General features: G+C 36.8%; 1 protein-coding gene across 2 annotated transcripts; it reads right to left on the bottom strand.

Moving 5' to 3' along the window:
- Positions 1-50,157: 50,157 nt before the first annotated feature.
- Positions 50,158-116,911, bottom strand: cntn3b (contactin 3b). Of its 2 annotated transcripts, none has more exons than XM_082190166.1 (23): positions 116,486-116,911; positions 100,538-100,675; positions 97,327-97,471; positions 89,277-89,452; positions 84,958-85,053; positions 78,297-78,500; positions 76,581-76,683; positions 74,834-75,018; positions 71,751-71,887; positions 70,069-70,198; positions 69,429-69,579; positions 69,201-69,328; positions 66,503-66,678; positions 62,344-62,461; positions 61,530-61,688; positions 60,785-60,934; positions 60,374-60,444; positions 58,874-59,108; positions 57,299-57,408; positions 54,887-55,073; positions 52,966-53,078; positions 51,850-52,015; positions 50,158-50,662 (listed from the first exon to the last, which is right to left on the bottom strand). In XM_082190166.1, the coding sequence occupies exons 2-23, from the start codon at positions 100,590-100,592 to the stop codon at positions 50,568-50,570; spliced, it is 3,090 nt and encodes a 1,029-aa protein (XP_082046292.1). In that variant the 5' UTR covers positions 100,593-100,675; positions 116,486-116,911; the 3' UTR covers positions 50,158-50,567. The 2 variants fall into 2 exon arrangements, with proteins under 2 accessions (XP_082046292.1, XP_082046293.1); XM_082190167.1 differs by having other exon boundaries at positions 97,327-97,462.
- Between the last annotated feature and the right edge of the window lie 27,268 nt (positions 116,912-144,179).

Here is a 144,179-nt window from a genome sequence, read left to right as displayed (position 1 = left end):
TATTAAATTTTCCCAAGTCTCACAATTCTTAAGTTCACATAATTCTCAGTTAATTTTGAGTTGGTAAGAAGTAATGATTTTGGTTCAGTGAGTGATTCTTTAGACTGATCCAAATGGCCAATTCATAAGTTAATTAACAATTTATGAATCTTTTTGACTGATTCATTAAAAAGAAATGTTTTATAAGAGTCATGTACTGTACGTACATTTCAGACGGCAAGCTAACAGCTCAGTTAAACATTTAGATTAGCAGTGCAGTTACTGAAACTGATCATCATGATAATCATTCAGTTATGATATTATTTATTCATTTATTCATTCATTCATTTTACATGTTCTTGAATCTGAACCTGATTCTCCAACCCTAATAATTATGAAAAAGATACACAATACTAACAGTTCAAAGGGGGTGCTAAGAATAAACAATCCCTAATGAAAAAAATATATATTCCCTTTTTCAATAGTACATTGCAAATATACAAAACATTTTTTTTACTATCTTTAAATATATTAAAAGTATATTAACATCATGCTTTTACCTATTTTCACAATACAACTCTTAACACACTTTAAAATAATTGTACTCTAGTATATTTTCTATAAATATATTTTGAAAATGAAAATTCTGTTTATTTTTTAAAAGTGTATTTATTTGCACTTTACTTATTTTAGGTATGTTTTAACTGTGTGCTGGAAATTATCATTGTAACAATGCATTGAAGTATACTTTCAAAATACATTATAGTATACAATAGTATATTGTACAAAGTATAGCTAAGTAATATTTGTCTATTAATGAGCAAAGTGTGCAATTTGTAGTATTTTGAATAAGCCAAAGGTATTACTGAGCATATACTTTTTACATTTTTGCTTAACACCTTTATTATTGCCTTTTCAGCGCTTTGAATCAATAACGGTTTATTGAAACTTGTCGACTTGCAGTCCCATAGACATATAGCCTCTAGGCGTACTACGCATTATGTCCACGTATAACCTATATTATAACAGATAGTGAAGGCTTTAAAACTGCAGTAAGCTAAATTAAGGAACACGCTTGTGCTTTTAAAACGCAAACAAAATGGAAAAAGAGCGCTGGTGTCGAGACGTGTTTTCAAAAGTTGAACTTTTAATTTGACAAGGCGTTTTAAAACATGGCGCGAGAAACTGAAAAAGCAGAAGACATGCAATAACGGTTAAAGACGGCCTACAGCCCCAGTCTAGCACCGCCACTGTGCTCACAGAAGCATGTCTGTGTATCTTTTAGCAGTAGCATGTCCGTACTTGCTCTGCATGTAGCTGCGTAGCAGATCTAGTCCGCCAAGACAAAATACATTACCATTTACAATAACATGCTAAAACGATTCTACTTTCACTCACTCCTACGAGTCTACATCCATACCAGAAGCCGATCGGTCAATGAGCGATCGTTGTACCATCACAGAGAGCCACAAAATCACTCTCCAGAACATTCTCATTCATGGTTCCATGCTGGTGGAATGATCTCCCCACCCTCATCCAGAATGCAGAATCCCTGACAACATTCAAAAGACAACTGAAAATAAATAAACAAAAATCTTTCCTTTTCCTTTAATCCTCCCTCGTCTGGCATATGCTACTCTGAGCAATGCCTGAACTTTGTATTTTAAGCACTTTTTGCGTTGTTTTTGTCTCTTCACGATGACTCGCTTAATTTAGTCCTAACTTGTTAGTCACTTTGGACAAAGCCGTCTGCTAAATGTAAATGTAAAAATGTAAAATGTCTTCAGAGAGTTGTCACGTTGGGTTTGAAACAACATAAGGCTGATTAAGGATGTCAGACAGTCACCGCCATGTCTCTGCTGATAGACCTTGTTTGTAAGAAAGTGTGTGTTTGTAAGAAAAATAGATATGTGACTAATTAATCTGATGAAAAGCACTTTATGTTTCTTTGTTACGCAGCCAGCCTCATTTCAAAATGTGTATACAGTAGATCTAACTTTGTTGAAACAACAATCACTGCTGCAATGGTGTTTGGATATAAGCGAGCCTATCCAATTAATTAGCCAGTTTTGTCTCTCATTTCACCCCTTTAATTAGTTGTGAGTTAATGAGCTGCACACTAATGGGAGTGATTCCTTATCAATTGAATAGCTTTCAGCAATTAAGGCCGTCTCAAATCAGCAGGTGCGAAAAAAAAAGGCCTCAGTCTCACATCCTGATATTGATTTGAGCATAAGGCGGTGATGATTCAACTGGACTTCATAGACGGTGGAAACCATTAGCACATCTTTAAGTAAGACACAAATCACACTACTCAACGGATGGCAGACATTTTAGTGGCAAAAAATTCAATGCCTTTCAATGCAGGGTAATTGTGAGTTATGATGTTTACTACGGCGAGTCATGCTGTTGCACATAAATCTCTGCATTATATGTCACCTTTTCACTAATGAGCTTAGCAGCAATGACACATACAATTACACATCCATAAGCAAGTATGCTTTCTTTACATTTATTTTATATCCCTTGGTGCATGATGGCACATCTTATGAACCAGACACTATAGACAGAAGTGGATGTCATTATCAGGCCTTGTTAGAGGTTGACAGATTTCATGATGCTCTCCTGATGAATGCATGTTTTATTTTATTTTTTTCACCAGCCTCAGAATATGCATCAATTTAGTGTGCAGTTTATGGTCTAATTTGACTTCCTCCACTTCAGCATGTGTACCCTGGGGCGGGGGAAATTGGTAACAAAAGCTTTGCATGCATTTTATGCCTTTTTGATCCAGCTGCTCATTTCTGTCTGATGAAGTTGGACTTTAATTCAAAGTGCCATTCTCAAAGCTGACAGAACCTGTTGTTTTGAAGTATTACCCGCATGCTGTCAGAGAAACATTCTGGCTTCTCTGATTACTTATTACGGAATAAAAAAAGTTGGCTCGCCATTATGTGTGGTCGTGATGATTTTGGTAGACAAAGAGAAAGCCATTTTCTTGATGCAATGTGTATTAAAGGGATAGTTTAGTTAAAAATGCTAATTCTGTCATTTACTCTTATGTTATTTCAAAGTCTGCAGAAAAGTATAATAATAATGAAATGTTGCATGTTTGACATTTACCATTTCATTCTTCTTTCTAAACACTTGAAATCCTGATTATTTATAAATTATGATTCTATCGACCAATAAGGTAAAACAAAAAGATACATTTTCCACTTCATAGAAAGTAAATGTTTTGCAGATAATATTGTACACATTTATATTTTTACTATTTTCAGCAGATGGGTCTTTTGCAAGGGTATTGTCATATTTGGGATCCGAGGCATCAAAAAGTTTGTTCCACGTAAAAGAGAAAATCATTTAGTTTTAACATTTAGAAGGGCATGAGGGTGAGTAAATGATGACAGCATTTCCATCTTTTGTGTGAACTATCCCTATAAGGGCTTACAGCTGTGTTATCAATTCCATTATTGAGAATAACTGATGTTTTTTAGCAAATGTATAAAGATATTTATATATGAGCCTATGCAACACAATTCTGTTTTTCACAACTTAATTTCCCTGCATGTAGTTTAAATTTATAAACTAGTCATGTACTAAGTCCATTCGCAATGATATATGTTATGTTTTGTTATAGTCAAGGAACTTTCAGTTCCCAGAATGCAAAAAAAAAGTTTTATTGTATGTGTTTTTGAGAAAGATGAGAGCAGGAGGAGACTTGTCAGTGTTTAATGTTTTGTTACAGTAGGTTGGGATTCAGAAGAGGGTTTGTTATTTTGTGGTGAAGAGTGGAGCTTGTGTTCAGACTGATGACATGCTTGAGTGGTAGTTTTGTATGCTGTTTTAATCTTTTCCTAACTCTTACAACACAGTATACTTCACAAAATATAAATTTTTCGATTCATCCCAGTGAGTCTTTGTTTATAAAATAGATTTTATTTTAATTGATGGAATAATGTGCATGTCTGCAAGTCTAAAATGAAATTGAATTTGTTCACAATAAGTGCTATTTCTAGTTGTTAACTGCGAGAGATTTGTTGTTGTTCTTGTTGAAGAGTTGTTGTTATGTGTGCACTCTATTCCATTATTTTTCCCCTATATGGAAAGGTTTTTAAGTACACTTTAGTATTAAGAAACCCAATTTCCCTTGTGTGCAACCACAAATTGAGTTAAATTTTGCCAAATAAATATTTTGCTAACGTGTTTGAGTCAAAAAGCTCCATATTGTCTGAAAATCTGCTGACCGTTTTTCTGTGATGGACACGCTGAGTCCCAGGCCAGGCCTCCAGAGGGATCTGGGAACCCTGTGACTGGTATTATTTGCAAAGAGGAAAAGGGCATACATTATAAAGAAAATTAAAAATAAACTGACATCCTGAGTTCTTGAGAACAGTGACTTTGGGAAAGAGCTTTGTTTAAACCAATCTCTCAAATACCATTTCAGACCATAGACATACATATATACATACATAGATTTCTCATTAGCAGAGGTTTCTATGGGCCACTATACGTAAGCCGTCCGCCATATTGGAATGGTCAAAGTCGGTCAGAGAACATTAGTTGACTGAGCGTCTGCAACCGTAGTTAGACACTTGAGCAGGTGACTTTGGTGTTGCAAACTAACACAACACAACAAGACGAGGGCGTCAGCTAACACGACATTAAAAAGATATAAGTACCATAGTAAAAACCTGTTATTTGTAGTTAATACATATAAAAACACAAACCAAAACATTCTCACATGTGAAAGGTTGTCCCCTTTTCTTCAGGAATAATCTTAGCGGTTTCACAACCAGAAGCAGCGCAATGTTGTGGCATCATCGATTCTTATTGTGAGTGACGTCACACTGACCGTTCCAAGATGGAATGTGGCATCTAAGGATAATCTAATTTTAAAGGTCTTGTGGTAAAAGGGCATCAGGAATTAAATTATGTATGTGAGTGAGACTGGGGCAGAATTTCTTGCAGGTGACCAGACCACCATAGGTCAGCTTCCTTAGAAAGCAGCTCTATTTGACCTTGGGTAAAAACATTACTTGTTGGTAAATGTGACAAATGCCCTAAAGGACAAAAATAACCTGCATTCTCTTATTGCCTTGCTTGACTTACATAAACTGAGCTTTTTCCTTTAGAAGAATGTTCTATGGGGGGACATTTTTGCTTTTTTCCTAAACCAAGTGAGCTGCTTAACCAGAAGCTAACTTCTATGGCAGCATATCTTTGTGTGCTAAATCTAACTAATATTAATGCTAAACGATACTATTTAATATTAATATTAAACAAAATATTATGCTAAATATACAATTTTTTACTATTATTTCAACATTAACGCTCCTGATCTAGTCCCATGCAAATCATGCTGCAAACTGCAAATCCAGTTTCCAATTTCAGTCAACAATGAAATTACTTTGTGACAAAACAATCAAGATTTGTGTTGCTTTATTTGAACTAAGGGTACGTTTACATGACAACGCTGTACTAAAAAATGGTAACGTTTTTTTGTTTGTGATTTTTTTTTTTTTCTTATACAGACAACAACGTTTTCAAAACTATCCCGTTCACACGGATCCACGAAAACGATTAAAAACATTAAGTTAAACATGCCAGGCCAGTAGTTGGCGATGTCACTTTGTAAAGAAAAACTACACGCTTATAGACTGGACACGGAATGTGCATGACATCGCCGTTTGTTGTTTACACGGAGACGATAACAATATCATTTTCAAAAACTTGAATTTTGAAAGACTGTTTCAAAGGTTTGCATTTTCAGGACCCCTAATCACTGTTATCGTGTAAATAAAATGGCCAAAACGCATAAAACGTTTTTAGTTGAAAACGTTGTTGTGTAAACGGCCCCTAAATAAAAACAGATCAAGCAGCCATTTTCCCCATTAACTTACAATGCGACAAAAAATGTAATTGCCAGAGCAGTGTCAGAGCACTTTATTGAAGGCTTTCCATTTCTTTGGTTTCTTCTCAGATGATGTAGTCGAAATCTGATGGGCTGGTTACAATGGCAAAGCCTTCTCCTGTGTTTCTGCTTTAATTAAACGCGCTCTAAGAGGAGTGACAGCACTGCAGCCCCATTGTGTCAGTTTCCAGGATGCAGATCTGGGGAAGTGGCTGATGCAGACTTTTTAGACTCAGTTTTGACAATGTACACATTATACCTCAGTGCACACAAGTGTCTTTCTATTTGCTTTCATCAGAGATGGGAGGGAAAAGGGGGTGACCCATTTCTTGAAAACTGTAGGATATGGGTCAGGAAAATGATTGTACAGTCTACATGCAAGCATCTTTGGGAGGTATGTATGGTGCACTCAGTCTATTGAAGAAAACTGCTAAGAAATATGGGTGATTTCACACAATTTGTTACAATCTCAACATGTTTGCCCTGAATACAAATGCATTTTGCTGGAAAAAAATGAAATAACAATATAGCATAACCCTGTGTGTGAATGTATACCCTTACGAAAAAGTATACTTCAAGTTCATTTTATGAAGTATACTTAAGTAATGTTCAAGTATACTTTATTTAGTAAATATACTAATATCAATGTGTACTTGTAAACTTGTAAGTGTACTATTTCAATACTGCTTGGGACTAAATTGGCCCACTTTTAGTATATAAAAGTGTACGTTTAAGTGTAGTAAACTCAAGTACACAACTAGGTTTCTCAATTGTAATGCATCTGTTCTACAAGTGAACTTATAAGTATACTAGTAGTTTACTATTTTAATACAAGTAGTATATTTTTTTAGTTTATAAAAGTACACACTGAAGTGTACTCTCAGTAAACCACTAGTTTAGTAGTTTATACTGCAAGTATACTTGTAAGTTTTCTTTAAGTGAACATAACATTATACTTATAGTTTACTATTTATATATTATTTTTGCACTTGCAGTATACTACTATGTCCAAATGTAGATATTATTATTTTTTGACTTGGAAAAATACCTTTAACTGTGCTTTAATTTTAAAAACATGTTATTAGCTTCATGCAAACCTTTTTTTAATCAACACTTGAATGTCGGTAAGTTTCATAAAGAAAGGCAACACTTTAAACAAAGTTGAGAAAATCACATTTTTGTCACAGACTAGGCTATGCCTTGATCAGATTCAGAACGATGTTCAAAACACAGATGGAGTAGATCGAGTCCAAAGCTTCACAGTATGTAAATCAAAACTGCTTAATATTACCAAATGAAATGTCGAACCCATGAAGAAAAAACTACTGTTTAATGTTTGATTATCACGTTATTTTACATTTGCGTGAGCAATTTTCTATCACTTGTTTCGGCTTCTTCTCCTGTGTTTTGATCTGGAGATTCTGTACTAGAAGATGTCATAGTGCCCCCTACCGTATAACAGTGAAAACATGGATAGCTGGAAAATTCAGTCAATGGTGGGGAAAGAGTAAAGTAGAATTAAAGTAAATTCCTATGTACACTACCAGTGGACTAGCCTGGCTAACGTCAGACCTAGTCTCATTGAGACGTGGTCTGGGAACCACATGTTCATTTTCTCGTATTTGAGGCGTGGTTTACGAATGCCCAGAGCCGTTTATTGGTGCTCTACCAAATGTTTATCAAATGCGCCTGTATGTAGCTCATAGCCAATCGTTTCAATTATACCAGATGACGTATGTAGAGCGACAGAAATTCGACGAGGAAGAAGACGAAATAAACTTGCGTTCTAAACTACTTAGAACACTATCTAAGGCTGCATCGAAAGGTAACTTCGCGTCTGATGCCATGTTGGATCCATATATATATATATATATATATATATATATATATATATATATATATATATATATAAACAAACTGCTTCGGTGTGTCGCATAGACGTCGTCATCGTCTTGCTGCTCCCTCCCCGTTCTGTGATTGGTTCCCTTTTTGAGGGGAAAATCTGGTCCATGGTGTCCAGGCTGCCTAGCAGCGTGAATAAAAACCCAGACTACCAGTGGACTAGCCTACACAAAAATTCAGATATGCAGAATTAGAAGCATATGTTTTTATATCAATATTCTAATCAATATTTTCAAACAATGTAAGTTTCATAATGAAAAACTATGTAAAAAAAGTATATTTAATAGGCTACTCGATCAAAAGTGTTAAAGGGATACTTCAGGATTTAGCATTAAGCTTTATTAGTAGAAAACCTGTAGTATTTTCGAATTACCGTGCTTTCTACCCTTATATCCCCCTGAGACGAGAGATTTATGTATTTTTTGTCTGGAAAAATCCTCAGATGGAGGATTTTTTGGCCAGAGGCTGAAGACTACAGCCAGTAGGAGGAGCTGTTCTGCATGTTCTCAACCCACCCATAGAGGGTGGGATCTCACTCACAGAATGTACACAGTGTCAGCCGTCTTTCTTTGGAAGCTAAGCTAGCAGGCTCTTGTTCTGTGGAGAAATCTGAGTAGTAGGAGAAAGCTGAGTATTAGGGGTTACCATCCTCTTTTTCCCGGACATGTCCGGCCGTCGAGATCGTCCAAAATGTCCGGGATTCGGCTTTTGCTTTCTGCAGTCGCCATTCATTGTTTACATGCACACCTTTTGTTTCAATCTAACTGAATTCATTCCGATTGGTGAGTCTGAATGTAGTGTTTACATGAACGCTAAACAAGTGATTGGTTGATGTGCGTTTAACATTGCTAAGAAAATTCCCGCTCCTCCGTGAGAGATACGAGACCGGTGCGTCTCAGTAATGACGCCACCGGCCTCGCACCGTTCTCCCACGGCCCTCAGCCTCGTCCTGCTCGCCACAGTAAACATAGTGAATGGCAACTGTAGAAAGCAAAAGCCGAATCCCGGACATTTTGAGCGATCTCGAAATCCCAGGCAGACTCGTCACAGAGACTCACTAGTAGCCTAGCCTTGTTGTTTTCAACTGCACGCTCTTACCGGTAGGCGTGGCTTGGGAGTGTCCTCCTAGGGCAGCGAAGCAAGTGCATTCTGGGAGTTGTTGTCTTTCATCCACATAAGCCAAAAATACATTTTCTGGCTTTTCTCAGTCTAGAAAGCTCCAAATTCAAAAATAATTTCACATTTCTTCTACATAAACTAGCTATTTGAAATACACATTCATCTTTCCAGAGGTGAAGTATCCCTTTAACACAACTACAAGCCAAGTATACTTTGAATACTTAATTATACTTTTAAGTATATCTTGATCAAAAGATTGAGTAAAAGTACAGGCCAAATATACTTGGACTTTTCTCTCAGTAAGTCAAGTACACTTAAGTGAAATTTTAAGTTCTGAGAAGTAAATAAAATGTAGACTGAAAGTATACTTATTTTCAGTTTAAAAGAAGTATACTAATAGAACACTTAAACTTCTTTTTCGTAAAGGTATGTTAAAAAAATTATAAAAATTAATAAATATATTACAAATAAATTTAAAGAGTGTGAGCTGTGTGATTCCTGATATGAATTTCTCACTGGTAGTAACAGATGCAGGACTGTGGAAGCTGTTTGGAATTTTAATAATTTGAAGAGATGAACAAATCAATGGGCTGAACAAAAATCAGCGGAGCACCTGGGAAATGTGCCATGAACATTTAAAATCTAGATCATCCTCCGCTCAAAATCCCAAACAATTAAGAGCCACACATCAGAACTATTATAAGGGAGACAATTCCAGGCCCTTTCCTTTCTTATTTGTTGCGTGTATCTATTCGAAGGCTGTGATGGAAGAGAGTGTGTAGAATGAATAATTTAAGACTGGCTCATCTAGCGTTCACCGGATATCTGCTGCTTTCATGGTGCTTTCAGATTTTGAAACGCTTGAAAAATTTTCTTTGGGTGTTAAATTACAGCCACCACAAAAATGTTGCTTAAAGATGTAAATGATTGCCCGCTGTCTTCCAAAAACAAGACTGTAAATTCGATATTTGACAGGGTTCAGCTTCACTGGGCGACTATGGATTCCTCGTTCTTGACAATAAGTCTTTCTTTCCCCATCGGAGTGGTTAATAATGCAGAAGTGCGGTATGTTAGATTGCAGCTGGTGGTAGACGAACACATTCTCAAAGAATGGTGTGGCTGAGATTGAGGCGTCTGCTTGGCCTGTAATCTACAGGAACGCATAACACTCTTGAATAATCCTCCTTCAAGACTTCTTTCCGTGAATAACCACCACTCTCAGGCCAGAATTACATTTAAAAAATAATTAGTAGGACTAATATTTTGAATGAACTGTTAGTCTAGATGATAATTAACCGTTTTCTCACAGGTGCTCTCATTCAAGGATAGAAAGACTGATGTAAGTGGAGGCAATTCAGTGTCTCGCCATAAAAATTATTCTGAATTTTCCCAGGTGGGAGCTTCACAGCAGTGTTTCTACTGACAGCCACACAAGAGATGACATGAGTGAGAAAATGATCAAACATGAAACGTGCGTTAAAAACATGAGAAATCCTTGAAGGAATCCCTAGAGAGGGTCAAAAAGCATACCCGTTTCCATTTTGAATCTATGTGAATGTATTGAACGAACCTCTAGTCCTAAAAATTAAACTTTGGTGTCATGCTAGAGATACTTCAAATAATGTGGCTTGTTGCAAAGAGGTGTGTTATTACTTTTCAGAGTGATTGGATTTACAACTTTCCCCTTGCGCACGGAAAAACAAGTTTAGATTTACGATGAATTGCGATACAATTATACATTTATATTGAAGAGATAATCTCTTCCCTGTATTAGGACTTGCACTAGTAAGGAACGTTCTACCACGCTCTCACGCTGCATCCAAAATCACATACTGTATAGTAGGTACTACATTTGGTATGTTCTATGAATGCGTGTTGTTAAGATGAAATTTAGACACACTACATCCACCATGTTGTCACTGTCATGTGACCTATTGCATCAGTTGAGTTGGTTCACTGCCATTCACAACTCCTCTCAGTGTTCTCATGGGATAATAAAGTGTCGATCAAATGCACACTTCAGAATCTCTGCAGAATTAGACATTTTTTCGTATACTATGTATTTGGACTAGAACTGTTTTTCGAATACTATGTATTTGTGCTAGTGCTGTCAAATCGATTAATCGAGATTAATCGCATCTGCTGCCAACTCTCACGCATTCACCGTGAGACTCACGCAAATGACCAACGCTATCTCATGACCAATTCGTACGAATTCGTACGAGTGATAAAAAGGTGGCTAATTCGTACAAATTCGTACAACCTCACTCGTACGAATTTGTACGATTTGTCTAAACCCACGTGATGGGTAGGTTTAGGGGCGGGGTCAGGGGTAGGTCATTCGAATGAATTCATACGAATTGGGCAATTCGTAAAATATGTACGATTTGGCAAAAATCTTACTGATTCGTACGAGTGAGGTCGTATGAATTCGTACGAATTAGCCACCTCATAGAATTCGTACGAATTGCCGTGAGATCAGGCTGAATTGACACTTTTCACACGCTCTCACGCCACACATCCATTTTCTCATGCACAGAAAAATCGCAAAGCATAGAGACCGGAGACCGGAGAACACGGAGACCGACAGACTAGACAGAGCAGGTTGGTTATGATATAAAAAAATCTCAGCTCTCAGATTCTGTCAATTTGTAAATGTGACGTGACAGATCCCTAGCGGCACGTGAACCGATCATCTCTACTAGCTTATAGTAAATAAACACGAATGAACAATGTTGAAAGAAACAGTACAATTTACCGAAATGTATATTCATCATACATAATATCGATCAATCAGTGTTTTTCAACTGCATTATATTTGATTTGTTATTTTAACCTTAAATAATACTACCAGCTGATAGGCCTCTCTGTATGTTTACAGCATTAGGTGAGTTTTTTATTTTTTATTTATTTTTTTAGAAAAATGTATGCCTGTCTTGTCAATATTAAATCAAATCCCAAGAATTGAATTTAATTGAAATCGTTTTCTTACCAGAAATTGTAGGCTACCATATAAACATTGTAACATTTTGTCACTAAACCTAATAAAAATTCAGTTTAGTTACTAAAATGTTTTGACAATCACAATACACTTATTGTGATGCAAGATTTTTTTTTTTTTAAAGTTGACACCCCCCCTAAATCTCACTCCAAGCAAAACTCAAAAGTTGGCAGCTATGTAATATTATGATATCGCATGGAATATAGTAGGGAAGTATTCAATTTCGAACATAGCATCAGAAATATTTTCACAAGGGTTGTGCCATTGCCTATCACAACAAACTGAGCAACTGTTTTCTTTCCCCGTGTGATTCTGCCATTAGGTGGTTAATTACCTGAGATGTGATATGCACAAATATAGCAGCTTGTCTATGGATTACAAACACACTCTTTTACTCTTTTCTAAACTGTGATGAGAATAAGATATATCGGGTATTCATGTTGACGTTTATTAGCTAGTGCTGCCGCCTTATCTGCACACTAAATCTGTCAAAGGCACAGATGAACAGACTGCCTGCCACCAGTAATGGAGGTGGATATGCTTGACAACATGAAAATAATCAAGACTTCATTTTTTAGCTAATGAGATTAAGGCATACCAGCCCGTGAGGCACATGTCATGCACTATACATTCTTGCAGTTCTTTTCTATTTATTAAACATCATTTGAATTGCAAGTTTTTCAGTATCACTTCTGCCTAATGCCTACGTGGGTAGTGATCTACATAAACAGCATGTAATGGAGATATTATAATCAACAAACACACAATGGTCTCTGTTACAGATCTAGTTGGCAATGCATCATATAACGGTTATCATAGTTACCCATAAATTCTATAGGAGATATGAAGAGAAATTTCCAATAGATTTGGGTATTTTAAGAATGGAAATCATGCTTAATTTTGTGGTATTCCTTTACAGTTAAAATGTAGAACAATAAGCTATAAGAAGACTGCAGTGGACATCATCAATTCAGAAATAAGACAACTATGGAATCACACATCTAAGTAAGATATTTTTTTTTTTTTTTTTTTTTTTTTTTTAGCAAGGACATATTAAATCAATTAAAAGTGACAGTTAAGACATTTATAATGTTACAAAATATTTCTATTTCAAACAAATGTTGTTCTTTTGACATCCTCAAAGAAGCTGCTGAAAATTCAGCTTTACCATCACAGGGGAAAAAATACATTAAAATATATTAAAATAGCAGCCTCTGTAAGCATGAAAGACTGTTCAACAACATAAAAATCTTACGACCCCACACTTCTGAACAATATTTGTATTTATATGTGTGTTTCATTATTTTGTAGATTTTATAACAAAAAGTACAAAGTACAGCTAAAAACAAAGTACAGCTAAAAATAAAACGGCTAAGTTCAGTCTAATGGAATTGTTTTTCCACCACAGTAAACCAAAGCCCTGTATGACAGGTTGCTGTAACTATGACAATGAATTGAATCCATATCAATATATATCGATCATTAACACCAAACTGTTTCGACAGGCAAAATATGATGCAGTTATGCTGATAATATAAAATAAGAGGATAATACAAAACCTGAAATGATTGAATTGCAGTTGTCTGATTTATTTCTTCTACTTTTAAAAATTATCCTTCTTGGTCACTGTGGTTTTGCCAAGTAAGACATGTTCCTGTCTGAACATTTTGTCCTATCCCTGCTCATACTTTTCCCTAAAATCAGAGGGAAATGATAGGTGAAAACACTGAGAGAAGCACATAACCCTGGTTGTAAGCCAAAACTTGACATAGCCAAGTTCTGTAAACTGTAAACTTGTCCCTCAAATCTGATTGGTTGATTGAAATGTTATTCCAGGATCAACAAAAATGCTGATCCAGGAACTTGATGTACTTAGTAAAATCACATTCACTGATGTTTCTTGCTGTAATGTGGGAGAAGTGAATAGTTTAGTAGTTCAGGGATGCAACATCTTCATTTCCACAGGAAGCTTTGGATTCAGACACTGATTGCAATGTTTTAATGTTCAATGCTCTTTAGGTTTTGGGCTTATGTCTCTTTTTGTTTTTTTTTATTGTTTTCTACATGGATTCAGGATCAGCATCTGAAGCTAATAGGACCATTTTCTATCAAATTCTTGACTTGCTGGCATGACTAGTCTGTGTTTATACTGGCATGCACTATGCGTGGATCAATGCCATGGCCGAGGTCATTCATCTGAGCTGTCTGCTGTGTCCCAGAAACACTGAGTGAGAGAAAGATAGTGTGCTGTGAAAAAGGAGAGGGAGGTTTGACTCTAAATGAATTTGGAGTCTTTCAAAAAGCAAGGATTATGTGAAAACAAGCAGCAACATCTCTGAATCGGAAAATATCTCTCAGTCAGAGTCAGTATGGCAGGTAATCAATCGCAAAGCTTATGATATAACACAGGGTCATGTCCTCATTCACATTTAGTGGTTTAGGTTGATACAGAGGTCTATTACCTCCTGATGTGACTGGAAGATGTTACAAAACATTTACTCAAGTGTATAAGTGTTTGAACCGGTATCTAACCTCAGTTAGACACTGCAGTGTTGTGCATATATGCAGATTAGGACACAACCAATGTCTAAAAACAAACCGCCTGGCACAAACACACATTTAGGACAGATAGTATGCAAATTGGTACACAGCCTTTGACTATACATTTTTTTTTAGTGATGGTGAGCCTATTGTTTGGATTATTTGGTTGTGAATGTTTGCAAAAAAAATAAAAATTCCAAAACATTAATATTCAAGGCATGGTTTTGTGGAAAAAAAAATTCAAAAAGAGATAAATGAGCTTTTGGGGTGTAGATTTCAACATTGTCTACTTTTAAGCACAATCCTCTAAAATAGTTGTAGTTTATTGTTTATTAATAGCTGCATGATCACAGGCTCTCAAGTGACATGAAGCTTATAATCTAACTCATCTAAATCTCTCACATCAATGGAAATATTAAGTATCGCTCACATGGCTCATTGCATGATGGATCTTTGTGGTATTTTAAATCTCAATACATCATGATCAAAGGGCAATTAAACAACAGAGTAAGCAGCAAGGATGGGAGAGAATTCAGCCCTTTCATCCTCCAACCCCCTACCAAATAAATATGTGAATAATTACATCAGATTTCTGCTGGAAAATTGCTAACAAAAATGTATCAAATTTGTTTCAGACCTGCATGGTTCATGTTTTTGGAGGTTTTGTTTTAGCCCTTTTCATGTTTGTTTGGACATGAATATAAAAAGTAATGTGGTTGTACCATGATACAGAAATGATATCAGGTTTACCACAGTATTCCTGGAAGTACCATAGTACTTTGATGGAATTTTAGTACCATGGCATTTTTAAAAGTATCATAGAATTACCATAATTAGTAACACTTTGCAATAAGGATTTATTTGTTAACATTAACTACATTGGTTAACATGAACTAACAATGAAACATATTTCCACAGCATTTATTTTCTAAACTCATGTTAATCTCAACATTTACCAATACATTGATTTAAGATCAAAAGTTGTATCTGTTAACTTAACTCACTGTAAACTAACATGAACATTTTTATTTACTACTACTACTACTACTAATAATAATAATCATTTGTTACATTTATTAAAGGTGCTCTAAGCGATCCCGGGAGTCGTAACTTCTTGTTGACATTCGAATTGTTGTCAAACAAAACGGAGGCTAGCAAGACCCTCCCTCCTCCTCATCCCGTCTCCTCCCTCCTCCCCTCCCTTCCGGCATTAAGGAAAGTCAAAATAGTCACTACAAACAAAGTTAAGTTTTACTGATCCTTCATTCAATGTGTACTGTTGCCAAGATAAATGCTTTTATATATTGCAGAACAGAATGCAGAAAAAGAGAAACATTATCTTAATCGTTTCGCCACCTGAGGTTATAACTATAGCTCCCATAAAAGGACGCAATAATAGCAAGATAACGTTAGCTTCGCGTTTCCAAGTGAGCATAAACAACGGCGGCGGCGTAAACAAATTTAGTCAAAGTTGTCAATAGCCTATAAATGAACATTCAAATTCATAACAAACCGTGGGTGAAAACAGTCATTCACACAAATTGTCGCCCTACTGTGAATTTGCTTGATCATTTAGGCTACAATAGAGATTGATCGCTAGCTGAAACATATATGTTGTATTCACCAAAGTTAACGCTGACTGCATAGTTCTAGCTAATTACATCCTTGTGTTGGTTTGGCAAACATGAACGTCAGTTTAGAAAGAAAAATGGATTTACCTGTTCTGCAAAAACAGAGCAACTATGTCGGATCGGAAGCCCTTCTGCCGGCGGAGTTCTCGCCACCTTTTGAAGGTTTTTCCGATGTAAATTCGGGACTTCACGCGTTCCTTATCCTTGTCCCTCTTCTTTGCAATTTGTTCATCGAAACGTCGTCTCTTTGGTCGTGTGTCGGCCATAATTCAAACTTCCCTCTTCATGCTTCTCTCTCCTCCACACCCCCTTCATGTGTACGCGCACTAACCCCCCAAACCCCACCCTCCAATGCTTCTTGTCGGTGATTGGCTGGAACACTGTTTGTTGTGTTTCGTGGTGCGGGTGAGCCCAGTTTGTTTTTGTTGCCGTTTGTGGAGCCTGTGGTGTCTAGAGAGACCGTGTTTTTTTACAGTGTGTTCAGGGGACAGACAGCTAGCGGGTAGTGAGGAGATGTTTGCTGTATGTGACAAAAACATTTTGGGCCTAAAAAACGCATCGCACCTTTAAGCGCTTTTCTGAGTACTCAAATCGCTTTTACATGGAAGGGGGAATCTCCTCAACCACCACCAATGTGCAGCATCCACCTGGATGATGCGACGGCAGCCATATTGAGCCAGAACGCCCACCACACACCAGCTTATTGGTGGATAGGAGACAGTGATGAAGCCAATCAGTATTTATGAGGATGATTAGGAGGCCAAGGGGAAAATTTGGCCAGGATGCCGGGGTTATATCCCTACTCTTTTTCGAAGGACATCCTGGGATTTTTAATGACCACAGAGAGTCAGAACCTTGGTTTAACGTCTCATCCGAAGGACGGTGCTCTTTGACAGTATATTGTCCCCGTCACTATACTGGGGCTTTAGGACCCACACAGACCACAGGGTGAGCGCCCCCTGCTGGCCTCTCTAACACCTCTTCCAGCAGCAACCTGGTTTTCTCAGGAGGTCTCCCATCCAGGTACTAACCAGGCTCAACCCTGCTTAGCTTCAGTGGGCAACCAGTCTTGGGCTACAGGGTGATATGCAGAGAATTCCCGGTGGCCTGGCGACTAATTTGGCCTGCTGCTAGCCAGCTATTTATTTATTTATTTATTTATTCATTTATTTATTTATATTACTATCTTTACCAGTGATCGTTTTCTAATTCGTCATTCAATAAAATTATTATTATAAAATAAACTCATGAATCTGTTAATCTTGACTGGCAAAGCTGCGATTCGACTTCAAGCCTCAGCCAAACGGTTAAACAGAAAATGCGAGCAGCACCCGATGATGGACAGAAAACGGCCAGATGGAGCAGAGAGGGAAAGGACAAAGAAAAAGAAAGCACTCCAAGAACAAGCAGCAAAATGTTGCAAAATTACTGACCTGTTCAGGGCTTCAAGTGCAGGTCAGTTTCATCTGTAAATACTGTACTTTTCTCTTCGTTAACTTAGTATTGAACTGCTAGCAAATGTAAGCGGTAGCGCCCCTATTACTATCATCACTCAAAATACTGTATGCTAAAGGAGATTGATATTATTTAGTGTAAAGTTACATTAGTAATTTAGCAGACAAATATTAACATTTATATGGTAGGTACTGGGAGCATGGAGACAGGAGTGATAGTGTAGACATCAACAAAAAATTATGCAATAACATTTTATTAGACAATTTAGAAAATTATGTCTGACCATTTGTGAGGTTTTAAAAAAATCCCTTTTTTATTTTATTTTTTTATGAAGGTGGAGACAGTCAACCTAGTAGCTGTGGTGCAATGATCATACATCAGAAATAAGATAAAAAAACAACAAAAAACAACAACAACCTATTGTATGAAATATAGTGTTGCTAAATGTAGGATATTTAAGTAATTTTAAGATAAAACCAACAATATTTTGTCATAAATGTAATACTTAGATTTTTTACAAAAATAAATGGATTCTGGGCTAACAAATTACAATAAGGTGGTTGTTTTGCACCAAGGTGGAGACAGTTCTGTTTGTAACATGAGGCCAGAATAAGTGACAGGTGAAGAAAAGACAGGTACAAGAAAAATACGCACACTTTATACATGCATACATATACATATACATCTATTGCATGATATATGAAATAATAGAGAAAACAAATATTTCCACACATTTTATTACCAGTCATAGAGCACATTGAACAATTCAACACATAATTTACAAAAATTATAATAATAGGGGGTAGATAGTTACTTTGGCGCAACAACATGCAATAATGGGAATAAATACAAAAAGTGCAGTCTATTTAAAATATATCTCTTTATTTCATCACAAAACACATTTTATGAAAGATCTTCAACATCAACTTCATTTAAAAATGCTGAAAAAGTAATACAGTTACAACCAGTTACCATCTTAGTGGGGTTTGTTACCTAGAAGTAACAATGCGCAACAAAGGAGTATTATTTTTATGCATTCATTCTCATTCAATTTTCATGTTAAAAATCAAAAACTGGATAGAAAACTAATTTGTGTTGTTTAAAACAGACTAAAGAACAAACAACACTGGTGGATCATTCAGTATTAACACATAAATCATGGATGAGCCACTTCTTCATCTTAGCTTACTGTGTGTGAAAGGAGAAGAAACAGTTTTTGTCAGGAGTGTGACACAGAAACACGTCACATTTCATGCACTTGATTATGCCATTGCATCCAGGATATTTACACCTCCCTCTGTTTTCACTGTAGACAGACCAGTGGTTTATGCGGTCCAAGCGGACTGGGGCCGGGGGTAGAGGTGCAGTTGCGCCCCGTCTTTTTTCAGGTCTAAACCTGCCTGGACACTCAGAGATGGACGTCCCCTCTTGCTGCAAAGTGTGTCTTTTTTGCAGAGGCAGCTTAATTGCCACCTCAGATTTGAAGTCCATCAATCTCAGCTGCTCCTTTTGTTCCACACCACATTTGGTGGAATCTCTTCTGTAGAGCAGCCAAGCCTCCACCATCGCCACGTCCATCATGTGGAAGAAGAGGCGCAGATACAATTTCTTGGATCGCACTTAAGGGAATAAGGGATAAGGGAATCAAGGAGGTCTACTCCACCCATGCGTTTGTTGTAGATAGACACAATGTTTGGTTATTGCTGATAATATTGTATTGCTAACTAGCATGAAAACTGGGAATTCTCATTCCACTGTTGCATATTGTTGCTTTGAGGCAACATAGCTATTTTACCCATTTACAAAAGAAACATTCAATGAAAACATAATCAACAGAGTGAAATTAAATCAGAACTTACCCAAAATTGTGAAAATATTTTTTATTTCATGGAAATCCTAAGGAAAATGTCACTTTTTCAAAGTTTTGTGGAGCTGAAAAAACATGGCTGCCGCATGTGAGTGCAGGTGAGGAAAAGACATTGAAAAGGGGATTGGACAAGTCATGTAATCAAATACAAGCATTCTATTGGCTTTTCATACTTCCTCCAGATTAAAATAAGCAGGTTTTTTTTTTGGTGTATGATTTTGTAAGCCTTAGAGTATGAGGGAAAATGGGTATGTTACCCTGAGGCAACACTGTGCAATAGAGGGATATACATATACATATACATACACATATATATACATTTACGACCATCAACAAGGGATAATAAATGTTGCAAGAATATATTGATCATATGTCATGCCAGTTAATGCATTAACTAATGATAAAGATGTTGTATGTAACTTCTTCACTCTACTAAAGTATAAAAATACCATAATATGTTTGCAGATATTTGGGAAACATGCTGAGTTCACATCGTTTCTCTGAAAAACAATTCTACAGCCAGTTATTTTACTTTTAAATGTGCGTTCCATGTTGGAATGTCTGTTTTTGTTTTGGCCTGTGTGATCTCGCCCACTGCCAGTTCATCCAATAGTATTTCGACACCCCGGGATGCCAGTTGGCAGGAAACACAGCATATTGCAGCCATTGCAGCCAGCAAACAAACTGGGTCAGAGATTGCAGATAATATACCCAACCTAAAAAGCCCTGGTATCCATCTAAATATTTCTATGAAGGAGAGCATATTAAAATCCACTCATCAACTTACCAAGTCTCCTCGGCTTTCATTGTCAATTGCGCTCGTTCATGTTGCGTGTCCTCAAACTGGCAACCCGCCTGAGCATCGAGTCTGAGGAGGAGGGGGCGGAGGAAACAACGATCTCCGATATTTAGAATTTGGACTGCAGTACCTATTTCGACCATTCTTACAGACTGCACCTTTAACAAATGAGACCTTATTGTAAAGTGTTACCTAATTCTTTTTTGTAAGGGTCATATTTTTTGTAAGTATTGTAATACCATAGTATTATTTAAGTAGATCTTAAAGTACCATATAAATAACATATGTTAATATGATAATCATTATCATGGTAATCAGTAGCTATATACACTCTTAAAAAAAGAAAGTTTTTAAAAGGGTTTTTTGCAGTAATGTAACAGAAGAACCACATTTGGTTCTGGAAAGAACCGTTCAGTGATCAGTTCTTAAAAGAACCATTTGTGTAAAGAATATTTAAAAAATCTAAAGAACCCTTTGTGCAAGGGAAAGGTTTCATGGATGTTAAAAGTTCTTCATGGACCCATAGATACCAAAGATGTTCTACCACCATCTGATAACATCACTGTACCACAGTACTGCCACAGACAGCAACATGGTGTCGGCCCAGATCCGGGCCGCATCTGGTACGTGTGGATTCCAGGTGTACCAGATGTCGACCGGATCTGGGCCGACACCATGTTGCTGTCTGGGAGTACTTTTTCTGTAAGGATTTCAGCAGTCATCTCTCAATCAGTGCATTAAATGAAGATTTCCTGTTCATGATGTGACCGTCAGGTTCCCCTCAAATGTTGCCAAAACTCTACTGGGAGTGTCAGTGTAAACAGAAAGCCGTTCATTTTTCTTGCCAATTTCTTTTAGCAGAGCATCAGCAGTACTGTATCAGAGATGCAGGGGAGCATTACTCACTTCCTCCAAACATCTGAAATGTTGTTCCATCTTTTGATGGAGCGGTGTCTCCCAAAGGAATATTCTCAGATGTGTTTTTGGAAGACAAGTGATGCAACACTGTCAGGTGGAGGTAAAATGCTGCCTCCCTGACACTGAACCACAAATATAAACATGTCAGAATTCATCAGTGTCTTCTGAGGCAAATTGAGGATGCCTTGAAAGCAGAAAATATAACTGCGGGAGGTTGCAGGAGGACGCTGCTGTGCCCAAACTAATGACCAGAATTTGAGAAAAAAAGTCCCAACCTACTGGGAGTCATTTTATATACAAAATCTGTAAGTGATATTAGAAATATGAAATCCTCTAGCATTTAAATTAAGGTGAGATAGATTCTACAGTGGTTCATTACAAGTTTTCTTCTTTAATTAAACATCTAAGGGAGTTTGTTCTTGCTATAGTTGACCTTGGCTTCGCTCACTTTGGTTTGGATTTTGTTCTTTGTAAATCTGCTTTTGAATCATTTGTATTGTAAAGTGATATTCAAATAATTTTGAACTGAATTGTATTGTACAGTGATTTTGATACCCCATTAAATCAACCTTGGAATGCAGTGGTCTTCAGTCAATGCATTCAAGCATTGCAGATCTGTAGTTAAGACTTACTGTCTTTCTTTTCCTGGAAAAAGAACCAAATATATTGATGACTCATCTAGTATCAAAGGGGCATATGCTAATAAAATACTCTCTAGAATGAGAATATTCTTTCCCTGGTTACTGTTCTGTATAGCAATAGCAAATACATTTTTTCTTATGAGAACTTAGAATTTTTTTGTATATATGAATTAATATATTAATGTATATATGTGTATATATATGTGTGTTTGTGTGTGTGTGTGTGTGTGTGTGTGTGTGTGTGTGTGTGTGTATGTATGTATGTGTAACCTTTATATATATATATATAAAAAAAATGCTCACTAGTATATAACATCAATTTAAAAGAAAAAAGTCATGAATGAATTAACTTTTTCACTCATACACAGTGAAGCTCCAGCCCCTCCTCTTAGTTTCATGAGTTTAGCTTGTGATTATGATGTTGAAAGCTTTGACAGTGGCAGTGAAGAGTCTCTAAGTATGCGGACACGTATGGATCTGCATTGCAGGTGTGTTCCCACTAAAGCTCAGGTTTATGTGTGTGCGTTCAGGGGCTCGGATGTGCTGGACTTCCTAATTCATATTGTCAGCTGAGAAGGGAGAGCTCTCTCCAAGGCAGAGCTGCTTCTAATCATGGCCTGCAATCAAACACCTGTCACTGGGGATGAATCCACCATCACAGCCCTGCACTGTCTGCACAGCTAAACCCAACCGCATCCATGATGACTTTAAGAGCCAAGAACTGCAGCCAAAACAATGTTCAGGTGGAGTATGAAATCTTAGCTCTGACATTGTGGTGAGATAAAGAAAACCATTTAAAGATAAGATGCTCTGAAATTTAGAGGCATTGTGAGAGTTTACAAGGCTCAGAGAATTTAGTTTCCCTTGCACACTGCAATCTATTAAACCGCTAACCATTTGTCAAACAACAAAGATTTTGTGGGGTTCCATTACCTTTGGCCCCTTTCTGGTTTTAACATCGGATCACAAGCCAACAGCTCTAATTAGAGGTGTAAACGGGGTCCAAAGCATTTTGTGATCTGGTCAGAAGTGTTCATCATTGAAACTACCATATATGAATCTCACTGCATCCTTATTAGAACAGATCAGTACTCATGCCAATCAGAAACTAGGAAATCAGGCTTCGCGACAAACTGTGTGTGGACAGCTTGTGATTGCAGTGCAGCTGAAGTGTGTGGTATAAAACATCTTTGGTGAAGAGGAATGCATTTCCTTATGAAATTACAATGAAACCTTCACCTGCTGCATGTCTTGAGCAGTAAATGTCTTGTGCTGCGCGTCTTATGCCGTAAACGTTGCTCCATTAAAGATTCATCATGACCTCGGCATGTGTAACCATGCACATTGACTCTAATGATGTCTCGCCTGTTGCCTGGGAAAAATATCAATCCCATGGGCCCGAAAGGGGAAGGCATGTGCATCCTCATTATCAACGCTTGCATACGCGGCCGCTCGGAGTGGGTTATTTAGTGTTATGAGCAGGCCGCAGTGCTACAGTCAGCTTAGAGGACTGATCTTTTCTGAGTCACAGTGCGCTTGGTGCCTGGAGCTCTGGATCATGATAGACACTTCTGATCCCAAGCTCTCTCGTGCCTTACACCGGGTAATGATGCCACTTACAGCTAACAATGACTGTATTCAATCTGTGAGATGTTATAATGGTGTTTTGAATGGATAGCTTTACTTTTTTTTTTTTCTTGTCAGTTATGCTGTTTGGTAATAGGTTGCCTACAGCGCTTGTCGTGAATTTTCTTCTTGTCTGTCAGCTTTCATCATTAACCTGCTACAGAATTCAAGTCTAAATGACTAAAATGCTTGCTAAAATTGGAGCAAAATGCACATGCAATGATGTGGACAAAGGGATTTTAAATAAAATGTTGTTTCTGTAGTACAAGGTTTACAGCCGAACTGCATTCTTTTTGCTCAGGAGTTTTGCAGCCTTTGCTGCTTTCCAAACAAACAAGCATCACAGGTTATCCAATCACCCAATAAGCAGTGGGCCTGTCACAAGAGGTCTCAGCCACTGCACAAGGAATTGTCTGTTGCTATAGCTACCCGTGCATACCTTCAAAAGCTACCCAGTCTCATGCTTTCATGGCCATTCACTTGTTAAATGTCTTGTTTTGTATCCGAGACCTTTGTCAGATCATAAAAAGGCACGCACACGGACCACCCACACACTTTCACTGACCGCCTGATGTATAGGGCGGTCTATACGGTATATGTGTGTATACACACTGTATAGTGTGTATACACACTTTTATTCAGAAAGGAGTAACATCTCATAGCAAGAACTGGCAAATCTGTCTCAGTCCATTAAGTCTATAGTGGCCACTACTGACACCCGCTCTGATCACAGACTCAGTATTCCATCTCTGTTCTTCAAATGTCTTTTCTAAGTAGTTGAAGTTTATGTTTGAACAGCTTATGTTTGAAAGTGGGAGGACATTTCTCTTTTATTTTTATTTTTTGCTGAGTATATTAAGCAGCACAACTGTTTTCAACATTGATGATGATAGATGTTTCGTGAGCATCAAATCTGCATATTAGAATAATTTCTGAAGGGTCATGTGACACTGAAAACTGGAGTAATGGCTGGTGAAAATTCAGCTTTGCCATCACAGGAATAAATAAAACTTTAACATATATTAAAATAGAAAAAAGAAAACAATCTGGAAACATTCCTCAGAGATTTTGGTTCCTGCAGATTTGTCTGCTGCGCATCCATGATGCAGATCTCCCGTTCCACCTCATCCCAAAGATGCTCTATTTGATGAGATCTGGTGACTGTGGAGGCCATTTGAGTAAAGTGAGCTCAATGTCACGTTCATGAAACCAGTTTTGAGCTTTGTGACATGCCGTATTATCCTGCTGGAAGTAGCCATCAGAGACAGTGGTTATAAAAGAGATGGACATGGTCAGCAACAATACTCAGGTAGGCTGTGGCGTTAAAACAATGCTCAATTGGTACTAAGGGGCCAAAAGTGTACCAAGAAAATATCCCCCACACCATTACACCACCACCGCCAGCCTGAACCGTTGATACAAGGCAGGATGGATCATGTTTTAATGTTGTTTGCGCCAAATTCTGACCCTATCATCTGAATGTCATAGCAGAAATTGAGACTCCTCAGAACAGGCAATGCTTTCCAATCTTCTGTTGACTAATTTTAATGAGATGTTTGTGCGTGAAAATCCCAGTAGATCAGTGGTTTCTGAATTACACACCAACAACCATACTACATTCAAAGTCACTTAAATTACCTTTCTTCCCCATTATGATGCTCAGACATTATGATGTCTTGACCATGGCTGCATCCAAAAACTGAAAAATGCTGCCTTCGGAGGACGCATTCCAAGGTAAAACATCAAGGCATGTCCGAATACAATGTTAGCTTCACTTCCGGTCTCCTGAGATCCCTTCATCTGATCAGTTTTTGAAGGCAGCATAGATATATCCTTCGCTGCCTTTGATATCCCACAATCCTGTGCTTTCCATTCTGTGACAGTTGAGCTAAAAAAAAAAAGATTGCGTCTGAAAGTTGCGGATGGTGGTCAGTTTGTGTGCAAACGTTTTTGACTAACGTTTTCCACTTTTGATGTAATTTCTAGCGAGAAATTTCTATTGTAGTAATTAAATATTCGCTCAGTTATCACCAAAGCTCACTCTATTTAGCTGTAGATCATTAAACCGTTACACTGCATCAGAAGCCTGTCCGAAATCAGTTTCGTGAGGTACCTTCATGTGCAAACGCTGCCTGCAAAGTCATTTTCTGATAGGGCAGCGAGGGAACAAGTCAGCTGTTTAAGTTTTTGGATGCAGCCCATTTCTACATGCCTAAATGCATTGAGTTGCTGCCATGTGATTGGCTGATTAAATACTTGTGTTTACAAGCAGTTGAACAGGTGTACCTACAGTAATAAGTGGACGGGGTGTGTGTGTGTGTGTGTGTGTGTGTGTGTGTGTGTGTGTGTGTGTGTGTGTGTGTGTGTGTGTGTGTGTGTATACACATATATATATCACACTTTTAGAGTCACTAAAAGTCTGTCAAGCTTTATTCCTGAATGAAACACGATAGCCTATGTTTGAATAAATCGATGAATGAATGATTCAGTGATTCACTCACATATATTCATTTATTTCATGTAAATTATTTACCACGTTCCATACATATTTTCTGCTTTATGTTCCCTGACATGTCCTAAACTGATCAATAGAAAACGGAACACATGGCACTTTTTTTTTTTTTTTTTTTGCACCATCCACCATGGCAGCTAAATATTTATTTCTAACTGAATTTGATTAAATTCATGGCATGCTGGCAGGATGGTATTTTGTAGTGGACACGTGTGACCTTTTGCGATCACTCCAATAAAACATGCTCTGTGTACACTCTAACATTTTTGTCTCTGAATTCAAACAGATTCATAAAATCCAGCATTTTAGTGTCTGTGACTTGAATGCCAATGACTTCGCTTTTTTTGTGTGTGTGTGTGTGTTGAATATGTATAATTCATGTATAATTCACGTCTTGAGTTTTGTTCGCTTGAGGCTTATGTGCAGAACAGCGAATTATAGTGTAGCCAAAGAACATATTAACATATATGTCAACCCATGTGTTCTGGGTTTGTGCCATTCATTTCAATGCAAACCCCTACCAGTGCACCTCTTAAATGTTAAAAGCCATTTTTAATTTATGAGCAAACAATATAATTATGTTGCCTGTGAATACAACCACAGCGTTTAATAGATTTGTATTCAGTGAAATGTTCATGGCTGATATGTTTACCCATCAGTTTGCTTAGTGAACGTGCATTTATTTAATAGACCTAATGATCAATGATCATAACTCAAAGCTTCATAAAATTACATATGCATTACATTAAACATGTTTTATGCATTTAACATGTGACATTATGCAGGCCTATTCAAATGTGTATAAAGGGTTTGTAAATTTTAAGTACATTGAATGTAAATCAGTTCTCATGTCTCAGTGTGTGTTTGGGGTCAATATACTATTCAAAATAAAATAAAAACTGAGACAAGGATGTCTGATCACTCGAGGCTTTGCTCTGAGAATGATTGAAAAAGAAACACTCAAAGAATGCTTGGCCTGGTCCTGTTATTTTCTGTGTTGTTGTTGCGATTCACTGAACGGCTTTCCTTTTTTTCTCTGCTTTGACGGTCATCAGACAGATGCTCTGTGAGCCATGATTAACACAATGGAACTAATCACACTGCTAGCCATCGATGTGTCCACCAAACTTTACAGCCAGCTGTCCTCCCTGTATTAAAGTGTCCTGGCTCCCGATTAAAATAATCTCTGGTCCTAAAACCCATCGAGCTGCCTTTTTGTGTACTGCTTGTGTACCGCTTTTGCACCCCAGACAGAAACATAGTGCCGGCCCAGATCCGGGCCACATCTGGTACAAGTGGATTCAACACACACCAGATGTGGGCCGACACTATGTTGCTGTCTGGGACTTGATCAGTGGTTCTCAAACTTTTTTTACTTGACAATGTTTACAGGCCCAATATTGGTTAAGATATTTTAGTTATAACTCGAAATAAAATAAATTTTTGAAATTTGTGAATCGAAAAATGTCATCCTCTGGACCCCTTGGAAGTTTACTGGTTTACCACTGTTCTATATGAAGTTTGCTAACTGTTTTTACACGTTTGGTTGTTTTTAAGCACACCATGTTTTTAGAAACTTTCTTGTGACACCTGCATTCTGTTCCACACTGTTGCGCTCTGGCAAGCTGTGTTTCAATGCAAGAGTGCGTCGCGTGCGTGAACAGCCCCTACGGCATCATCTTAACTGAAGTGATCGCTGATTTGGAACACTATCTCATGCTGCCTCCCAATTCGCCTACTTATACATGCCCTAAAAGTATGTACTCTTTTTGTGAAGAAAAAGTACATACTTTTGAGTGTGTAGCAAAAGAGTATACAAGCTTTGGGACATACTATCACATCATACAATTGCATCTTTAACGGTTGCTCTCTGTTGCATCCTGTCACTGTAAACTGGCCTGTCAATCATATTGTCACTGTTAAAATCCTCCACATTTCATTTCCTACCGTATTGGAGAGAAATGCAGTAGCACTTTGATCTACAGTCGCAGGTATTTCATGCGGAGAATTCTCTTCATATTAATGCATAATGCATTTAAAGGTAATGGCCAAATTGATCTTTATAAAGGTCCACATTGTTATTGCAGATGAAATATAACACGGATAACATGAAATAAATATTTCAGGTTAAACTTTGATTATTAGTCACTCAAACCCTGTATCTAAACCTCTCACTGTCAGTTGTGCATATCCGCCATGTTTTTAACACTTTTTACTTGTGTTTGTAGTTCTGAACCGAATCCTCCTCCAAAGCTCAATGGCTTGTGGGTAATATTCGCCTTTATAGTGTGCATGGATCCACACTTCGAAAATCTACTGGAAATAGTAGACCAACCGGGGAATTTTGACACTCTTTTCAACATACTATGCTTTGGGACATACTGATTCTAATCTCATACTATTTATGATGGACAGTAGGACATTGGGACGCAGGGTCTGTGTCATACAAATAGCAGTCCTAACTTACCTAAACTAACAACAAGGAGTGACATTTGTGTCCACAACATTTGATGATGGACACTAAACACAAAAACTAAGCAAGCTTGAATATATTAATTCAAACTAATTATAAACTATTCATATAAAGTTTATCATGTAATTTAAAGAGGAGTATATGCATTTGAAATATGTCTAAAATGTTCTATACAAAATATACTGTATAAAAGTCTAAAATGTTTTATATGGGCTGCCATTTCCATGTGCCTGCAGATGCATAAAATGCTGTAAGAAGCTCACTAGGTTTTGGAAGAGAGTGAATATCCGATGGAGTCAGAGAACTTCATATGTCTAAAGGTGAGTGAACAACATTGTAGGTTATTCTTGGTGACAATGCAAATGTTGTGGGGACACATGAAAATGATTCATGATTAAAATGTGCATGAAGTATAATAAGTACATCATTTTGTCAGACTCATTTGATCCCTAAGTAGTGCCCTTGTCTGACCAGTTAAAGAGAAAATAATTGCATTGTATAAAAACACTGACCTCTGACAAGACTTCATAAATATGTCTCATCTGTGCCTGAGGGACTGTCACAATGAGAAAGGTTGAGGAAATATTAATCAGAATGATTTGCTGAAATGCCATGCAGTATTAAAACACATCCCTTGTTACAAAATCTTAAAATAGCTTCTGTAAAATGGCAGCTATTTCTTTTACCCTCCTCCCAAACTATCTCTCTCTGCATCACGTCTTTCTTCCCTCTCAGTCTTTATTAGCATGAACAGCTGGTGTTTCTTCACACTCTGAAATCATGCCCAGAAACATTAACATGTATGGTGGACATGTGCCAAAAGATGTGGACCAAATAAACAAGAGCAGAAGTCTGTATTGATCTGTCTGACCAGGTTAAGTTAATTAACAGTCTTCTAGCATACCAGAAGAACTTTAAGGATATATCTCAGAGGTTGCACTTTAAAAAAACACAGGATGTGTTTCATTAAAAATACAAATAAATCCCCCAAAATGTATTAGGATTTTCTTAGGATTTCAGTGACCTATTGCATTCTGTACAGATTATCAGTTTATCCTTGCTGCAAGTGAACCTGCATTTAAATATCCCTTGGTATTTATATATTAGTTTTTCCTGGTTTGTAGTTTTGTTCATGGTCTTGGATGAGCGCAGGTGATGCAATATGCATCCCATCTGCCAAATTAGGCTGACTATTGTTAAGAGTTTGACTGGATGTAGGCTACGTTCAGACTTTGACGGCCACATAAAAAGATTTGGGAAGCTCCACTATTGTCGTGCTCATTAATATATAATATCATCATCGCCATCATTATCCTCAGTTTTCAATAAAAGCTGCCTTAAAAACAATGAATAAAAAACAATAAATATGCACAACACTCTCCCTGTAAACTTCTTTGTCCACCCACATGTTCCTACGCATCAGAAAACCATCCGCTTCTCAGTCAGAAGCTGGGTTACGGGTGCTTTGTTAAAAAGAACAAGGGTACAACACAGTTACAGTGTGCTTTGATCTATGGTGGACCTCAATATGATTTATTTTTACATGCTGTTAGGTTTTTTGAAAATATGTCATTACTTTAAATATGTTGGTATAGCTATCCACTGTTGAGACTTCATTGGTGTAGACGTAGCCCACCTGCTGTGAAAGAGGAAAAACTCAAACAGAGATGAGCTTAGAAATACCTCCCTTAAAGAAGTATGTGGAAGTAGTATAGGGAAAATACACGCACAAAGAAACAAACAAAACTGTTGTAACACTATAGTATTAAATAATAAAGACTAATCACTACTACACCGTGTCCTAACCAGATGCGATGCAATAAGATTCCAGCGACAAATAATTTGTCTGTCCACACTATGTGACGCGACTGCGAGATGTGGCGAAATCAATCAAAACCCACAGCCAATCAGAACAGCATGTGGGCATATTCTCACAGCAAGTGCACGCAGGCGCCCTTACTTGTCAGACAGGAAAGATGTTTGGGCGATTTGCACCTTATAGCAGTTTAGTTAATGTTAGCGTTAGTAATGAATTCATTGTGAAATAGATAAGGACACGCTTTTGAAATTATACATTTTAAAGAAATTGCACTTAGCTCTGTGAAATGAAGATGAGAAGTTGAAGGCTCAAGGCTGAGAAACTCAAAAAGTGGCGCTCAATCTGGATGATGCCACATGATGAATATGAAAGCTTTAGCACAAGTTCTGCCGGGAAGACTCAATTGTTACGTCACTTTACCTTCTCATCCATCCAATCATATTCTAATACTCGTGGTATAAAAGATTGGTACTTACACACCTCCATTCACCTCCATCCTCCCCACCACTTCCAAGACGGATCCCTTCCTCCATCCTCCCCACCACCACCACCAGGATGGTCCCTTCCCTCCATCCTCCCCACCACCACCACCAGGATGGTCCCTTCCCTCCATCCTCCCCACCACCACCACCAGGATGGTCCCTTCCCTCCATCCTCCCCACCACCACCACCAGGATGGTCCCTTCCCATACCTCACAGGGGGTGTGCTGCGCCCCTGCCTTCGTCTTCAGGTAGGATATGCAGAGTCCGGACCCTCGGATTGCGAGCTACGGATGGGGCCTACGCCAAAGAACTTTATTGCTTGCTGGGCTGTTAATAAATGTATAATTGTCACTGTATTTATTCTGTTTTTCTACCAGAGTCTTTCTGGTAGAACTGATTGGTTGATCAATTTTACCTTAAAGGGATAGTTCACTTTGAAATACATTTTTGGTATGTTTTAGCTTACCTCAAGGACATCCAAGATGTAGGTGCCTTTTTTTCCGCAGTAGTTTCAATTTTTATATTTTTAGGTCAAACCGTTCTTGTCTGTCAGTCATATAATTCAGGTCTATGGTCATTATCTCAAAACACAAGCACAGAGTCCAAATTAAAACAATTCCCCGTCGTCCAAATTAAACAATTCCCCATCGTAAGTACACATTGATGGCCTAAGACACGAAACGAGCGGTTTGTGTGAGAAAACGAACAGTATTTACACTCACCTAAAGGATTATTAGGAACACCATACTAATACTGTGTTTGACCCCCTTTCGCCTTCAGAACTGCCTTAATTCTACGTGGCATTGATTCAACAAGGTGCTGAAAGCCTTCTTTAGAAATGTTGGCCCATATTGATAGGATAGCATCTTGCAGTTGATGGAGATTTGTGGGATGCACATCCAGGGCACGAAGCTCCCGTTCCACCACATCCCAAAGATGCTCTATTGGGTTGAGATCTGGTGACTGTGGGGGCCATTTTAGTACATGGAACTCATTGTCATGTTCAAGAAACCAATTTGAAATGATTCGAGCTTTGTGACATGGTGCATTATCCTGCTGGAAGTAGCCATCAGAGGATGGGTACATGGTGGTCATAAAGGGATGGACATGGTCAGAAACAATGCTCAGGTAGGCCGTGGCATTTAAACGATGCCCAATTGGCACTAAGGGGCCTAAAGTGTGCCAAGAAAACATCCCCCACACCATTACACCACCACCACCAGCCTGCACAGTGGTAACAAGGCATGATGGATCCATGTTCTCATTCTGTTTACGCCAAATTCTGACTCTACCATCTGAATGTCTCAACATAAATTGAGACTCATCAGACCAGGCAACATTTTTCCAGTCTTCAACTGTCCAATTTTGGTGAGCTTGTGCAAATTGTAGCCTCTTTTTCCTATTTGTACTGGAGATGAGTGGTACCCGGTGGGGTCTTCTGCTGTTGTAGCCATCCGCCTCAAGGTTGTGCGTGTTGTGGCTTCACAAATGCTTTGCTGCATACCTCGGTTGTAACGAGTGGTTATTTCAGTCAAAGTTGCTCTTCTATCAGCTTGAATCAGTCGGCCAATTCTCCTCTGACCTCTAGCATCAACAAGGCATTTTCGCCCACAGGACTGCCGCATACTGGATGTTTTTCCCTTTTCACACCATTCTTTGTAAACCCTAGAAATGGTTGTGCGTGAAAATCCCAGTAACTGAGCAGATTGTGAAATACTTAGACCGGCCCGTCTGGCACCAACAACCATGCCACGCTCAAAATTGCTTAAATCACCTTTCTTTCCCATTATGACATTCAGTTTGGAGTTCAGGAGATTGTCTTGACCAGGACCACACGCCTAAATGCATTGAAGCAACTGCCATGTGATTGGTTGATTAGATAATTGCATTAATGAGAAATTGAACAGGTGTTCCTAATAATCCTTTAGGTGAGTGTATATCGTTTTTACCACTTATACGCAGCCATGTCGAAGTGCTCTGATCTGACGTGTGCGCAGACTGGTGCATAGACATATACACACTAGATGTCGCCTTGTCTACGGCAGTTCATTGAACGAATGTCTTTAAGGCGACATCTAGTGTATATATCTATGCACCAGTCTGCGTACACGTCAGATCAGATCACTTCGACATGGCTGCGTATAAGTGGTAAAAACGATATAAATACTGTTCGTTTTCTCACACAAACCGCTCGTTTCGTGTCTTAGGCCATCAATGTGTACTTACGATGGGGAATTGTTTAATTTGGACGACGGGGAATTGTTTTAATTTGGACTCTGTGCATGTGTTTTGAGGCCGTGACCATAGACCTGCATTATGACTGACAGACAAGAACGGTTTGACCTAAAAATATAAAAATTGAAACTACTGCGGAAAAAAAGACACCTACATCTTGGATGCCCTTGAGGTAAGCTAAAACATACCAAAAATTTATTTCAAAGTGAACTATCCCTTTAAGTACCTCCCTTGTTGACCCAGGAACACGTCTAATTCAGCAGAATCGGGACGTGCAAGTGCAATCGCAAATTCACAAATATTACACCATTTAAACATTATTAAAAATACATAGGCTACTGAATTACTAAAACAATGTTTTTTTTTTCAAAATAATACACTTGTTTGTTCACAGTTTGAACGTTCTTGTTTCATTTGTTTAATTTCAAAATCTGAGGTGAATTATCCATTGTTGCTTTTACAGCTACAAAGCTGGGAGCACTTCATGATATTCAAAGTCACAATGCATGCTTTTAACATTAAATAAAGCACATAAACAGTACCTGAGATTAACATTGTCACACGTTGTGTTTGTTGTTCCAGCCGCGACGTTGCAGAAAAATAGAAACCGCTTCTGAAGCTGCGTTCACACTACAAGCGACTTTGTCGCTGCATGTCGCCGGTGGCTGGCGATGAGGTCGCTAGTGGGTGTTCCCACTAGGGATTCATAAATTTTGGGGCATCTCGCCCGGGGGGCGGGGTTACGTCCTGCGTCACATCTCTCATGCGGGTTCTCGTCGACCAGGGTCAGCGCGCACCAGCGGGGACCCGTCAAAGATTCTATAGTTTTTCCAACCGTCTCTGGACTCGTCTGTTGAGTGGGAAGTTAACGTTACCCTGTGTACATCTTTTTGCACGATGGAGGGTAAGTTTTTAATCATGTTAGATTGTTTTCCTGTTTAGTTAAGATTTCGACTGTTAGGGTGTACTCACACTAGGCACGGTTGCCATGAACCGGGCCCGAGTACGATTGTCCCCCCTCCCCACTCCCCCTCTGGCCTGCACTCACATAGGGTTTCAGCATTCGTGCCGGAGCACGCTTACTTCATTATGGTGCGACGGTTTCGGGATAAACAGGAAGAGCGGCGCTCTCACTGAACACAATGGAGTCCAGCACGGTTAGCGCTCACACTGCATGCGAACCGCGCCCGAGTCCAACTGAACCGTGCTCTGGCCCACCTCTTCCAAGCGGGCCAGGGCCGGCTAATCGAGCCGCGCCCGGGCACGGTTCGGAGCACTCACACTAGTCAAACGAACCGCGCTTTGGTGGTCAAACGCACTCGGGCACGGTTCAAACTGGCTAGTGTGAGTACACCCTTAGATAGAGTAATCTTGGCCAACTTCAAATTACGTGGTGCAAACCTGTCCTCTTTTGGTGAAAATAGTTATTGTAAGACTTTTCTAAACGTAATTATTACAGTATAATTTACTGCTAGCTAACTTGGTTTAAAATGCTAACGTTAGGTAATCTTGGCCAACTTCAAATTACGTGGTGCAAACATGTCCTCTTTTGGTGAAAATAGTTATTGTAAGACTTTTGTAAAACTTTTTTTTTTAACTTTTTTTTTAGCACTGCTTCACCTGTAGTCTTAGAAGCCTCATCTGGTTTGCACCCCTGGTTTGTGTTAACAAAATATTAATGTTTTATAGATCTGCCTTGGATGCCTCCACATTCCGAAGTTGTCAAGAGAGATGGGGGATACATTTCCGTAATTGTAAAGTTGGAGGAGGATCTGACACACCATGCACACCATGAAATATATTTTTTAATTGACTTGATAACGGGTTAAGGTTAACAACCTTTTTTTTTTTTTACTGTGTATTTGTATTTTATTTAACTATTTCACTACCTGCATGAATGGGCTGTCCTGACTTATTGATTAATTTATTAATTAAATGTTCTATTTATTGTGTATTGACATGATTAAAATCTTGCATTAAGGCCTGTTTCTATTTCATATAATTCCACCTGTAGTATTGAGTCTAATTAGTCGTTACTGCTTGAATCACCTAAAGAAGAAACATGAACTGGTTAACTGGAGTTTACTGGAAGTTTACTTTTCTTTTCTGCAATACAATAAGTAACGTTAGGCCTAACTTCTCGAGGTAAAAGTTTCCCCGCTGTCACCAGACGTAGGTCTAGGAGTGGAGAGAATAATGACAAAATCACGGTAGGACTGTGCAAACAAAGTAGGCTATCTGTCTAGCATTGCCATGTCAGTGTATTGATTCATTGTCCCTTCATAGTTTGTAAGAGACATTTCAGGTTGGATGTATTTAATAAACTGAGCGAAGCCTATTCATCTGTTAATATGAAACGCAACTTGGCCATTGTAATTAAGGCTACGTACAGCACATCTTGTACAACTTAAACCCTTGGATAGCTAGGTAACGATAAACAAACTAAAAGACCGCAATTCCTGATTTCGCTTCCGTTCACTAAACAAAGACTATGGAAATTAAACATCACTTTTCCATCAAAAAACGTGTTGTAAAAAACATAACTTATTAGATTTAAGACCTAGGTTCGCTAGCTAGTTCTGTGCCTGCCTGTGTGCGCTATGGTGCGCGCTGACCCTGGTCGACGAGAACCCGCATGAGAGATGTGACGCAGGACGTAACCCCGCCCCCCCGGGCGAGATGCCCCAAAATTTATGAATCCCGTTCCCACTACTGGTTGCCTTGTAATGTTTATGAATAACATCCAATGACAGCGAATCAGTTTTCTTGCCGCTAAAAACAAACATTCTGGAGGGAAAATATTAAATATTTAGACTCGTAAAGCATGTAAGTTAAATGAACGAGTACCTGGGTCTCACAACTTCGAAAATATCAGATCAAAATTGAAAATAGGCGCTATCTGTATAAACAAACCACATATTTGAGCTTTAAACAACTACATTCTCGACTGAAAAACTCTTATAACTACGTTTCATGACACAATAACAGTAGTATTTTAGATTTTTAAAAATACTCCTCCATCTTTCTGTCGATGCACTGCAGGGGCGAGGGGCTGAGTGGAGAAGGATGATGACGCGCGCTCCAGGCTCCACTCCTATTGGTTGTCGCTCACGAAAGTCGCTCTTCATTTGCATAAAGTTGAACATTTCTCAACTTTGTCGTGTCGCCAGACACGCCCCATCCAGTCGCCAACGGTCACGACCGCGCGTGTCGCCGGAAGTCGCCCACTCCCCATTGAAATGAATGGTATCGTGTCGCTTTGTCGCGTGTAGTGTGAACGGGGCTTAAAATAGAATCATCGCGTGTCGCCATCGCGGCTGGTTAGGACAAAAACTCTGATTAACATGGAAAAGATACCTTTTATCGCGTGTCGCGGCGTCGCGTTGCATGTAGTTAGGACACGGTGTTAGCTATCGTTTAGTATATTTTAGTATCACAAGTTGTTTTTTCTCAAATTTTTTTTCTGTATTATTCAATTTAAACTCGAAATTTTTATATTTTAAATATTTATTTTAAGTTAAAAAGTCACAATTAACTTTTTTTTTTCATGGCAGAAACAAGTCCACATACGTTTGAGTTTTAGAATGCTTTATTCAACATAGTGAGTAATTTACATTTTAGACATTATATTTTGCTAGTTACTTTGTCTTGCTATACAAGTGCAAATAAGTGCCCGCCCACTTTTTCACTTTATCCATTAATTTCTCCCATGTGGATTTCAAAAAAGTCTTCAAGTCTAAAGCATTATAAGCCATGAACCAAGCCAACCAGCTACGAGGTGAATCATAACATTACAAACTTTGATTTGAAGAAAAAAAGTATTTGAAAATTGGACAAAATTATCTATAAGGTACAAGACTGTGTACTTAATGGCTTAGTCGAAAGAACTACAATCCCACGAAGCATTGCGAACAGCATACTCAAATTAAAAACAACAGATATAAGAGGAGAAATATATAAATCTACCCATTTAATAATGTTAATTATTTATATAAAAACAACATAGTTTAAGTTTATTGCAAAATATGCATATATATTCAAATATTTAAGTATTTTCAGCATCAAGGGTAATGTAGTTTTTCACCACAAATTCTGCTGTTAAACACGATTATTTTAAAACTAAATTGAAATGAGGTGGGTTAACGGCTTCAACAGAAGCAAATACTATATATTGACAACCTCATAGCTCACAGTTATCGTTCAATATCAAAATCACAAAAATTGTTGCTGAAATCTTGAGGCCTCACTGCTGCTATAGGACATATTTGGATGTCTCCATTACTAATGCACTGACTGATAGCCTGTCAAATTCCAGGACCGAAAAAACTGTTGAGTAAAATAACTTAAAATAATTGTCTAGTCTTGGCTATATACCACAGCCCTTCATCACACCACATATCAGTTATGCATTCATCTTTCCTACACGAGTATTTGTCTATTGATCAAAACACCAACACCATACTGTTTTAATGTATAATCTTGCTATGCTTCACCTCAATTTATTACACTGTCCTTTGTTCTTTGACCTGTGCCATCCAGTCTATATTGGTACAGCTAAGCAGCAGGGGAGGAATATGTGTTTGCAGGTTGTACTTTTCCCACAGTGGCTGAATAAAGAATTTTAAATATGATCAGCACCATGGGGACCAAATTTATGAAGGTGATTCAATTTGTTTCTTATTGACACTTGCGTTCCCCCCAGCAAGAATCCTTCCTTTTTATCGATCCAGTGTTTGTTTACGTCCCTTTGGGGTCACAGAATTTTGAAAGATATTGGTAGTCTGTGACCCTTTGCTGAAAATCCAATGTCATCACTTCTTTTGTGTCTTGTTTAACACAAATGACAGGAGACAAGCAGCACTGACCTTGCAAATAGAATGGAAAATGTCCCATGCATGCCCAAACCAGACTTGCTGTGTAGTGGTCATTTTACCCCTGGCTCAGTATGAATATCGTTCAACAGATTTAACTGCTTACATTTACATTTATTAATTTGGCTGACTATTTTATGCAAAGCAAATTGCAGTGAATTGAAGGTAAACATTAAGTGCAGCTTAACCCATAAGCTTGGCTTTACTTGTGCCATGTTCTACCACATCAGCTAAAGGTACACAGAACAAAAATATGTAATGTTTCAAAAATGTCAGATTTATTTTATTTTTTTACTTAGCAATTAGACTTTATCTGGTTGATTTCATACAGACAAAACTAATAAACATGACAATGACCATAACAAAATTAGGTCCAGGTATCCTTTAAAGCTTCCTGGTTAAGACGTCAACCAATGAGTGATTACACTTCTGTCATGACAACTCTCTGGGTGTTTGGCTTGGTAATGGATATGACAATGTTGATTTGTTTGGTCTTGGCGGAATAGATCTGCTACGCTGCTGCTGTGAGCAAGTAAGATATGCTGCTGCTATCCAAAATAACTTTCATGAATTACTCTTAGCAGATCTATACAGGTGGAGCTGGGGAAGGTGAAGGGTTTCTGGAAGTGCGCTGCACTGCTGTAGCAAATGCTGACCGAGTATTTAAAGGTTGAGCAGCAAACTCATTGGCTATACAGCAGGAACCAATCAGCAGTGCCCTATTGAGAATGACGTCATTGCAAAGCAGATTGAGTTAAGGATCTTTTAGCCTGTGGAATCTAGAGTTTCATTACAGAATTTTGTTTAATTGTTCAGACGCAATCACGCAGAGACATTCCCATAGCATCGTCATCAGACGCAGCATCTCGTTCCCTTCTCAGGGAACCAGAGTTAGAGTCATAACCAAGGCGTCTACACTATGAAAGCAATCTGGTCAAATGTGTTTTTGACAACCTCTGGAAGGGGTTGAAATCGGACAAGCTCAAAATGGTTTTGATCCTGTTTACATTTAGTGCCTTTCACTTGTGATCCATTTGACCAAGAAGGCATCTTAATAATAGGTGTAAACAAGGCCTTAGACTGATCAAAGATTTTAGATATACAAAGATGGTGCACTCATATTACCATGAATAGGAGAAAGTGCAATGCGCAATATGGTCCCGCTTTCTAAATAAAAGAGCCAATCGCTTATTGGTAAAGTCATTGCTTCACTGCAGCTGCCTTTAGAAGCTAGGCTTGGTATAGAAACCATCGATGTCCTGAGCCACACGCTTAGGACTGCACATGTGCATTGGCAGGATTATAGGTTTTTAAATTCTATTTGAGCATAAAAAACAACATTTATTACAAAGTTGTTGTCAGATATCATTGGTGATTTAGATGAAATTTATTCGTAAGGTTGGTGGACAGATTTGGAGAAATTGATGTTTCCCCATTCAAAGAGATAGGAGCTGTACCTGCATGACTGAATTAGATGCATTTCATTGATGGCCGCCAACTTGCGCCAAGTGAAATGACTTGCATTAAAGGCACTTTGGACTGATTCAAACTGTCATGGTCTTTTTTAAATATTCATTTAAAAAACTGCTAATAAATGACTCAAGAGTTTATTGTTTTCACAATGAAAATATTCACTAAATATTCACTTCATTAAAACATAGTTTATCCGTATAATTCAGTAAGCATTATCCATGAACATCAGAATAAAATGACTAGCATTTGTGTGCACTTAAATCATATACAAAAAGAAGAGATGAGAGGTGCTCGCAGCCTATTAACCTCAGTACTTACACCTGTGTGCCGTGTGTGGCTTACTTCGCCCCGCGGTTAACATCACAGAATACTCAATGGGATAACAGGCACGACCATTTTTAAAACAAGGCAGCTCTTTATGCCCTGAGAACAAGAAAACATGCCATGACTTGTACCAAGTACATTTTTTCACTTGGGAAATGTCCTTGGATTGTTTTATTGAGTTACGTAGCATGTCATAGCTAAGGACGGAAAGTTCAAGGCAGTCTAGGTTTGCCCTTGTTCAATGTTTTTCTGTTCTCTGCTGCCCAGACATAATTATTTCCTGGGAATTTTTTTTTTTGTGTGTGTGCATTATTTATTTATTTATTTGAGTGTTGCTATTTTGTACACTTCTTTAAGGTGGTGCACACGTACGACCTTCATCCTCAAATAACATCTGCCCTTAAGCAGATTGTAACAGACCCTGAGCGATTTCATAGGGGATAAAATTAACTCAAAGAGACGTTCAGCATCTGAATGGCTAAAATTGGTTCTGTTCCCGTTTAGATGTATGCATAGCATGTATCGACCTTAAGCAATATCAAGTTTTCATCCTTGTCAGTATGAGTTCATTGTGTGAGAATTGTTCTCTCTCTTGATTTAATGGTGCCAGCATGTTGTCAAGAAAGGGTATCAGGATGTCTAGCAAGAAGCAATCTGCAAGATAATTACCCTGGTGGGGAGTCTTTCAACACTCAATATGGTAAACTGCCTCCTTCATGTCAGCCAGCATAACATGCACAATGCTAAATCAGTATATTTATTGATGCTTCAAACAAAAACCTATGATCTGTATTAAGCCTTTGCTGTTGTTATATACAGGTCGCATCAGAGGGACGGTAAATCGTAATGAAAACCCAGTAATACAAGGCTTGACAGTAAATAAGGAGAAAGACAATTGTGATGAATTCACACAAACCGAGGCACATGTAAATGATTCCTCAGAGTAGCTCTAAGGTAAGTTCTTCTTAATTAAGATTTAATCTATCCCCAAAAAGAAAATATATTGATTATGAAAAAGGGATTTGAATGATCTCTTTGGGATTCTGTATGTTCAAACACCCTCATGCGCTTTGACTCATAATGTCGGCTAATTTATTATAGAGGAGTAATGTTTATTTATACTTAAAGTGTGACTTTGACGATTTTCAGCCCGCTTTGTGTTGTTACAATTACGGTAGTATACGTAAGTGAACTACATTTATTTGTTCTCTGTGTTACCTGGACTGAGAAATTCACGTTTATTTGTCAGCAAAATCCAGCCTTTGACAGCTCCAGGGCTTTCATGAAAGCTACAGATTAAACAGCATTTCTGCATTTTTGTATCCTGGCCCAAGCACCCAAGTCGGATCAACAGAGGGTTATTAATAGAACAGTTATTGTAAGAGTAGGTTTGAAAACTGTATCGTACTATATCTACTTTTTTTTTAACGCTATAGTTTTCTTACCTGTTCGCGACAACATTTTGCTTCTGACTGAACGGCAGTTTCTTTCAGTTTTTCCCCTCTTTTTGGCCTAAAACACTGTGTTCATGCTAATACAGTTTGAAATGCTGAGTACTAACATGGAGGTTTTGGGGATTTTCCATCGTAGTGTTCTCTCCATTCTGTCTCCAGTCCTTTGCAGCCTTTAGCCGCTGCCTACAACGTGCTGGATTTTTCACTGGAAACCGAAACTCCCGCTAAACGTTTACTCTTTGAATTCTTGCACCCGGGAACAACACAAGTTGACACCATCATGACTAAAAGTTTGCTAAGAAGTTTTTCCTACTAAAGCAAGGCGGTATTTTACTCTGTCCATAACAGACTGGTGGGAGTGGCCTTGGAAGTTTTCCTATTTGGCCAAAGCGGAGACAGAGTTGGAAGTACTAAAGTAGCTAAAAAAAATAAATATATATATATATATATATATAACTTAATAAAAATTATAGGCCTATAATAGACATTAATAAATGATAAAAATGACAAAAACTTACAACAAAATTACTAAAATGTTAACTAAAATTAAAATGAAAACAGAAAATATAAAAACAAAAATCTAATTCAAAATTATAATAGTATATCAATTATAATAATACTGGTTGATTAATAAAATTAGCTGTATTAGCAAAACCATACTTGAGCAGTTGTTAATTCAACAATACAGTACAGTAAATTACAGGATTTTTATTGAGAAAAAAAATTCCATTCATATTGTTCCTGTAAAGCAATATCTCTTTTTTATCTATTAATTTACTGTGTTATAATTTTTGGTATGATATATTTTTTTAAATAATCAAAATACCAGAACATTGTAGACCTTTTGTAGAAATTGTAGACCCAATTAACCTTTCACAGCAGTACCCATACTTTTTGCCATGAAATAAAATCAAACATAACAAGAATGTAATGTAATTTATTTGAGTGATGGGTCGTCTGAGCAAATGACAGCCGATTGTCTCAATGCGCATCAGGAATGCAAGCAGATCTTGTCTTGCAGAGTCAAACTAAAGATGTACTAGTTCTCTTAAAACCCACGCTAAAGAGTCTCTCGCGCCAGATACGAACCAGTAAGCCACGATAACGAGGAGCATCGCCCAACGTCCTCACTCATACGACTACTTCAAAGGATCTACGTCTGTGCCAGCAGACCATGTTGATTAAGAATGTTAGCCCTCACCCTAGCAGAGCCCTAAAGCAGCTCTCAAAACGCCAACATGTCAGGCTCTTTCCAAGAGAAACTGGTGCCAGCATATGATAGAATCTGTCGTGAATCATATGCTGAATTTAAACTGCAAGCAGAGTGCATGCCTGAAGACCTTAAGGCTAATGAGTGAATATATCTGTCCGTTGAGACAGACAGCGAAAGACTTACAAGAGAGATTTTATCTGGATAATAAGGACATTTGAGCAACTCACTTTGACAGCAGCGTGATGAACCGCTCAATGTGCTTTCACTCCGTAACACAAACTTGTTATAATTTTGAGATGAAAAAATTAAGTGTACATATCATGTAGAGTAATTGTAAGATCAGCATGGAGTGATACATCCATTATCCTATGCAGTTCATTTTTTAATTTATAGTTATAAAAACCCTATGAAATTAGCTAACAATCACCATTTTCTTTGTTGACATTTTTGCTTGAACAGGGGGCTGGAACGGGACACACTGAAGGGCTCGTATTAGTTTATGTCAAAACTGGACTTGACAGCTTGTTCTGTCTAAATCAATTTAAACTGAATTTAAAATAAATTTTCAGTTTAAATAAATTCCAGCCACTTCCTATGCAACTGATCAATGGGTGGGAAGTGTTAATGTACCCAATGACACATGACAAACTATGATTTGCTGATAGGCTATTTATAATTTAGGGGGAGGGGATGTAGAGATCATTATTGGACAAAAGATTTTGTTGTGCAAGATGAGTTATTAATATTTTGGTCCATCTTGAGAGACTGCACATTTTAACCATGCATTTTCTTAGTTTTTTTTTTTTTTTATGGTGAAGTTCAGTAGTTTCTGTGGCTCCTAGCGGAATTACACAAATGCAGTTATCATTTTATGTTTTTTAATATATTCAGGAAACTTAAAAGGAAACTTTTAAACGTCCTTCTATTTTTTAGACAGTTCACACACTTTTGGTTACCGCCATTTTATTATCATCTTTTTGTATATGTGATGAGAAAAATATAGATTTTGCCACCCATATCTGATTAGTGATGTCTGATTTGTGAATGAATCATTCTGTTGTTCAGATTCTGCTCTGTGAATCAGTTGAACTGGTTCGCAAATTAGACCAATGTTTTGTTCAGACACTATAGTGTTCCAGTTCATAGTCAATGATCTGACCATCATGTCATGACTTGAAATGAGCAAGAAAAAGTAAACTGTGACTTATTGGTTATAATGAAATTTAATTTAAAAATAATTTAATTCATTGAATATGAAGGATATAAAGGAGCATGACATAAAATAACTGGTTCACTGAAACAAACAGTTTGAAGGGAATGAGTTACCACCACCACTATTTATTTTCAATGCCAGTCTTGACCAACTGCAGCAGTGTGTATGTGTTTCGTCAGTGTGTATTTGCAGTTAGGGAAGAGATGCAGACTTCCTCCAGACATGCCGTTCAGTAATAAAATCTCTCGCTGGCATTAAGATGGAGCCTGGGCGTCTTCCTGACGAGCTTGGCATTTATACTTAATTAGGAAAACACTCTGGTCTGCTGAACCTTTAATTACACACCATTCATCCAGCTGCTGGAGATGACCCAGACCAACCCTTTCCACGCTCATCTGAAATTAGGCTTGTTTGGGGAGTGATACATCACTGCATATCAAACAAAGCGGCGATAACTGGCCAAAAATAAGTCGGTGTGACTCAGCTTTATCTGCAGCGAAGGTTAGAGTCCAGACATCAGCTCCCAAAGCTGCTTCAAATATTGATTAGCAAGTCCAGCTAATTAAATTACCATTAGTAGGCTATACTATTATCAGGATAATATCGCTTCTCAAAGGAGCTATTAAACTCTTTAACTACTCTTGACATTTCAAATGAATATAAGCGATCACATGACTCTTTGTTCTACTTTGTTGTACAAGCAGCCATGGCAAAGCTTAATCCAGTTTAAATCCTGCAGATTAAAAAAGGCCGGTGTATTATTCATGTACAGTTTGAGGCTGGCCCAGGAAAGATGCTCTGAATTAAACAATCTTGCATTAGATTACATCTAAGAAGCTACATATGAGCTAATTAGACATTGATTTCTCTGTCCTGCACAGGAAATATGGCGAATACAGACATGACATCAGCGCTTAAATGGATTTTGCCTTGATCAAATTTGTTTACAATACAGTGTTTTAAAAGTAGTGGTACTTTTTCCCAATTAATAATAATTGTATTATTTTAATGCATGCTCAACATGTCTTTTTGTAGTAATATACAAAATAATTTAAAAATAAAACTGTATCAAAATGATTAATTATATAAATTAATATTATATATATATATTTATTAATATAATATTAATTTATATAATTAATCATTTTGATACAGTTTTATTTTTTAATTATTTTGTATATTACTACAAAAAGACATGTTGAGCATGCATTAAAATAATAAAATTATATATATATATATAATTGCAGAATATTAAATCGAATGATGTCTGTAGTTATTGTTTCAGGTCTATTAGTTTTCTATTTACAACTATTTGGTGTAAAACAAATGGCATCACCTGAGATCCTCATTGTTTTTATACAAGATGAATACTGTTCTGATTGTAAAATAATGGATATAATTAATTAAATTATATCCTCTTTTTAAAAAGAGGACAATGTCAATATTTTTGATCTAGGCAGAATATATCTACGCTGCTGTTATTGCTGCTCCAGTGCAAGTACGGGACTTTATACTGCAATGTATACACAAAATGCTGCTGTGAGCAAGCAAGACATACTGCTGCTGCACAATATAGTGTACATGAATAATTACCCGTGGCAGATCTATACAGGTGGAGCTGGGGAAGGTGGAGGGTTACTAGAAGTGCGCTGCACTGCTACAGCAAATGCTAACCAAGTATTTAAAGGTTGAGCAGCGAGCTCTTTGGCTACTGATACAGCAGGAACCAATCAGCTGTGATTTTAAGCAGATTGAGTTATAAGGACCTATCAGCCTGCGCCATCTAGAGTTTCAAGACAGAACTTTGTATTAGTTAATAATGAATTTTTATTGTATTTTATTTAATTTTTATCGTGTTAGTATAATTAATGTAACTCTAGCCGTTTACAGCCCCCAATGAGATGCGGCAAGCAGCGAGCCAGGCTTTTGACATTTTTATTACGTTTTTAACAGAATTATAAAATTCAACACATATGCACCAAACATTTATCCACATGCACAGTTTTAGTATACAAGACAAAACAGTTACTTTTCAATGTGAAAATTTCATGTTATATGCAAGTCATCTCACAGAGATTATTCACTAATACATCAGTATTAAATTCCTAGGGCCGTGTGCAGTAGAAAACGTTAGGTTATCAATGCTGGCCGACTCTAAAAATATATAGTCACTATTTACATCAGGCCAAGGTCTTGTCATTTTTCATTTTAGATTACTTAGAAACATAATTGGATTGTAGCGATAAGATCTGTCATTAACATCTCAGATTTTCATATTATATCAAAGTTTTGCCAAAGGGAAACCATAATGTGAAGAAATGAAACTCACTGATTATACAGCATACACAAAATTAGGCAAATTAGACCACAATTTTAAGAGTATCAAAGAAATCATTGCTATTAAACAACAATTATTGTTTCAGTGTTTATATGCATCATTAAGCAGAGACTGTAACTGAGGGTTGATGGGGCACATTAGTTGGAGAAAAACAGCAAATGGAAAAACTAACATGTTATTTGTAGAGAGGGTGTCATAAGCAGCACTATTTTAAAATGACTGTAATATGAAATACTTATAGTACATATCAAATATCTATTTTCACTTTCCTATGCTGAAAAAAAAAACAAAAAAAAACAAACAAAAAAAAACAAAAACAATGAATGCTATGTCTGAAATAATAGACAACTGTAATTCCAAAGAGATAAACTCAACTACAGAACTATAAAGAACACTTGACCATAAAATAAATGTAAAACTATTCATGATACTGGCTTTAAAATGAAAAGTGTTTGCAACCCACTTTACTTCTGTAATGTCACATAGGGCAGAATTGTATGTAATTTATCCATCAGGGATAACTTAGACCAAAAGCCATCTCATATTAAAGGAAGAATAAGAGAACTTGGTGACATCAGTTGAAATGGAAAGTTGTTTGAGGGGCGGAGCCTATTTGAAATAAGTCACAATGAAACCAGGTATGTGTATTAAGAAATGATTAAATGACTTCAGTGATGCTTAAATGCATACTGCCATTCAAACGTTTGGTGTCAGTAAGGTTTTCTTTTGAAAGAAATACTATTCAGAAAGGATTAATTACATTGATCAAAAGGTGACAGCAAAACATTTACAATGTTACAAAAGATCGCTATTTCAAATAAATTATGTTCTCTTGAACTTCCTAATTCATCAAAAAATCCTGACATTTTTTATCAAGGTTTCAACAAAAATGTTAAGCAGGACTACTGTTTTCAACATAGATAAGACATGTATCTTGAACACCAAATCAGCATATTAGAATGATTTCGGAAGAATCGTGACAGTGAATACTGGAGTAATGATGCTGAAAATTCAGCTGTCACAGGAATACATCTACAATAATAAACAGTTATTTTAAATTGTAATAACATTTCACAATATTACTGTTTTTACTGTATTGTCTGGTCAAATAAATGCAGCCTTGGTGAGCATACAAGCCTTCTTTCAAAAACGTTCAAAAATCTCACCAACCCCAAACTTTTGAATGGTAGTGTATGTCTGCAAATTCTGAAATGTAGTTATTTTTCCCTTGCACTGACTTGTCATATGTATCTAACTCTTCTTCAAGAAACGTTTCATTATTCTCAGCATCTTTTTGCCAAATTCAAGTCCATCCGAAAACTGAATGGAAGAAGAGGGCAAGGACATCTCAGACACTCAAAGCACAAACTCCACACAAGATGGCTGACAGAAACACCGACATCAGTCAATCAAGAGTCTGCACTGTGACAGAGCAGAAAAATCAATATCCCATTGACTGGGCCACTGCAGCCTAATCAAGGTGCCCAGACCTTTATGAAAGCTTGAAGGAGAACAGATAGGCTGTCCTGATTTGGACTCTGCAGCCTCTCTTTTTTAATCTCCCTCACTGACTTTTTAAACATGTCTTCATGGGCTGTTCTGCACCTGTTCTGGAGTCTTGGGCAGAAAGGCTGTGTCACCGTGGTTCACTACCTTGTGCTTTCTTATGACTTTGAGAAGAACAAGTGCAAATTATGGACTCTACAGCCTGATACTGCCACAACAGAGCCAGGAACATATTGTCCAGTGAAGGCACTATTCCTTGGCAGCGAACCTCAGCATTAAAAGGTCACCCCCGAAGCGTCCCGGCCTCTTGTCTCATTGAAGGTACAAGTGAGAAATTCTGAATTCATGGCGCATTATATGGGCATCAACATGAGATATGATCTCCATATTTTGGTAATGCAATATCATAATGTGACATTTGCACAGTAATACAGGATCAGGAAGGAGAACCACCTTGGTAGGGACCTCTGGGGGCTATCACACATTGTACTTGTTTGCAAGGCTTTCAAATCTTTTCACATCCGCAAGGCCATTAGAGCTATAAAAATGTGATACAAGTCCCACTTCCAGCAGTGTTCCACATCTTGCCACTTAGTTTTTGACAACTTGTTTTGCAGTTTATGCCAGTTTACTAACATGCACAGAGACAAGTACAGGTAGACATGTATGAGCGCTTGAACTGCCTGAAACAAGTCGTCAGTAATTACAGTCTCACTTCCTGCACAAACCTCTGTAGGTTTGTAATACATTTGCATAATCCCAGCCTATGGTCTTCATTAGCTGCCCGTGAACGACATCTATTTTGACCTGCCCTCAAACACTATAGTTGTAGATGAGGCCTGGAAAAGTTTTTTTGTGAAAGCAAATCTCTCTGAAAGCAAGACTCAGGCTTGAATTGATACGGTAAAACCGACGCCATCATTACAGTTCCTATCACTGTGTATACATGTGCTGAGAAAGCCTCTGGATCAGAAATACAGATATGGTAATTGTTGTTTTATTTCTGACACACGCTGTAAGCTGTAGATCAATCACAACAGACTAGGCCGTCTGACCAATAAGAGCATAGTAGGCTCACGGAAAGGAGCGAGAGACCGAATCCTTATCGAACCATTTCAGACACTGTGATAAAAGTTGTGATCCTGCAATGTATATTTAGCCTGACAAGCCAGACCAACATCAAGATGTTGGGTCTGGGAACACACCATTGGCAGGACTCAATCCGAGGTGCTGGATAAACGGTTGTCTTTCAAATTCCCTCTGCACGCAATAGGATAGCACTACAACCAACCAGAGCGTTTTCCCACCAGCGGAGCTAGTTGATAGATTCAACTTTTGGCGTATCTGGTCAGCAAAACTCTGAACACATCTTCCTTTTTTAAGAATGACTTCAGTGCCGTTCTTTGTTCTTTTCTCAAAGAAAAGCTTTACTCCAAGTCTTCCAGAGTTGCGGCCAAAGCCGTTTCGAAAGACCGCTGTTCACCAGAAGCAGCAGCCATCTTCTTTGTTTTCAAGTAACAGGGAGTTCCCGCGGAACCGTCACAACTCTGCTGTCATTATGTTAAGCCCGCCCACCGACTTCATACACGATGTGATTGGCCTGACAAGAGTTAGTTTTTTCCAGCTCGCAAGCCAACGGAGAGTTGCTAGACGACCCTGGCTGCAAAATAAAATTTGCTGCCGCTAGGGTGTGTCTAGATTTCTAGGCTAATTTATATTATGTAAAAATTATAATTTTTTTAATTTTTTTATATACCTTGGATGCATGTATACGGAGCCCCAAAAGAAATGTATCTCATGAGCACATAAAAGTCTGTATATATATATATTTTTTTGCAAAGGTCCCTTTAGGGGCTCCGTACATGTAAACCTATTGTAGGAGACCTCCAAAACTAAATTAGGAACCTTAAAAGAGTATAATAGGGGCACTTCAAAAGGCATGAATGGATTGTGAATAGCAATATAGTGTGGCGGGACTAACAAAAGGAAATTAAAGCGGAAACTGGTTCAGCTGGATGACGTATAAGGAGCAAATTCTCACAGGAAAAGTAAGCCTTAATTGTGCAGAGTGTCTAATGCTTAATGCATCAATAATTTAACTGTCATGAAGTGTCGAACAAAATGCTAATACCCATCAAAGAGACTGAGGGAGCCTTTGGAGTCGATGGCACTGTAATCAGGACGGGACAGCGACGCTCATTTCTTAACTAATGGAAGATTTCCATTTAGACAAATCAATGCTCAGCTTTGTTAACCCAGACCCAGAACTTAGTTCAGCACAAAAGAAGCCACAAACAGATCCAAAAATCTGCATTATATTAGAGCAACTTCCCACCAACACTGGTTTCTTTAGCCCTTGTCCTCAACTGCAAAACTATTTTCTATATCTACTTTGGTGTGAACATGAATTTAAGGCATTGATTGTTCTTAAAGATCAGAGGAAAAGATGTTGCACACATTGGCACACTGCATAAAGAAGCGTATTATACAAAAAACAAAAGCTTTTTTTCCCCCCTGGTTTTAGAGTGCCAAAGAAACATATCATATTATATGCAAAAAAAATATTTTCTTAAACTGTGTGTTTGTCTTGTTTTCCAATTATAAAAATATCTAAACACTCCGAAAACAAGATAATTGTAGCTGTGTAAAACAATACGTATATTATAATATTAGTTATATAGTTATTATATAACCTAATTACATATAATATAATATAATATAATATAATATAGAATATATATATATATATATACTTACCCCACTGAAAAATACATTTTCCTTGTTTTAAGCACAAAACATTATGATAGCAAACAGATAAAATAAAAAATTGCCAGAGGGGTAAGAAAAAAAAAAAAAGAGCTATATTCTCTGTAAAGAAGTCTTATTTTATGGTTAAGTTACTTTAATTTGAGTTAATTTCAACTCAGGTTAATATATCTTTTTTTTTTAAGGATGTTTAGATATTTTTACAGAAAAAAAAAAAACACCAACACTCATTAAGAAAATATTTTTTTGCAGTTTGTTCTAGTCCATCCCAAAACCCCTAATTACTCTTGTGCAGGCCTTTGCCATGTTTACTAAAGATGAATTTCCCAAAATTCCCATGACATTTCAGTATCCGGCTCTTTCAAACATGTTGCCGGAGCTGGGGAATCCCATCAAGTCAGACTGTAATGAGAAACATTAGCATTGAATAAGCAAAGAGCAGAAAGTATGTTTTTCTTGGTGAGGCCTGGTCTGGTGCTCATGGGAGGAGAACATCAGGAGGCACTGAGCGTCGACAGAGCGCAGACGAGGAGCGGAGAGAGAGAAAGTGTGCCCAGCCTTCCCGCTCTGGATCCACGTGCACCCATGCCTGTAAGCAAATGCAAACACAACCATTAAGAAACACTATTTAACCTCCCAAAGGAGAGAAAGACAGACAGAGCTTTGTAGTTTCAGTTCGCAGACAGCTCTTTCCTGAATCAAAGAGCAATTGTATATAAGGTCAGCTCCACAACCTAAATTATTAGGCAATTTCCAAGAACAAAATATACTCTGAAAGTCTTAAAAAATTACTTTTTTTCTTTTCCAAATAAATGGTCAGAAAATTGTCAGTTTCAGGGAGTCAAAGCCAATATCAATTAATATATTAGAATTTATAAATATATATCATATATTTTCAAAATATATCTAAACGCACACACACATATATACATTATATTTATTATTAACTTACATTGACCCGATGAAACGGACAATACAATGCACATTTTTGTTTACGTATTTTATTTGAAAAACGATATATATTTTGTTGCAGGAATTATTTACATTATTTAAAATAATTGGATGTAGAGTACTGTGCAAAAGTCTTAGGCATGTTAATATTCAAATATCACCAGACCAAATCCAAATATCAGTTGACATTTCCAAACATTCTTTTTGCCATTAATTGTAATAATCCAGTGAGATTCCTGTATGCACAAGGTATTAACATGCCTAAGACTTTTGCACAGTACTGTGTATGTATGTATATATATATATATATAGCTGGATAGAATGGTAGAGCTTGACGAATGAAATGGAACATGATACTTTACAGATAAATGATAGTTTATCTAGCATATCTAATGGTTCTAACCACAACAATAATAAAATAAAATAAACGAGATTTGTGCCTCTAATGCTCATCATACCAATTCGTATAAGGGCCATTATTGAGGAAAGTATCCTGTGATGATAATGCTCAGGTTGAATCTGTAAGCAGATCTCTGTAAGAAGGGGGAGGGAAGTAGAGCATGTTTTGATTGCCGCCTATTTGAGGGAATGAAGGAATTGGGGGTGATTCTCACTTATTTATATGCCACTCGGGCTTCGCAGTGACAGAGATAGATAGCAGAGGAGTGTGCCTTTCTTAAAAGGTCGGATTCTATGACTCGCTGAAAGACTGAAACGAACAGAGCAAAATGTTTAGGCGTCCAAACCGACTGAATCCCCATTAAGAGCTTATCAATGCCAGCGGAAGATGAAATAAAAGACGGCAACAGGAAATGAGAGACTTACTGAGTTGGTGGATGTGGATAGGCTCACTTCCTTCCCCCAAGCCCCCTTCACTGAGGGTCTTGATCTGAATGACGTAGTTGTCATTTGGATTGAGGGTCAACTCCACCGAGGTTTTGTTGGTGATGACAGAGTACATGCCGTTATTCTGGTGTCTTCTGTACAGCACCTGCGGATGATGGCACCCCAATTAATCAAAGTTTCATTCAAAAGAATTAAAACTAGGGCTGTTAATTAAAAATTTATTATGTTATAAGTTCATCAATTAGATCTATTGCAATTCGTCACATATTTGCTGAGAAAAGCCCCCAAATGTATATCATTTTAAGACATTACATTATTGTGGCATTATAATAGACATACCGGACTTGTAAAAGTGCTTATTATTATTACGTTTTATTAATTACACTCAATTAACGCATCAAATAATCAGCTCTAATAAAAACTGAAATCACGTTCCTCCTTCAAAACAAGCCTATTTTATGAACTAACCCAAGTCAGATCGCTTTGAAAAATAATAACATACCTCTTCTCAAAAAGCTGCATGATTTGAGGCATCATTCGTGTCTATAGCAGTTTAAGATTAAGAGAAAGTGGTTCATTAAAATCTCTATTCCTAAGTATGAGCAATAGCAGTGATGTTTACCATGAAAGGAGTTAAATATGTAGGTGATGCCCTGTTATTCTAGATAATGTTTACTGATGCTAATGGCTAGTACTTTCCCCCTGAGCTTCATGACTGTTTTCCCTTGTGGAGAAATTAGTACTGTGAGAGCTGTTAATTGCATGCATGTGTAATTAAGAGAGAGGTGGAACGAGACATGAAATAGCATATGCTATGCCCTTATCTATGAAAACACACAAATGAATGGGTTTCGGGCTTGCAACTGCCATATCTTTGTAGCTAAATTACTGCACCCGACAACCCTTATTATGTACAGTATATCAATAGTATCAGACGCAATAATGCATTGTAGTTCCTGCCATCATTGTTTGGCTCACAATGGAGCAATGGATATGCCTGCATGCTAAAGGGAAAACTATGAATTACATCCAGTAGAACTCTCATAAAACATCCTAATGCATTTTTTCCAGGTGCAAAGAGATAATGTCACTCACTATGTATCCGGTGACCTCAGATTCAGTTTCGAGAGCAATGACGGGATCCCACTGAAGCAAAAGCTGAGAGTCAATCAGATTCCACTCTACATTCTGAGGGGGCTGTCCAGGCGCTGAGGTTTGCGTGTGTGGGAAAGATATGGACAGAAGGAGAAAGAAAAGGTTCACAATGTGCAATCAATTGTGTTATTGCATTCAATGACACAAAAATGTTTGACAAGCACATTAGTACCGTCAGCAGAGATAGTTATTTCAGCCCAAATCCATTGCTAAAACAGTTTCTCTCATAGACGGACTTGGAAACTGTGATTCATACCATACTAATTAGATAGAACTAATCGGTTTCGGTTTTAAGCCTCTACAGTTTGATACTGTCTGATATATATGTATATATATATATATATATATATATATATATGTATATGTATATGTATATGTATATATATATATATATATATATATATATATATATATATATATATATATATATATATATATATATATATATATATATATATATATGTATGTATGTACTGTATATATATATATATATATATATATATAATATCCTGTTCTGCCCTTTGGGTCAATTTCTGCTGCTTTTAAATGATTTATAAATAAACATTACTTGACTTAATTTGACTACTACAAAAATAGATGGTTAAAAACTCCTTCAGTAGGAAAAAAACACACCTTCAAGTCATGTCTCAGCAGTTTCTGTGAACGGTTTCAACAACAACACAATAGAAATTTACAAGCAATATGTAGATCGGTCCAAAAGTTAAAAGTTATGAATATTTCACAGACATAACTCACAGCACAATTCTGCTAGTTTATCTACTACTCTGTGCCTCAAGCAAAAATGTCTTTGACAACTTTAAAAGATTTGATGATCCTAAAAAAAACTGCTGAATGTTATGGGAGTTTATTCCTGCAGCAGAGTAAATAAAAAAGTTAATTGAGAGAAGATTAAAAAAGGGGACCAATTATTCTCCTTTTCAAAGTCTTGATTTAGTTTTTGGGGTCTACTAGAATAAGTTTCCATGCTTGAATGTTCAAAAAACACCTTATTTTTCACATTTTTATATTGTTTCTGCACCCCTCTTCCCCTTCAGTCAGTAACACTCTATTTAGTTCCTGTATCTACAGTATGAAGCCCATCCTTCAGAAAAGCGCAGTGTACTCTGATTGGTTGGCTGGACCAGTGTGTTGTGATTGGTCAACCACTTCGGAAATGTCACGCCCCTTACTGTATGCCTTTGGTGGGAATTATTTATATATTTACTTATATAGTGTGACAATGAAGAAAACGCAAGACTACAATCGAGGCATTTCAGGGAATTCAGAATCAGTGCGCACTGATATAGAGAATTACTCCCTTTGGAGTGAACTCTGTAACCTTTTTCACACTCAAACAGCAACATTACACAACATTACAAAATTTAGGCATAAGGCATAGGACCCCTTTAAAAAAGAAATACATTCACAACTGTGAGATATAAAGTCGCAGATTATTTATAATTTTGGCAACACTTTAGTTTAGGGTCAAATCCTCACTATTAACTAGCTGCTTATTAGCATGCATGCTACTATGATATTGGCTCTTTTATTAGTACTAAATAAGCACATATTAATGCCTTATTCTGCATGACCAGATTCTACATCACTACCCACTTAACTTAACAACTACCTTACTAACGATTAATAAGCAGTTATTAGGATATTATTGAGGTAAAAGATGTAGATAATAGTTAGTTAATAGTGTGAATTGCACCCTGAACTTAAGTGTGACTATTCTTTTTATTCTCAGATCGAAACAGGCTTCCATTGAACCTTCTTCTTACATCCAACAAACAATATTTTACCAATATCTTCCAAGTCAAAACCCATTCATTGAATAAATGTCTAAAAATGGACTCACGTGGTTTTTTGGTGGTAACATTGACAGGTACAGACTGGGGGCCAGTTCCTGCAGTATTGAAGGCACACACCGCTAAATAGTACTGAGTGTTCCCCTGCAGACCGCTGACATTCACTGCTGTGTAGTTTCCAGTGATCCGCACTTTACCCACTGTATCCGGCTTGGTGTCATCTTCCCAGTACACCACCTGTTTGCCAGGACACACAACAAGGGCATTTTATATATCCTTGACTATGTTTTTACATGTAAATAGCTCTCTGCCAATATAATTACTCACTCTTGCAACCCACTGTGAACCTAAACATTGCCGATTTTTCACAAAGTGCTACTACGCAGATAAGAGTTTTTGGCATGTTCATTTAACTCAAAACTTATAAACTGAAATATGTTAACTGGGTTTACAGTGTTAAATATCAGGATAATATACAAAATAAATGCCACATTTTTTGAACCTGCTGCCAAAGAAGGTGAGACATGATATGCATAAATTGCATTACAGTCATTACACTTTTACACTGTTACACTTACAGTCTTTCAACATGACATGGTTTTACGAGATTTCACGATATTTGACTTCACCATTCACTTCATTCAGCTTATCATTTGTGCTTTTTCTGCAGCTTACAAGCTTGAGAACATATCTCTGGCTGTCTGGTAATATGATATTTTTGTAAAATTGTATGGAGATTCCCTTAAGGATATGAAATTTCAATTAACTTTTAGCTGTGTGTGCTAGGTGAAAAACAATTAGATAGCGGAAATGAAATAATCAATTATTAACCCTAAGTCCTAAGTAATATCAATATTGAGGCATTAAGTATTTGGTTAGATAATAATGAGATCCAGCCAAGGGTGGAATATTTCTAAATGATTTCTTTTCTACTTTTAGAAATGTTGTCAAGACAGCAGGGTTGTGCGTCATTCAGACTTGAATTTAGAATTCAGTTATTCATTCCAATTCAGTTCCTACATTTTAACTGAGACAGCAAACAGGAAGAACTGCATAATTTTAATTCAAAATTGAATGTAAGGAAGCAGAAATCAACAAATTCAAAGAAAGTCATGTGACTGTATTTTTCTAACGGATTGTTAGACAGACAGACTTTTGAAATGTCTACAGTATAGACATTTTTGTTTACTCTACTGTTCAAAAGTTTTGAGTCAGTAATATTTTAAAATATTTTAGAAAAAAGTGTATCTCCAATTTATTTGATTAATAATACAGAAAAAAGTAATATTGTTCAATATTATTACAATTTAAACTGTTTTCTATTTAAAAATGTAATATATTCCTTGACGGAGCTGAATTTTCAGCATCATTACTCCAGTCTTCAGTGTCACATGATCCTTCAGAATAGGTATTATATTATGTATGTATTCTGTATGATTCTGATATGATGATTTGGTGCTTAAGAAATATTTCTTATTATTATCAATGTTGAAATCTTTTTGTGAAAACCGTTACAAAGTAAAAGTCTTGACTGTCACTTTTGATCAATTCAATGCACCCTAGCTTAAAAAAAGAATTAATTTCTTTTAAAAAAAACTGAACTCAAACTTTGGAACGGTGGAGTATTTTATCCTATTTCATAAACTTTTGTAGATCAGGGAAGACGAACACTTTCCCAGAATTCATTACCTGTGTTGAATTACTTTGATTTGCAATTCAAAGTAAATCAAAGTTTGCAAAGTAAATTCTTATTTCAATTATTCCAAATTCAATTAAAATTCAGCTTCCCGTGGGTGTGACTGAAAAGAATGAAGTCATGAATTGAAAAGAAGCATTAAATTAGAAAAATGCAAAATAGATGCATTTGCATTAGTGGTCTCAGACTTTTGGAGCTCACATTTTGGTTTTGTGAAAGAGGAAAAGCAGTGATGGTTTATTTTCCATTTCAAATACTGCAGGTGCTTCAAAGGACCTTGAGCACAAATAAATGGTATATACGGCATACAGCGCAGTTCCTTGATCCATGCTGCTTTGATTTGGTCTTTCAGTCCTTGCTAACCAAAGACGAGACAAAAATAAAATCTAGAAAGTTTTCTTTTTCCCCCCTCATCTAGAATCCAGTGACATGATAGTTCTATTCTTTCCAGACAATGTGGCAGCTACCATGGCAACGTAGCTGTTTTGTGCCTCAGGGCAGGGGTGACAAAGATGGAGAGAGTGGCTTGTGAGAAAGCAAGGCTCTCTTTGCTTTCTCGAAAGGCCAGCGGAGAGCTTTCATCCAGCTTCTGAGAGACGCAGACATTTAACAAAGCACTGTCTAAACACTGACATTCTCGATGTTTGAGGTGGCATGGGAGAGGTGAGAAGCACTTTTAATAATTGCTTGAGATCCGGGATTGCACTATTACAAGCAAAACATGACATTTAACGTTACCGCGAACGGCAAGACAATTGAATCAAACCTCATATCCAAGAACTCTTTCAGGGGTGACCGGAATCGGCTCCCAGGTAACTTCGATGTCGGCCGCCGACAGACTTTTTGCTGACACCCTCTCTGGCGGTACGCTCGGCACTGCGAAGGAACAGAGAAATGTTGAGGCTCTTATTCAAAAAGCTTTCCAAAGCCAACGAGGTAAAATTGGATTAAGTCAGAGAATGAAGCCCCGGTCTCACCTGAGAGAGGCCCTACTTCATTTTAATGGGAACTGTGACTGACAGAGAAGGAGACAATCTGCTGGGAAAATTCAATTAACACCCTAGCACATGAATAGGCCTGTAAGTGTCTAGCAGGATTTGTTGTAACCTATAGCAGCAATAACTAATATGAGGTTGTCATTCGCAGCTTGAACGAGGGAGGAGGGGCGAAAGCTGTCTCAATCAACTTATTCCATTATTCTCATTCAAGGTCACACCTGTATGCGTGAAGGGAGGGAACCGAGAGTGTTTGAGAACGTGAAGGGACTATTGCTGAGTCGGAATGTGTTCTTATATTTTAGATCCACACGACCACACAATGCATCGTTGTCTGGCCTATATTAATATTTCCTGTTGATTAGACTATGAGGCTTGTATGTAGGACTAGTAATTTGGGCTAATTGTACTATTTTGCTATTATTTTCTATAGTAAATATTACTATTAATGTACCACACTTCCTCTCTTAACGTACTGCTTTTTGTAAATGTTTCAATATATGATTTTACCTTATATCAGTGGTTGATTATGATTTCACTTTTTAACTTTAATTAGTAATATTGCTGTTTGCAACATCTGCAAAGTTACAACGCTGAAAGTTCAAAGCAAAGGGAGATATTTTCTTTAACAGAAATCGCTTTTTAAGGACAACAAAAAACGGCTGGTAGGGACTACAATGAGCTTTATGGGTTAGTGACATCAACGGGATTTATAGATTATCATGACAGAATATGCTAATCAATGACTAGAAGATAGTTAACTCCACATCAGCTACATAAATTCATCGACTAACCATTCAGAAATGTCCTGTTGCATTCTACATGTTGTCACTTTTTCTTGAGTCTCTCCATCTTTGTCTGAGATTTGTCTGTGTGAGGTAATCGGAGCTGCTAACACCCAAGCTCTTAAAGCTCCGCCCTCTGTGCCGGGAGCAGCAGCTCATTTGCATTTAAAGGGACACACACAAAAACGACGTGTTTTTACTCACTCCCAAAAAGTGAAAATTATAACATGCTATAGAAAATATCTGTGGAGCATTTTGAGCCTTCACATACACACTCTGGGAACATCAGATACTTATTTTACATCTTGTGAAAAGGGCATTATAGGACCCCTTTAAATAAATTATATGTAATGTAAACACTATTGTCTGTAAAAGAGGCTTGAAAAATAAAATTATAATAATGGCCATAACATTTTTATATGGTCATTTAATTATATATTTATGACTGCTAAGTAATTTCCAGTTATTTTTATCACTTCAAATCTATAAAAAAAAAAGGTTAAGAAAGTTTTTCTATGCACATGTGTTTGTGAGTGTTGATGTACATCAATCCAGCTCTACCTTCTTCTGCGGAGAACACTGTTGCAATAGTGCTGAAAGGTCCTTCTCCGCGGTTGTTGAACGCTCCCACTTTGACATTGAATGGCGAGAATGGTGGAATGGTGTCATTGCGGAAAACGTAGCGGGTGACGCTGGGTGCCGAGATCACTGCGCGGGTCCAAGTCACCATGCCCACTGGCCGAAAAGCAATGATATAACCAAAGCCCTCTCCGTTCTGCAACTCCTCTGGAACAGGCTTAAAGTGGAACACAAAACTATAGTGATATTAAAACAAATTGAGGTCAACACACCAAATGACCCACATGACAACAGGGCTTTATTAGCACTTACTTTAAAGACCGCTTTCTTTCTCAATTGTCTTTTTTTTTTTTTTTTTATTGTTATGCATGCAAGTTTCATAACCTCAAAGAGAGACTATAAGGAACATTTAAAGGACTTAACTCACCAAAAAAAAAAAGAAAGAAAAAAAAGGTAATAAATATGGTTAAAAAAAAACACACAATACTTTGTACATACACTTCTGTTAAAAAGTTTGGGGTTGGTAAGATTTTTAATGGTTTTGAAAGTCTTTTATTTTCACCAAGGCTACAATTTGTTAATTAAAATATCTGTTTTAGTTCAATACATTAAAATGTAATTTATTCCTTTGAAAATTCAGCATCATTACGCGAGTCTTCAGTGTCACATGATCCTTTAAAAATAATTATATTATGCTGATTTGCTGCTCAAGATAACATTTATTATTACAAACAATGTTGAAAACAGTTGTGCTGCTTAATATTTTTGTGGAAACTGTGATACATTTGTTTAGGATTATTTGTTGAATAAAAAGCTCAAAAGAACAGCATTTATTTGAAACATAATTTTTTTACATTATGAGTTTATTAGTCACTTTTGATCAATTTAATGCATCCTTGCTGAATAAAAGTATTAATTAATTAATTTCTTTAAAAAATATATTTCTGAACTTCTGAAAGGTACTTAATCAAATCAAGTAAGCCATCGAACTGTTGTTGAATAAGCAGCATTTCAAATGTCTTTTCCTGTTTTTATTACTCCACTTTTGCTGAAAGAGGACAGTTACAGAATAGTATGCAAAAATGGCCCTCCGACCTGTGTTAGTATTTAGGTTAGCTTAAATGCACTACATCACTGCTACAGTTCACAAAAGGCTTTAAAAGTCAAATATAGCAGCACATTTCTGCAGAATTTCTTGTGCCCAACAGCAAAAGAATGTGAGAATTTTCCCTTGCTAAACCCTTATTCCTTCCATTTTGTATCTGAACAGAATCAAGCCTATTTGTGGGTGAAATAAACTTATAAGAAACTCTCTGGTCCTGATCTGACTTCCATTTGGAGAAGTAGTAAAGTCTGGAGTCCAGAGGGCAGGAGGGAGAGCTACAACGATCATAAAATGGCTACATTTCATTCTACACAATTAAGCACCGGCATTTAGCCCAGGCTGGCCGAGATAGCAGTAAAATCTGACAAATGACTTACCTCCCATGTTATCACTAATTCCGATTTGGTACCTCCTCCGCCTCCAACATCAGTGGGAGCCGTGTCAGGTACTGCGGGCAAAAACCCAAAGAAGAGATTAAAAAGCTGCCGGCAGAGCTCTGATTGGGATTTTTCATTGCAAGTTTGAGCATTAAAAGTGTATTTAAATTTTCATCACATTAAGACTCTAAACCATCACTCTCACAGAGGTTCTACTTTCTTTAAACCACCCCCTTTAGAAATTTGTGAATAAAAGAATGCATAGATTTGAGTGTTGCATGTGGAGTAAAAGTGATGGATGTGACAGATGACGGGAGAATTGAGGATGTATGGTTTGCTCCAGTGCTTTCAATTTTAGTGCCTGTCTGAAATAGAAAGAGATCCAGTGGAGTCTCACACTAGCATACTCACCAGCATCTTCTGTTCTGATCTTGGTAGACGGGGGACTGGGCTCTCCCATGCCGACACTGTTACTGGCCAGAACTCTGAACTCATATTCCACCCAGGCGTTTAAACCCACAACGGTCGCAGTCAAAGTATTCCCATTGATCACCTCAGGAACTGAGGATAAGAAGAACAGTAAAATACAATAGAAACTAACTTAAAACAAGTTCAAGTTTAAGCACTTAAATTGAAACAGAAATACAAATAAAATAAAACGAAATAAAAAAACGATGGAAACTTGTTTCCGCCACTGAATAAAAAATAAAAAGGTAATTGTGACTTTTTATCTATCAATTCAGATTTTTTTTCTCAGAATTGCCTGATAAAACTCTCATTTGTGAGTTACAAAGTCGTAATTGCGTGTTATAAAGTCAGAATTGCGAGATATAAACTTTCAATTCTCACTTATCTCACAATTCTGACTTACATAAAAAATGTATATTGAATCCTATTGATTTATTTATATCTCACAATTCTGACTTCATAACTCACTGAAACTATAACTGAAAAAAAAAGTCAGAATTGCAAGATAAAAAGTTGTAATTACCTTTTTACTTTTTATTCTGTGGCAGAAACAAGCTTCCATAGAAAACAAATATATTAAAAACTAATATTACATACATTGTAGGCTTTATATATATTCTTTATATATATTCCCATATTATTTATGGGATATTATTTCCATGTACAGACAAAGAGTTGGGCGATGTACCTGTGTCGACAGCTTGCCAGCCGACAGTAAAGGGAGTCCTGCCCTGGATGACATATCCTGTTATGGGACTTCCGTTGTCCTGGCCTGGGCTCCAGGACAGCTGGGCCGTGCTGTCTGTGACCTCCTCCACCACGACCAAGTCTGGGGGGCTGGGGGGACCTGACTCAATCACATAGCCCATAAGGTATTGAATTAATTAGGAGCATTTGATTATACTTCACACCTGCTCAAATGTTACATTTGGCCCATGCACTGTGCATATTGATGATTTGGAAACTGCCTCACTCTGATTAGAAGAAGACTATTGTTTAGGAATGTGTGTTCTAAGGTGTTAGACATGGCAAGCTTGTGCTTGTGTATGCTTGCATCAGTTTAGCAAGGGCAACAAGTTGTGTGTATGTGTGTACGCTTGTATTTGCGCAACTAAATGATTCACATTTCTGCTCCAAATAACTCTCTGCCATTTAAATGTTTTCTCTTCATTTGCACTGCATTCTGGGGCCTGTCGTGCTGCTTAGCCGATGTGTAAATGAACCAATTAAAGACATCCTCTATGATAAACAGCTCCTCTCCAAACACCTGGGACAGAACCGTGATGTGTAATGACCATGAATAACAATGTGACTCACAAAAAACGCAGCAGCAAAGACGAGGCCCCATAAAACATCCCAAGTGACACATTTAGCACTCTCTGAACTCTTGCTACATTAGCAGTGCCCTTTTATTGAAATACACACCTCGCAGGAAGCTCTTCACTGTGGAAGAAAGCAAATATTGTGCATGTAGACATAAACCGAAGACAATTTGTTCCTACCTTTAACAACTAATATTGCGTCAGCAGACAAACTCTCGACGTCTGTATCAACAAGGCAAACGTATTTCCCACCATGATTAAGCTGGATGTTTCGAATCATAAGATCACCGGAAAAGCTCTGTTGGAAAAGTGGAAACACAATATAAAGATTACTGCTTTAATAATTTATCATGTTGTTACAGCACAGGACACCAAACCCAATCTCTAATGATAAACACTAGTTTTATAATAAGTGTGATGCATTATCATTCAGGCAGCAACATAGAGTCGGTCATGGAATCCACACGTACAAGATGTGGGCCAGATATGGGCCGACACTATGTTGCTGTCTGGGCATATTTCATGAATCAATGCATAACCTTGAGCACTGTAATTTTTTGCTTGTGCCATTCAATTCTGGTACTATTTCCAAAAATGAAAGAAAGGGAGACGCAAACAGGTACTGTAGACTTGGAATTAAGCCTTTTTCCCCGTTATTATTAGATTCACGGAACCGGACACCAATTATCTTGCCAAGAAAAATCTTTATTCTTCACACGTGTCAGGATAGGAGAGAAACTTGAGAAGATGTTGTAGACCTACTATGTGTTCCCGGTGTTTCTCTGCCGCAGTACAGTAAGATTGAGCTTATATACACCACTGAGTGACTTTCAACTTCCTTGTAAGGTACAAAAACATGTTGCTTATGTTTAAAAATGGAACGTATACCTCATGCTTACACTTGGTACAATCCACTTTCCATATTAAGAAACTATGCCTCGGTGTATACATTCTTGGTACATTTGCATCAGTTGAAAACATGCCTTTACTTGTAAAGAAAATGCCAACTGTACACATTTGAAGTATCATCATCATTGGAACATCTCTGCTCAGTGAACGTTGCATTGCACACATACTTACTGTATATGCAAAATATAGCCCATCCCATATCTCTGCTCAGCACAACTGTGCAAACATACTCTGACTTCACAAAATACATTATGAAATTATTATGAAAATTAATATTAATTAATAAATAAATACACTTTTTTTTCTTTTTTTTTTAGGTACTACAAATTAAACAGGATTCAATATAAATAATTACACCAAAGGTAAATCAAGCATAAAATAAAGTTGAATTTGGCATTAGATTGATGTAAAAAATCGAATCAAATAACAAATAAAATGCATGAGCCAATTGTTCACACTAAAGTCAAACTACAAAAAAATTATAATTCAGATTTATTCCCACATACATAAGTGGCCCAGATCAGAATTGTAAATGTCACATCCAGTGATTTTTACTGTTTACACGGTCATCCAACGAACCAGATCTGTGTCACACACATATTTGGGACACTTGCAACTGCAGAGTAATTATAGCTTGAGTAACAAAGTACCTGTTTTCAACAACAATATTATGTGCTACCATTTTATTATGTAATTACCACCAAAATAAAGGCAGGTGTAATAATGTTCCCTGGCATGCTATCTGCAGATTTCTGCATACTCATCCATCCCTTTAAAATGGCTGCTGTGCACTTGAGATATGTGTGGACCTTCATAAACAGCCTCGGTGACTAGCCTCAGGGATTCACTCAGATCCCGCTCTCTCAGAGACACAGGAGCTCAGTAAAACACACACACTGTGGCTAATTGGTAAGACGATACTAATTATTCCACAATTACATAAGCCAGGACCAGGTAAATGAACAAAGAACATGCAGAGTGAGAGTGAATATTGTTCCAGATAAGCATAAGCAGATAAGTCATTCAGACTCTGCATTTCTGGTACAGACTTCATTTTAAATGAAGACACAGCTAAGCATAAGATAGCACAGCGTGCGAAAGAAGTAAAAATAAATAAATCTAAAGACTTTATTTGACAGGGTTTTCTGATTAAATGCTGTTGTTTTGACGACTTGACATTGACTTTCTAAAAATAAATAATACAATTAAAAAATAAATAAACATTTTATTTATGCTTTTTTTCCTATTAAGATGATAACAAAAATATTTAAAATAAAATAAAACAATTACATTTTTTTCTTAAATAAAATAAATGATGAAACTCCAAGACTGCAGACACAATTTATCTCTGTGTTTCTCCCAGGCTTTTAAATAAAGTATGCCCAGAAGTTCATAGAAGCTAAATCCTACATATCACATTGATGTCTCTAGTGGTCTACCATCCCCAAACCACAGACCACTACTCTACTGTAATAGTACATAAAAGTGTTTGATGCCCTCCATGCTCTCAAACAGGACCAGCACTTATGTTTGACTGCGGTTTCCTCTCAATCAAGTTCAATTCCTATATAAAAAAAAATGCCTTAAACTCAATCAATATCAATAAGAGAGCCCATTCAATGGTTCAATGGACTCCAAAATTTCAGGCATGGACAGGGAAGACTGTGGAGCGGGTGATGTTTAATTATGGTAATGCACTCATCAGAGGCTGCTAAGACGGAAGGCGTAATCTTTGGGGGCAGAGAAAGTGTGAATCCGTGAAAGCCATATCTCATTATAACCCCCATCTGCATATGTCAATGTCATGTGTAATTGCCCTTGAGAGAAACCCATGTATGAACTTTACGGAGCCACCATCACATGACAATAAAAGGCAGGGCCTGGCCGTGGGTTTGAGTGGCCCGAATCAAGATCATGATAATGGGCCCAAGGCGTGTGGGGGGAAAATGCAATATTTTATTTGTATTTATTTTATAATAAATAATATTAATATTTAATCATTTATTTTATAATATTCTACAAATATTTTTAAAAGAAATACGTTATAGAACCATAATATAATATAATATAATATAATATAATATCCTTTTTCAGCTCAATACAATTTAGGAAGTTACGATTTGGCTATTAAATGAACTATCTAAAGGCCCTCTCAGACAGGATCTCAAGAACCTTAGACTGCACCCAGGTTTCAAATCCTTGATTGTAAATGATCAAGAGCTGTTTATTATTCTGTTCAAACCCCTAGCCAACCAAGGACAAATCTAAACTAAAACAGCAAAATGGAATGTGACTGCACAAAGCATTTCTTATAAGGCAGGATTTTAATTCATTGGAGTCCTGCTGCAGTATGGAATTGTCTACCCTGAGATGTAAAACGTCTTGTGAAACTGGAGGGGTAAAATGGGAACAAGACTCTTAATTGATCTGGCCTCTTTCCCTGGTTGAGTTTGTAAAGAACAGCTGTTTGGTAAACATGTTGAATCATTCACATTCAATGTAGTTCAGCAATAGAATGACCCAGAACAACAAGGCAAAATTCGTCCCAAGAATGGGATGAATATCAAACGACAGACATAACAGCTGGCAAATCTCTTTGAGGGAGAGCATTCAAAGTCCAAATAGCTTGTTCCTGTCCAGCACAATGATTAGATTAAAACCCAGTTACAGTAGTCCAAGTGCTCGTGTTTGAGATTTATTCAATAAAATGAACTGCATTACATGCTGGGTTCTTTGGTTTGATTCAACTGATGAGCACAAAAAACAAAACAAATAGATTTTTTCTATCTCCTCCGGCTCAAATAAACTCATCTTACTTTGAATTTGTTAAGAAATTACAACACGCAATTTCTTGTACAGATTTCTCCCGACAAATTTCTTGTACTTCATTAAGAAGAGCATATTCTACGGAGCCCCTAAAAGGACATGGTGAAGAAGAAAAAAATGAGATGTGAAGAACACTTACTTGGCCATGCTTTTGCATTCAATCGCAAATGTTTCTGGTTCCCCTGAGAAACGCGAACGCAAAGTGTCTCAGGGGAACGCAAAACTTTTGCGAGAGAACGCAAAAACATAGATTTAATATTTTTCCTCCCATCTCATATTTTTTTCCACCACCATGTCCCCTTATGGGCGTAATATTCTACAAATTCTGAGCATATTTATTTTCTTATGAAATACACTTGTGTTGCTCTGCACTGCAATTTAGTCATTCATTTCAGACCTGTTTGCTACTGTTGCAGTCAAGTCTTCATAAATGATTTGTGAATGTTAGATTATGTCCACACAGTACATCAAACCCTTTTTTCAAAACAGCAAGGAAAATCCTGTTTTCCAAGATACGCTCCCTATAAATGTTTCATGTTTGGAGGTGGTGGTGTGGGATGAGGTTGCTGAGGTTGCCATATTGCCCTAAAACCACAATACTCACCCCTCCCACTCGCTCGAAGTGGTTCACGTCTTGATGGAAATCGATGGGCTGACCGTTGAAGGCCCACGAGAAGGCCACGTCCAAGGCTGGATCGGCAGTCACCTGGCAGAGAAGCACGATGCTCTCCCCCACAGTGATTTCAGTGCTGCTAGGGCCCTGGCTGATCCTCGTGGGCTCTGTTAGTTACAGTGCCAACACAGTCTGTCAGTTTAGCTCTGGGACACAAACTAAAGCGAGAGAACTTCTTCTGTGACCAGGCAAATAACAAGAAAGTTTCTGTTCCAAAAACCTAGCGAGCTGTCTCTGAAAGCATTTTAAGGCATCATGCTCCCGACCCAAAGGCTGTTCCAGAAGGGTAGGCTGCATAATTATTCTGCATTATAATACTAAAATCCACCGCAACAATTGAGACAAATGTCAATTATAAATACATTATTTATGTGTTTATATTTAAATATAAATATACTTATATTATTTATTTATATTTTCATTTATTTATATTTTCATAATGATTTATATATCATTATTTATATTTCACTAAATAATGAAATGCATCAATAAAAATATTTCAAAATAGTTAAAAAGTCACATTTTAAACCAAAATTGCATGCAAATAATACACTAATAAATTCATTTATTATAATACAAGGCTTGATTGGACGAGCCACATTTAAACTGTTAAAAAGTAAACAAAAGACTAAAATTATTATATTGAGGACATGAGGAAAAAAAATACAAATGAATCAGTAATAATAATAAAAACATATTCCAGAGGAAAGATTTGCTTATAACATATGATATAACATAAAATATGCATACATTTCATTTAGAATTTTACACCACTAATTAAAAAAATTGACACCAATGTTATTTAAACATTATTTATAAATTAATTAAAATATTTTGTGATTTTGTGATAAAACAAAAACTTCCATCATTTTTTTTTTTTTTTTTTTTTACAATATTTGACCCATATAATAGATTAATTCAAATACTGTATGATTGGGACATAAAAATAATTTGCAAGGTAAGAATGATCCTATTGTGATTATCATTATTATGTATATACATATTTTTAATATGTATATATGTATTGAACATCAGTGTATTACATTGCTATGGTCCTGATGAGCAATAGGCCATGCACTCGAGGATGTGGGTTAGCAATTTTACCACAGCCTGCGGTGGTTTATTGCTGTAATAAATAATCATAATTTCTAGGTGCTATACTTAGATTTTTGGCTGCTGTCTTTCCATATGGGGACTATTAATTTGAGAAGAACATAAAGTAGATTTTAATAAGAGCCAAATGAATTGGCAGCATGTCTACTGTGAGCAGAATACAGTTGGGTGAAGGCACTTTGTGAGGGAAAGGTCATTTTAATTAAATTACATTAAGGAGGTCAACTGCCGGTGCATGACAAAAACATAATGAGAGAAAAATACAAGGAAGAGAAGAAAGAGAAACCCTGCAAAAGACGTATGGGCTCACACAGAGGTCTCGATGGTACATAGCTAATGAGTTTCTTCTGATTTGCCATGAAAATACTGCTGATTAAACCCGTAAACTATATGACGGAGAACAAAAGTGAGGAATAACATTCATCCTATAGCTTAACGAGGATATAACAATCCACATGGATAATGGCCACATCAATTAAGGATGACCTTAACAATAAGTAATTAGTGTAACATGGACTGAACTGTGTGGAAGATTGAAGCAAGAGGGCATATGAACTAAACTAGAGAAGAGAATGTTATACGTCCACAATATAGGCGGCTAACTTAAAGAGCCAGTTCAACCAAAGAGAATATTTATTTTACTCAACTTGTAGTTCCACAGCTGTCCAAAACTGTATTTCTTCAGTGAATCACAAAATGAGAAATTAAGACTGTTTTTCATGCAATTATAGTGAGTCCATTCTTCATATTTTCTCCTTTTGTGTTTCAATCATACGAGTTCTGAACAACATGATGATGAGTAAATGATGACAGAATTAAAATTTTTGGGTGAGCTATTACTTAAATTAGAGTTTGAAAAGATCTCTTAAAACTTTTAGACATAGAGACTTGACAACAAAAGCTATTTGTCTTGAAACAGAGCAGAGGCATTGTGTGAGACTTCTCAGTCTGCTTGATTATATAAAACAAATCTTATGCTTTGTGATTTTTTGACTTGAAAGGCTGACAGTGATGACAACAGAAACTTAGAAGAATGAAGATGTCAGTTGGCTAATACATTTCTTGAAACAGCTGAAGCAATGCATTATGATACGTGCCAGATGTGGCATTTCATTCAAAGCTAATCATAGTTAAGCCATCAAGAGTACAGTATCTGAGTCAACAATAAGAGTGAACTGGGTTGTGTATTTTCTGAACAGCAAAAATAAAGCTGTTATTCATCCAAAGCTACTTTAGAGTCTAAGGCTAAATGTATGATTGTCAAAAGAATCCCCAAACATTTTTGAGAAAAATGAATCAGATTTTTTTTTACAACAAATAAATGATATTACGTCTTTGCTTGGAGAATAATATTTGTTTCTTTTTGTTTGGCTTTTTAAAAAAAAAATTTTTTATTGTAAATAGTGAGGTGAGAGAAACAGTGGAGAAACCGAATCTGGAAAATATTGCAAGCAGAATTTGAAGGTCAATATTCAATAAAACACTTTGATTGAGAATATAAAACACAATGACTCACCAGTGATTATCAGTCTTCCTGTTGTGCTAGCTGTGCCAAACTGATTTTTAGCGATGCACGTGTAACTACCTCCATCTCGCTTCGTTACGTTGGCAATCTTAAGAGTTCCATTGGGGAAGAGGGAAATCCTTGAGAATAATAGATAATTGATAAACATCACAAATAAATAAATAAATCACATGGCCAAAGTCTTCAATGTGATAAAATATAAACTCAAAAGCTAAATACCTTTCGTTTCTTTGCAGTATCTCAGTCCCTTTTTTCCACAGGCTAATGGCTCTGGGCGAAGCATGTGGTCTGCAATCTAGGCTAACGTCACTACCCGAGCGAGCCTTAAGCACTCGGCTCAAAGGATTCTGGGAGAAGCTGGGAGCAGAGGCTGTAGGAGACAGAGAGATTTAGTCCTCAGACTCACACTCAATGGAATCTGTGATGAACAGCAATTGACGTTCAAACAGCCTCTGGCAAAAAAAAAGAAAAAAAAAAAGGAAGAAAGCCTTTTAGAAAAGTCTAAAGGACTTAACAAATAAAGCTGTCCGCTTCCACTGGCTGCTTCCAGGCCATTTGTCTTTAACTAAACCTACATTTTGCTGTGCCATTCTGTGCTGTATCTTAAAAAGACACCATTTATTTGACACTGGCCTTGCATGAACAATACTGACCAATGTGTTCTGATTAAAATGAATACATTTCAGAATCAATATGGGGAAATATGAGTGTTACAATGGAGCACTTAATCATGAGTGTTACAATAAAGCACTTAATTTTTCAGTGCTGCCTTGTAATTTGAGCTTGGGCTGTAACTACTCAAAGTTTTATCATTCAAATGAAGGATGGAGAGCAGGCAGTGGAAACGCAGAGGTCGTACCAAGCACCATCAGTTCGGCGCTGGAATAAATGATGCCGTGCTTGTTCTCCGCCACACACTGATACATCCCGCCATCTGAGAGGTTTAGCGAGGAGATGGAGAGAGCGCCGTTCTCTATTTGCACTCGGCCCTGTAGACACATTCACAAACAAATCACAGGAAAATGGTTGCTATGCGGTTGCTGGGTTGCTTAATTTCATGGTTGCTTACTGGTCAAAAGTCAAAAGATTATTTTGATTTGAAGATCAAATTTGAAGATTAAATTGATATTCTGGTCACTAGATATGGTTTGGGTCCCTCCTTCAAAGCAGGGTTATTATAGTTAACTAAAATCATAAAAAAAAAAAAAAAACGTTATACATTTTTTAAAAACTTAAAACCTATTTTATGTCAGCTAGTTGCCAATGAAACCTCTCGTTTTCATTTAGTTTAACTTGATGTACTAAAATGACTCAAACTAAAATAAAAACTAAGAAAAAACTATATATGCTTAAAAACGAATAAAATAATGATAAATAAAAGTAATTAATATGACAAAAACACAACAAAATTACTAAAACTTAAAAATGAAAATGAAAACAGAAATTATAAAAACATTATTAATAAAAATCATAATAGTATCTCAAAGATACTAAAATAACACTACTTTACTGTAAGTCTATGGGAGTTTGTCGAAATAAAAATTGTAAAACTAAAATCAATCATTTAAAAAACTATATATGCTTAAAAACGAATAAAATAATGATAAATAAAAGTAATTAATATGACAAAAACACAACAAAATTACTAAAACTTAAAAATGAAAATGAAAACAGAAATTATAAAAACATTATTAATAAAAATCATAATAGTATCTCAAAGATACTAAAATAACACTACTTTACTGTAAGTCTATGGGAGTTTGTCGAAATAAAAATTGTAAAACTAAAATCAATCATTTAAAAGTCTACAAGTGAAATCATCCATTTCAACTTGAACATTAAAACTATGAAAATGGATATTCATTTTAAGATTTGTCACAAATTATACATTTGACAGAGTTATTAAATGATTTAAATGTAAAAATATGGGAACTGAAAAATTAAATATCCAATATCAGACAATGTATATCCAATATCAATCAATAAAAACACTTTAACGCTGAAAGTCTGTCGGGTTGAACATCTACAGATGGGTTTGGAGAGGGTGGAGGAGGCTACAAAGCAGAAAGAGGAAAAAATAAATGCTGACCCTCTGCTCCGACGAACAGAAAAGAAATGTTGAACATAACAGTAAAATACTAATGGCCAATTCATTTGGCATGGGCGCCCAGTCGGAAAAGTATATGAGACAGGAAGGGAGGTGTTGAGTTGATGGCTCTGCTAATGGCATAGCAGACATTTAAGCCTATCGGCTGTTTTTAAGGGCTGACCTCAGCACAAAGAGTCACAAGGAGAGATTGACGTGATGTGTGATGGAAGGGAGGGGAGGAGGTGCGGGTCACTCTCGGCTTGAATGCAGGTCACATCTAATGGAGTCTTTCAGCTGCCTTATAACTGCTTTTGTTGGTTGATGGGACTCTCTCCTACTTAAACAGATTTTACTTCAACTTTTTTTCCCCTCGCTTTTATGTCAGCAATGAGAATATGTTTGCATTGACCTTGAACTACAGTGCAGTAAGAGCAGATAAAGCCCTAAAGTACCTCAGATATAAGAGTTTCTCCGTTCTTCAGCCAGCTATAAGAGGGCTTTGGTTTCCCATTGGCTTTGCACTCCCAAAACAGATTCTCCTCAATGGACAATGCTGTGTCTGTCGTTGTTTGCAGCCAATGAGGTGTGGCTGTGGAAAGAAAGCACATTGATCAATCAAACAATGGATAAAGGGTAGATTATGGACATATTAAATAATACACATAAGTGAAATGTTACACTTGCATATTAAAACCACCCACATTACCCAAGGCTAATAGATTCCCAAGGCTGCCTTGATGACAGAAACAATTAAAGTAAAAGTTCACCCAATAATGAAAAATCCATCATTGTTTTTTCACCCTACAGGTCATTTCAAACTTTTATGACTTTCTTTCATCTATGCAAAACTAAAGGAGATGATATAGGCTTCTCCTGGTTGCTTTTCCCCCATACATTTAAGTACATTTACATACATTTTCCTCCCCATACATTTTACTTTAAAAAAATCAAATCTTACTTCTCCTTAAACTTTTAAATGGTAATGCATATAATTTATCAATGTATACAAGGATATAACCCCTTTTGTGTGCCATAAATCAGATTCACGAGGGTGAGCAAATGATGACAACATTTTTCTATTCCTTCAAAGTTAGTTGACTTACAGACAGCAAATCCCACATTTAATTAAATTGCACTAATCACACAGTGTGACCTCTGAATTATTAATTATCATTATCAGAAAAGGCTGCAATATGAGAACCGCATAAGCCGCTTCACCACCTCCAAAAAGGCTCGCCATACACTCATTCGCTAGTCTGTATAATATTGACTGCATGCTTGACATTCCTATAACAACAAACAATAGACGACCCATTTCACAAGAGCCATGTGAATATGAATCTAACTACTGAAGTAAGATGTTCAATGAATAAATCAATTCGATCACATGCTCACAATTCACATGCTCCGTTCCGAACTACAAATCCTTTGACCTCCTTCTGGAAGCTTTATTATCCTTTTGGCTGGCAAACACTCCAGTGCCACGTACAGAGTCTTGAGATCAATTAAAACATTCGTATGATTGCATTTCTCTTCACAAATGTTAATTTAAATAAACCTAGGATAAGACCTATGAATCCTTTAAGACCGACACCAATCCAGTGCTTTTCAAACTGCTTGTTTTCTGCACAAAGTCAAATAGTGGAACAGACAATCTACTTTGGCAAGGCAAACTCCCGTTTTCCTTTATCCTACAGAATTGCGTTTCAGTTTCACGGCATACAAATGCATATTTATTCATACAGTCATTGCAAAGACAGAAAATCCAAAAAGACTTCAGAGTGTGTGTTAGATATCTATGGAAGCTTGTTTCCGCCACAGACTAAAAAATTACAAAAGGTAATTGCGACTTTTTATCTCACAATTATGACTTTTTTCTCAGAATTGCAAGACTCGCAGACTCTCAATTGCAAATTATAAAGTCTGAATTGCAAGATATAAACTCGCAATTCTCCAAAAAAAAAAAAAAAAAACTCGAGTTTATGTCTCACAATTCTGACTTTATTTCTCAGAATGTGAAATATAACTTTTTCCCTCGTAATTGTGAGTTTATATCTGCCAATTCTGACTTTTTTGTGGTAATTGCAAGATTTAAAATCTCAATAAAAACTCGGGATTGTGAGCTGACTTTCTCCCCCAAGAATTGGACTTGATAACTCGCAATTGCAAGTTTATATTTACCAATTCTGAGAAAAACAAAGGGAATTTCTAGGTGTGTGTTTGTGTGTGTGTGTATGTATGTAAGTGTGTTCTGCATTTGGGATGTTCTATGGTCGTATCCTTTCATTTGTGTGTGTGTGTGTGTGTTCTGGAAAATGCAAATAGGCTAGTAAAAAACATTTTCTTAATTTCCCATTCATTCCTATGCCTGCGAGGAAACAATTCGTTACTGTTACTATTATTATTAGAACAACTACAAAAACTTCTTGAATCCAGTCAATGTTTTTGTGTGTGTTCCAATTTCTATTTCAAAACTAACAAAGTTTTGCACCACTCTGATAAACACACAATTTTTCAAAATTAAAATTAAAATGATTTGAGGAGAGGATAAATGTAAAGGTTATTAACACAACAATGCCATACATTTCAAATTAAACTTGACTTTTCATGGAATGCCACTGTGACCTTCTACAATGAGGTGCTCATTGCAGAAGGTCACAATCACATGAATCATGAAATGTCATGTCTCTCAAGGACACAAGTCAAATGAGACACTTGTTATGAAGTCCTCACTGTGAGTTATGACATATATAGCATAGCGAGGTTGTGTGCAGCTTAAACATAATGACAGTAGACAATGTCATAATTATGCCACTCCAGGTAGTATAGAACCTTACAAAACTGTTAATGAATCATGTCAAACTTACAATAGCTTTGCTTTCTTTCTGGTAAACATTAGGAAATTATATTAAAAAAAAAGTTTGCTCTAAAATAGCTTATTATTTTAAATAAATAAATAAAGTTAACAATATAAAGTGTCATTCTGTGCTGTCTTAATATAAAATGTTTTTATTGATTAAATTCATGTCTTTTTAATAAATTGATATGGAGGCAGTTGGATCTCCTACAAACTCAAATTAAGTCAAGCATAATCATTTATCCTGTGTTCATTTTTCTCAAAAGATGAAACATAAATCATAATGTTCTTACTGCAAAAGTATAATTATATTTCTATAAAACACCTCCAAATGAATTCATAACTGCAGTATAACTGATGCCACTGTCTACTGATTTATTACTCCAGTTTCAAGGCGGGACAGAACTGCCATATGGCAACAGACATATTTTTTTCAAATTACTGTAAATCTTGATGAGACAAAGTTGATCTCTCAACAGAAGCATCTATCTATACTTATCAAATAACAAATTCAAAAGGTAGAAAAAATACACAAAAAAAATTATAACAATAAATTTAGGGAAAATGATGTTGACAAGGGTGTTTATGATATAAGATTGAAAGAGAAAGAGGTATTAAATGACAAATACATATAAGAAAATAACCTAGAAATCAAGGGTTAGTGTTGGAAGAACTCACCATGGAAAGACACGCGACCCCTTGCCGCATTCTTTCCACGACTGTTTTCCGCTATGCACTCATAAGTCCCTGTGTCCTCTTGTTGAAAACTCGGAATCTCCAGAATGGCGTTCGAATTTTTCAGTTTGACCTTGTTTGGGAATGAAACGTCACTGGTTCTTCTCCAGCTGATCTTAGGAACTGGACTGTGAAACCGAAGCAAAGCCACCATTAGTAGTGAGACAAATTCATATGAAAGATACTTTCACCTAAAGCAAATATACTTTTTTAATTAGTATGTTAATTGGCTGGAAAACAAATCCATGACCTTGGCATTGTTACGGTAGAAATTTTTGACAAGCGCTTTTATCCAAAGCGTCATCCAAGCTACGCATTTGTACATTTTGCATTTACATTTATGCATTTGGAAAACACTTTCATTCAAAGCATTCAAGGTTTTTAATCATTAATGTATTCTGTAGGAATCAAATTTACGACCTTGGCATTGCAAGCTTCATTTTCTACCAGCTAAAGGAGCTTTTTTTCATTCACACAATTCCATTTGAGGAATTGCATGGTCTAGTTCATGAATTATGGTTAAATGTAATGTTTGGTGAGTGGAAATCCATTTAGGAGAAGCTTTTATCTAAAGCGTCATACAATTAATTATAGCTATGCCTTGATCATTTTTAATTATTGTTAATAATTATTATCAATTTATAAGTTCAGGTTCAGTAAGCTTATTATTATTATTTTTTAAATGTATATTTTTATTTAGCAAGGATGCATTCAATTAATCAAAAGTAACAGTACATACTTTTGTATTGTTATAAAATATTTCTGTTTAGAATAAATACTGTTATTTTGAACTATCATCAAATAATCCAAAAAAAAAAAAATGTATCATGGTTTCCACAAAATTATTAAGCAGCACACAATCTCTTAAGCACCAAATCAGCATATTAGAATGATTTCTGAAGGAATTCCATCACAGGAATAAACTACATTTTAAAATATATTAAAATAGAAAGCAATGAATGTAAATGGTAATAAAATTGCAGAATATTATGGTTTCTACTCTAATTGTGATCAAATACAAAATACTTACAGAACCCAAACTTCTTAAAGTGGTAGTGTACATATATGCACTTGGTTGATGCTTTTATCCAAATTGATTTAAATTTCATTCAATTTGATCAGTTCATGTATTTCAGGAATCAAAGGCATGACAGCGGAGTTGCTAGAACTATCTACAGGAACGTTGACTGAGGAACTGAAATACCATAATGTTTGGCAAAAGAAAATCCATTTCCCCCTTATTTCTTCAAATATATACCCCATTAAGAATATCTGAGCGTGAATGGATCTTATTCAGAATGGAATCTAGGGTGACGCACTCCTTGTATAGTTTGAAAAGCCACCATCTCCTGCTTTTTGAAAACCTGCATTTCTCCCTTTCTAAACGACAACCCTTCTGCTCTTCTTTTGAAAAGAAGCTTGCAGCTCTATTTCCACACTATTTAAGGAGGAAATCTTGCAGGTCATTGCTCTCTGCAAAGCAGGCCATTATAGTGAAAAGGCGTCTGTAAAAAGCTTCCGTGACAGATTGCAAATCGCATTAAGAAAGAACCTGAAGTGCTGATCACAAATTTAGTGTATTTTATAACGCAGGATAGAATGAAACAGAGCTAAGCAAGGGTGTGAACTCGGGCAACAGTTTGTAAAGAGAGGACGCAGACAGATCCAGGTGTGTGCATGTCGGACTTACTTTCCCAGGGCGAAGCATTCTAGCCTCAGTGTGGATCCTTTAGCAGCTGGAATGGTGTCTGGGAAATGAAGCTCTATTTTGGGCTCGTACTCTCCCATCGCTCCTGCCATGGGCAGACAATACACCACAGATGCAAACGGCTTTGTCATTCATGATTTACAATACACAAGCTTTGTACTCCAGAATACAAGCAAAACAACAACAAATGGCAAAACACAAAGACCTGTCAATGAGCTGGGGAACCGAGAAGATTGTGCCAAAAATACAGAGACACGTTATTAAAGATTTATGGAACACACATAATAAAAACAGGATCCATCTCAAATGGAAATGTGGCCTCCTTTGAGACATTGTCAAGAGTGCAGGTTAGAGTTCTTAAAAGAGGCAGTTTAGCTTTCAAGACAGCGGCATAAATACATCTCTGACATTTACGAATGAAGATCTCTCAAAAAATGCTACTTGCTCTTTTGACCCAACTGAAAAATATCTGTGAAATTTGTGTTTGCCAGAAAATTACCATTAAAAAATATGGTAGCAATATTTTAAGTTTTACAGACTAAACAAATATACGTAACTGAAATAATATTGATATACCAAATACTAAAATATTTTTTTTTTAGCTTAATGAAATACTGACAACCACCTTAAGGTTTTATGTTACATCTTATGCTGTTAAATTAATGTTTATTACATTATTTTAGTGTGTTACCATGATGGTGGTTTGTTTTAGAGTGTATGACTTTAGAGTGTGTGAACTTTCTATATATTAGTATTTACCTCAGCTTTTCGAAAAGCTACATGTCTTGAAGCTTTCTCTTTACCACCTGTGTTTTAATGTACATAACTGAAACTAAGAAGAAACAGATATTTCATTGAAAAACGTGAGCTGTCACACCGAGAATTCTGGGACTATTTACTATTTTGGGTTTTTTCACATAAACTGTCAATTTAACTATTTTACTGTAAAATTGCATGAAATGTCCCATTATATCTATTACAGTTTTTCACAATATAGAGTAAGGTTGCTTAAGCCCCCGATACATAGGGAATATGTCTTCTTCGTTTTTTGCCTGGACCACAAAACCAGTCACATGGGTCAATTGTTTGAAATTGAGATCCATACATCATCTGAAAGCTGAATAAACAAGCTTTCCATAGATGTATGGTTTGTTATGATAGGACAATATTTAACAGAGATACAACTATTTGAAAATAATAATCTAAAAAAATCTAAACATTGAGAAAATCTCCTTTAAAGTTGTCCATTCATGTTCGCAATTGTGCTGCATTCACTCACAGAAATAAATGTGTGATACATTAACGGCAGAAATTTTACAAAATATCTTCATGGAACATCATCTTTACTTAATATTCTAATGATTTTTGCCATAAAAGAAAAATAGATCATTTTGACCCATACAATGTATTGTTGGCTATTTTTGATTTTTGATGGTTTTGTGATCCAGGGTCACATATATGAGCAGCGGTATACTGTTAATGAACATCCTGATGCTGCCCAAGCTGCTGAGAGCGCCATTTAGATGAATATGTTAATACGTGCTGCGCGCTTTCCTCCCAACAGGAGGAAAACCTCCTCCGGTTTTTCGAGTATCATTTTTACAGTCTTTTATCTTTAAAATTACAATAATCTTTTTTACAGTGTACGCTCCTATATGGTGCATAAACTGTACAGTATTTGACAGACAACCCTCTTACCATCGTTTCTCAGCACTAAAGGTGTCGGCGAACTGAAGACCCTCTCCTTGGTAATAGTGTTATTAACCACGCAGGTGTAATTCCCTACGTCAGATGGTTCCACTTTAGCTATGTAGAGATTCCCCGTCTCCTGGGACACAAAGCGCCGGCTGTCTTGCAGGACGAAGTGAGGGTACTCGTTGAAGACCCAGGTGAATGTGAGGTCTAGAAAGATGTCAGAAACAGAGAGTTAGATTCTGACACAGACATTAATATTTTCAGAAAGGTGTAGAGTCACTTTGTTTTGTAAACTATAATCTCGGCTAGAAAGCGTACAAAGTGTCTGTATTACACCACTCGCTTTGCCTCGGGCTGACCTCCTTAGGGCAGGTGAGGTTCAGTAAACAGAGTGACTCTTCCTTTGTGAGGCGGCAGGAAAGGGAGCGAAACAAACTAGATTAAAGCGCCTCACTGGCACTCTTATGACACATGCCCTGTCCGGCTTCACCGTGGCTAGGGACGAAGGCTTCTCTGCTGGCGTCATTCATGCATGGCTGGCTCTTACTGAAAAAGGCTGAACCAGAGAAGACCGAAGGCCCTGCCACAGTGCATTAGCGTGTCATCTACAGGAGACTAAGAGGGGGAAGGGAATGGGAAAGAGAGGCTCATGCACATGATGCAACTGTTAGAAAGGTGTACAGGATGGCTGCCACTCAAAAAGTGTCCCCCGAGACCGCGCCGCCTATCAAAAGACAGGGAAACACGCTGGCTGGCTGGATGTCGTGAAGTTAAAAGCAATTCTTTATGATCAGGTTGGCCCAGGAATCCTTGCATCAGAGCTCTTTGTCAAATGCGCTGATCGTCGAACAATCGAAAAGAGAGAATTGTTACTGAAAACACTAACAAACCTGCTATTCAGAACTACAATGAAAGAGCCCGCCACTGGAAAAGTACATGACATGTCCTCGGTATTGTGATATACAGTATAAGAGGTGTATTGATGCTCTATTCTGGCAATGTAAGGAAGTGATAATAAAAATGCTGGAGAAAATGGCCTACAGCTTTAAAATAATGACAAACAAGGTCAAAGTCAAGAGATCAAAGTCAAGAGATAAATGCTCTGAATGCTCTACAATTCATTCAAAATATGAATGTCTATACATGTAATTCATAAGAAATATGTTCAGCAACAAAAAGAGCCACAAAATCTTAACTACTCCAAGTCTTAAATTGCTAAATCGAATGCTACATTCAAAAGTTTGGGGTAGGTAAGAATGCTTTTGGAAAGAAGGCTGAATTTATTTGATCAAATATACAGTAAGAACAGTAATATTTTAGAATTTTTTACAATTTAAAATAACTGTTTTCAATGTGAATATATTTTAAAATGCAATTTACGGCTGTGATGGCCCAGCTGAATTTTCAGCATCATTACTCCAGTCTTCAGTGTCACATGATCGCAATCCTTCACAAATCATTCCAATATGTTGATTTGATGATCAAGAAATTATTATTCTCATTATTATCAATGTAGAAAACAGTTCTAACAGTTCCAACAGTTGTCTGTGGAAACCATGATCGTTTTTCCACCCCCAAAGGTTTTAAAAACAGTATTTATTTGAAATAAAAATCTTACATTGTTTTTACTGCCACTTTTGATCAATTTAAACATTGTTGAATAAATGATCAATTTCTTTAAGAAACAACTTACTGACCTTGAGCATTTGAACGGTAGTGTATGTGGATTGATATTGTGCCATTTGATTTAGCAGATGTAGAGAGAAAATGGTTTGATAACACACAATTTTTCAATAGATAAAACAGTTGCCCTGGGAAAAAGTGATTTAAATATTACTAGTGTAGAATAATATAGCTTCCTCCACTATGACAAAACAGGTTGGTAATAATAACCAATTTGTTTTTTGAGTTCAGCAATCTCAATAGACAGCTAGATCATGGGTACTAAGATAATAAGACATTTTGATCTAGCAGGAAACTGCAAATGTGGAGCAGAGAAAACTTGCTTTTAAAAATGTTTGATCACATGCAGTTTTACAACAATGAAAATCTTCAGCATTGCTCTTAGAGAAAATAGCTTAGATGTTTTAAATATTACTAGTGTAAAACAATATAGCTTCTTCCACAATAAAACAGGTTGGTAATAATAACCCATTTGTCTTTTGAGTTCAATATGCAGCCTAAATCTAAACAGATAAAAAGCAATATTGTAATTCTTCAACTTATGCACAGCAAAAACTTTTATAATAAAATCAGTTCAAAATTTGCAAAGCTTAGCATTCTTGTTTGCATTCTTCAGTGATAAACAATTGATTACCTACTCAGCACAAAAAAAGCATTCGTCTGAAAAAACATATTTCCTACTAATTGGGTTGAGATTTCAATTTCAGGTCTTTGTTTTCATTTGCCTCCAGATTCAGGTCTGATTGAAAAGAAAGTGATCCAAATGAGAAAACAAATTGAAGCCAAACAAACGATGGCAGGATCTGCGATCCATAGTAAATTAGTTTCTTTAGAAAGTCTAATGCTAGCCAGCATGCTTACACCAAGTAAAATGACCATCAGTTGTTCAGAAACGGGTCTGCTTCACAACAAAGCATTTTGAATAAATTTCTGCCTTCTCGAGCTCTTTTGAATTATTTATTTCTGGCTTTTTAGTCATAGTTAGCCTACGTTTTCAATCGATTGTGACATTAAAGCCAAACATTAGAGTATTCTCATATGAAATGCTCCTCTTCTGGGTTCTCTAATTAAACAAATGGTTAATTACAGATTTATCTCAGCAAACTATAATTGCCAGCCTATCAAACAAATTCACATCTTCTAATTTCTGACATCTCATTTGTCGCGGTAATAGTCACGACCTCTAATTGATATTGATGTTTCTCACTGCCTGGTTCTTGTTTGCACTTGGGGTCTAATGACTTCTGTCCAATTACAGCTGGTTGAATTACAACCTCAGTCTTGTCTAAGGATAGGCGCATATATGCCTAAGAGAAGCACAATTACCATACGAACATGCATTTCCGCCACTCCTGGTTCCAGCCTGTGAAACAACCAGGGGTGGATCTAGAAAATTATTTATGGGGGGTGACATGAGGACTGTGAGAGAGTGTGGGGCGAGAAACACGAAAGCAAGCAAGCATTCAATCATCGATACTCAATCTATATCATATGCTACATCTATACTATAATTAAAAACAAAATTCAGCCGCGAGCGGCAATCATCGGGGTGCAAGCACCAATGTCCCATGTAAATGATTAATGATCCCATTGAAATATATCTTATGATGTGGTTTGATTCAAGTTGGAAAAGTCCATCTCGAATCTTCACAGAAAGTTAGGCAACAGCATATATAGCATATATCATAATATATATATATATATATATATATATATATATACTGGTGTCTAAAAGGGCAACTGAATTTCAAAAGAAATCACTTCCTCTTACTGTTATATTAAAAGAGAAGTAAAAAACAAAAAAAGAAAGAAAAAGAAACCCAAACCTAGTATAAAAATGTTTACTGTCATCTTAATAGATGTGGTGTATGTGTATCAACATTTAAAATGAGATTAATCACATGTCACAGGATGTCACAGAACAATTTCATATCATTTGTAGCTCAAAATCTTCAAGCATTTTTTAAGACTTACTTAAGCACCATTTCATTTTATTTATTTCTATAATATGTGTAGTCTAACCTTATGCTTGCAGTTTAAGTGTTTGCTTTATTATTCCACAATAGAAAATAAGTGTCTTTATAGAAAATGTATAATATTATCTTGAAAAAGACAAATAAAGTGGTCTCTTCATTTTAAATGGACAGCGTTATATTTAATCATGCCTGTCAATAAAAGTAAAATATTTAATGATCTATAAGCATTTCACATATTTCTATGTACACTAGGGCTGTCAAAATTGCTCAAAAATGACGTTCGAATATTCCCTCTAAAAAACACACGAATATTCGAACTATTCGAACAATTTTGTCAATGCGCATTACGCATCCTGCATTACGTCAATAACAGGACAAATTAATACAAAGAGACATACATAACTACTTGTATAGGTAGTTAATTTAAGTTTAAACATATTTGACAATGTATTACCAACACAAAACCAAGTAAATAAACTAATGGCCAAGACCGCAGACCTCACTCTCGCTCACTCGCAGGCACTCTCTCTCTCTCTCTCTCTCTCTCTCTCTCTCTCTCTCTCTCTCTCGCGCCCTCACGCTCACGCTCTCTCTGCGCATAACGGTTTAAATGAACAACAATAAGCACGTTGAGTGCTGATCAAGAGTTTTGTGCAAGCAATTTAAGGTCGCGACTCTTGTCCCAAATATAGCAGGCTTCATTCAGTGATTGAAACAAATTTATTAATATTAATTGAAGTTTTACAGTATAGAACCGACATTGAAAGCTCCGAGCGAGCTGTGCTGTGGTAAACATGGAACTTTTTTGTTTAACGTTAAATAAAATGAGGTACACAATTCCGAGAAATGTGACAACAAAGAACTTTTACCCTGAGGTTCATCAAAAATAAAGTGCTATTAAAAAAGAAAAAGGCTACTTACATTATTGGTGCTTGTATTAAAAAAGGAAAAACTGACTGCAATTTATTCCATTGTCTTTTAGTGCACTGTCAACTTTCAGCAGTGACGCTGTGCTAGACAGTGCGACTCGTGTGACCTGTCCCTCAGGCAGCGCGCGCGCCCACTCGCAAAGCAGACAGCCGCGCCTCTGCTTCCGCGGGCGTGTTTTTCCATATTCGAAATTCACATTCGAATATTAATTTTCACGTTCGAATTTCTGTTTTTTAAAACTATTCGAATATATATTCGAATTTAGAATATTCGTTGACAGCCCTAATGTACACTAATTATATAAAACTATACTGCCAATGCGCAATAGTTATACAAATTAACTAGATCAATGCATTTATTTCCATTCAAAGGGATGAAAAATTATAGAAAATGTGGCTTAAAAGATTCCTTATCCTGTTCATCTTTCAGTTGAAATGGCTGATAGATTAGAATTTGCAGTTAGCAATATAAATTAATTTGGGGTCCAATTTACTTTTAGTGTTTGGACCCCTAAAAAAAAAAAAAAAAAAAAAAAAATAATCACATTCTAAATGTCTCTGAGCTTGTTAGAGTATAGGTCTGACATTACTACATAAAGAAGAGTTTACTAATATTATGTAGGCTACTTAGATGACATAAAAATCAAGTTTTAGTGCATCAAGTTTAAGGGCAACAAAAACGTTTGAATTCACTAGAAAAAAAGAACGGCAAAAATATCAAAGCAGATATGAGACTTCTGAGACTTTCAACTAGTAACAACTCAACAGTAACAACAAAGTCAAAATATAGCGAGAAGAGTTGCGCAAAATAATACCGCAATACCAGACTATACGAACGGGATTGGATTCACGAACAAATGGAAAAACAGTAAATTTGTTCGTGAATTGAGCTACACTGGTTGTGCTGTGTGTTTTTGACTCACAAAAATAACCCGTTCATAGTCAATGAAGTTGACTACGCACATCGTGAGCAGCCGTGGAGCAGCCGTGTTTTCATGCCATTTTTACAGAGTACATCTTTTTTTATGTCATCACATTAAAGCGCAGCTGCTAAAGATGGAGTACAGAAAACACTATTTACATTTATATTTTATACTGGGATAAATCTGAAGTAGCAGATGGGGTGGCAATGCTTTTTCTTAGAATGCCATCCCCGGTAGATCCGCCCCTGGAAACAAAATTGGAGTGCTCTTTATTATACTTCTCAAATAGTAGTTTCAATGGAGGCAACATGAACAATTGTTTTGTTGTTGTTGCTGGTGTTTTTTTTGTTTTTGTTTTTTTATTTTATTTATCACTAACATTTCATCAAAAAAAGCTCTTTGCAAGTTTCATATAATTTCCTAGGGATGATGAAACAAGGAAAAAAATGGTTTCATGTTATGCAATGGGATAAAAGGAAGCATTTTATGGTTTTAAGTGGTATGTTTGCAGCACTTCACAGATTCTGACTACTTTTTTAAGTCAAAAGTGAATCGCCATTTGAAACCCATTTTACTTCCATAATTTGACATTTTCAAGTAAAGCAGGATATTAAACAAGAAAATGGTGAGAAGTGTGTGTCCCATACCAGAATGTAGCCAGACTGAAAAAAAAGAATCACAAAAAAATTGCCTAAATATCTATTTGGCTATTGGTTAACATTATTTAACAACTTTTGCAACCCAGTGTTGTTTTTAATAACTAAAACAAACTAAACTTTTAAATAGATTTTCAGTGATTGAAATGAAGCTGAAATAAAATAAAATTAAATATAATATAGTTGCCTTGACAAAGCTACAAAGTAATACAAAAAAAATAAAAAATATCAGAAACTGATAACACAATTACTAAAATTGTACATAAAATCAAAACTGAAAAAACTAAACTATAAAGTATTTGAAAATATGGATAAATATTATTATAGTATATAATGCTATAAAAGTGCCATCAAAGGAAAAGCAATGTGATTGCAAAAGGAAAACCATTTTGATTAAATATTATGAAAACAGATATTTTGCTTGACTAACCAATTAATTATTCACTATTATGACAAATTGTTCAAATTGCTTTAAATGGTGAGATATACAGACTTACCTCCAGAATGCAAAGGTGTGCCACATAACAAAACAACCCCTTGGCCTTTCCTGACATTGACAGCACTTCTTGTCTGCGTTTTGAAGTTTTCCAGATCTGTAACAGAAAAATGTGAAAAAAGTAAGGAATGAAAAAGCAATGTTAACTGCAATCGTTTAGTAGCGCTCAAATTTGAGAAAGTAAAAAGAAGGAAACGGAATCAAAAGTCCAAATCATACAGTGGGTGTCTGACAATGCAGTCTAGTGAAACAATATGAGGCTGTATGAAAAAAGGAATGCTAACGTTGCCTCCATCTACCAGCATCATTACCAGAGATATCTAAATCTCACCCACTGAGCCAGCAGCTTCCCTGTCAATACATGTCCACACGATTCATCCTCGCAAATTAACAGGAGGAGAGGAAGTTGGCAGCCTGCTCGTATACCTGGCATGATAAAAACCTCGTCCTTGTATCGTGACAGAGAAGGCCTTCTGTAACTGTGGCCTGCTGTGCCAATTCCACACCCTTAAGCAAACAAGCCAAGAGCCAGGCTCCCCAACACAAAGAATATAGAGTCAATGTGACCGATAAGACAAATTACAGAGTAGGGGGGGGGGGAAACAGAAAAACAAAACAAGTAGAAGAAAACATCAGGATTAGCGAGAGGTGGTGGAAAACAGTGGGAAAGATTAATGAGAGATTCCCTGCCGAGTCCCGACTGAAAAGAAGTCCCACACAGTACGGAGCCGTGGTGGAAGTGGAAAGAGCAGGACTTGCTCGGCTCATAGTAACAGGATGAATGGCTTTAGAGCCTGAGCGGCAGAGCCACAGATGCTGATTAATGGTCTCTTGTGTTAAAATCTATAAGGCTGGACTCATGTGAAGGCTGTAGACTGGGTGGTAAGTCAGACATTTTCACAGTGAATGCCGCTGCTTCATAAATGGAAAACATTCATATGTGAGGGTCAAGATGTGAGCGTTAATGGATTCATTTGGAGAACTTTTATTGATACTTTCTAATGAGATTTCAGAACATTCAACTTCAAGATCCTGTTAAATTGCACTATATGCTTTTTCGTATATTACCTTTCATGCTGTGTGTAATATAGCTGTTTGTGAATGTACAAAGTCTGCAAAGTTTTAAAGATCAAAAGATAAAGAGGAGTTTAGAGAGACTGAATCTTCGATCTAACCGTTTTCAGACTTCTGAGAAATTATGATGTACAATGTATGTTATGAGAAAACTAAACAAACAATGATAAATTGAAAACTAATGAAATCTAAATTGAAATGAAAAATTGTAAAACAAATGAAAAATGAATTAAATTGAAATAAATTAAACCAATAATAACCTAATTGCTAGGGCATTGTGGTTGCTGTTCTAATCATTATAATGCGATTGCTAAGTGGAGTGACAAGTGAATTGCTAGGTTTTCTGGGTGGATGCTGGGGTATTGAGGGGTGATAATATACAAAAACACAAATTAAACATGCATATGACCACCCCATCACAATATATATGAGAGTCTACTTGTTAATGATCCGACTAATCCCAGTTGTCACAACTAGGCTTTGAATTCTAGAGCGCTTGCGTGAGCCACGGTTTGTCAGGTCACAAATCTGCTCTGCTGCTATTGCACCCTTGAGAAAGGTACTCATTTCAAACTCGCCCCAGGAGAGGATTACCCCAATACCCAGCCAATAGAAAGCCACCATGGAATAAATCTCCCAATGACAAATTTTACAGCATGTATTTCACACTGGCTTGCAAACGCAATGGGATGCAGTTTTCAACAGCTGTCTGAAAGATAAGAAATGCCACAATGACATATTATCAAAGCCAGTGGCATTATCATCTTATTAAAATCATAATTCCCCTTTGACTAACCAATGATCAATATAGGAAATAAATGTCAAGCAAGTCCTGTTAACCAATCCCCTAAAGTGAGATTCATTATCCCACCCATAAAGATGATAATCTGTCTCCTAGGGGGGACGTATGATGCTCTGTGTGGATCAATAGGTAGACGGCAAGAGAGTGAGGAGTCTTCGCGACAGACAAAAGAAGTCCGTGGCCAGGTGTCTTCTCATCTCAAACAATCCCGTCTTTGAGAAAAGATGATTTGAGCATCTGATTTCTTTAAGCATGCACAAGGACAGCATTTTAAATCAAAGGCACAGAGGCCAGGTGGATAGATGGCTATTCTCATACTTGGCAGTTTACTTTGAGGAGCAGACAGTACGGGTATTAATATTGCGAGTCAATTCGTAGCATACAAAGATGCTGTTGAAGCTGGTGAGTAATGAGAATGAGTGATGGAGTTTGAAGTCGATGAAATGGTGCTTCACCCTGTGAAATTGTCACATTTGACAGCTCGTTTGATTGCTCTTTCTTAAGCAATGCCATGTGAATACCAAATACCAAAGCTGCTGCTTTTACAATGTCGCTTATATACATCCAAGCGCTCCTCCCAGATGCATTGATTGGATTTGAATCCCGCCCCAAACTCAATGGCATTGGTTGAGCTAATGTATATACACACATAAGCCCCTTTCACACATACAGTCTTTACTGGTAAATTACTGGTAAAGTACAGTTGGCATGAATGCAGTGCCGGCCCGAGCCTTTTGGGGGCCCTAGGCAGAATTTGATTTGGGGGCCCCCTCCCACCACGCAGAGTCACCTGTGCTTGCCGATTATTTACACAATGTCACGTAATGTCACATAATGTTACATTATAAATTAATACAATGAGGTTATGTATTAATACAAAATAAATACTTAAAAAAATAGATACTTGAAATTTTTTTTAACTTTTTCTTTACTCTTTTACTAACTCTTTGAAACTTCTTAAAACAAACTGTCACAAAAAATATTAAATAAATTATTTGCTAAATATCCTCCAACGTTTTGCAACACTTTGCAGTTTGAATGATGTCTTGTATGAAATGACGGAGTATGTTTTTATGTTTCCACTGTTCGATCGCGCCCGCGCCTCACACACACACATTCCAGCATTGCAATCTTGACATCGCAGCTTGTTCGTTATAGCCGTAATAAAATATAATAATAAAATAGTCAACCTAACATAATTACACCGCTCTGTTTAAATAGTCAGTAGTACAATTCATACCATTCAGCGTAAGCACCGCACTACTGTGATGTTTCCAAGCACATTTTTGTGCGTGTGAAGAGGATGATTTTTTCCGTCGATATTGGAACGTGAGTGAAGTACAAAGCCTATGATAAAGAATAGTTTACCATCCAAATCCATCGCGAATGTTGAAACATTTTGATTCTAATGAGAGAGATACGTGAGCCCAACGCCGCTTACTTTCACTTTCGCTTAAATTGTTTTCGTTTTGGCTTGTTTATAGTTATTTTTTTATTCTTGTTCTGTTCTGAATATCATTACATTTAAAGGATAAATCATTGATCAAATCTCATTTTTTGTGACATGGCTTAACATTACATTACCGTGACTGCGCACAAATTGTCTATGCACGCGAGGTTATGCGCATGACTCAAACACTGGCAGACACAGCAGCAGTTGTAGGCAGGTATATTGATCATGAAATCAGAATTTTCTTGTCTTGAATTATTAATCCTTTCATTCATTTATGTCACTTGTTTAAGTTAATTAATATGTAAAAAAAAAAAAAAAAAAAAAAAACTTGATTGGGGGCCCCCTGGTGGCGAGGGGGCCCCAAGCAGCCGCTTAGTTCGCTTATGCCTCGGGCCGGCCCTGCATGAATGGTATCTTTCTGGTAAAAAAAAAAAATGGTTGTGTGAACAGCGCGCTTGTATATTTTCCGGAAAAGTCAATCTGGTAATTTTATGGTAATTACTGGGATTGCTGTGTGAAAGGGGCTATAAACTATATTCAAAGGTTTGGGTTTGAAAAGTTTTTGAAAGTCACTAAGCCCAATAAGGCTGAATTTATTTGATCAAAAATACAGTAAAAACAGTGCTAATGTGAAGTATTTTAATATATTCCTGTGATGGCAAAGCTGAATTTTCAGCATCATTACTCCAGTCTTCAGTCACATGATCCTTCAGAAATCATGAAGAAACATTTGAAAACAGTTGTGGTGCTTACATTTTTTCTAGAAACTGTGATGCATTTTTCTCAGGATTCCTTGATGAATATATTTATTAGCATTTATTCACTTTTGGTCAATATAAAAGTTTCAATTCTTAAAAAAAAAAAACTGACCCCAATCTTTTGAATGGTAGTCTATGTATGTGTATGTATGTATGTATTGTGGCTTTGGAAAAATGCATTGTTGAATACATAAACTGACATCTTTAAAAATGTATGCATTTACATTACTCACATGCAAATTGTAGTGTGGCTCTCTTGCTGAGAATGGTTCCCCGGGCGTTGGAGGCAGTGCATTGGTAGACACCACTGTCTTGGTCTCGATCCAGGCCAGTAATGATCAGGTTACCTCCAGACAGGCGACGCCTCTCGTCACCATGAAGATCAATGAACGTTCCGTTTAGAGACCATCTGGAGAGACGCAAACACAATCAGGAGTGTGGTCTCCAGAGAAGCTAACTAACCAATATTCATCACATGCATCGATCTGATGAAGCCAGCTTCATTATACAGCCAGATTCAGCATAAAACAAAGCTCATTGCTGACATTTGTTTTCCTTCTTTGTTCTTCTGCAGTACAGCCGACTAACAACTGATGAAAGCAAGCAAAACAGCTCTCAAGAATCAGAAATGCCTAATTATTTACTGACCCTGAAGATGTGCAATGTGTAGTTGTGAGTTGGTTTTACATTCTAATTATAAAATAAAGCTTTCACACTCAACTATGAAAGGTTCGTTATTTTTCAGTTATGTAGCTACACTTGCATGTGTAATATACAAACTTTTCAACATGGAGTGTGAAGAAAAAGAGCAAATTAGCAAATCGGACTGCTTGACAAAAAATAATGTGATATCTTAAGAATATTCGGAATGCAGTAATCATTGCTGGTTGCTAAATGAATATTATTATTTTTTTTATATATATTTTTTATATAATATGTATGAACATCTGATCCCAACTATTAAAGGAATTATAAAGTTAGTTCACCCTCAATTGTAGCAGACATGATGGACTATGGACATAACATTCAGAAAACAAAAATGTCCAAATACATTTTATGTTCATTTTGATTTTATGTTCATTTATGTTCAACTTCTTTTTGTAAGATAATATGCTTACAAAGTGTGCTTGAGCTGTCTTTCTTTAAAATAAATGCCACTTGGTTTAATAATTTGTTATCTAATGCAATGAACATTCTTACTTTCTGGGCCACTGTCCATCCAAGAAGGCTGTAATTTGTGGATTTATATTGTTTTCTACTTAAACAGTAGGAAAATCATATTACAAAGAGGAACATTTTCCATCAGAAAACCAACATAATCAATGAGTGCAATCATAAAATGTATATCAGCTTGAATAAATTTGAATAAATTTGTACCTTTTCAAGTTATTCAATATCTAGAATTCAGAATTGACCTTAAAGATTGTTGTGCTAAATCAGGCATTTGTTGTTTGAGACAGTCAAAACTTGGCAGAAGACCTTAGAATTGACAGAAACAATGGGGGAAAAGGTGTTGGCAGGATCTACATTATTCCACTTGTGTGAAGAAAAAAAAATGAGTGGGGTGGACAACGTTGTTTCTCCCAGATCTGACAGACAACAAAGCGTAGATCTACTGCAGCTCTTCGAAGGCCATTTCTACTGCATTATTTATTGATCTCAGTGTGGCAGTCGAGTTAATCTGACTCCTTTAGTCATCATTTGTGAGTCTAATATCATAGCCAGCCACTGTATTTGATATCATTTACTGTGACATTCGGCCTGCAGGGTTACACAGTTGATTACTGCGAGGCTGCTTGCTGTAAATACAGACAATATTTGTGTTCTCACAAAGTAGTCAAATATTATATTACAATATCAAACTAATCTAGTTTTCCATTACACTTTCAATAGCGTGATAAATCAACAAAGCTCCTACATCTAACATACGGTGGGGTCTTGTGTATATAAAATGAATGAAATAACCAGTCTATTATCCTGAAAGAATATAATATCATCTGTGTTGGTACATATTCGCCTGCACAAAATAATGTTGTCATCTATTTCTTTGGTTCTCAAACAATTTAGGCAACTTTAATCAAACCAGAACATTCACAGACCTCTTCCAACCTTTCTTTCATACCCCTTTCTCTTTGTCTTATGTGTTCATATAAATCTAGTTTTTTTTCAAAAGTGCAACAAATTTTATTAACTATATATTTTCTATTTGGGGGTGGGGGGGGGGGGGGGGGTGTTACTAGGAAAAAAAAAATATCTTTAAAGTCGCAATGCAATGCAAGTAGAGTCTGATCTTTTCTTCTGTACTGTATTGTGTATCCGAGTGAAATGGTTTATCAAAAAGAAAAAAAATGTAGGGCGGGACTTCAATCCAATGGTTGTTAATTGGATGAAGGCAGAGATGTATTTGTAATAAAGGGGTGGGGTTTATGACTACGTTTATAATGTACATACTGTACATTACCAGAAAAAAAAGACATTTCTCATTGAAGATTAAGGTTAACAAAAAAATCAAGGATGAATAGTTATAATAAAAAGTTCCAATAAAATCAATAACATGCATTGAGAAAATAGACTTTAAGGGTGCAATACCTTGTAACTGTGGCAGTACCCTCATATCTATCTATAAAGGGTACATATTAGTACTTTAATGGTGCATATATCCGTTTCCATGATGACACCTATAGCTTCATCCGTGCTCCTGTTGGCTGTTACCTGATTCGAACACTTTTGGAGACTAACAGTTGCATGTTAACATTACCGGTACATACGGTATATATATATATATTTGTTTTAGTTTTTTTGTTTAATATGGCCATCTAACAGTGGTAGGTTAAAGTAACAGAATTCAGCCTGATGGTAATTGGTGCATGAATGATCGTTTTTAAAGGCTAGACAAAGAATTACAAACAATCCAGTCTCCAAGGAGCCCCTTAACAAGAATCAAAAAGGCTTAGTAGTGACAGGGAGCCAAAGTATTTTCAGATAATGAGTATAAAAAAGTTCTCTGAGAAGTTTAATGGACAATTATGCTGCCCCCGCACAGCAGACTGTCCAAGCCTCCATCAGCATCACTGTCGTTATGATCCTCACAGCTATTATTACTGTCACTATTAACGTCACCTCATCATAATTATCATTATAATCTCTGTTATTTCAGACTACATTAACAAACTGCCCAGAGACAAAGCCTACACCTGGGGTCTCATTTATAAAACTGTGCGTAGGATCCTTACTAAAAGCGTACTGTACGTACGCCCGAAAGCCAAAAATGGCATACGGGAAAAAATATTCAGACTTATAAAACCGTGCGTACGCCAGAACCTGCGCTAAATTCCCTTTATAAATCCCAGTCAGCGGAAGATTGTGCGCACATGAGTCTCCTCCCCGAAATAACCATATATGGAGCTTACAACACCTGGTCTTGCTATGCATATCCTCATCTGCATATCATTTGTATATGCATATTCATCCATGTGATACCATGTTTAACGATACAAGACATTAGGAAAATATGAGATATGGATGTGCAGTCACATTACATTGCTAAAAATAATTTAGTAGCCTATCCTTGCCTTGTTTTTGAATAAATAAATCAAATAATATAAAATACATTTCAGAGAAAGTTTTTCTCAATCTTTTCCACTGGCCAAATAGTATTTTTAATAGCTTTATATTTTTAATGGAAACAGATAGGCCTTATTGTGCGTTGTTTGCACAAAAATATTTTCTCTGACAATCTGCTACTAACATGATAAGAAATTATCTCTGTAGTTAAACATTAAAACACAGCATGCCACAGGAAAAGTGTTCGAAAGCATTGCATCTACTACAAATATTTATATTTATTAGAATATATATATATTTTGTAACTTCTCAGTAATGATTTAATGTAATTTAAGTGTTAACTCCATTAATGAGAATGGCATATTTAATTTAAATGTTTATATCAGATGTAAAACATAGTTTAAACATTATTTTATTTATTTAAACTGTTATTGTGAACATACACTGTATTTATGATTAGGACTCATAATTTACGGTTTTCCTTCATCTTCAGTTAGATATATAGGCTATGCTATGCTACACGCTTGCTAGCGCGGACATTTAAGAAGGGATGGATGTTTGCTTCATGTGATAGGCTTGGTGAGTGAAATTATATTTGTATTATCTTACTGTATATGTATAATTTTCTTTACATTTTCTGTCTAAAAGTGAACAAAAAGCCATTATCTCCAGCTCACCATCGGTGTCACCAAACTGCTCCGTCTCCAAAATGTTTGCGTGTAGGTGCGCAAATTTTCCAGTCAAGTTTGTTTTTATAAATGACAACTTATGCGTCGGAAGTGGCGTACACCTTTTTCAGGGCCCGTTTTGTGCGTACGCAACGGTTATAAATGAGGCCCCTGGTCATTAGAAAAAAGTATCACGAAAAATGGATGTGAAAAGTGCAAAAAATAAAAACAGTCAGCTCCAATTATCTTTCCAAAAGAATGCTCCGCACTTCTTCTTACAACCGGGAAAGCAACCAGCATTCAACAAAGATCACGGTAGAGCCGAGCTAATGAGGGCCGACACAGGAGCACCTCTGACTTGCTCAGTGTAATCTCTGCATTTTAACCAGCTCTCCTTCACATTCTCGTCTCTGATGACTGCCTGATCCATGGACCAGGTTTCGTATCCTTACAATCTCAAAAGCATGCTAGGCAGGTTGAAAAACCTGTCAGGTTAAGTGTAGGTTGGGAAAACAGATTCTTGGCTTTTTCAAAGGATTTAAAACAGCACCAAAGGGAGGATTAAAGTGAGTAAAACAGAACTTTTCATCACTAACAACACCAAGGTCATGGGTTTGATTCCCTAGGAATATAGCCTGAATGCAAGTAGTTCAAACTAATGTAAAACTTACATGTAAATTCTTGCTGTATGAGTGCTTGTCGACCACAAGAGCACACAAAGGATTGTGTCATGGAGTCATGGCTGTCCTATGGCCTCAATTTGCCTCACAGCTTGCCTTATCCCTCTCTGTGGACCCATACTACCACATTAATGCAACTTCACTTTTGCTGGACCAAAAAGAACAAACCACAGAATACTAGAGAGATACAAAGGTCAGGGTTTTTACTGCATTGTACATTTTTGGCTAAATGTTGGCATGCTTTTGCTCTGTGCTTTTATATGATAAGCGCTAAATGTTTTTCACAGCGCGGACCAATTATCTAAGTGGGGCGAATGAAGCCTTGATGCATGCAAGTGTAAATAAAGCACAGCAGCATGTTCTGTAGATATGCTAAAATATTATCGCTTTAGAAACACATCACAGGACAGTAAACTTTTTAAAGCGTTACTGGGGAAGTCAAACAACTAAACACCTTAAACAGCTAGACAGCCTTAGCAAACAGCATTGACAAAAAGTCGAGAAACACCAACAGAAATGAAGGCTTTTCAAACTACACATCACCACCCTTACAACAACTTATCATGGTTAAACCTTAGTAACAGTAGCCGGGCTATTTTCACAGAAATGTCTATTAGGAGGAGGAGGAAATCTATTTTATTTTTATTTCATCTGTGATTCTATAACTGTGATACTTAGGAGGAAGGCTTTTTGGCCTTCAGGAAAACATACATTTTCATTAGAAGCAAAGTCAGTTGTGGTCTAGTCAATGGTGCAGTCGGAACTAGATTTAACTTAATTAACATACACTAATATACACTACCGTACAAAACTTTGTGTTCGGTAAGATTTTTTTTAAATAAATCAATACTTGCTTATTAAGCTATAAAATGATCAAAAGTGACAGTGAAGACTTTTACATTGTTACAAACTTTTTTATTTCAAATAAATGCTGTTCTTTCTAGTCATCAAAGAATCCCAAATTGGTTTAAACAAAAATTTTAAGCAGCACAACTGTTTTTAACATTGATAATAATAATAATAATAATAAATGTTTCTTGAGCATCTAATAAGCATATTAGAATGATTACTGATTAGTGTGAAAATTCAGCTTTTCTGGATTTAAAAAATAAATAAATAATGTTTTTTAAAATTGTAATAATATTTTACATTATTACTTTTTTTTTTTACTGTATTTTTGATCAAATAAATGCAACCTTAGTGAGCATAAAGGAATAAAACATATTTTTTTTAAATGGTATATAATTTCTTGGTTTTTATATAATCCTATAAGTGCAAAAGACTACAGCAACTCAATTTTCTTTAAAAAGCTTTCTTGAGATAAGAGCCGAAGCCAGCCAAGTGCACTTCTCTGACTCAGCTCTGAGTTACTTTTCTATGGAATCTGAAACTGAGATGCAAAATAGCCTGGCACGTTGTGTTCTCAAAGTTCACACCGGCCCCTGCAGACACTGAAATACCACCAGTCTCTGTTGGAACACTGACTATTTCTTTTGACAAAGAAAGTAGCGGGATTCTCATTGGAGACTCTTCTTCCTCTTACTGTTTTGAAGCAGGATTGGACAACCTTCAGACAACATTAGCTGGCTCAACTGTTGTTTGCTAACACACTTGAAATGACTGCTGGGGAGGACTGAACTTTTCGGGTGCCTCTTGACCAGATTGGATGTTATAAGACAAGCCTTGAAGAATTTAATGTCAGAGAGAACTCAGCAAATTTCTTTTTTAAGGTCAAGAAATTATCTTTAGAGTGTCTTCAATCTTATCAGTGTCTGGGTGTATTGTTGTAAAGTTCATTGAATGAATGGTGTAGGTTTTATCAGACATAGAAAGAGAAAATGTTCCCAGAAAGCAAGACAATACACAGTTGGTACTGTGTTGGGGAAACTTTTATAAATAATTAAATTGAGGATTTATTAAGAAAATACATTTACATTTTTATTAAATGAAGAATTAAAGAATTAAAATTGTGCACAGAAAATCTGTGATTTTTTTATTTTATTTTTATTTACAAGAACTGTATGAACTAATTCATTACAACTTTCCAATTCTTCGAATTTTCGAATAAATCGAATTTTCCATCAGAAATGGATGTTTGGTCATGCAACATTATTACTCATTCGACAACTGAACTAACTGTCATGCTACTGACAATTGTAGTTAGCAGTGCCGCTACTTTTAGCTGCTTCATGGTTGCTAGACAGTTTCCTCTCTTTTACAGTTAAAAAATGAAACAGTTATATGTACAAAATGTTTAAAAGCAATCACACACTCAGCTGGTTCAGGAAAATGATTTTTATGACAATCCAAAACCAAATATACCTAATATCTGTGAGAAAGGAATTAAAGAATTAAGGGAGTGCAGTGTATTTCAGTGTGACAAAGCTGAAAATGACTATTTTGCATGTTGTTGAATTTATGCATAAGCCTCTTCATTTCCTTTCCACCAGAGTTTATTTATGGTTACATATCTGCATAAAAAAAACAAAAAAAAAAACAGGATCTGGGTCAAAAGTCAAACTTATTTGACCTTGGAGACTCTAGCTGTATTGTTTGTTCAAAAGTAAAGGTAGATCATGACTTAAACTGTCAATGTGCTCTTCTTCTTTTTGAACATTGATACTCTCGTAATGTTCAGTTAAATTGGTGTTTTCCACAAAGATGCACTAAAAGGAAATGTAAGCGTTTAAATCGAATGTCACTCACAAGGTTATTATTTCCCTCCCCAGTGCTTGCCTGAGCATTTACATGATGCTGACCCAAGCTACGAAACACAATATACCACAGAGCTAGAGCACACTGCTATTTTCAGAGCAGACGCCTCACCAGGGAATATGCGGGACAGTATCTTAGAATCTCTAGCACAAATTAGTCATTTAGATCCCTCCCAATTTCAAAGCCAATTTCCGTCCTTACAGTAGCATGCATACCCCTCTCAGAAAGATAAATTTGGAATGCTAATCCCTAAAGCTCTTGCTGAGATGTGTACACAGAGTAATGGATTGTTGAACATATCTTCGGAAGTAGGCTAAATTGCCTTTTTGTAATTTTTTTAGATCAGTCTTTAGCGAAGCTAGTTGATGCACATTTAAAATTGTTGACACTGGTGAAACTCTGGAAAGCAAATGAAAATGGGTCACAGTCAATACCACTGGGATATAGGCTGCTAGGATTACAGTAGTTTACTGGATTTATGCAATGGCAAACCCGAAGGACAGATAAATTGCCTCTCACCTGGAAAATCAATAGCAATCAGTGCCAATCCTTTTCAAGTTGATCCTTATGGGAGTAAGCTGCCAATTTGCCAAAACCAACTGCTTAAATGGTTTGTAATAGCAATGAAAGGATGCAGAAACTGCTAGCATTCCTACCTGTACTGAGGGGAAGGGACTCCAGATGCCTCACAGGTTAAAACAGCCTCCTGCTCAGGGGAATGGATGGGCAGTATCAGGTCCTCTGGTTCCGTTTTCCAGCTTGGACCAATAAACTTTGTGTCTTCTGCTTGTGCTGATGAGACTGAGACAGAGGAAGTAAAAAAAAATTTTTTTAGAACCCAATGTCGAACTTTATTGTTTATTACAAAGTTTATTATTTTGTATTATTTATACATCTATAGGGATAGTTATGGATAGTCATCATTTACTCACCTTCAAGTTGTTCCAAACCTGTAAGACTTTCTTTCTTCTGCTGAACACAAAAGAAGATATTTTGAAGAATATGGGTAACCAAACAGTTGATGGGCCCCATTGACTTCCATAGTATTTTTTCTATACTATGGAAGTCAATGGGGCCCATCACATTTTGGTTACCCATTTTATTCAAAATATCTTCTTTTTTCTGCAGAAGAAAGAAAGTCTTACAGGTTTGAAACAACATTAGGGTGAGTAAATTATGACAGATTGTCATTCTTGGGTGAACTATCCCTTTAAGGAAACTCAAAGGATTGGATGCATAAATATATCTCAATGATCCATTCAATATCCAAATCTGGTGTTTGTCTTAGAGATAAGATAAGTCTTTAACCACAAAGACAAAACAGGGATCAAAGCATTATGATATATTACAAAAGAGTATAGTGCTTGTATTATAAAATATAGTGCTATAATAGATGTATAAAAAATGTAAATGATGCAAAACGGCAATATTGTTTGATTATATTGTGCATGCTTTGACAGCTGCTTTCATTTGAGAAAGTTGAACATATCCAGAACTACAGTAAATGCCATTATTTACACATCTTTTGCAGCTCCATTTGTAAGAATGTTATCTAAATAAATTCAAAACACTTGCAGCCATTATTTTCTCTGTATTCATTAACATTATACAGGGATACACCCTGCAGCCATATTTGTGAGACAGCCAAAGAATTCTGCAAACATGCTGAAACCCCACACTACAGGAAAATGCACTCCTGTGTCAGCTGCTGTTGTGGAAATATCAACAGAAAAAAGTTGTGTTTCTCATTTCTGAAATTACACACCATTACTATACGTTATTTGATGCATGTACTGGTTATAATTGTTCTGTGTTTTGGTTTCATGAATACAAGATGAAAAGAAAATGATTAAGTCCTTATTTCTCCACACAATAGCATCTGCACTCTCATTAATCAAATGTTACTTCTGTTATAAATACTGCCAACAATGAACAAAAATAAGTGGCCTCTGTGTTCCATTTGTAATCCATTGCATCCAGAGAGGCAGGGAGAGGCAGCAGTTTATAATAAGATACAGACAAGCCTCCATCCCACCCCATAATCATCTTTGACAAACACGGGTATTGGGCCACAGCCTACCTGCCTTTGTGGAGATCAACCATAAATGGATGTATAAAAGGACTGGATAAAGAAAAAGATATGTTATATATAACCTACTGTTCACATGTTTGGATTCAGTAAGATTTTCGCTTTTTGAAAGAAATTAAAAGGGTCCTGAATTAAGAAATAAAATTATAACTAAATGCAAACTAAATATTTTGGCATGTAAGAGGTCATTGTGCTATAAAAACATCCTGAAACTCAAAAAACAGCTTTTATTGAAACCAAGCTCTGAGGACAACTTGTTTGGGATTTTGTCACATTATTCGTAAGCAGCAGCACAACTGTTTTCAGCATTGACAATAATGTTTGATTTCTGAGGAATAATTAATGATTTCTGAAGGAGCATGTGATACTGAAGACTGGAGTAAAGTAATGGCTGCTGAACATTCAGTTTAGCTATAGGAATAAATTGCATTTTAAAATGTATTTGTTACAGGTGAGGCGTCCTCTCCGCTTCCTCCGGATCACCAGAGGGAGCTCTCACCAGAATATTGACGGTTGCTATTCGGACTACAATTCCCATAGGCCCTCAGACCTGGGACTGATTGCGCACGCACCTGCAGTTCATCTCACACACACTATTTAAGCACACCACACACCACCACCACCATTGCGAAGTCTTGATTTGCTAAGGTTGTCAATTCTGAGAGATTCTACTGTGGACTGTTATTCTGTGTTTGATTCTCTGCTGCCCGCCTCAATCATTGCCTGTCAATTGGATTGTGATTGTCAGCCGCCTGCCCAGACCTCTTGCCTGTCCTTTTGAAATATGTATGTTTTCTGCCTGTCTCGACCTAAGCCTGTCCCTGTTTACGATTCTGTATTGCCTTCTTCATTGCCCCTGCTGTGTCTCGACCCGGTATTGTTTGACTCTGACCAAAATAAAGCTGCAGATGGATTCTCACTCCTCTGACTCCTCATTACAGTATTTAAAAAAAACAGCGACTTTAAGTGGTAAAAATGTTCTCAATATTACTGTTATCACTGTATGTTTAGTTAAATAAGTGAGAAAAAGAGACAAAAACAATATATTTCTTAACAACCCCAAACTTTTGAACAGTACTATATATATATATATACAGTATGAAGAGTTCAGATGCAAAAGCCTCTAAGTGCCATCTGAAATTTTCTTCTAGAATGATCATTTTTATAAAGCTTGTATATTTAAGTTAAGTAATTTCACTTAAATGACAATTAATAGGTAATTAGCATTGCCATTTAAGTGAAATTATTGAACTTAAATATACGAGCTTGATAAAAATGATCATTCCAGAAGAAAATTTCAGATGGCACTTAGAGGCTTTTGCATCTGAACTCTTCATATATATATATATATATATATATATATATATATATATATATATATATATATATATATATATATATATATATATATATATATATATATATAAATAAATGAAAAATAACTTGAGGCTCAAAATTAGGGTTAGGTGTTATTTATTTATAATGTGTATGAGTGGTGATTTCCTTTTAAAGTTTAGTATACATAAGAATAAAGGATTATTTCCTCATTATATTATATTTATTTTCTGGATATAATATGATAATTCAATTCAACGATATTCAAAACAACAATATTCTCAAGATGAATGCGTGTATCAACTCAGCACACCTTGTCTCAAACCTCCACCAAGGACTGAATGAATCGAAGGCTTAAGATCATAATGAAATTGTTTCTTGCATGACAGTCCATTGCAAAACATTCAGAAAAAAAAGAAAAAAACAGCAGGACAATAATTTACCTGTGAGGCAGCCAATGATTGATAGCACCACAAGTCGTTTCCATAGTAACTTCATCTTTAGTTGCCAAGGGCAAGTACAACTCTCATCCAATTGCTTGTGAATGGAATGATTTCTCCCTTGAATGTGAGAAGTATAATCTGTGGGGGAAAGTAATTACAGAAATAATTAAAATAAGACATTTTGAAGCATATATGACAGACACGCTGCTTCTATCGACAGATCTGAAAGATTACACTCCTGTTTAAAAGTGATCACCTTGACTGTAGGGACAAATGCTGGTGAAATGTTGTTGGATCCAAGAGAAAGTTAACAACTGAGTTGTTTTCAATGTGACGGCAACTAAAATATTAAAGCACTGCAAACAAAAGCCCTGAGTCAAAAATGTGCAGAAAATCAATGCAATGATATTTTGAGTATAAATGACAGATGGAAGTGTCGCTTCAATGGAAGAATAAAACAAGAAAGCAGACAGCTAGAATCCCCCAACTGTTAACTCCTTAAAAAATATTCATAGCACATTTAAAAGAAAGTAACAACTGCTTTTGAGAATTTCTGCTTTTGTTGTGAAGCCTGATGCAGTCTAAATTATGCATTATTATTCACAATACCAAAGAAACAAACAGAAACCTGCAACATCAGAGAATTCAGGGGGCTGGAATTTGTTGACCTCAAAAGCTACTTTCTCTTGACTATTAATAGGAGCTAGAAGCCAACCTAAATACTGTTAGTCGCTTTCACTAGCACATAGAATTCCACCCACATATACAGACAAAATGACATCTTCGGAGGCCCTGCGTAGGGTTGAATCTGACACAATAATTCGCAATGACTTCTCGGAGGACCTTTCATTTTGATTACCAGAAATGCAGCCATTTACATATGAGGTTTATGCATATTTCAATTACGATGTGATGCCATCTTGCAGGAAATATTCTTGCATTCGAAATGGGGCCTCAGAGTTGTTGTTTAAAAAAAAAAAGTTGAAATACTTTTAAACTCAACACATCCTCATTTACCCATTTACACCTGGTATTTCAATCCGTCTCTTTTCATCTGTCCTCATTTCTTCTAGGAGGGGGTCTATGGGTGGGTAAATGTATGTTTTTTTTCTCCTAGATCCTTCGATCTGATGGACATAATAAGCTTGCGCAAATTACATATGAACGAGCCCAGGGACGATGGAAAAACATATTGAGAGCATCAGCTTTTGTTTCTGCTCTGATAGCCTCAAGACCTTGAAGAATGCTGTGAGTGTGTGTTAGAAATCAGGAATGGTGAGAGAACATTGTGCTTGGTATGTTTTTTGTCAAACCAAATTTGGGTCTTCAGCTTGAGCCCCAAGTTTAAATCCCATCTGACTAGCGAGCTTCCCATAATGTTCCTCGCATTAGTCTTTTGTGGCTATTCGAACGCTTTAGACCACGCAAGCTTTTACACTACGAAAGCAATCCGGTCGAAACGCGTTTTCGACTGCCTCTGAAAGTGGTCGAAAGTGGTCAAGCTCAAAGCGTTACACCTGTATTTAGCTTCATCCACTTGTGATCTGATCGACCAAAACGCATCTTAATACCAGGGCCTAATAACAGAGCCTTAGTGAATTATCAGTTTTCACAGCAATGCCATAGAACCACGGTGGTCAAACTGGGGTACGTGTACCCCCAGGGGTACGTGGACTGATTTCAGGGGGTACGCGAAAAAAGATCTAAGGCCGGCGACACACTGACTGCGTGGCGTGAGCGTCTCAGCTGCGTGGCGTGTCCGTTTTTATTTCGAGTCCCATGTTAACAGGTTAGAGTTTGCACACTGCCTGTGTGACACATGCGTGTGTCACTCAGGCGCGGCTCGAGCCGCACGGAAAACGCGTGCATGCTAGAAATAGAACCGACGCCTATTTTTCACGCGACACGCAAGCGTGTTGGAAGCGTTTCCAGGCAAAATAGAGTAGGAAAAGATGTTTATATGTCATTTTGACACGAATACATATTAATAAATGTCATTTTGATGTTTGAAAGTGTCTAGGGTTTGACATAAATGCAAATATAAATGTAATGTAAAAAAATATTATCGATTTTCAAATACTGCACCTGTCCATACAGAACGAAATATATTCTATAGCCTATTTTGCCGTCAACATATATAACATATAAACATCTTTTCCTACTCTATTTTGCCTGGAAACACTTCCAACACGCTTGCGTGTCGCGTGAAAAATAGGCGTCGGTTCTATTTCTTAAGACCAAGTATAGGTACAGAGTAGACTGTTTGTGGGAAATGATCTAAGACTGAAACTGTCCCCAATTCGGCCTAACATCGCTGCATTATGTAAGAACATCCAGGCACATCCCTCACATTGATTAAACTGGTGATGTGGATGGAGAGGTGGTAGGCCTATTCTGTGTGGTTTACTACAATTTAGTTTACTGTTTACTATTTAGTTTACTATTGTTAATGTGTTCTCTTTTTTATTATTATTTTACAGCAGAGAAGTTAAGAAAATATGCAATGTTATCATATGTGAAAAGCAATACTTATCAGTATGTGAAAAGTTAACAATAGCTTTAATGAGATGTTGGATATGTGTTGTAGGCCTATTGTGTGTGAGATTGGGTGCATATCTGTTTAAAATCATTATATTCAGCACATTTGTATCATATGTGGACTTTTGATGAGATTTGTATCATATGTTTATGATTCTATTCACTATTCTCGACAAAATTGATCAAAATAAATATTACTAAAAAAATAAAAAAACTTGTTGTTAACACTTGGTGGTGTTGGGGGTACTCCGGAAGATCTATAATGTCTCAGGGGGTACATGCCTGTTAAAAGTTTGGGAACCACTGCCATAGAAGAACCATTTTTGGTTCCCCAAATAACCTTTCAGTGAACAGCTCTTAGAACCATTTTTTCTTAGTGTGAAGAACATTTTAATATCTAAAGAAAAGAACCTTTTTCCTCAAAAAGATCTCTCTGTAAAATGGAAAGGTTATATGGAACCATAGATGCCTAAAGAACCTTTATATTTAAGAATGTATATTGATAATAGATAATCTCTTTCACTTATTATTCACTATATAGTAGCGATGCTTTATATGTTGCTCTTTTATATGCTATCATATGGGCATCTGGATCAAAAAGCTACATTTACTGTATTTAATTAATACTCAGATGTTTTCTTGACAGACTGGAATGCACTTTGGGATTTTTTATAACATTTCATGAGGAGCTCGCTCCTGTTAGTATTTTTGATTTTTATTTGCTTGATTTTGCTTTGAAAATCCCTCACTGTCACAGTTCCAGCTCTATGGCCTTAGGCAATATGATTTTTTTTCCTGTCTACAGAGCCAGTTAGTCAGCCTTTTTTAAACACCCTGAGGTTTAAAACCATTTGTATACACTCTTTTCTCAGTTCAGATTCATAAAGCTTACTCATTTCTGGTATACTGGCCCTTTAAATCAATAAACGCATGAAGGCTTAGAGGAAGGGTAATCTGCTATCTTTGCATTATAATTGCATAATCTTCAGAGGAGCCCCTTGTTTAGCGCTGTATCCTAGTGGGGATAACTGCTGGGTGTCTGTCATAATTGCAGGGACAGGGGGTCTCTGGGAGGATTTGCCTGGCGTCTTTTAAGTTTGGGGAAGCATTATGCCGCAGGAAACTCTGTCAGATTGGATTACACAGCTCGGCTTTTTACACAGGACAAGAGGGAAGAGGAACTGTAGCTACAGTCCTCCCATGAAAAGCATTTCAGTTGTCATTGTTTCTCATTGTGACCTCTGTATGTAACCTGAATGCAGTGGCGTAAAAAGTCGGTGGGACAGGAGTGTGTGTGTGCGGAGGGGGGGATTTTTCCCATGTCAATAAATGAAACTCAATTTCAGTGGTACATTCAGTTTAATTTATTGACATAAAACCCATCTTTAATGTCATAGTTTCATCCTTACAGCTACTACTATAATACAATATATTGTTAGTCTTGATAGTATTTACATTAGTGAATATGTAGATTATAGATTTGTTTGTCCAAATTGACTGGTGGTTGCATTTTTGTTAAGAGTGCCAGAGGTTCTGGGGTCACATTTGTTCTCATTAAAACCAAAGATGTTCATCACGTTTTGTGCATTTTGTTTTGTGATTTCACCGGAATGAATAGAGAGTTAAGCGATATATTGAAGCGCTCGTCTGTGTGAAGACATGCATTTCATGAGTGCCAAGAGAACACTGTTGCCTTCCGTCTCTGATAACAGCGGCAACAATCACTCAGCATGATTTCAAAAACAACACATTCCACCGCCAGAGCGCCTATTATTTAACACTAACGAACAAATTGCTAATCAACTAGAGATGTTTATTTTGTATTACGTACTTCAGTGCTGCGAGATGTTTAAAAAAAGTGGTTAGGACAATATCAACCCATGGCAAAAAAAGTGGTGGGGTGTCCAAACCGCAAATTACGCTTATGCCTGCATGCAACCCCCCAAAAGTACACTAACAGGCACATCAACAAAATAAAGGACAACTCACACCCCACAGCAAGGATTTCAAGGGCAGATTTCTGTTGAAAAAATGTGGGTTAACAAAAATAGATGTAGTTTTCAAATAGCTTGCATGTCACATCCAGCAACACGAGAGACAGGGCATGAATTGCAATTAGAATTAATCTCTCATGATCCTCCCAAAAAACTGAGCTGGGGTGTGATTTTTACACCAGCTTCCAACCAACTTATTAAGCAAAATTATGAGCATTTGACTGGCAAATATAATGAGGCAATGCGGCATCACCTCAGCAACAGTGCTATGCACCATTGCATGCTTCTATTGCACCAGTAAATGAGATCACTACTTGGTTAGCATGAACATTGTTTTGGCATATATATTTGATATAAGAAGTGGTTAAAGGCATATGTTTTGCCCCAAGAAATGATTGTAAAGGATCAAATGTGGGTATTCATGCTGATTTCATACATACATGTCAAGATCTGAGGACTGGACCAACATGCAACATGAGGTCTACATGTAATTATAATCCACTAACACAATGTATTACATAGATGATCAACATGCCAAGCACTGTTGGTCCCATTATGGTGCATGATAGGCCAGCACTGGTTGATGATGAAAACTATATATTGAGCCAATCATTGAGTAAATCTCCCACTTGAAGCTATAAAATAGATTCCACGATAGATGGTGATTTTGTGGTTGGTTATGCAATAAATTCTACGTCAGTCTGATTCTAACATTGTTAGGCGATTTTGTCAAGTAGGACGTCTACTGATTCCTCAGTTAGTAGATTACTTATCAAAACAATACCCCAGTACTCATGGTTTATGTTAGCTTTTAAAAAATACATAAAAAGTAATAGTTTGTGTCAACAAGTGTTTATTAATTGTCCGCCCAATATTTGCCCCAATTATTTCTCTTTCATGTATTGTAAAAATATAACGGGTTTGTAAAATTGTGCAACATTATAACCTTAACATCCACGTCTTTTTTGTAGAACCGTATGTGCATACCTTATTCAAATTTTAACAGTTAGCCCAGTTAGCCTATTATGTAACATTAGCCTCGTCATATAACATTTCACAGGTCTTCAGTATAAAAAGAATAATGGATCTGTACTCTCATCAGATCTTCACTCAACCAGTTCAAAATAGTTCATGATAGAATAAGACAAAATCCATGTAGTCTAATTGCTGTCATCGTCCCCCGTGCCACATACGCTCTTAGGTCGTAGTCATGGCTCATTGGTTTGCATTAAGAAAAACAAGCTTGTCAACATGTCAAGGATGCAGAATGGTCATTGCGCGCTTAAGAACTCAATGACTTCCGACAGCGCTGACTAGTGGTTGAAGTAATCGACTACCCAACTAGTCTATGCAAGTCCTAATGTGTTCCTAGATCAACATCATATTTTTTATAAACTAAATTAATTTAGTCAATTAGATTTTAGGGTTAGGTGTAGGCTAGTGGTTCTCATCTGTTGAGTTGCCATCCAGACAGCCCTGAAAAACATTGGCTGTTGTTCCAAAACCAAAAACTAATGTTGATTAATGAACACGTCCTACTTGGCAAACTCAGTCATCTCTTGACAAGCTGAAGTTCTAGAGGGAACAACCCCTAAAACCATCCCCGCCATGCTCTTGAGCAAGCCACTTAACCCTAGGTTACTCCAGGGGGATTTTCTCTTTAATAAGTGTGCTTTAAGATGCTTTGGGAAAAAGTGTCAGTTGAACCTTAGCATTATACTTTTAATCATAATTATCCTACTGTAGATCAACTGCTTGGTAGTAACATTTGGTGTAGGAGCTGGTTTCATACTCCTGCTATAAATCATCAGCTTTTGTAACAATGTGCTGAAGTTGACTGTATTGTCTTTTAGCCAATGGTAATAAATCATGTTCCATGCATCAAACCATAGCAATTCAAGGCAGAAAGACCATCTGCTGCCAGCATGGTTCGAATTTGGTGAAATCGAATATCTGTGTTCTCAGCATGACCAAAGGATTCTATTAAGACCCGTTTCATTACAATAGCAAAACTTAATGAAAAGCTATTTGTATTTAAATTTCATTATAATTTTTGATGACAAGATTGGGGTCTCGAAACCATTTAAGCACCTTAATTTTGAGACACTCAGTAATGATACGTTCATGCGTTCGTAACAGATAGCATTTTACAAAAAAATTCAAAATGGCCGACACACAAAATTGGGTATTGTTTGACTTGGCATACTGCACCGAATCTAAAGAGACCAGTTTATGGTTTTCTCCTCACCGCTAAGAGGCACTGTGCCGAAACTGGGCAGGTATCATCAGGGCATAGGCTAGTTGTCATAACACACACCAATTTTGGTCTGAATAAAGCATTGCGGAGATGTAGCCTTTTAGACTTTTGAAACGTGCTGGTGAACGCGTGCACAGAACGGTGATTCAAAACATGAATACCCATGCCCATCCTCTCAGGATACCTGGAATCAGTGTTACAAGTACCCCAGGCACATCGTTTTACCATTTTTGTAGCATAAATACATCAAAACGATGAGAGCATCGGATCTTCCAATATTTCTCTATGGCGCTGAAACCTAAAGATGTCCGAGTTCCGGTCCCTGTGCAACTGATATTCAACTGCCATTGGCCCATCTGCGTTCAAGGAGAGGGGCTTACCGATAGGTCAATTATTGGCACCCCTGATAAATATGATCAAAGATGGCTGTAAAAATAAATTTGCATTGTTTATCCTTTTAATCTTCCATTCAAAAAATTTGCAAAAATCGAACCTTTCTTTGAAATAAAATGGGATCTCCAAAACTCCAAAACACGTTGGCCACAATTATTTCCACCCCTAGAATTGTTTATAAGTAAAATATCTCTGAAGTATATTCCCATTTATATATATAAAAAAATTATAATTAGCACACCAGGGTGACTATGAACATGAAATAATCTAGCTAAGTATTCAACTTTGCCACATTTATTTCTCACCAAAAGTACAAAGTACAAAAAAAAAAAAAAAACATCCCTCATTGTTCTAATCCTACTCAGTGAAACAGTAAAGTTTGTAAGATTCATGAGCCAATCATGGCACTAGCCAACGATAAGGTATGGCTTGGCCAAAAAAAAAAAAAAAGAGAGAAAAAAGATACAGCGAAATGGCTATGTCTGCAGAGGAGACCAACAGATCCTATGATGATGATAAGCATCCCTGGCCACATCTTTCTCCGCTATTCAGTTTCCGAGGCAGTAAGGATAAAAGCTTTCTCATGAGCTGCAAACTCTGTCTGCCGAAGCATGTGGAAATATCAGCCTTTCACAACTCCTCTCTGAAATTGCACAAACCATTGAGGTAAGTCACTAGAAAACGGGCAAGCTGAAGTTAAATATGCAGAATAAGTTAGTAAGTTAGCCAAAATTTATTGAATTAATTTGATTATCTGTAAATTATATTTGTAAAATTGGTAGATCCGAACCCGTTTACTTGTTAATTGCTTATAAACACTCTTTGTCAAGGGTTGTCCTGCAGTGAAACATGACATTGACAAATCCAACATGACTTAGTGCGACTTCACCGCGCTTACTGGACAGTATGTGCCACTTCACCTAGAACCTGTAGGGCAAAATGAAACAGGGCATGCATTACTCTAAAGTACTAATTTTGTGAAAGCTGAAATAGGGCTTTTTAATTACATTTCATCATCATGAAAAAAGCCTTGAAAAAACTACATAGCTAGCATAGTTTAAACAACTGCCTATCCTGCACTAGTATTAGTTATCAATCAGAGGAATAAAACTTTCAACAAGTAGGCTAGATTTTAAATGTTTCCCTGTAAATTATCAGTTTAATTGAGAAAAATGATATAAAATGTACATAATAATATTTAATGAAGTTAAATGTTTCATTACAGAGAAAGCACCCACAGAAAATTAAAGGTTATGAAAACTGCATTGCTCAACGAATTAAAAGAAGAAAAAAAAGAGACTCCATCTTCAACATCTTCAAGCAAGCAATGCAGAATTGACCAGATCGTTTTATTATCGGACCACGCTAGAAAAGCTGGTCATCAGCTTTATTTGTGAAGGCCTTCAGTCATTCTCAGTAGTTGAACAACCTGCCTTCAAGACCCTGGTTAACTGGTGCGTTTGAGAATTCAAGAAGCTTGCATGTCAGAAAAGCCATAACAGCTACGCTTAGAAACGTGGAGATTGTGTCAACAACAACAGACTGTCGGAGTGTGAGGCAGAGAAGCTACATCAGGGTCACTGCTCACTGGATTGATGAGACAGTAGACCGGAGATCTGCTGCTTTAGCTTGTAAACGTCTCAGAGGGAGCCACACATTCGATTGCATCTACCCTTGATTATATCCAGAGCCAATCTCGCATCCGTGACAAGAACAACTACAGACAGTGGGTCTAATGTTTTTGAAGAGACTGACGTGACAGTAGCTGACACTGAGGCTGATGATGACACTGATGACGACACTGAACACGAAGAGGAAGTAGACTATCATTTTGGCAGCTGATTCTGTTTTAGAATATCATCTTCCAAAACACCAGCAATGTGCATGCCAACTGTTAAATCTAGTGGCAATAGCTATGCTTCTGCAGCTGAAACTCAGAATGTGATCTACAGAAAGCATAATGCTCTGCTTTTTCTAAGTGCAATGCTATGTGGAACAAAACTGCAAGATCTTCAGCAGCTTCTGAGGTAGTAGACGCTGAGTGCCACCTGCAGTTTATAAGACAAACCAAACTCAGGGGTGTTCACTACACCTGGCTGTCGAAACGGTGGTCCATATAATTCAAGACCATGTTGAGGAGGCGATTCGGAATGTGTGTGGAGCTGCTCTCTTAGTTATTTAACTGAATATTTTGCATTTGTAAATCAAGGTTATTACTAAAGCTTGGTTTGCATATAAATATATAAGATCTTTTAGGTTGAATCCAGCTGAGATTGCATTTCTGGCTGAGTATGTAGCAGTGATGAAGCCTGTTACATTGCACTCACTGTCTTACAGTCTGGGAGCAACATCCATGGGATGTTTGCTCCCAACTGTGTTCCACTAAGGGCAAAACTGAAGAGAATGGACGCCTCCAGTAAATTATGTTTGTCACTGATGCAAGCATTACAAGAATGACTCCAAAAGAGATTTGGGAAAATGATGGACGACCCTGAGCTTATCGCAGCTCCCATCCTTTTGTCAAGATTCAAGACTTTGTGGACATCTGACACCCAAATCATTGAAAGAGGCATTTATCATTGATAACCTGACAGCACTTTACAATACCTTCACCTTGCTCCTGTTCTTTGTAACTGTTTGTACCATCATCATGCATGTTGCTCACATTTTCTTTTAACATTCACTCTAAACAGTTATTAAATGTATTTGTTTTCTTTTTCTTTTTTAAAGTGGGGGTGGTCTTAATCTTTATTCTTTGAATAACTAACAAAACCAGTTATACTTTTGTATCTAATATGTTTTATGTATAATACATTTTGTGGGGCTATCTGTACCGTGCTGATCTTTTTCATGGTTCTGTTATTCCAGAACCATTGATCTTCTCAATCTTTTTCTTTCACTAAACCTGAAGTTACATACAGTATATTTGTATTAAATAAGTTTGAGATTCATTGATAATGTGGTTTTCTGTAGATTTTACTTTAGACAATTCCAAAACATAGCATGCTGTTTAGATAACAAGCATATTTATTATGTGTCTTTTTGTAAAACATTTTGTTGCAGCTGAATACCATGAACACAAATCAGCAGCCTTCAGAACACTTTCATGAGGAACTTTTGCCTATGGTTTTACCAAAACTACCCCCAAAAATAAATAAATGCTACTGAACAAAGTTCAGGAACAGAAACTGAAATCAAACATGTCAAATGTAAAATAACACTGCATAGTTTTCAAATAGACTAGACTGCTGTCATTTTAAGGCCAAATGCACAGATCCAGTATACTGGTACACGCGTGTTTTCTTTCCCAACTGTTCACCTTCACTAAAGACAAAACTGACTGTGTATACAAGGATATTTTGACATAATTTTGTGCATATTTATGATCAATTCAGCATTTGTGCACTATATGAGAGGCGTCTCTCTGTACTCGCTTTGGATGTGTGCACAGCACCAAAAAAAAGCGCACAAGTGCCAAATTGAATTCCCTTTCACGTCTTCTTTCACTTTAAAATCACATTAAGTACTATAATGTAGTAACTTGAGTAGCTTTATAACATACTACTTATTTACTCTTACTTGAGTCATGTTTTTTGAGTCATGAAACAAGTGAATTGTTTCTTAAGTAGCAATGCTTTTACTTAAAGGTACAATATGCAACATTTTCTGCCGCTAGAGGGCGCCACATTCCAAACAACAACAACGGCGTAGCTTGATGACGATGTAAAGGAGCGTAGAATGATGGGAACTGTTTTCAACTCCACCGTGGATGTAAATCAGTCAGACGGGAATCGAAAAATCATGTTCATGGATGTTCTATTTTTATAAATGTTGCGTTTAATGACATGCTTTTTGTGGCGAGGGGGGGCGTGGTTCAGCGCGGTCAAGACGAGCGGGACGTAAGTATGTCAAGTGCAAATGACGAACACCTGTGTCTTTTTGCAGTATTATTGGCGTGGAGAGACTGTGCTGGAATCAGAGACTGCAGAGAAAATTGGACGCAGAGAAAGAAAACCGGTGGATCCGAGCTCTCATTTTTGAACTGTTTTGTGCCGTCGCCACGGTGAATGCGTGTTGTGCGCGACTTTTGTTTGTTTTGTTTTATTTTAATAAAGTACGAGTCCAAGTCACGCCGACCCGTCTTCTTCCTGACTCTTGAACCTCATCACACTTTTATTTCATTAAAATGAATTAACAGCAAGAAAAGTAAGGTTTAATACTAAATTGGTTATCATAGATGTTACTGTATTTGTCGAATTCATTGTTGAATGCGCAGTTTTACGTGTTCTAAACAATTGTTGTAAAAGTACATTCGAACATGCCCACATCATTTGCCAAAATACTGATTAATCTTTATGTATAACACATGCTATATTTATTTACATGGCCATAAACACCAGACGTGATAAACAATGTCAATAAACTAAACACAAACCTAAAGCAATAATACTTTCCTTGCATAAACATAACTATTACCGAATGCTACATTTGGAAAATATAAAATTAAGCATGCTTTGTGGACAGAACCAGCTGCAATTAGTAAATAATAATTGTGTTCCATAACGACAGCACGAAACAAGCCAACGTTTGTTGCTTGATAGACGCTACAACTAGGCCTACAACTTCCGCATTTGTCCAGGACTTCACGCAGTACGAGCGGAAACCGGGGGTAACGCGGATATGACGCAATTGACTGGCGACTCCCAGCTCCCCCCTGCTCTAACGCCCCGTTTCCTTGGTTAAAAACGCAATTTTCTCATTATTTAAAAATAGTTGGAAACATTTGGGATATTGTAAGTAATCAACTTAACAAAATATATAACACTGGCCTTGAGATTTTGGGATATTTTAATGCAAAATTCTTACATATTGTACCTTTAAAGGGATAGTTCACTTTGAAATTAAATTTTGGTATGTTTTAGCTGACCTCAAGGGCATCCAAGATGTAGGTGTCTTTTTTTCCGCAGTAGTTTCAATTTTGATATTTTACGTACACATTGATGGCCTAAGACATGAAACGAGCGGTTTGTGTGAGAAAACGAACAGTATTTATATCGTTTTTACCTCTTGAACGCTCTCAGATCACTTGGACGTGGCTGTGTTCAAGAGGTAAAAACGATATAAATACTGTTCGTTTTCTCACACAAACCGCTCGTTTCGTGTCTTGGCCCATCAATGTGTACTTACGATGGGGAATTGTTTAATTTGGACGATGGGGAATTGTTTTAATTTGGACTCTATGCATGCTCTTTGAGACAGTGACCATCGACCTGCATTATATGACTGACAGACAAGAACGGTTTGACCTAAAAATATCAAAATTGAAACTACTGCGGAAAAAAAGATACCTACATCTTGGATGCCCTTGAGGTAAGCTAAAACATACCAAAATTTAATTTCAAAGTGAACTATCCCTTTAAGTAAACATTTTCATTACTCTTTCCACCACTAGTGTTGAGGGGCAAGGAGAGGAAGTGCACTTAACAGTAAGATGGCATGGCAGCCAGCGATCCATCCCTCTCTTTTTATGCAACAATGAATGGGGTCTAAAACTTTCAAGCTTCAAAAAGAAAGCTAAATTATTAGTTTTATTTTATGGCTGATAACCATACAAATGCTGATATTACAATTATTTACTATTTTGTTAAAATACATTAAAAATAAAACACTAGAAATGAAAATCGTGTGAATTTAAGCATCACAACCTTATAATGTACAGTGTGAAACATTTATTTTGAGATTGGCTACAGATTACTGTGTTGGCTAAAGATTAACAGTGTTATTAAATCATTAGTGTTTTTAAAGATTAACCTTAGGTGAGATTAACACCAACAATACTGATAATTATATATTTTTTAAAAATCTAATATTGGCAGATAACTGATTTGGTAGGTACCGATATGCATTCATGTGAAATTAGAAGAAGAAGAATAGAATCTGTTACAAGAATCTGTTGCTTGATCTGTTGCATTAAATCACTCAGAAAGATTCATTTATGAATCAGACTGATCCGGTTCTCAAGATCAACTACCTAACTCAATGATTTGATCAGTTAACAGTTCACTGGAGGGGAAGATTATTGCTGAAAAATGACCAACTTGAATTCAGAAGACTTAAAATACAGCGTCACCAAGTAAATTCCTCCATGGACTTTCTTCTCTGTTTCTTTTCCTAAGAAGTGTATGGAAGCCATGGGTTTAGAGAACATGATGAAAAAAAATTAATTTTGGGGTGAACTCTTCCTTTAGGCCTCAATGAAAGATTAAAAAAAAAAAAAAAAGATAGGGAAAACGCACAAAGATAACAAGAGAGAAAAAAAGTTTGTGATCCAGACTGCAAAAAGCGAATTCGAAAGATGGATATTAAGAAAGAGGGGGGGAAAAAAAACTCTGTTATATAAACTAACATTACTTTCATCTCTAATGAATTCCTCCCACATGTTCAAATGTATCTTTAGTCTGTCTTTAAATAAACTTTATACGCCACAATGAGAGAAATAAATAGTCTCGGAGGAAGCCAAGCTGTGCTGTGGAGTGGTTCGACTGAATTCTGCACTTTGCTGTTTCCCAGTGTTCTCACCTCTAATTTGGCTGTGCTTGTTAGCAACAAAATGAGATGAGACATGCATCCCAGATGCATCCATAAATAAACATGAACACACGAGAGAAGGATCCCATTCCTATTTGAATAGCAGATGTGGTGCGGATAGAGAGCCGAATGTATTTTCTCCTGTGAGTCCTTCCTCTCTCTGTCTCCCTCCTGCAATACGTAATGGCACTAAAGTTCTCAAAGCTTAGTCACACCTTTGTGAGATTATAAACCAGGCGATAGAAGGAGTGTTGGCTGATCTGAGGAGAGGCTGATCGTTTATTGATCCACCTAACACTTGTTTGAGGGTTTACTTCAAAAGCAACCAACCCAGATCAGATCACTATCATAAAAGTATTACACAAGTATGTGTTTTACCCTCTCACTGACAATTGTGGGGTTCTCAGATTTTTTGACAAATTAATTTCCATGGTGTTTCCAGACATTCCTGGTTACTGTATGGAATTAGATTAAACAACTAGTGTACAATTGGCTCCAACAGGACCTTCAAAAGAGAGAATGATTTTTCATGCAGACAAGTAATATTCTATTTTTCTTTTTAAAAGAACAATATCTAACCAATTATATATTTAGAACAAAGTAAATGGGCTGGGCATGGAAGTATTCCTTGAAATTTCTCTTCATGGAATTATATACATGTAGCTTCTATTGTGCGGGATGCATTATAAGAGTAGAGAATTGTGTTACGGGCGACTAGTATCAGAATGGAGATGCTGAAGAACAGCACCTGACAGTTTTTATTTTTATCCCTTATACATTGTCTCTTGAGTCTGAGGAAATGTGAGGTTATCTGCAGTAAGAGTGATGTGTGTGCCCCATGTGATCTTCTGCCCTACATGACTGAGATCAGTATGCAGTTCACCTAATAAATCACACGTGCAGCTGCTACAAAAGCATAAGGCGCTGTCAGAATTCACATATAATTCGAAAATTAAAAATGGCCGCAAAATACGCTTGTTTTAAGTGTTTACTTTCCCCCAAAGAAAGCTGTTTAAATTTGTTTAACAACAGCCAATTAAATTGTTTTGCACTGTTTTTGACTTATCATAGGTCAAAGAACATAAGGGAAATCATGCCAAGATGGCGGATGTAGCTAGTACTCACGAGCTATCGCTACCACACACCTGCACACCTGAAGAACGTCCATCATCGATCAAGAAGTAAGTCCTCACTTAAATTCAGTGCTTTGAAAGTAGGCCTACGAGGTTTCGGAGACAGATTTTCCTCCAGTAAATACTATTCCCCGGCTATTCTACTACACACGCACAATCAGTTTGTTTAGATCAGTTTAGTCGGATTGATTCTCGAACGGTGCGTTTATGATTAGCGAATCAAAAAACCTCCGATGATCTTAGTAGGCTTACGATTCCTGATTCTCTTTTTATAGTAAAAAAAAAAAAAAAAAAAAAAAAATCGATTAATTTTTGTGATCCGATTCTTTTCAGTTAATAAAATGCAGCAGGATAGCCCGATTCCCCAACGATTAACGACTCTAATGATCTGATTCGTTTGTTGTGAGTTGAACTAATCTCTGAAGCGCAAGTTCGTTTTAATTCTATGTTGTACAGCTCTTGAAACTCAAATGTCAGTGTTGATAGGCTACACATGAACTCGTGTATGCATCAAATGACTGACTGAATGAATGGAATGTCACATTGTGTGTTTTTTTTTTTTTTTTTTTTTTTTTGGTATATAATAGCCTACTCTAAAAAAAAGTCTGTAAAGTCTGTTTAAACGCCTTTTGAAAGAATTCTGTTTAAATAGTATACGATCTGTTCTTTTGAAATCAGTGATCGCATCGACTGCCGAGTAGGCTATAGGCTAAATTCATTAAGAATTGCATTTATTTTTATTTCCTCTTATGTCTTCCTTAAAAGTAGACTTAAAGATTGCTAGAGGAATCGTTAAGATTCTTCAGACTCAGAAACGTTGAATTCCTTCCCATTAATTATCAGTTCATTGCATTCTAGAAATCGTAGGGGTCGTTGCCAGGTTTCCATGTGTAAAACTGCTCTTGATTTTCGTATTTAATCATTTATTATTCATTATATATCGATAATGTATAATTTACATTATTTGGCATCTCGAATAAAACTTGGGCTAACAGTTTAACTTTGAATAATCTTGCAGTGCATACTAGCTAATGAATCAACTCACCGAGTCACCGTGATGCGCTCCCGTTCACTGTATTCCGAGTCAAAATTAGAGAAGACGTGGGATTTTACTCCATATTCAGTGATGGGATGAATCTCGGCACCTCTAACCCCATAATGTCGTCGGCAACATCTTTCCTGATATCGTTCTCTCACTTTTAGTACAAAATAAATGCCCTCTAAATCGAAGACTATGTGGAGACGGTCAGGAGAACGAGATTTATTCCCTCTCGCGCACAGAGATGCTCCTCGTATTCCCGCAAGCGCCCCGCAATTAGTCCACGAATCACAGCGCTCTGGCGTATCCACCGCACACGCGTGCCCCGTGATCGGTTCCGACCAGCAGAGTGATCCACAAGACGGTTGGTTAGGTATATATGATGCGTATCCCCTCCTCCGGCAGTCTCTCAGTGGATGAAATGCGCAGTTGTGGTACCTAACATACAACAGAGTGTCTCTGTAAGCACGCCCCAAATTCAGTGAGCAAAGTGCCTCAAAGGGAAGATTTGTATGTGATAGTGATCATTTGCATCACTTGTCTAACGCCTGACCTCTCAGTGCCATATCTGGTTTGTGATATTGTAATTAAAAATTGGAATGGCATAGACTGGACCCTTAAGAATTTCATTTGCAATATTAGAACTGTAATAGCATAATGGCTCGGCTTTAATTCCACTTACATTTGCATAAAGCTTATCTATGTGTGCTATGCTCAGATATGGCAAGGGCAGCTCAGGATAAGCCTAAAATGTAAGAAGATTCATTTGTTCCACGAAAGCTTCCTCCCTGTAGCATTTTCAGTTCACAGCTCGAATGAGATGGGTGCTAGTTGTCACACATTTACTCCTGTGAATATTTCGCAGGGCAGGTTTATTTTTGAAAATCAATTATAGGCACAAATCTTAAAGTCTTGGTTGCAAAAAAAAGAGGCAATTAAACAGTTCATTGAACACACATCAATCAACCCAATGGGGCATGTTGTCACATTATAACAAATTCATGAAACAGCAAAATTATGAAAAAGAAAACATTTAAAGTATTTTAATTAATAAAGATAATTTACAAATAAAATGACATGTAAAACGTATGTGACAACTTCAATAATACTTTAAGCTGTAATTTTGTGTTAGTTTAAAAAAAGTAACAACTATTGAAATAAGATGATATTGAAATTTTAGTTTGGAGGACATAATTTTTTAATTATTATTATTTACTGTAAAATTGTTTTGTAACCAACATAAAAAGTCACAGCTATAGAGAAAACATGCAATTGGACTTTTGCCTCAGAACCTTATAGCTACTGACATATAGCCCTTGCGACCTTCCATGTGTGACAATTAGCCCCAGTCTCCCATGATTTAAACTGACTAGGAAACTAGTGAATGTCAGAAAACCCTACTATTCAGGGTCAGTTGGAATTCAGCTACAAAACAGCACACCCTACTGCTGAATGCCACCATAACACAGTCACTTTTACTCTTCTGAACCTTACACAACCTTTGTCCTTCAATGCTGTACACCACTGAAAAAAAATAGCTTAATCCAGCCTAAGGTGGTTATCTGGTTCAAGCTGGCTAATTTCTGCTGTCCAGCCTGGTTTGAGGGTTTTGGCCACCTTGTCAGGCTGAGAGACCAGCTAACCAAACTTAATCCAGACTGAAAACCAACTAAACAGTGTTATAGTACTTGAGTTTGAACAAGTCCAGACTTAGAATAAAGTTCGGCTTAAATTCAGAGTACAAGGCCTTATTTTCTGTGGCTATCAAACCAGTTTATTCGAGTCTAAACGCTCCTGAAATATGGACTTGAGATGGACTTGCGTCTGAGTCCGTCTTATCCAGACTTGATTACAACACTGCAATTCTTTATTTTTTAATTTTTTATTTTTTTCTGCAATTTGGTCCAAGGCTGGTTTTATTTTTCAGCAAATCAATTTACTGTTATAATTCAACCCAGTACTGCTCTTATAGTCTTTGCAAAAACAATATTTAACTGAAAATACCTCCATATAATTTTGCAGAGTGAACCAAACACTTAACAGTGTCAATCAGTAAAGCATGAGGTATCTGAAGATTGAATTCATGGCATGGTATTGTGGCACAAAGGTGTTTTTATTTGACCCTTTGTCAAAGGTCAGTGTGGTTTTTAAGAATCAAAGAAAAATAGAGACCGTGATGAGAGATGGAGCAAAAGGTCTTTTAGAAACGTCTGGTAAATAATAGCACAGTTTTTCATTTAATTATGTGCACTCGACCCTGAGGAGCTCCAAACATGTTTGGTTGACAACCGCATGACCCGCTGCTTTGTGAAACAGTCATTGAAGCCGAATGGTCGACTGCATCGGCTAGTGTTACAGCATGTCACTCGCGACATTTAGCTTGAGGTGAGCATGAGCTGATATTTTACAGCACATAAACATTAAAGGAATAATTCACCCATAATGAAAATTCTGTTTAACTCACCCAACCTCATGTCACGTCATTTTCAATGGATTACGTAAGCATTTCTCATTTCAAATGGTGCTATTATCATTGAATAAAGACTTTTCCTTACAAAGTTATCAAATGGTTTTAAAGATTTGGAATATTGTCTACTGGTCACATACTTTTATGGTGCTTTTTTGTCCTTTTTGGAGCTTGACAGATTTGGTCACTACACTGTAAAAAAGTTAAACAAAGTAAAAAAGTAAACTAAGATTATGCATGATTATAAGTAACTAACCCTAAACACTAACCGTAACTCTATAAGTATACATGTAGTGGATTAATATTACTGTCACCCTGAACTATTTATTCTATTTATACTATTTAGTCTTTAATAGTAACTTCAGGTTTGCTCCTATATGAATCAGCAATCTAAAGGTCTAAGCAAACAGTATTAAGAAATGCAGCCCTAACCTCAGATTTCATTATCCAAGTTTGATGATAAGAGTCTAGCTATGTGCAATAAAGACAAGTCTTCTCGCGTTATTTCATCTTCCAATACAGAGGGAAAAATGGCATCAAACAGAATTTGATCCCTCATTTGGTGGATATCCTGCAGGGGTTTGTGAACTTCAAAGCTGGGCAGGTGACACAGATCCATCTGGTTCCCCTATAGGCTTTGAGTAGGGCACCTCACTGCTTATTCAGCATGACGTTTTTTTCATTGTATTCTCTAGACAGTGCAGCATGTCTTACTTGGGCATTCTTGAGACACAGATGAGCTGTTATATCTTGAGATATGTTTTCTCTAATTTCTCTTCTGGTATCCACAGCTCAATCTACATGGATACTGTTAGAATACATTGTTTCCAAATGCAGTTGATGATTTTAAAATGGTATATTCTTAAAGCACATATGAATGGATTGGGTTTAAATGAGGTAAATCAAGTCCTAAATTAAAGCAAGTCTTGTCAGAAGAGGGGTGTTAGGTTTGGTGTTATTTATTGATGAATCCATTAATCTCCATCTGCTAATTTGTTTGCAGTGCCATTTTACAATGCCCTGAATTCCAAGAAAATCGTTATTTCTGTTTTTTTAACATATATTTAGTAATGGAACTCCTGAATGACCTGTCAATCATGGCTCATCATTAATCATAACCAAATAGTTGGGGAAACTTTTAATGACTTGTCATCAATCATGAATTTCACAAGCATCAATCATAATCAAACTGTTGAGGGAAACTTAATTAAACTGAATTCTTGACCTATATATTTATTTATTTATTTGGTTAGTTAAAAAAAAAAAAAACGTATTTAAAAATATATTGTAAAAATGTGCATTTGCTACAATTATTTAAAAGCTGTAAAATGCCATTTTGTCTTAACCATTTAATATATGGTTTTCACATTTTCACCTACGACCTTCATCAACTCATCAACCACAAATTTTCTTCCAGGGTAAATTTTATGAAATACAGTGAAAATATCAGCAAAAAACGTAATCATTAGTGTGTCACACATTGGCTGCGGCGACTGAAGTAAATGACATTGAATTCCAGAGTGCTGTGTACCTATTCATGCTTCCATCAAACTACACTGAACAAACACTACTCTTATCCCGTCCGAAAACCAGTCATTATCTGGTGTGACCACCATTTGCCTCACGCAAGTGCAACACATCTCCTTCGCATAGAGTTGATCAGGTTGTTGATTGTGGCCTGTGGAATGTTGGTCCACTCCTCTTCAATGGCTATGCGAAGTTTCTGGATATTGGCAGGACCTGGAACATGCTGACATATACGCCGATCCAGAGCATCCCAAACATGCTCAATGGGTGACATGTCCAGTGAGTATGCTGGCCATGCAAGAACTGGGATGTTTTCAGCTTCCAGGAATTGTGCACAGATCCTTGAAACATGGGGCCGTGCATTATCATGCTGCAACATGAGGTAATGGTCAAGGATGAATGGCACAACAATGGGCCTTAGAATCTCATCACGGTATCTCTGTGCATTCAAAATGCCATCAATAAAATGCACCTGTGTCCGTTGTCCATAACATACGCCTGCCCATACCATAACCCCATGCTGGATGTGGAGGTCCTGGGCTGGTGTGGTTACACGTGGTCTGCGGTTGTGAGGCCGGTTGGATGTACTGCCAAATCCTCTGAAATGCCTTTGGAGACGGCTTATGGTAGAGAAATGAACATTCAATTCACGGGCAACAGCTCTGGTGGACATTCCTGCAGTCAGCATGCCAATGGCACGCTCCCTCAAAACTTGCAACATCTGTGGCATTGTGCTGTGTGATAAAACTGCACATTTTAGAGTGGCCTTTTATCGTGGCCAGCCTAAGGCACACCTGAGCAATAATCATGCTGTCTAATCAGCATCTTGATATGCCACACCTGTGAGGTGGATGGATTATCTCGGCAAAGGAGAAGTGCTCACTAACACAGATTTAGACAGATATGTGAACAATATTTGAGAGAAATAGGCCTTTTGTGTACATAGAAAAAGTCTTAGATCTTTGAGTTCAGCTCATGAAAAATAGGGGCAAAAACAAAAGTGTTGCGTTTATAATTTTGTTCAGAGTATATCATACTGTGGGTCAGGGGTGTCCAATCCTGCGACTGGAGGGCCACTGTCCTGAATAGTTCAGCTTCAACCCTATAAACAGGCAATCAGCTGTTTAAACAGCTTAACCTGCTAATCAGGTTCTTATGCTGCCTTCACGTTCTATCAGAATTATCGTAAATACGAGTTTCCTGGTTAAAAATTGGACATGAACTCCCTCTCAAGTCGAATTTACCACTGGGAAGTTCGGGGATAATTTTGATTCCTAAGTTCCTGAGATGGGCGGGGCTCAAATCTTAAACATGCATTGTGGGGGGGAGAATGATTGCTGCTGTGGCTGGTATCCTTGATTAGTTTTTTTCCTTAACCGCTACTTTGCCTTGCCTTGTCGTTAAAGTAGTGCATATTTACATATATGAATATTCATTCATTGACACAATGTCAACCAAAATTCTAGCTGGGGTTTCATATTGTGATCAAACGTTAACCCTTTGTGTTGTGCTGTTATGTACTGATCTTTAATGAAGCAGGTATGATGAAGAAGTGACATGATGGTCAATGTTTGGTTATGGTGCAATACTGACCCACGTTGCTTGTGTTATTGTAAATGTCATAACTACGGGCTGCTGGAACATTTCTGAACGTGTCCAGCTCGCCAAAAAGCCCTATTGACTAAATTGTTTGATCCACAACAGTGAACGGAGAAAGAAAAACAGAAAACGAACGAGGTATCAATACAAACACACGTAGTGCGCTTTTTTTTTTCTTTTCTTTTTTTTTTTTTTAATGGCTGCATGGTTGACTGCACACTCATTTTTATGACTTCTCATTCAGAGGCTGTGACAGCCCACTGGTATTAATTAAAAAGAGAGGGAGATCTGTACCGCTCAGCTCTGACCCACGACAGACATTGCTCCCAATTAGGTGCCCTCCTAAGTCTCTCCCGCTAAGGCTTTTTGGCAACATGGTTTTCCGAGTGATGATTTGAGGTTGTAAATTATAGCACGGCTGTGGTCATGACTCCACTTTATTCCTAACACAATACAGGGCTGTGGACTCTTTTGAAATGTCTTACACTCTACTCCAATAAAGTCTTGCTGAGTTGTTTAATATTAAATATTTTGTTCCAAATTTCCACCATGGAATAAAACATAAAAGTAATTGTGACTTTTTATCTCACAATTATGTTAGTTTTTTCTCCGAATTGCGACTTTATATCTCAGTTCTGTGAAAAGGAATTTTGAGTTATAAACTTGCAATTAAAAAAGCACAAAAAAAATCCGTCGCGTATCGAGTTTATATCTCAGAATTTGGACTTTATAACTCTCAATTGTGAGTTTATTCTGTGGCAGTAACAAGCTTCCATACTTGACTTAACTTTTTTCCGTTTAAGACAAAAGGAGAAATTCTAGAGATTGTCTCTCTTTTGCATGCAATTAAAATGAATAAGAACTTTCAAGCTTTTACTGATTGATTGGTCATGATGAATGATTATTTTATTAACAAATGTTTTATGACTCTTTTTTTTCCCGAAGAGTGACTTATTTCACCGTAGCCATGCATGTGCAATATTTCAGTAAAAAGAATAACAGAAAAAAAGAAAATTCTTACTTGTTTCATTCATTAGTCCCGTGAAAGCCAGTATGGAAAATCAAACTTATTTGTTTACCTTCCGACCCCGTCATCTGACTCATCAGACTCGGACTAGAAGACGTAGTATGGACTCGAGTGCTGAAATAATAAGAATACACTGTATTCCAGTGTATTCTCAAGAATAAAAGTGTGTATATGTTCCTCAGAACAAAGAAAGCCATATGGGCTTGAAACACAGTGGTGAGTAAATGATGACAGAACATACATTTTTGGGTGGATTATTACATAAATACAAAAAATAAATAAAAAAATTGGCTCAGACTCTCAATAAGCAAAGCCACATAAAATGTCTGTTGAGTTCTTTAGATATGAAATATCTATTGTGCCTTTTTGAGTGTCGCATTTGTCAATATCAATCTTATCTCTGCACAGTCTGAGCTTGTTTAGTGTCTGTGTTTGGTTCTTTTGACAGATAGAAGAATTTTCCCCTTGGCTGAGCATGTTCGCAACATTCAAAAACCCAGTGCCAGCTATTCAATCCATTGCATCTCACTTCATATTGAGATAAAACAATTGCTAGACCCTTTTTTTACTGAAATACTTCAGCAATATGTCATTTAGTGCCATACAGCTGTACCCTGGTAAAATATTACTGATAATCAATCCTTGTCTGATGATGGAGATTAACCTATATTGACCTGAGAATCATTTTCCTTGGTAATATTTCAGAAATATACATGTATTTAACCAGCTGTGATACCACATTCGTAATTGGGCAACTCTGTCCCTCGAGATCTGGTCTCAAAGTTTATCTCCAACCTTGATCAAACTCACCTGGTTGTAGCTGTCTAGTAATCCCTAACTAAACGGAGCTAAACAGAAAAATGGATCTTGAGGGCTTGAGTTGCCCACCCCTGATTTAAATAGTCAAACAGGTTTGCAAAAATGTCTAAAATCGTTTGTGATTCAGTTTGATTCATTCTGACACTGATTTCTCACACCGAAATAATGACGGGATAGCCTACTTTATAAGATGCTGGATTTACAGTCCATTGACTGGAAACAAAACTTGTAAATTTTGTGCCAAGTGTATCTTGTGAACGATACTGTTGCAGGTAAGATGAATTATATCCATATATCCAATAACAATACCAAAAAAGTGTATCAAAACATTGGGACACACTTGGAATACTGATTCTAATTGGTCCTTCGTGACATTCAGAGATGAGTTTTACATCTGTTTTACATGTTTTAAGAGAATATGATTATTTTAATATTCCATATGAGTAGGAATGTTCTTCATTTCATTTATTTATTTGAGTAGCCCTATTATTTTGTGATATTGACTAGCTGGCTTATCCCTCACTAAACTGATTATCAGAGAGTAATGGGCCTATTCCTTAATAGCTGAGGATAACCACTATTCATTTTTCATTATTCAAATATTGTTGCAAATAAACAGCTTGCCTTTTTCAGTCTCTTTTTCTGGATTGGTACAAAGTAACTGTCAAATATAAGTGTACAGTATTCTACATATTTTGACACATGCTTATTTATAGCATGTATCATCACTAGGGATTCTGAGTTTCCTAAGGGGATCTTTAAAACTGGATCATACCCCAGGAGACTCCTGCTAGCCTGCATCTGACAGCTAAAAGATCACTACATGTATATACTCAACAACAAATCATATGCACATAGAAGCCAGAAAGGCAAGACCTTAATGCAAACTAGCAGTTTGAATTCATCTCCTTATCCTGCTCTGTTTGTAATATGAAGTGTTATAAATGATGCTGTATTCCCATGGTGCTGCTGTTCTATGGAAAACAGGAATTGAGTGAGCTTCTGATGTTTTCTTGCTTATCTTTCTCAATGTAGGTTAGAATAAGTGTGAGGCCCAGGTGGTGTGTGTGATTCACAGAGCATTGTCTGAACCAATACATATTATAGTGTGGCATGTCTTTTGTTTACGCCTTTGAAAGGGAATACAATATGGGACCACCAAATGTATGCACAATTGTACTGTATGTGTGCATGTGTTCAACTTTTGGCTGTCCTCCAAACATGGAAGAAACAGGATGCAGGATCTTATTTCTCACATCCTTTTCTCTCTTTCTTTCTATCTCTGATGGCAGTTCTAATTAGCATTTTTATTTAACATAACTTTGAATTTGCTACTCATCCGTGTAGGTGATACGTTCTAGTGAAATTACAGTTGGTTGCTTTGCGTTTATGCATATGACCATTTTTATTTATTTAAAATGTTCGATTACAAATATCAGATCAATAAAATACATCTGACTACTTGCATCTGTCTGCAGCAAATCTGACCTCAGAAAACCGGGAGCTCTCCCTCAATGGTAAGACTTTGTAAAACTGGGAGTGTTTGTGTAATGTGCTTTTCAAAAGTCATTATTTTGCTCATAGATCTTTTTAAAATGCCTAACCATAAGTAGTAGACACTGACACGTCATGTACATGCTCCCTGAAATTGTGGCTTGTTAAGGAAAGGTGTAATTTGGGAGTTTTGCCTGTTGGACAGTAAAAGAGGCAAACAAACTCTAATAGACTTACATTAAATGAGTGAGCCAAATCACACATATGGGGCAGAATATTATAGAGACACCCTAGCAACCATAGAGCAACAATATATCAAAGGTTTTTATTTTTATTTTATTTTTTTACTTTGTCCATAAGCAACCAACCACTAACGACCCTAATAATGTATCAATGTACTTGTTAAGGTGGTAACCACCCACAACACTCCAGCATCATGAGATGTCCTTCAATATAGATGAGACTCAAATTAATGCTTCCTCGTTTCCTCACTCCTCTCTCCAGTCCGTAGCCCTGAAACCTATCGAACTCAGCCATCTTGAAGGACATCTCAATTCTCTAATTGCACAGCGAGTAGACGAGGAATAAGGAGCGAGGAAGCTTCCTGAGGGGTCATGAGCGAGGATACACAGGTGTATCCTTCCATCGCATCCTAACGGGGTGGAGCAAAGGAAAGGAAACAAGGATGCACAAATAAGAAAGGAGAAGCACCCATGGCTACGGCCTTGCTGTGATCACAACTTTACAACATATTGAGATGACATCAATTCCGCACAGCCTCATTTTCTTCCGCCGAATTGTAAACACGAGTCTAACCTACGGAGAGTTTACCTTTTTTTTTTTTTTTTTTCTTGACCATATTCGATCAAATCACTTGTGAACATTATCTCCGAACTGATACTTTTACTCAATGTGAAGAGGGAAGACAGGCCATGGCGAATATCCCCTTATCACTCCTGTGCCTCATGAAAAAAAGCACCCCAGACACCACCGATATCTTCACTTATTCAGCATGGCATCCTTTCGAGCCGGGGCGCGCCATTCGCCTATTTATTTAAACGCCATCAATATTTAATTTGCGAACGTGTTGCGGAAGATCACAAGAGCACTCACAAAGGACCTCAGGCTGAATATGCAACGCCTTGATAAATATTTCAGCACTCCATTTCGCCAGCTCCCCCACTGACTCACTGTGTGCCTCGAGCTGATGCATGCAAGAATTAAACATGTTATAGCAGTATTTGTTCTTGAAAAAAGGAACACAACAGGGCATTGCAGAGGTGAGACATTCAGGAGAGGAGCATTTAGGTCTGATATCGCTTCATTATTGAAACAATTATAAGCGTGCATTCAAACGCTCGCACTTACTGAAAATCAATGTATTTCAGTCAACCTTTTCACTCACACATAATTTGGGAGGGAAAGCAGCTAATCAAAGCTCGATAAATATCAGCAATGGTTTTTATCATTTCTGTGGTGTTTGAGTTGGTCTGTCTCACTATAAAACATTCCATCCTTTTTAAACACACACACACACACACACACATATATATATATATATATATATTAAAAATGAACATAGGCCTATATCAAGGGTGTGTATAGCCTGCAACTAGAAAATCCACAAGACCTCAAGGAGCAGCTCCTGTAAAGATTCTCTCTCCACTCATACGTGGGCATCCATCAATAAGGCAATTGTTTAAGCTCCCAGCAGAGCTCGGCTCTGCCTGTGAAATTTATGAGAGCCAGAGCAAACAGACGAGTGGATGAATAGCGAGGGAGAATCCAGTCCTTAACAATAACAACACAATCAATCAGGTCATATACACTTCACACTCAGGCCCAGGACTGATCCCAACATCCCCTCTGCATCTTCTGACTGGCTCATCATCATTGTGCATCATGGTAAAAGGCTATTGAGAATGAATAATATGGCACATGCTGCTTGTTTTTATACCAGATTTACTGGCTGAAAGGTGGCATTTGTTACCATCATCAAGTTACTGAGCACATGGATGCAACTTCCTCTGCATATTTTATTTTTCTCTAGATATTGTTGCACATCTATAGATGATTGGCGAAAGATTTATGCTATGGTAACAACCTGAAATGACAAAACTGAGTGTAGATAAGAAAGCAGTTTGCACTACATTACACAAATTCACTCTGTGGATGATGTTAACGTCTACACATCGTTTTCACAATAGAAAAAGCCTTGTGGTTAGCCAAATAGCCGTTGGCATCCAAACAGCAATCAGTCACTGTATTTTGCTCATTATGCAGCCCACAGGCTGCTGAGAGAAGCTCGGAGGAGGGCTTTATCCACATCGCAGCTGTGAATAGCAAAGCTTAGCCAGGGTTCGGGTGATGGCTTTTGAATTTACAAAGGGTACAGAACGTAGCTACAACTGTGCAGAGATAACTGCTAGCATGAAGACTGGAGGCAATGCAGAAAATCGGAGGTCTAGGGTTGCAAGTGCACATGGGGATCGAAGAACAGACAGTAGAGAGTCTCGCCACAGAGAGGAATTGTGTTTTGCCTACAAAAGATGATGCATCTTTTGAATGGAAAAGATGCTACAGGACCGAGGCACAATCCGTCCCCACAGCCGTGCGGTAACACGGCGCAGGGGGACTTCATTATAGTCTTGACTGTAAAAGTTAGCTGTGATCGCAAAGAATGTTGTCGATTTGTTTCTTTTCTCTCTTGGCCTATTATTTGTTTAATCTGTTTTGTTAGTCACTATTGCTTTTCTGCCTAGCATGCATTTTGCTGCCGCCTGGCAACATTAATGGCCAGTCCTTCCTTAGCAACTGTGGCCCTCCGCACTAATACCAGACATACCAGATACTTAATACCAGATAAAGTTTTTGATCTTCTCTAAAGGAAGTCTTTGAAAGTCCTGCGTGTTTGGTTAGTTTTCAATGGAATCTTGTGGAAATTATCCCGATTAGTAAAGTGTTGCTGCTGGGTCACTTAGTAGTAACCCAGAGGTTGTAACCATATTTTTTTCCCCCTTTTTCCAAGTCTTTAAATAAATCTTGTGACGTTCATGCTTTAACAGTGTGTCAGCCCTCATTCCCAAATGAACATAAGATGTAAGGTATAATCAGCAATACATCTGCACCCATGAGGCTTAACTTGAATTAATTTACATATCAATATATTTTATTATATATAGTAAGTAGAGCAGAATTGTGAGTATATAGAAACATAAGGAGCATTTCTATTCAGTTACATTAATGATGATACTGTAATCACTATCAAATGGGCCTTTCCTTTTAGTTTTAATCGCATTAATTTACAATAATTTACTGTGCAATTTATACTCTTCAAAGGTTTGTGGTTAAAATAAATAAATAAATTCATACTTTTATTCAGCAAAGAAGCATTAAATTGATCAAAAGTGACAGTAAAGACATGAAAAGAAATGTATCATGGCTTCCACAAAAATAATAAGCAGCACAACTGTTTTCAACATTGATTATAATAAGAAATATTTCTTGGGCACAACATAATAGAATGATCTCTGAAGGATCATGTGACACTGAAGACTGGAGTAATGGCTATTGAAAAATCAAATCATATTTGTCATCACAGGAATACATTACATTTTACAATATATTAAAATAGAAAACAGGTTTTTTAAATTGTATTTTTTTGTGTGCAATTTTTTTTAATCTATTTATTTTATTAAATATATTATTAGTGTTGTCAATTTAAGAGATTATTTTAGTGCTTATGTATTTATCTATCCATGGGTGGCATGTGAATTAGGTAGCATAACTCTGACAGTGGAAACTTATCTGGTGTATTTTTATTGTTGTTTCCATTTAAATGCAGTGGTGACTAATATTATACTATTTTCCATTCTGTGATATGGTGTGTCACTATGTATTTATCTACAGTAGCACATTGATTTAAACCTAAAATCCATGAAACATGAAATTGAAGCAATGTTGTGTGTTTATGCCTGCAAGGCTCTCTGTAGCCTGAGAGTTGTGTGAAGTCTAGAGTTCTTAATTGTATTTCGGTGTTTGTTGAGAAAGTGCTAGCATCACCAAGGCCAGTCAATTTAATTCTCTCAAATGAAATTTGGTTCAGACTCTCCAAAGCAGTTGTCTTGTTTTAGATGTATGTAGAATAGCCTTTGCAGAATTGAATTTCTTTCTGGGTTGAATAAGACCAGAGGGACAGAAAATTTCTCCTAAAACATGTTAAGCATCCTCAGCCACACACCTACTCACCTTTAAAAACAGAATATAATGCAATATATACCAGAGGCAAATGAGAAAGGCTTTTTCTGCCAGCACTTCACTGCTTCGAACTTTTTCAAAAGCTCTCATTTAAAATTGATCATGAAGTTCAACACTTGCTTAAAAGCTTAGAAAAAACTGCATATGTGTTGTTCTGTGAACACTTCCGCACAGAATCCATAAAATGTGCTCGTGACTATGACTAAAAGGTTGGTTAATGCCTTGGACTGCATTATGACAAGCCCTGCATACATTAAAGCCGCTGAAGAATTGCTATGCTGTATTGACTTGCACTGTGAAGTTGTTGTTTAGTATTCTGCATTCATGTTTGTGCTATTCTGGAATGCATTTACCTTAAGTAAAGCCATTGTGCAAATGAAAGGAATAGGAGGATTGTAATTAGCTGCAGTCATTTCTTCATTTCTCTGATTGATCAAGATAGTGTGCAAATTCTTCAATACATGCTCTTACGAGCTGTCTAAAAGCTAAGAAATGACACCTGCTCTCTGTGACGAGCACAAACACATTGTTCTTGTCCTTCATCTGTATTTATCTGCTTTGCTGCATGTGGGAATCCGAATAAACCCTCTCACCACCCTTGTAAATTATGAGAATGGGGACTTTCATGTTGCAATTAATCACATCATTTCTCAATCTGATATTGATTATTTATCTCTGATGGAGAATGTGTTGCTTGATGGAGTAATCCAACAAAGGTGTGAGCAATTCAATCAGTGTGGCTGTGTATAGTGGTACTGTATGTATGGAAACTCAAAAATCTCGTGCACACAATTTCAGTGATCATAAAGATTTCTTGTTGCAAAAATCAGGCTTAATTCACTTAGATTGTTCACACAGTTAATTACCTTTGCAATGAATTTTAGTCTGCAACGAAGTTCTGACCGTAACTGAAATAGTTGTCACAGCAGTTGTTACACTTTTTCAAAAGTATAACCATTAGCATATAAATATTGCATGTGTATCCATGAAACAAACCGAAGTACTTTTAGGAAAGTCAGAACACTCGGCGACGACTTTGGTAAAATGCACATGCTGTTTATTTTCTAACTAGGCTAATGGTTCTCAAACCTTTTTAGGCCATGCACTTTGCATGCATATTGTTATTATTTTGCTTTTTGCTAGCTCAATTCAAATTCATTTCAAATTCAGACATTAAATTTGAATTTAAAAGACAGTCTTCCATGACATCCATGTTCCCAGTGACTTTTCTAAAAGAAGATATTTTAAGAAACGTCTCACTGGTTTTGCCCATACAGTCGATGGTAACCAAAATGGTTTGGTTACCAACATTCTTGAAAGTATCTTCTTCTGTGTTCAGTAGAAGAAAGAAAGTCATACTGGTTTGGAACAACTTGAGGGTGGGTAAATGATGACAGAATTTTCATTTTTGGGTAAACTATCCCTTTATGGACTGAGAGACATGTTCCATAAATATCTATATTTTTTTATTTCTTGATTTTCTATTTTGCTTATCAATGTTCCAAAATAAAATATATAAAAGTGGCTATGCTCAACACCTTACCTGTTTGCATCCCACAAAATTTCAGAAATCTTAGATGCACAGTAGTTTTATTAAAGGAGAAATGTCAAATCCAACTAAATAAAATGGCTATATTTTGTGTATTGTACCACTAGGCAACACTGAACTTGGCTATAGGCATTTTAGCACATTTTCAGACTGTAAAACTGCAGGCTTCAAACATCTGTTGTGGGTGTAACATGAACATTGATGCTCCCATATAGAGACTCAGGAAAGCAGCAGTTACCCAGAGCCTCTTCAGGCATCTCAGGAACATTCTGGGCTGAGATCACTGGCTTGTGTAATCCTTTATAGAGACAAAGGGGTTGTGTTTAGTGCTTCATTGATGCTTTGCTTGGTGTAAGCTTCTTGTAAGTACTTTCACAAAGTCATTTCATCACAAAACCAGGATTTTGAGGAATTTACGGAATGACGTTTTTGCTGTCATTACAGCCTTTTTGAGTAGTGTTGGGGATTACTGCACTCTGCTAGCTGAAATAACAACAAAGGAACAAAGCTCTGATTGGTATCTCAGGCCAACAGGAGGAAATTTTGTTTTGGAGGTACTAGCGGCTGAATTGGGGAGGTCATTTCTAAGACATACTGGATAAATAACCATTGTGAACCTGAAGAAATGGTTCGAAATTGTTATTTTATCAGCAATGTGGGGGGTGGGGGGTGGGTGAGATTTAGTTGCAAAGCATTGCAAAGTTTGTCTGCCATGGCACTGAAAATCAAAGCTTTAAGCTTTAATAAGCTTTCATGAGAAAAATCAGCATTATATTCATTATACTTGTGTCTTGTATATCCCCAGAACTCCATCAGAATGGCTTAAATATCCCTTTATCGACAGCTACCCAGGTTTGTGTTCTTTTGAACTGAATTAGCATTAATGCTATTATCATGAAGTTGGTGTTAACCCTTGTGCTGTGTTGAAAATCCTTTATTCTATGCTAAAGTTCACTCAAGCTTATTCACCTAAAAAAGTGAGGCGTAAGATCAGATCAAAGAAATACAAAACCTGTGCCAATTGAAAAGAAAAGTTGATAAAAAGATATCAAATCTGATAGCCTGTTTGGCAATAACAGCATAACGAGAGATTTACAAGTTTTTTGTTTTATAATTTTTTTAGGCTAGTCCTTTTTGACTTGGAACACCACAAGTCTAAGAAGGTGGGTGAAAAAAAACCTGATTTCTGGGAAGTTATACACTGTGTGAGCAAAGTCATTAAGTTTTAGTCCAGTGCAGAGCCATAGAGAGAGAGAGTTGCGACACTCCCATAGACCTCCGTTGTAAATAATGGCGGCGCTTTTAACCGCCTACTTCCGGGATATGAAGATCGGAATAGTTCCAAACACTGTCATTTGGGCGTTGGACACCATTCACTTACGTTGCTGCGCGTCGAGTTGTTCCAGAGTTAAGTTGCCGAAATATCGACCTCTTTTGAATTGTCAACTGTCTATATTGTATCAGAGGCCCTTTGCGATGCTTATACTGGTCTTCATTTGTACATGCACAGCGTAATTATTTATATTTTATGTTGGTTGTTTCAATCAATTTTCAAGCACTGCCTGCTAGCTAACGTTAGTTAGCTAGCGCGACTTCGTCAGCTAAGAGTTCGGTAATGAATCGCTACCACCTTTATAGCAACTTTTATTTAATTTAATTTTTTGGGATATACTAACTTTTCATTATGTTATTATTGTCTTGAGTGAAGCGGCTTGTGAGAACAATGCTGGACCTTTAGGATTGTTATGGCCATCACCAGTCCTGTCTGTTTCATGGATCACCTGCCCCTGGTTTTTGTTTTTCTTGTTCACACACACAAGCACACATTTTTGTTGTCTGTCATTGTTTAATAAAAAATATTTTATTTGAAAACCTTCATTTGTATCAGCCATGCTTAAATTCGTTTTTAATCTGTTATAGTTTTGATAATGTGTAAGGCCTTAATCTTAAAATAATATTCTTAGTCTTAACATGATCATGTTTCACGTTGTGGTCCTGGGGGTGGCCACTTTCATCAGAAGAAGTGAGCTAGCTTCTAAGCGAATTCTGAACTGACCGCCACAGCAGACCTCTTTGCGTGATCACGAAGGTAGGCTAATGGCTGAATCAAAATTTATAAGCAAAATCACGGGAATCAATAGCCTAATACAGCCCAGTTGTGCTAAAATAAATATCATGAGACGTCCATCATCAGATGAATGATATGGAAAAGTTAAGTTAGAGCCGCTAAAGCCAGTGCTACTACCCATGCGAACATGAACACTAAGCTTTTCCCTCCAAAAATATAGCTTAAAACTTATCTCCAAATGCAAAACTGACATTAACAAAATGCAATAATGCAATAACAGCTGAAAAAGTACTTGGGTGTGTGTTTTATTTTATATTTACCGTTCAATAATGCAATCGCTGCTGTCTGTCCCATAGAAGAACATGACAGCCAGCGTACGTTTTGGAACTATTGGGGCTTACATGAACCACGTGACAGCCATAGCGGCGACATCAAAGAGTGTCGCAACTCTCTCTCTCTATGGCTCTGGTCCAGTGCAATAACAATTACATCTAGCATTTATGGGAAAAGAAAATAAACACAAAAATAAAACACAAAATAAAAAACCCATGAAACACCAATCAGCTTCCTCTCTCTTTAATAAGACACCTGAGCTTGTGTATCTTTCACAAGCAAATTTATTTATAAATGAAATCCAGGTAAGATGTTTAGGAAAGGTAAAGTAATTTGCACTCTTTATATGAATTTTAAAAGGTCTACAATATACAAAATATCACCCGTGAGCAAATACACTGTCATTAGTACAATCATAAGCTGTGTCTGAAACCGCTCACTCGTTCACTCATTCACTAATCCCTACATAGAGAATGGCAGTTGAGTGCACTACATCAGCAAAGAGTGAACGAAAATGAGTGAGCGAATCCGGACGCTGACATAATTATCACGCGCCAGAGAGCTCGGACGATTTCGTCATAAACATTTCTTACCCATCTTTGAAATTTCCTTTTTTGGCTGTATGAATTGTATGTAACAATTGTATTTATGTATTTTTCACGTTTATTGCGTTATTTGATTTAAAAAAATATATACTTGCTTGTCATATTTATTTACTTTTTACATTTATATGGTATATAACGGTATATAAATAAATAAATACATACATAAAACTGTCAAAAAAATAAACCTCCGTTATTTAAACATTACTTTCATTACTTTCGCGGGGTTTCCAGTCAGTCAAATGATTGTTAAGTGTCCTTCAAATGATTGTTTTCTATCTCGCGTGCGCTGTTGCCATGGTGACATTGTTGCCGTCCGTCATATTTATTTTTCATTCGCGCTCTATCGCCTTATCGTGTTGGATTGTGGGAAATAGTGTCTCAGCAAGTGTACATCGGATGTACACTCGAATTCAGAGAGGATTGTGGGTAAAAGTAGTGAACGAATGTAGGGAATGATGTCGTTCACTCAGAATTCGGACACCACTACAAAATGGCCGACACCCTAAATAGTGCACTATATAGTGGATAGGGAGCGATTTCAGACACAGCTTTAGTATCAATAATTTTATGTCTTAGCTTTAAATATGTTGATTTTTTTTTTAAATTGTCTAAGGCTTTAAGCTTGAAAGCCTTAGTCCCTATTATTTACATGCATGTACAAGAGCGACCAGTACAATTCTTCAAAATGTCTCCTTTTGTGTTCCACAGATGAAAGAAATTCATTCGGTTTTGTAATGACATGAGGGTGAATAATTGATGACAGAATGCTATAATTTTTCGGTGAAAAATTATAGGCATATAAGTTATAGGCAGATAAAAGGATAAGGAAGGGGCTCATAGAATTTGGCATATGCAGTAAAACACTGTTCAATCCATTGCCAGTTTTGCCTATTTTGAAATGCAGTGTGCAGATGGATCTGGCTTCATAGAAAGATCTGTTAACTCAGTCTGTATGTTCTTTGCCCATCTGTGATTGCATTGGTTTCAAAATTCTGGCAAATGTTTATAATATCCTGTTTACATCCTAGAATATTGATATTCAGAGTAAGACTTCTGACATCAAGGCTTTGGTCTACAAATCTCTGTGACTCAGACATCTAAACTACAGTGGTCATGAGCGACACACTGTACCTGCATTAATAAAGTTGTATAAAAATATGCAGATCATGTGAGATAGTTCTCAAACATGAAGCCAGAAGGGACGTTACATTAACGTATGAAAATAAATTTTACTGTTTAAAAATGTGTTTTAGTCAATCGGATCACAAGTAGACAATGCGAAATATAAGTTTAGTGTACCAAGTACAATGTTTTCTCATCATTCCTGATTTCTAACACACACTCACAGCGTTCGGTGTGGTCTACGAAAGCTAATGCATCACCATAACTGGTGTAAACAGGGCCAATGTCACATTTGTTTCCTGTTGACCAATATTTATCCGCTAATAATACGTTTCAGAGACGGTGACACGGTTTATATGTGCATTTGTACAAGATTTTTTCCAGTATAAATAATCAAACGAAGATAACAAACTTGTAATTTTGTAAAGAATTTACTTGTAAAGAAAATATTCTTGCTTTTCTATGTGGTTTCTATAAGGTGTTCTCAGTGGTTTCTTGCACATTGGTATGCAGTGGTTCTGAATGGCTAGTGTGTTGCTAGGGTGCTCAGGGTGGTTCCCAGGGTGTTGCTAAGTGGTTGCCAGGGTGTTCTGGGTGGCTGCTATAGGGTGTTTCTATGTGGTTGCTAGGTTATTCTTCTTTACTGTCCTAAGTCAAAAGAACCACCTCCAAGTCTCTGTGATAATATAGTCCCTAGACATAAAACATTTTTCCAAAGCATAGTTTTTCACATAGCCTGAGCAGGGACAAATAAAAATCAATTTTACACTTCAAAAGAGCAAGTACTGGCAAAACATATTTTATAATGAAATGTTTGTTATTAAGATGGTGCTTACAATACATTTTATTCCAAAATACTATTTTAAAACTTGTTTTCAGTAAGACAGGACACGCAGTAAGACATATGTATTATCAGAAGAAAACCCATCATGATGTACATGATGTCAGAGCACATGGTCTAAATACTACTCTAAAAATGTCTACTCCTTTGATAAAATTGTATGTTGATAACACTAAAAAGGTTTTTGTCTGGGGCCTGCCACAGCACCACAACAACATGAGTCTTTTTAACTCTTATTCAAAGGCTCTTAACATATAACAATTTACTCAGAAAGTAAAGCTTTAGGGAAGAAACAAAGGCTTCGGAAGGGGACAATGCCAAAGTGATACACAAAAGTCAGATCTACCTGGTTGTTAAATTCTTAATAAGCCTCACAAAGAATATAACAAATAAATAACAGAAATCTACCCTCACTCCCTATAGCCACAAAACAGGAGAAAAAGACACCCACATTTTACAAATAAAATGGCACCCACCTCCCTACAGTTCCCAAGTAACAAAACAAAAGAAAGTAACAACGAACAATCAGGAGAATAACAGCTTTAAAAGGAAAAACAAATCACAAGGTGGCTTTACAATTTAAAGGTTCTAGACTGGGGCGTCTCACAATAAAGCAACAGCATTCAACAATGAGCAGGCTACATCACAGATCCACAACAGGACCGGCAGAACACAGACCATATTCTGGAGAAGAGTTCTCAACAATCAAGAGTTCTGCTGGATTTTATGCTGCTTCCCTCCTGGATGGTAAGCAGGTACAGCTGGGGACGCAATCACCTGCCAGAGGGAAAGAGTGGGAGGAGCCAAAGGATAGCAAGAGACAGAAAACAAAAACAACAGAAAGAAAAGAAACATACCACAGTACCATGTAGCTCACAAAAATATACGTCTTTGGACGTAACATAGTGCACACACATTAGGAGTAGTGAGCAGTTAACACACACACACACACAATCTTCAGGTTACCAGTCCAACTCTCTAACCAATAGGCCACGACTGCCCCAATGTTATATATTATAGGCTAATATTATTATATTTATAATTATATTATACAAGACTTTGCAAAGAATGAGTGAAAACACAGGGTAGGTAGGCATTAACAAGTTAATGAGACACAGGTGGAAGTAATCAAACACAATAAGTCCAGGCAATGGGTTATGGGCAAATGCTTTAGCAGTCAGATCAGAGAATGTCTAATAGGAAGAGAATTGGCACTCTCTGCTTACTTCCGGTTTCTGGACTGGCTGCAGTAACGCAGGCGAGTGCAGAATGAATGGAGGTCTATGGCGAAAAATCCTCAAAATCCACTTTTCTCAGGATATAATTTTTTGTCTAGTAATTTGAATGTTGTATTCGAAAGGAGATGCAAAGAAATTACACATTGCTGGGTGTTAGATTTTTTAGAGTCACTTATTTGGTTTAAAAAGTCTTTTAAAATGTCAATGACGTCAGAATGCTGACGTCATTAGCAGAATGCTAGCGTGTTATGGGCAACAACAACTCAACCTGTAAGAAATCGAAAAGAAATAAGTACTCGTTCATTCAACTTTCGACCTATAACCCATGTTGAACTTGCAAAACCTACAATAAAATCTGAGATTTCTCAACGGCAATCGGGTGAAAGAGACACATTTAGCCGTCTAGCCCCATAGACACCCATTCAGTCTGCACTCGCCCGCGATCACCTCCAGTGGAATTCTAATGGAACTGCAACCAAGATCAACACATTGGGGCTAATAGGAAGTGCCAAGGCTCTCCGTAGACGGGCTCTGGTCAGATGTTATACAATAATTACAACATCTTCCAGCAGCTAACTCAGCCATGCTAACCAGCCAAACCTTGACCCCCTCCTAATTCAAAGAAATACGCTATTGTTGGATCACATGATCAGAATGCATCTTCAGGACATGACACATCTTCCATTACCAGTAAAAGATTGGATGCACATATAACAGAGCAGATAAAAAGAGCACATCAAAATCCTCAAAGGAGATGTGACATCCTGCTCCTTAAACCTATCCATTGTGACAATTAAAAGCAAGCTGCTTAGAAAGATCAGAGAGGGTATACGATTCGGGTAGTTGAAGTGGAATTGCAATCCATGTCCACAGAAATATTTCTATATGAAAAATCCAGCACTTGACAAGCAGCTATGTCTGTGTATGTGACTGTGAGTGTGGATAGGTGGGTGTACTGATACTAAAATGAAGGACAGGATTTTGACACAATCCTTGTTCTTATGAATCATCTTCATAGTCGGATAAAACATTATGGTGCCCTGTGGAATGCTATTAGTCACGTATTTATTTTTTAACTTAAGTATTACTCTCAGTTGCTTTGATGAGAATTTGGTTAGGAATTTGTGAATGTGTGCAGTCTTAAAGGAGAACTCTGTAACTCTAGCGAACTCTAGTCACTTCTTCGCTGATTTTCCCTTTTGTTGTCGCATGTTTTCCCCACAGCTGTAGGGGGAGCTCGTGGGGGGGCGTATATTTCACAACACAGTCGTAAAAAACTCACTTGCGGCGGCCTCCTCCCCCTCTCTACCGCTGCTCATGTGCGTTTGTTTTGATCGGAGCAAGCCAACTGTATCGCGTGGAGCTATGTCTACCGAGGTGAGTAATCTGGTAATACATCATACATGCGTGTGTGTTTATGTCGAATTGCCGTAAAGCAATTTGTGTTTCGCGCTCGTTCTCGTTCTAGTTCTCGCTTCTCACGAGACTTCCAATTTCACTTTGCCGGGACGGCAGTGCGCAAGTTGCAAGGTTGGTTTTCCTCCTGGGAACGCTGGGGGGAGCGGGGAAAGTCACCAATATCACCAGAACAGGTTGTTTAACCATCCAAATGATTTCTAGACAGTTTTATTAAGTTAAAAAAGTTACCAAGTTCTCCTTTAAATTAAACTCAAGCTTTGAGTTCTTGATGAAACTGTATTTTAGAGAACAAGGACACACCAGGGCAGAGGCACAGCAGCCGTTTTACTTCTTTCTGACTTAATTGTCATGCACATACTGAAAGACAGTTGTGAAGTCTTAGGTGACAGGCGTTTGATGGAAACGCCATAACATCAGCAGCGTTCGCATTTCATTAATCATCCCATGTAGTTTCTTACAATCAGGGAACATCGACTGTGAAGAATTTCTATTAGGACAAGGAAAGGACAAGTGCAAGGAAGTGTTGCAGTATATTGGAGTAGACTTAAACATTTAGAATTTTTTAATTTATCATTTATCATTTGTTAAAAAAACAGAAGCTTGCTGAATAAGATGTCATGCTCTAGATGTTAAAGACTGATTCCATACAGTGTGCAGGTCACAATTTAACCTCCTAAAAAATTGAAATATTTGTATTTATAAATATAAATATTTAAATAAATTTTGATTAATGGAAAAGTCCTATTATTATATATATAAAAAAAAAAATATTGTGATATTATTTTAGGACATTTTCCCCTCAATTATCTTTACTGTAATTCAAAATATGGAATCTTATTCTTGCTATAGTAGAATACAATTATTCATATATACATTTGAAATAATTCTGCATCATAAAGATATTTGGTGTACTGCTTTTTATTATATTTTAATTGATTTAAAAAAATACTATTACCTTAATGAAAATCATCATTGAAAAAAAAAAAGATTGAGAACTGATTGCATAAATGTTGGCTACTAATTTGTCCTTAAAATAACACAAAATGGCAACAAAAAACAAAACAAAAAAAAAGTGTCCTAATAGTAGATTACCTTTTTTCTACCTAGATTAAATTTTAACTAATTGTAAATAACTGATTTTGAAACTTATTGTAGTGTTACACATTTTGTTAAAGCAAAATATGATCTCCTTCTCCTTCTCCTTCTCCTTCTCCTTCTTCATCATCTTCCTTCCTTGACAGTTTTTTTGCGATATTCACTCTACATTGACAGATTTCCACAGACATACATCATTCATTCCAGACATCATGGCTAAAATCAGACTCCACGTTTAGCAACTTTTCTGACAATAATGTTCAGCATTATAGAGGTGGCGGCCCTCAATACCCAGAGAAGATGAACAATGAAAAGCCCGTCTCTGGGTTCAAACGAGAGGGAAGCGTGATTCATTATGCAGTTGAGAGTGGAGTTGTACAGCTGTTGAACATCACCCAGGACAGACAGAAGTGCCACCAAATTAATTTGAAATCCGCCCTCCATTATGAATGAGGGCCAGGTGTTTCTCATTAAAAGTGGGCGCACTGTCAGGAACACTTCACACTCACATGTGTGGCCACACACACATACAAGCACACACTTTGGTGGGTGTTAAATTATACACTATATAAGCTGGTAGCAGAATTTAAAGCTGCCAGACGATTGTGTGTGATTTTGCTATTCTTAGGGTATAAAATGTCTGAAAATCTATAACCCTGTTACACAGAAAAATGCTGAAAATGTGTAGGGTTGTGATTGGTCTAGTAATTAGCCTATAACTAGATTTTACTTTTCTTTTCTTTTTTTAAGGAAATGTGAGTGTTGTATGCCCAAACTCACTGCCATGTTGCCAGGGTTTTCCTATGTAGCTTCTTAGGTGTTTTAGTTGCTTACTGGCTCAAAAGAGACCCTATAGGCGGGTCCACAATGCGCACACACTCTGCTTATTACACACACAGGGATGCGCAGCAGCACACACATATTAAAAATAAAAGGATTACAGTGTAAATTAAAGATTGGGAGATGAGACTGGTTTATTTCACATTACGCCCAAAACACTCATTACTCATACTCATTACGGGCCCATTTCTCATTAAGAGAATAGGGACAACCCTTTTAGACCATGCGCTGGGCGCGCCAACCATTTTTCCCATCGTTAAACTAGCAAAAGTGGATTCGGACACGCCCCAAGTGCAAGACCTGAGACCATGCGCTCAGATCGTTAAAATACGGCCCAAAGAGTTGAGAATATGTGTGGCAGGTCTTAAAGTGACAGCAGACTAATAAATCTGCTGATGTCTGTCATTTAAAGCACTGTTTACAAGGTTACATGGTGAAAAACAATGAAAACAATAACTTTGTGTGCATTTTGACAGGGCAAGTAAAAAATTAACTGTTCTGACTGGGCCAATAGAAAAAAAATAGCCCTGATATATTGAAGGGCAGGTAAATGTGACATTATTATAAAGGGCTTATGTGAAGATTGTTTTAAGTTCACTTAAATTAAAAGTTGTTATATTTTTTAAAAGCCTTATAAATGTTACAATTTTATAGCTTTCTGTAATGTTGAATGGCTATAATGTCTAAAATTTCGGGGAAAAAAATCTATTTTATAGATACCTCATCAGCAGTATTGGTATCTGTGATATTGGCCTTCTTTCATTAAAAGATGCCATTAAACAAATATTTAAAATATAGGCTTCTGTCTTTGTTGCTTCTACATTAATTTGGAAATTAAATGTGAAATTATTACAATATAACAATCTATAAGTGTGTGATTAATTAGTTGATTTTAATTGATTGACAGTACTATTTAAATATATTTAAAATGTATATTTTATATATTTTATATCATATTTCTCAATATTGCTGTTTTTACTGTATTTTTAATCAAATAAATGTAGCCTTGGTGAGGATAAGAGCTTGTGTGTATGTATATAATATAACAAATATATAATAAAACAAAACAAAACCCTTTCACATCAATGATCAGTTGAGCCATCCTATTGGTCCATTCTCAGTTTCCAAACAGTCACTTGTGCTAGAAATATGCAGATCTTTCCATCTGGTGTCCTAGACAAGCACCCTTAGCAGCCTGCCCAGTGCCAGAGCACCCGGTCTCACCCGGACTCCTGCTTCATGAGTTGATCTAGGGTGCCAATGTGACCTGATCCTTAATCAGTGCCAGGTGTTTCTGCCAAAAGAAAGGGCTGAAAATAACCCTATAATTCATCATGGGAAATAGCCAGCTGGCTGAGTGCATATATGTGTGAGTAGATGCATGCAATGGTTTATTCAAAAGGACCAAGGGAGGCAGCTTCAGATGAAAGTAACCATCACATACAGTATCATTTATTATATAAATTAATATTACTTTTTTTTTTTAATGCTGAACTGTGTGTGAGCTTTTTTTAGTGACCACTCAGCAGTATTAAATCTGCACCTCAATGCCTGTGATTGTCACATCAAGGATTTGTTGACTAATGATCTCACCAGAAAGTGAGGTACTATTAATAATAATAGATGAAAAAAAAAAAAAAAACTTGATATTCATGTGACTTGGTTTTAATAAACAGTGTGTTCATATACATATTAACATACTATTATTACACTTTCTTTATTGTATAATATTATTTAATATTTGTATAGATAGTCAGAATAGCACGATTGTGAGTGTGATATTGCTTTTAAACAAAAGCAACTTGCATTTAATGCACAATATTGCCAGTTACCTTCTATTTTTGCTTCACCAATATAATTATTTCCAGACTAAATCAAATCAAGATCAAATTGGAGTATACAGTGTATATATACTCCAATTTATTGGGTAAATGGCAACAGAGTACACATCGAATTAAATTGGAAAATTTATTTTCATTGGACTAAAAATACCCAAAGATGAGAATTTCCTACTTATTTCAGAAGTCAATCACAAGCAACATCTATTCAAATAGCATTATATAAAGTTTCCCCTTTTTGTAGATGTCTTGAATGACAAATGTTGGTGTTATACTGGTAAATATCTTGACAGGTTAGGATGTGGTTGAAAAAAAAAATTGTCCTGGGGGCAATTATTGCCACTCAAGCTCATTTATACAGTACAGCTCCAAAAATTTCCACATCTCTGAAAAGTGGTGGCATACCAATCATTATACAAAAGCATTACATAAAAGCAATCCATCTATCCAGGCAACACACATTTCATTTTTTTAAAGAAAATCACAGTAATGTTTTTCTTCTCACACAGGTCTAGGCTTGTTTAAGTGAAATAATTATTTGGTGGTTGATGGCAAACTGTTATTATTCTCTACTGAAGTGGTGAAACAGCTGCTAAATCATTTCCACAGCACTGTGGGTGGATAGAAGCCAGATTTGATTGAGTGAGGCTTGCAACTTACACCGGTCTCCAAACATTGTCATAAAATAACATGAGGTGACAGGAAACCCTTAATAAAAGAATATCAAGGGATGCGACTGCCTCCTACATTTCAGATTAGATGGATACACACACTGCAATTTCACAGATTTAATTTTCTGCATGTGGCATCACAAACCCATTGGTGTAGGAAAATGCATTTTGTTTTTGTCTTCAGCAAAGAATACCGCTCAGAAGTTATTTCTTTGTAGCTCAGGAATATTAAAGGGGTGGTTGATTATGATTTCACTTTTCTAACTTTAGTTAGTGTGTAATGTTGCTGTTTGAGCATAAACAACATCTGCAAAGTTAAAATGCTCAAAGTTCAAAGCAAAGGGAGATTTTCGCTTTTAAAGAAATCGTTTTTTAAGGACTGGTAGGGACTACACGACATTCCTCCAGGGACATCACCAACCCTAGAATTTACATAAACCATGGAACACAATTTATAGATTATCAAAACAGAATATGCTAATCAATGACTAGAAGATAACTACACATCAGCTACATAAATTCTTCAACTAACCATTCAGAAACGCTCTGTTGCATTCTACATGTTGTCACTTCTTCTTGAGTCTCGTCTCCATCATTGTCTGAATCCGGTTTGAACATAAAAGGCTAAAAGTTTTTGATATTTTCAGTGCTTGTCTGTGTGAGTGCAAGCTGTTGAAGCTCCGCCCTCTGTGCCGGGAGAAGCAGCTTATTTGCATTTAAAGGGACAGACACAAAACGGTGCGTTTTTGCTCACCCTCAAAAATGGACAATTTAAACATGCTATATAAAAATATCTGTAGGGTATTTTGAGCTAAAACTTCACATACACACTCTGGGGACATCAAAGACTTCTTTTACATCTTGTGAAAAGGGCATTATACCACCCCTTTA

The sequence above is a fragment of the Leuciscus leuciscus genome (genome assembly GCF_965113295.1).
Source record: "Leuciscus leuciscus genome assembly, chromosome: 14".
In the NCBI taxonomy this organism is placed as follows: domain Eukaryota; kingdom Metazoa; phylum Chordata; class Actinopteri; order Cypriniformes; family Leuciscidae; genus Leuciscus; species Leuciscus leuciscus.
Note: the sequence above shows the minus strand (reverse complement) of the source record. Positions and strands in the feature narration are given on the sequence as shown.

Bases quoted from the DNA above. Each gene is read 5' to 3' on its own strand.
- cntn3b (XM_082190166.1), bottom strand. From the start codon at position 100,592: ATGAAGTTACTATGGAAACGACTTGTGGTGCTATCAATCATTGGCTGC. The intron at 69,580-70,068 runs GTACGACCTCTG...TGTCTCCTACAG, and splicing joins CGCCGAACTGATGGTGCTTG to CCTCTGCTCCCAGCTTCTCC. The intron at 59,109-60,373 runs GTAAGTCATTTG...TTCCACTTTAAG, and splicing joins AATTAGTGATAACATGGGAG to CCTGTTCCAGAGGAGTTGCA.